General features: G+C 44.4%; 2 protein-coding genes and 1 long non-coding RNA gene across 5 annotated transcripts; 1 reads left to right on the top strand and 2 right to left on the bottom strand.

Moving 5' to 3' along the window:
* Window positions 1-8,296: 8,296 nt before the first annotated feature.
* Vstm4 (V-set and transmembrane domain containing 4) lies at window positions 8,297-93,420 on the bottom strand. Its single transcript, XM_034498606.2, has 8 exons — window positions 93,258-93,420; window positions 86,237-86,635; window positions 61,829-61,897; window positions 56,345-56,452; window positions 46,643-46,676; window positions 33,812-33,918; window positions 32,490-32,551; window positions 8,297-9,833 (listed from the first exon to the last, which is right to left on the bottom strand). The coding sequence occupies exons 1-8, from the start codon at window positions 93,310-93,312 to the stop codon at window positions 9,708-9,710; spliced, it is 960 nt and encodes a 319-aa protein (XP_034354497.1). The 5' UTR covers window positions 93,313-93,420; the 3' UTR covers window positions 8,297-9,707.
* On the top strand, window positions 35,355-49,689 carry LOC143441768 (uncharacterized). 2 transcript variants are annotated; one of them, XR_013109442.1, is made up of 6 exons: window positions 35,355-35,561; window positions 38,816-39,131; window positions 43,598-43,769; window positions 48,723-48,801; window positions 49,013-49,140; window positions 49,245-49,689. It is a non-coding gene; the product is annotated as an uncharacterized LOC143441768 (long non-coding RNA). The 2 variants fall into 2 exon arrangements; XR_013109441.1 differs by having other exon boundaries at window positions 49,013-49,689.
* Window positions 93,421-106,489: 13,069 nt separating the features above from the next.
* Window positions 106,490-110,728, bottom strand: Fam170b (family with sequence similarity 170 member B). 2 transcript variants are annotated; one of them, XM_076931443.1, is made up of 2 exons: window positions 109,619-110,728; window positions 106,490-107,971 (listed from the first exon to the last, which is right to left on the bottom strand). In XM_076931443.1, the coding sequence occupies exon 2, from the start codon at window positions 107,964-107,966 to the stop codon at window positions 106,959-106,961; it is 1,008 nt and encodes a 335-aa protein (XP_076787558.1). In that variant the 5' UTR covers window positions 107,967-107,971; window positions 109,619-110,728; the 3' UTR covers window positions 106,490-106,958. The 2 variants fall into 2 exon arrangements, with proteins under 2 accessions (XP_076787558.1, XP_034355122.1); XM_034499231.2 differs by lacking the exon at window positions 109,619-110,728 and adding an exon at window positions 109,103-109,470.
* Window positions 110,729-120,939: the final 10,211 nt, after the last annotated feature.

Here is a 120,939-nt window from a genome sequence, read left to right as displayed (position 1 = left end):
TGGGCTCCACAAGAAGGGCAAGGTCATGGTGCATGTATCCACACCCATGTCCACTAGGTCAGGAGTCCCCAGTTTACACAGTAATAAGCTCCCTGACATCTGTCCAGTCAGCCACATCCTGGCCATGGACAGAAGGAGTTTATGTATTAAAAGTGGCCCCTATTTTTATGTGGTTATTTGGAATAACATGTGGATAGTAATAAACTGAATTATGTCCTAATTTTCCAAAATAAAACAGTAAAAGTTAAAACTAACCACCTACCAAGCTCTCATTACTGGGAAAGATTATGAGAAGAAATCCAGAATGTAGAGACTTTAAAGACCCTACTTATGGAGGTGATGCATCCCTTTATCCCATGCCTGTCTTTCCCATACAGATTTATTTCACCCTTTGAAAGGCCTCTTCCTCCATCAAAGAACAAGGCAGCATCATGAGCCAAACTAAGGAAAACCATGAAGTATTCAGTGGCAGTCTTTTCTTACTCACTCTTGGGGGTCTCAGTTAAAACATCATGGTGCAGATCATTTTTGAGCTGCCTCTAGTCTTGGATATCACTTCATACTCCAGTCCCCAAGAGGGGCTACCAGGGTCTGGCACTTTGGCTCTCTAGAAGCCATTTTTCCCCAGTGGGTATGTGAGTCCCTGCTCCCTTCCTCCAGGCTGTTTCTTACCCCTTCATGAAATCTTCCTCAGATAGACACTCTTCCAAAGTGTGAGTTCTGAACCTTTTCTTTAGATTTCTTGGGCACTGTGGAACTAGTCTGTAACTGGAAGTGTAAAGTATTGATGATGGGAAACTCTGAATCTAATAGTGGCTTTTGAGAAAGTCAAGTATGAGGGCTCTGACCCCATTTCTCATACTCACAAAGCAATGGAAAGGCTTCATCTCCTTCTCACAGCTGCTGTGAAACCCCAGGACCACAGATGATACATGGCAAACTTTCTGATCAGGAGCTGGCCAACAGGATAACATCTTGACTGCCAGCTGTACTGCCTTATGGCTAACTAAAGATGGGTGAACATGGGAGGAGCTTGGGAAAGACTCATGGAGATGGACCTTGACCACTGAAAGCTCCTTGGAGTGAGATTACATACAGTACATGTTGATCCCAATCCACTGCAAAGTTGACCCCAACTCAAGTCAGTGGGAGAACGCCCAGTGGCTATCATCCACTGGATACTCTCACTCTGTCCTCTTGATGAGACTGTGTACTACCACGCCCTTGGGCTGGAGGGGAGGCTTGCACAGGAGGGGACTTGAAGAAGCACAGGAAGATGCAGAGGTGACCTGGGTTCTGATCTCGTGACCAAAGGCTTTGTGATCTCATCCCTTTAAGTAAAAATGTCTTATGTGTCAACTGGCAGGACGTTTGTACAACGTTTGTACCGGATGTTAAATGAGGACTCAGCTAAAACATTCGATACTGAGGTCATTCATGTTCCTAGGAACCCATCCCAACCCACTGCAAAGCTTTGGGTGTGATAGTGCCCAGTCTCATCAAGAAGAAAAAGTGAGAGTGTCCAGTGGATGGTGGCCACTGGGTAGCCTCCCGTCGACTTGAATTGGGGTCAGCTCTGCAGAGGGATGACTCCTTCAAAAGCTGATGCAGGTTGATTCCCAGGTACTGCTACTTGTGATGTAGCACAACTGCGGTTAGATAGTGGGGCTCAGCAAGGCATGATTAGTCCCCAGGGGACAAATGGCCTTAAATGTCTTCTACCTCCTGAATAAAATGTAAATAGCTTCCTCTGCCATAAGCTCCAGCTATGATGTGCTGTCCTCACGAGAACACGAAGCCACAGTACAGCTTAACTTTGCACTGAGATCTCCAGACCTAAGACAAAACACACCTTTCCCTCTCTATAAAACAATTAGTTCAAGTGTTTTGTCGTTGTGATGGAAAGGTGCCTAAATATACAAAGCCTTTGCCTGCTGCAGTTGGGACAGGCCAGTATCTGAGAGGAGAAATGAAATCTACCATGCTCAGTGAGGCCTCTTGGAGTCTCAGCTTCAGCACAAGAGCAGGTTTTGACTCTTCATTGGGTGTTCCTTGTTGACATGTCAAAAGTGCCCAGAGGCCCTATCTGTAGTACCATGGTCACTCCTCATCGGTGACCATCCTGACCATCCTGGATCACTGAGGGCTTGAGTTTTCTTTGTTCCACTGCTTCCAGTGAAATTATTCCAGAACTTACTAATACTGGGAAAACATTGATGCTGTACCAAAACCTGTAGTTGTAACTGTGACATTGGGTGGCATAAAGCCTTGTCCAACTTTTAGATCCTCAACTCTTACTCTGTATGGTGCCAAAGCCAGAGCTTGTGATTGGCTGCCCACAAGGCACCTGGCACTCCAGAGTCCCGGACTCAGCTCACCATCCACTTTCAAGTATTGCTGCTGTGCTGCTGCGCTGGCAGTCTATAGACTACAGAGCACTCCTTCTTGTATTGGAGGGCCTCGACTGCCTTTCTAGGAGGTTACTCTGTGTCCTAAGGACCAGGAAGCAGGATTTTAGGTAGGGTGGAAGGTGACTTGGGCATGCTGCACTTTAGGGCCAGCCACCAGCATTGCTAGTGGCATGAATTAGATGGTAAAGGGAGGGTCAGGGGTAAGTATGGTGGTGTATGAGAGAGCTGATTCTAACTGATGGGAAGCAGGAACCACGTAAACGGAGAGGATGAAACAGCGGTGTCAATACAAGAAATACAGGAGCCATCATGGCTCTAAGCATTTTCATTTGGGTATTCCAACTCCGGGTACATTGTAATCCAACAGACAGGGTAGAATTGTACTAGCAGGGTGAGACAAGAAGGCTGATGCCTTCAACTCAGAGCTTTGCAGTAAAAGTTGGCGGTGAGTTCTGCATCTCTAGGGATGCTGACTTCGCCCTACTCAGTGGCAGAGCTCTTAACCAAGCTTGCAGGGAAGTACTCACTGGATTCCAAGGAAGCAAAGGAGTTGCTAATAGTGGAAGGCCAGTGGGCAGTTTCAGAGCTCAGGAGGATGGTCCAGCCAGACCAGAGTCCTTGGAGTCCCCAAGCCGCAGCTGGAGTATGATCAGAAGCAAGAATGAGTGAGACAGAAAAAGCAAATGGTAAAGGGTAACTAGGAATCCCTCAGTGAAGGGCCGAGTAAAAGAATGAGCATCAAGAAAGAAGACAAGTGGTGTCCCAAGCCAAGAGAGGAGTTGTGTCACAAGATAATGGAAGAGTTGTCTTCAAAGGAGAAAAGTTCCCCTATGCATGAGCCTGCAGAGTCTATCTCCTGCCTTAGACCACAGGCTCAGCAATGATTCTGGAAGTTGGTGATCAGAGCTGAGTTTGAAGGTGTACAAGAGCAGGGTCTGGAGGGAGACTGGGCCAGCAGAGCGCAGAGCTGGGTGGACCAGAGATAAGCTGAAGATGGAAAAATAGCAACAGAGATGTTCTCTGAGAAGAAGACAGCCAGGAGAACAGGAAGTGGAATCCAAATGAAGAAGGAGAAGAGGGAAGAATGGGGCAGGAATACCAAACTAACCACACAGCAGCACAAGGTGAAGCCCAGGGCTCTGGGGGGGGGCGGGGGAAGGGGGGCTAGGATAATCCGAGGGAACTTGGAACTTGCCTAGGCTGAGGGAAGAATGGAACTGAGGAGATCTTGCAAAGAGGATGATGGGCCTCCATCCTTAGCTGAACCTAGTTCAGAAAAAAAAAAAAAAGTGTATCATCCAGGCAGCGCATAAGTAGCAGATGGACTTCCTGGAGCCAGAGTGTGGGTGTCATGGTTAATGTGCATGAAACCTATAGTGTGCGCATGTCTGAAAATGTCCTGGTGAAACACGCTGCTTTACACACAAAGTAGAGTAAATGGATAGTAAAGTGAACATGTGTGGGAAGGCCACAAGACTGAGAATCAAAAACCCAGGTCCAGTTGGCTGACCCTTCTCTTCTTGGCGATGATGGCCATGGAGGACCCAGGCATGAGGATCCTGTCTTTACAAAGTCTCACATTGTACGGATGACAGATCCCTTTAGAAAACTGAAAAGAAAGAACCTCAAACTCTTAGACACAGCCCAGACACCTTCCTAAGAAGACTAGTTTGTCGGTGGATCCTCTAAGACCAACCCTAGATCCAGGAGTCTGTCTTCATCTGACAGCTGGAAGAATCCTACCCAGCTGCCTGCAGCAGCCACAAGCTGCAATAAGGAAGCCCCTGCACTCCCTTCAGCAGCAGCACAGTCCCCACACAGACCAGGTGCTAATGAGCTCTTCTGTTTGCTGACAGAAGACACTTGTAATAAAGTTTAATGTGGAAGAACAAGGTGCATAAAACCGGAACTGTAAACACCTCTAATTCTATTTTAAACTATAAGGTGCCGTGCATTAACATTTAACAACCAGACACTGAACTAGCATAGCACCAGTCAAGCCGTTTTTATTGGAAAGCAAGTACCAAGTCGTCTTTACCAATGATAAAAGAAGGGGCAGAATTCATCAGCACCATCTCTCATGCCCCACTCTGTGAGTTCATTAAGAGTCAGATCCAAATTATGGTGCAAAATGATGTGGATTGCTTTGGGAAAGAAACACTAGGTAAACCAGACACAGCTCCAAGTCCAAGCCTTGTGAATCTGGGGAAATTTCCCCAGATTTTTAAAATTTCCCAGATTTTAAAAATGAGAATTGTTCAACGTGTACCAAGATACAATATTAAGTCCACTTTGTCTCTGTAGAATTCTGACCACTGAGCCTGAGAAGAATTCACAGTATCTTCTCCCTCTCCCCAGCCCCTCTGCTTGTCCACTCACCTCCAATCTCCTCTGGCATCTTATCTCTGGACTTGTCATACTGGACACTTGAACACCATTCAGATCTGGCCACTTTTGTTCTCCATTGAGGACTATGCCTACTGCCAAGGCTACAGCTTTGGCCAAACACTCTGAAGACACTCTGAAGACACCTCAACTCTCCAAGGAGCTCAGGATCTATATTTCTGTTTCCAACACTTAACATGCTTGCTACTCAACAAGACCCTCAGCTTAGAAGCAGGGACATTCTCTCTGGAAGATACTGAGAAATTCAGGACCTCAGGTTCCATTCCAGGCCTCCCAAAGCAGGATCTACAGCTTACGAAGGCTGCAAGTGATCTGTACGCTATAGAGAGAACATTTATCTAAGACCTAAACACCTACACATCCCACTGCAGAAGAAGCTCAGTGAGACCACACTGGATGCAACCTTTCCCCCATGCTGTAAATCTCTGCTTTGTTTTCTTTTACAAGGAAAAGTTTCTGCTCCACACGTGGGGATTTGGGGTTCTGGGTGAGGTCATCATTCCTACCACGTGGTTACCTGGCCTCACAAAAGGGCTGGCTCCAAATGACAGAGCTGGTTACTCTCTCAAACCTAAGTTCCCTAAGTCAGGACTGGAAAGGCATCTTGTAGGGAACCATCTTAAAACTCAAAGCCAACACAAAACCCACCCTCCAAATATGGGTGACATGGTGCACTGGAGTCAGCCTGGTGGCACTGCTCCAGATGTGCTGTCCCTCCTCTAAACCTGAGGGTCTCTTCCTCAGGGAAGTGCATCTGTGGTGTGATTTACCTCATGTGCCTTTAAGGGATCCCCAGTTGCTGGTCAACTGGCCCTTTAAGAATTCTTAGCTGTTACACCTGTTTGACCTTATGACCTTTAGTGTTGCCTCTTGAATTTCTGATAACAGGAAAGAATATAAAAAAGGGCAACCGAGGCAGAGGCAGGTTGGGCAGGGCTAGCAGAGTAAGAAGAGGAGGCAGTTGGTGGAGAAGATACTGTTAGGAGCCAGCGGAGCCAGCAGAGGCTGAGATGAGCAGATAGGCTAGAACAGTTGTTAGAGTTTGGAGCTGCTAGTATTGGGGAAACTGGGACAAAGGATTGTTTAAGCAGACTGCTGGGGAACTGAGGGGGGAATGGTTGGGAAGAATGTATGAAGGGCCTGGGCTGGAAATTGAGAGGAGGGCTGGCCGGGAGTTAGGAGAACTGGTTGCTGCTGTAAAATGGCTAGCCATTTTATATGCTAGCTGAGATTCTCCATTGAGAATGATGTCACTCAACAGTTTGGGACACAGAGCAGTGAAGGTTCACAGTTAAAAGGACAGTCCACCTTCCACACCGATACATGATTCAACGGGCCATGGATCGAAACTGTGTGGTGCTGAATATGTACACTCTCGTTTTCTGGTCCTTATTTCCTAACTGGCATTTTTATTGCATTTATATTGTATTAGGAGCTATAGGTAATCTAGAAATGATTTAAGTATTCAGAGGATGTGAGAAGGCTGCACATAAGAGTTATATTTTATATAAAGGATTGGAAGCTTGGATAGGTCAGGGTCCTAGAAACAACCCCAAGGAACAATGGATGAGCACACAGCCACTGGGTGACATAGATGGAAGCAGGCTCCTTGAGTCAGGGTGCTCTGTCTTCCCATGCTGCAAGGAAGTGAGACTTACATAGCCTTTCAGAATTACGTCCGTTTCTATCTATCTAGACCAGGCAGAATCTGGATTCAAGTAGTAGGATACCGAGGCAGCTTGTGGTTAAAAGAAGAAAGAGCTGAGTCGGGGAAGGATTTAGGAGACCCAAACTGGCTTATGTGCCGGCAAGACATTTTTACCTGTTTCTTTCTCAGCCTCCATGGGTGTCAGCCTGTTATCCTCAAAAGGAGAAGAGAGCTTCTTTCTCACATGGACTGGCTGGCTGAGATGGAGCATGTCCAACCTTCGTACTATGTTTGTGGACTGGGGCAGGAGCCCTGTTCTTGTGCATTGAGGGTATGGCCATCAGATCACAATGACCCTGACTGATCTCTAGATGTCAGTCTTTGGCCAACCCACACAGTGATACATTAAATTCTAGGAAGTATCCATGTCCTTTTCATGCCTCTCAAGGGGTGATAGGCCCTGTGTGGTGTTTCCTGGGAGCTGAGGAAACTTTAGTCCTGTGGTGAAGAGGGGATCCTAGTGAATCCCAGCCTTCCCACGCCACGACTGTTTCAGCTCAGGGCTGTGGCTCTGAATGCAGCTCAACATCGAGTGAGCTTCCTTCCAGTCCCCGTCCACGCTGCCTATAAAGACGCCTTGCCATCTGTGAGCTAGGCCAAAGTTCATCCCAAATCCGCGCCTGTCTGCACTCCATCTCTGAGAAGTTTGAGGTCATGCTTGCTTTAATTGCATTGAGCACGAAAGCAGCTGTCCATTTGGGAAACTACTCAGTGATTACATCATCACTCCTATTGATGCCTGATGGCAAGAAGAACCCTTTGCACTTTCTAGATGATGGATGCTTCCCCTCACTTCGCTTCAGAAATGTTGATTCATGGTTAGTGGTCTATTTGGTAAAGAAAAAGCGACTAGGCACATTTTCTGAGCAAGAATGGCCAAAATATGTCAGTCACTTCAAATAAGCACCAGGTACAAATTGCTCATTGCCCCTGCTCTGAGGGTGCTGGTGTGGTTTCCTTTTGGAGAAGGCAGAGAGACAAGCTCTGCATGGGTGCTGTGAGGCTTCTGTTCCCCATTAAAAGGAAATGTTCAGTGGGTTCCCCCATTCCCACAGCTTGTGTAGCTGTGACCAGGACTTGACAGAAAAGGGCTAAAGTGAATCTGTAACAGTTACAGCTTCTGGATGGTCCTGAAATGCACGCCCCATTCTTAGTGGAATAGGTTCATGTCCCTGTATGATGACTCTTAAGCTTTCGCTGTGTTCAAAAGAGGGTGGGCTTGGGGGTTGCAGGTCCTCATCACATCTTCATTGCCCCACTCTCTACTCTCAGTGTCCCCGCCCGCCTGTGTGGCTATGTGTGCAAATTAAGAAATCATTTTGTATCCTCAAGACACTGCACATACAGCTGCAAGTGCCCTATTGTGATAAAACACAATATTCTCTATGAAAATCATGGTATCAATGGTATGCTAATAGTGGTTTTCCCCTTCCAAAGAAGATGCTTTGGAAAGCTCTAGTACACTATTCTAAATGGTCTTTCTTCTTCAAAATCTGTTTCCGGCATGTAGAGAGGGAACAAGATGCTGGTGTCATCAGAGAGCGTGGACTTCCAACCCTGTTTCTGCAGAAAACAACAGCTGCCACATTTGGACCCTTTCCAGCGAACACAAGAAATATTCACAAGGAACCCTGGGTCTGTGGGAATATTACCGCTATAGAACAAAGTTTGCAGGTAAAAATTTGCCTTTAAAATCTAGGGATCCCACTTCAAGGTAGGGACTCATTAGATCATGTGCAAAGCTTTGGGTTCAAACCCACATACTGCAAACAAAAAGTTTGGTTGTTTTTATTTGTCTCAAAATGCAAAGTGGCTTTAGCATGGAGCCCAAGAGAGATTGTTTGTGTGTTGGCTTATATTTTCCAGAACCTTAGGATACTCATTGTCCCATGTAAGTTTCAAGAATTCTAGGAGGGGTTACAGCATGTTTTTTTTACACATACAGAATATATGAGGTGATCTGAGGTAATAAGAAACTCAAGGAAGTCCCATATTGATATAGAGGGAACAACTCACACCCTAGCTGTGTTTAAAATAGATCATTTATAATATATACATTGTAAAATTACATAGCCAAACAATGTTTATAGAGTGTAGTAAGTGGCCACCAGAGTACACATACATCAAGAAACATCCTTAATAACACTGCGGAAATCAAGGTGACTCTTACTTCCATTAAGTCTGACATTTTTGTACATTGTTTAGGTCCACAGAGCAACTTCCCCACAGACTTATGCCCCATGGTCCCCTGACATCCACCCAAGGCCTTCATGGTTCTCATCCAAGGCTGAGATGGCTAAAGCACTTGCCAAGAATTAAGTCCTTCTAGACACTTTCCCGGCTTGGCTTGTACTTTCATTTCTATGCTGAGGGAATGGTGAAAAGCCCTGCTCTCTCTTGAATGGGAGTTGACTAGTTTGGCACGCTTTGCTCACTTACGTGATATACCCACTGGAACCACACTCGAGTCTTTGGAAAGAGAGAACAATATGTCTTCCTAGCACTGTAGGTCCATTCTGCCAAAGGGGGACAAACACATTACAATGCTGTTCTTGTAGATCTCGATGAAGTACGGATCTAAAGACATGAGTACCAGAATTTCCTGAGCCATACCTCAGACTTTCAACCACCAGTACCTCTGCCCTCGCATGGCCAGCTTCAGAGTGTCTATTAAAAACAATGGGTGTCATCGTAAGTGGCTGCTGCCATCACTACCAGGGGATTGCTCTGCCCTGGGTGTCCTAGAGCCTCAGAGAACTATTGAGTCCATATATTCCCCCCCCCCCCTCTGTGACCTTTACAGGCATTTCCTGTGGCTACAAACTGGGTGCTTGATGTCTTACACAGAACAAGGGCAGCTAATTAAAATTAAGATTTGATTTTCCTCTAAAACTTTGAGACTCAAGAAGAGGAGAAGTTGATACAGTTGGCTCAGGCAGATGTTCTCAGAAGCAGAGTCCTTGTACTCAGGACCAGGCCATGGATCTCTTGTCTTGGGAGACATGGCCAAGGGCTGGCCCTTCACTTCTGGGAAGTGCGTACCTCTTAGAAGACATCAGAATGCCGTGGGAAGGGGCTCCCCATCACACTGAAGGTACAGGTGAAAATACAAAACTATGACATTTGTTTCTGAGTGTCATAAATAACTGGGAGCACAGATGACAGCCAGAGAGGAGGTGTCACTACAGCTGGTTCTCCTCGAAGAGGATCTGTGCATACACAGTGCTGGTGGGGACGCCTTTGGCAGCCCGGTGTGGTTTGATCAGCTCCAGCTCCGCATAGGTCAAGTTTTCCTCAGTGATCTTGGGCTATACAGAAAAATAAAAACAAAAAGCAAAACATAATTCAAGCTGACTACTGTCAGTCATCCACCATGTACTGATTTATCAAGTGTATGTTTTCATAGTACTTATAGGAAGATAAGAGAAATGTATAGGGAAAAATAAGTAAGAACATATTCACAGACAAGTCACAAGGTGTAGCTCATTGCACGATGTAGAATACCATGCTCTGCCAAGAGACACGGTGATTAATGTTTAAGTTTGTATCAGTTACTCACAGAAGCCACTGGAGTCTATCCCGCAAAGCAGAGTAATAGCTCTGGTCAAAAGGAAATGTACAAGACACAGAAACAAAGCCTACTAGAAAGTAATAACAAACTTAGAAAATCTGTGAATGGTGTCATTACATAACTAAAACTTCAGATTATCTGGAAAACTATAATGAAGAAAATATTTCTCAATACATGCTAACGAGTATAGAGAGAAGAGTGGTCATGAAACATTCTAGTTTAAGTGTTTTATCATTTAATAACACAAAAGGGTTAAGCATTGACTTGGTTTGAGTTTCCATTGCTGTAAGGAGACACCATGACCACAGCAACTCTTATAAAGGAAAACATTTGATTGGGATTGGTTTACAGTTTCAGAGGTTTGGTCCATTATTATCATGTCAGGAAGCATGGCAGTGTGCAGACAGACATGTGCTGGAAAAGGAGCTGAGAGTTCTACATCTTGATCCTAGGGCAGCAGAAGGAGACTGTATGCTACACTGGGAATAGCTTGAGCATAGAAGACCTCGAAGCCTGACTCCACAGTGACACACTTCCTCGAGCAAGGCCACACATACTGCAGCAAAGCTACCTCTCTCAATAAATCCACTCAAGCACTCAAAGACATGAATAGGAGCCATTCCTATTCAAACCACCACAAGCATCAAACAAGAAGTTGGGAAGTGAACAAAATAAGCAAAACCAACAACAACAAAAAAATAAAAAAACCAAACAACAACAATAACAACAACATCCAAACAAAATAATAAGGATGAACGCAGCAAAACCAGAAACTACACAAAAAATATCTAGAATCAGGTACTTGAAAGTACTCATAATGAGCATATACTAAAAAGCTGATCACTATTAAGAGGAAAAAACATAAGAAATCAAGAACTACTAAAAAATAAAAATAGAATATAAAGGAAGGAAATTTTACGTACTATTAGAAGATTGTGCGACTCAATATACTAAAAAAAAAAAAAAGAATTTGAAACACAAGGTAAAATGACAATGTCCCAGAAAAATATAAATGACAAATGTTAACTGTAGTAAAAACTGAATTTGCTAAATACTCTTTGAGGGGCGGGGCAGTAAGGCAGACCTGCCTCTTCGCAGCACCAGCAGAGAGGGTGCGGTTGCAGGGCATCTCTGAAGGAAGCGCCTGGGAGCATCTCACACCATTAAGCTGATCAGAGAGTAAGAAGGAAGAGAAACGTGTTGTGTTTTAGAACAAACCCTGTGCTCATACACGTTTTCATTCAGATTTATTCAGGAGGATGAAGAGGCATATAGTCGTATTGAATATGATAGGTAATCATAGATTCAAGTGCATTTTATACAGGAAAGCAAGCATGGATCAGTATTTTAAAATAATTACTAGTAAAAGATCAAAGGAGAGAAACATCGTGATTGTCTCTATAGACGCTGGAAAGCCATTTGGTAAGACTGAAATACCACTCTTTAACAAAATCAGTCTTTGAATGACATAGTCACAGCTATGTGTCTTCTTAATATGATGAAGAGATGTTACGATAATGACAAAAAAACTGAGCATGGTGGTGCACAACTTTAGTCCTGGCACTCAGGAGTCAGAGGCAGGTGGATCTCTGAATTCTAGACCAGCCTGGTCTACAGAGTCTGGTGATATTAAAAGTATACAACTGAAATAATTTAAATATGGTAATACTGGGAGGCAATAAACATATATATCAGTGGGACTGGCTAGAGACTCCAGAAGTTAACTGAGATATCATCTTTTAGTAAATGCTATTGGAATATTTAGGAGAAAGAATAAAATGAAATCGCATCCTATATCAATCCACATAGGTTTAAAATATGTATACTTCTAAAACTAATGAAACAACACATGGAGAACTTTCAAAAATCCCATCTTAGGAGTAGGATGGTTTTTATAAACGGTGCATTGTCCTGCTCTGGATGGCAAAATTCTAAATAGAGTCAAAGAACGATCAAAAAGAACAAAAAAAGATGTTTACAGCTCATGTCTAAGGGGCTTACAGTTCAGCAAAGATCTGGACTGACAACCCACTTGGAAACAAAGGAAAGAAAGGGGTGCCAGAGACCACTGGGGGTTCCCAGGAAAGCGGGGGATGACAGAGACTGCCTGTGACTCCCAGGAGAGGGTGTACAACAGCTCTTGCACAGATGAAGTGAGACAGCCTCACTCATCCCCAGTGACCCATAGTTTTGCTCTTAGTTCTTTGAGAACTACATAGGTACATTTTTACCATGTTCACCCCTCCTCAACTCGTCCCAGATCCCCCTCTTCACGATCCACCCAACCTCATGTTCATTTTTTCCATCCATCTATTCCAATGTGTTCTGCCTAATATGTTCATGGATGTGTAGCCTTTCACCGGAGCAGGGTCAAACTCTAAGTGGCAACATCCATAAAGAAAACTGACTGTCCCAGTTGTTAGTTGCCAATTGCTCCTTCTCTGGGGCTGAAACTTCATGTTCACTTCCTGTCTCCATTTTTCAGTTTGGTCTGGCTTGCACGGGGCTTGTGCATGCTGACACAATCACTGTTTACATGTGACTTTTTGTCTTTACGTTTCCAAACATGTTTTAAGTTGCCCAAACTATCATGTCCTCTTATCTATTCTTTGGGTCAAGCAAAGAAAATGAGAGATCCTCACGTTCTTCAGTGGAAACCCGAGAATTTGCAGAATGGAACATATGATGCTTTAATCTTAAACATCCATAGAGTTGGGGCCTGGCGTGTAGTTCAGGAGTGTGCTGCTTACCAAATACATTCAAGACCTGGGGTTTGACCCTTGGTTTCAAAAATCATTTAAAACTGATGGAGTTGTACATGGTCGGTATAGTGTCATTTGTGAAAATATGTGTGATTGATTATAATATATGGATGCTACCCTTGGAAATCAGCAACTGGAGAACCTAACAGCCATGATTTCAAGGGGTGTAAACTGGGTTGCTGAGGGGACTCACTCTTTATTATATATATTTGCTTAATATTTTTAAATGTTATAGTAGGCTTCTATTTGCCCATTGAACTGATTAATTTAATTTGTAACTGGATAAGTGAAAGTGGTCGCTAATTTAGGGCCATATCAGTATTTTCATTTCAGCAACTCTGCATTTCTAGCCTTTGATGTTAAATTTGAGCTTTCAGTTTTCAGCTTTTGTTTTATTGTCATTTTGTATCACACTCTTTTAAAACAACAAACACACAAAACCTATATGCCTTCACCCTTTTTAAAATAGAGACCATGACAAACAAACTGTTGACAAGGAGAAGTTTCTCAAACAGAATATCAAAGCAGAGAGCCTTTGTTCTTTTGAGACAAACACCAAGAAGACTAGAGCAAGAGGCAAAAGGCAGACAAAGAACTTCATGCCAACATATGCGGCCAAGTGATTTCTGAGCAGGCTATTGGCACACCTGTCTAGCCATTTTTCAAGTTCAAAGTTAAGCACATTTGTACGGATGGAGACTCTGCTTTCCTTCTGACACTGACGGCTTTACACTGCTTCTCAGCCGTCCACATCTTACCAGCCAACAAACCGACCCCATGTACGCTCTGGCCTTTTGTTTAATTACATTTCACACTGTAATGATTCCATTTAAAAAACACCACGTGTCTTCCAATAAGTACTCAAAACCCAACTCATGTAAATTTTAGAACCCAGGTTTATGAAATCATATTGTCCAGTTGTTTTATTGCATTACTTTGAAGCTGTATTGTTTTCTAGCGTAGATTATCTGTTTATTCTTAAGTTATTTCATTACGTTTGGATATGAAAAATAACACCCGCTTTCTCAATACAGGTCACCAGGCTGGCTTGGCTGATGTGTTGTTTTCATACATTTTTATGATGTTCCTATAGTAAACATAATTTAATAAAGCCAAAGCACACTAAATAAATAATTGCATCTAGAAAAGCAATAAAAACAAATAAAATTAGTACTTTCATAAGTGGGAAAGGTACTTCAATTACTGCTACAAGCAACAACCCACCATAAAATGTGTACAATCATTTCCCTTATGCATATTTCTGGAGTGTAATAATTTGATTGAAGATATGAGGTAGCACGCAGGAGGCTCAGGACTGTGAAGTGTATACAGTTTACCACAGAAGACGCATAATATCAGTGCTTGGCACCTTTAAAGGACCTATTGCTTTCCTGGCAGGCACAGTTGGTTGGCACTATCAAACATGTGCTTAACTACACTCCCCAGCTTGGTGAACTGGAAATAAAGTCCTCACAGCCGGGAAGGCAGGTAAATGTATTCTCACTAGTTTTTATCAACCCGTCTTTGTTAACACTGATGCCTCAGTAAATCTTATGCTACTTAAAGAAGAAGGTTAGAGGTGCTTTCTGGTTTCTCAGGAAGACGAGGTAAGATTAGAGACACTAAAGCCAGAAGCCAGGAAGTGAGTGTGGTAGAAACATCACAGGTGGCAAGGGCTTGCCATAGCACAGAGCCAGGTAAGGTATCTGTAGCAAGCAAAGCCTTGATTGCTATAGCCCAGGCTCTCTCACTATGACCTTGGCTAGACAAAACCAACTTAGCTAAGATACCATCCCCAGTGTCTACAACAATCCCAGCTCACAACAGAAGTGCTGAGTCTATGGAAATGGACAGGAAGCACCCTGTTAGTTCTCTAGAGGCCACCAGCTCTTAAGATGGTACTCTTCGGGCCTGTGTGGCAGTTTCTGAATGCTGGAGGGATAGAGTGACAATCGGTCCTCTGTATCTCTCAGTTTTGCAACCAGCTGTGGATTAAAAATGTTTCTGGGGAAAGTTGCATCTGTATTAAACCAGTGGACTTCCCTGGCGTTCCCTACACAGCACACTATGTTTCTATGCATTTGCATTTTGCATTATCTTTAGTAGGTGAATTATTAAGGGACAACCTCAGGTGTATAGAGGACATAAGGAGGCTACATTTTGATGCAGATATGCACCATTTTATGAGAAGGATTTGTCTTTTGGTTTACAAAAGGAATTCCTCCAAAGAATTACAAGGGTGGGTATGTGCAGGCATTATGCCTCAGAGCACAGGCTGCAGCCAATCTAACCCACTGTTTCCAAGCCCCCTTGAAAACCTAGGTTGCACCAAAAGCATGACAGGAACTTCAAAAGTGGAATCAATGGGGCTCTGATGGAGCCACTGCTATACACAGATGCTGCTGAATTTACTGGAGGCAGGAGGCAGGCAGTGAGACTTTCTGAATGGGTCTGAAGCACCTCTCTAGTCTGGTTACTTCCTCCTCCTCCTCCTCCTCTTCCTCCTCCTCCTCCTCCTCCTCTTCCTCCTCCTCCTCTTCCTCCTCCTCCTCTTCTTCCTTTTCCTCTTCTTCTTCCTCCTTCTCTTCCTCTTTCTTCTCCTTTTCTTCTTCTCATTCTTCTTATTATATTTTCCTTCTTCTTTCTCTCCTCCTCCTCTTCTTGTTTGTTTGTTTTTTTCCAGAGTTTTTCTGTGTAGTCTTGGCTTTCCTAAAGCTCACTCTGTAGACCAGTCTAGCCTTGAACTCACAGATATCTGCCTGCCTCTGCCTCCTGAGTACTGAGATTAAAGATGTACCACCACCACCCTGTGTGGTTTTATCTTCTTTTGCCTTTTACACAGGCCACAGAACAACCTGGTTCTTCTTCTGTCCCCCAAAGCTACTGAATGTTCATGCCTTGAAATCCATAAGGTTTGTACATTTATCAAGGTCCTTAGATGTCCAAGGCCTTTGTGTAAAAGTCTCATGTTCATGTTTGTCCACACAGACTCTTGTACACTTTAAATGAATTCATCCCTACATGAATTACAACATGGGATACAACATAAATTCTCTGCAAATAGTTGCTACACTGTATCATTTGGGGAATAATGGGAAGCCAACAGTGAAAAAAGTCTGTCCAAGTTCATTATAGATGCAATTTCCCCCTGTGACAAGTTGAGCCTACAAGATGCAGAATCTGCTGTCTGTGTGCAGCTGCCTGGACCTCACATACCCAGACTCTTTGCCGTTTGTCGCTTTGATCTCTTTTTTTTTTATACATTTTACTGGTAAGGGAGGATCCTTTCTACAGCTGGAGGGAGGGTCTCTCAGCAGAGGATGACAGAGAAGATACAGTGAAGCATCCTGCATCGGAGGTAGCAAACTCTTCTAGCTGGTATCACAGTGATCATGTTCAAAGGGAGGGGAGGAGAGCTTTGGCATGGCCCTCACCTGCCCACAGAGCTGAGGGGCAGGAGGAATTTGGACCCAGTACAAATGCCAGCTACTTGATTTTGTTCAGTTTTACCATTGGTGTTCAGGAACAACAGTAACTAGCTAATGAGTCAGTTCTGGGTGTGTAAATGGAATGCATGTGAGTGTTTTGGCACAGCCCCTGCCCCATAGCAGGTACTAAATACATGTGTACTGAGTAAGGCACCATTCAGACACCATCATTTTCCATCTGTCATCTACCTATACACACGCTGAATCCTTCACGCACCAATAAGAACTGTGTGGGCCATGCAGGCCAGGATATTTTTTGACAGGAAGAGATTCTGGGAAATTGGTTATGGGAAGAGTTAGCCCCCCACCCCCAGTCAAGCCCCTATGTTGTTTATCCTGCAGTACCTCAGAATGTGAATGGGGTTAGAGTTTTTTTTTTTTTTTTAAATAATAAACAGGTTAAGATGAGGTTGGTAGAGGCAATGCTAATCCAATGTGACTATTCTTTACAGCATGAGACAGGACACAGGCCACTTAGAAGGATGACACTGCCATGTTGATCTTGAACTTGAAGCCTCTTGGGGAACACAATCTCTGGTGTGTGAGTTTATTGGTTTATGTAATTTAATTATGGCGCCCTAGCACACTAATCTATTGGTCACAGTAGAGACAAGGAGGAGATGCTTTCTTCGGGGGAAAGAACAGATGAACTATCTTCCCATAAATGGGCACATAGTAGGACATACCATGTCACCTTCAGGGGGGAAGGGAAGGAGGAGCCTGAGGTCTACTGCTATTCAGTGACAAAACAAATGGAACTGGAACTGGGAGGTGCTGGAACCGCTTCACACAACCCTCCCAGACACCTTCTACCCTGCTGTCCTGCCCTCTACAGCTTGACTTTTGAGTTGCAGTAAATCCACCTATGAGGTAGGCAGCCCACTGAGAGCCAAATAGGGACTTAAGCATCTGTGTGCTGACTAGGAAGAGGGATGGTGGGCTCCATCGTGAGGGAGCAGTGAATGACACCAGCTGTTAGTGGCCAAGTGAACTCCCTCACCCCCAAGTTAGGAGCCTTGCTTCCAGACAACCTGAACCCCAGCCTGGGGCAGGAATTGGGCTGGAATTCACTCTCACCATCGGACTGTGCACAGGTCTGAGGGAGGAGGCCCATTCAGTCAGATGTTTTCTACCCAGTCCCTTACTCCCTCACCTGCCACCCACAGTTCAACAAGGCCACTTTGTTGCTGCTGTTGTTGTTGCCTCTCTTCCCTTCCTGTTGAGAACACTGGAAGCAGCAGAATGACTGCAGAGATGTGGCACTCCAGGAAGCTCTCATGCTGAGGTTTGGGACATGCAAATCTCCTGTGAAAGTCAGAGAAATCTTACAGAAAAGGGCTTCTTGCCCAGGGGAGGGCCCCTATTACATCTATGGGCTCTCTCTCTCTCTCTCTCTCTCTCTCTCTCTCTCTCTCTCTCTCTCTCTCACACACACACACACACACACACACACACACACACACACTCACACACACACTCACACACTGAAAAACAGATGAAGTAGATCTGGAGCTGCTGAGACAGCAAGAATGAAAATTGAGGCCCATGTGTTCAGGGTGGCAGGGGGAAATGACAGCAGTGTCTGGTCTCTGACCTCAGGAAAACCCCAAGGCAGCCAGGGAGCCAGTGGCCGAGTCACAGCAGGTGCTACTATAAACACTCATTGAGGGGCAACTTTTGTGGTTTTTTTCTGTTTCTCTAGAGTAAGTATCTCAGAGTAGGACAGCTGGGTCACAAGACAAATGTCTGTTTAGGTGATGAGAGAGAGAAAAAAGGGGGAGACAGGGAGGCAGATGTTCACGTATCTCCACCAGTCAAAGATAGTTGATATATCTAGGTTGGGTAGTGGGTTATACCTCTGATTGAGCATTACCAAACTTATAAAGCCTTTGATTAACATTTTTTAAAAAGTGTATAAATGCAAAAAGGAAAAGGGGACATGGGATAGAGGTTTTCTAAGGGGAGGGAATGGGGAAAGGGGATGGCATCTGAAGTGTAAATAAAATATTCAATAAAAAATGGAAAAAAAATACAAAAAAAAGAAGAAAAAAAAAAAAAGAAACTGCCAGTCATCCAGAGGGTACCGTTTGCTCTCCTACCGGAGAAGGGCGACTTTACTAGCCCCATTCCCTTAATGTCTCTTTCACTCTTTTTAGTTGGTGACAGGGGCATCCACTAATCCTAGACTTAAACCCAAGTTGCTATTGATGGCTATGGAGTCAGGTTAAATTCTCACACACTGTACGATGTCCTGTGATCACAATGGCTATACATCTAATCTTTGCATCCTGGGTGTAAGTGTGAATGTAAGTTTCGGAGCTTGCTATGGCTTGCCTAGCCTCATTCATCTGCTCCACCAGTGGTGAGGAGCTGAGACCACAGAATCAGTGTAGGCTGCCTCTCTCAGCTCTAATTTAAGCGGTCCTCTGCCCCAGTTTAGGGTGGTGGTTATGGAAAGTACACCCGTGGGGAAGAAATGGCTCGACTGCTGACACCAGGAAAACTGACCTCAGGAGATCCGTAAGTTACGCATCTCTTCACAGCGCACATACTTCAGGCTCCTAATGTGCACATTCTGGGGATTTCACCTTGTACATGGGTTTCCATGGAGTCAACTGAAAGTTTCTCTTCTGGGCAAGCAGGGATTTAATGATCTCTTATGCGGACTCCTGCAAAACAATACTTTCTAGTAGAGATTGCAGCTGGGTGTGCATGTTGAATTAACTTTGCAGGAATAAGGAGAAATGCAATTGCAGCAGCTGCCCATTGCCAATGCGAAGAGTTCAGTCAGGTAATACTATTATCACAGCAGCCGATCGATACCCAGGACATGGGAGCGTTGTGCTCACGTCACCTTAGCACTCCAACATGAGATGAAGCTCTACAGAGTTGCAGAATCAGGAATCCACTTCCCCCAAGAGACCACAAGGATTGTCAGGGCCAGACTTCCTCTTCTCCTCAAGTGCTCATTTTTTATTCAACAGAGAAGGAACTGGTAAAACCCAGTCTCCCTGAAGCCCCTGCACACAATCATGGCTGGCAAGAATGATGCGGCTGAGTGTTTAACACACTCTGCTCTCCCGACCCAGAGCCTCTGGACTCTGAACATCCGCACTCAGGAGGGGAGACGACCGTATGACAGCCAACATGCCTTGTACATACATGAACTTGGCCTTGTTGAGTGGCTTGGGTTGCTTCCAGGCATACCCACTGATATTTATGAAAAGAGGACCTGGAGTTTTCTGTTGTGTTGTTAAATAAAAATAGAAGAGGAAAAGTAATAAAAAGAAATTTTTTCTGAGACAGAAGTGTTAAATGGTCCAGAGTGGCTCTGGGAGGCAGCTCAGTGTGCTGGATGAGACTTAATCCTTTTGGGGAACAGAATTCAGTAGCACACTGATAAGTAACTTTCATCATCCCATTCTGTTCTCACCTTTGCCATGTGAGGTGGGCCAACAGTCACACTCATGTCACAGAGGAGAAGACAGCTGTTAAAAGTAGGAAGCTGCCAGGAGTGCTAACATACCCGTAATCACAGCACTTGGGATGTGGAAACAGGAGAGTGAATTTGAGGCCAGTGTGGCCTCTATCAAAAACCAAACAAAAGATGGCAGAAAACAGTTTTATGGTACCAGGTACTTATGAATTCAGAAGTCTCCATCCTGCTTGGGACCTGGCCCCTGGGAAAAGCACATGGGCAATACAGCAGCTCAGCGCAAGGTGATGCACACAGTTGGAAGTACATGCTTCATATCTAGGTGAGTCAGACAGGTGGACAGCAGTCCATTTCCCTAGAAGCAGGCATCAGACACCAATGGGGAAAGGAGTGGAGGACCATTCGGTCAACTGCATGAGGCTTGAATATAGACTCACAGCACTGGGAGGGCAGTGAGAGCTCTGACGGAAGAATCTGAGGATGAAGGGCATGGCCTGCCTCATGCTCATCAGACAGGCTTGGTGTGAAGAGATGGAAGAGCCAAGGCCACACAGCACAAGGCTCTGCGAGGACAGCCACAGAGAACTGCCACCAATGAAAGAAGGTGATAAAGGGACAGGGAAAAATCCTGCCAGAAAGCCTCCAGGTTCTTACCTTCCATTTTGGCTCAAGACATGAGGCTTCCAGAATAGGAGCAGGTCCATCTCTGACCAGTAAGGGGTGCAGATGACAAGGAAGTAGGCTCGGCTTTAGCCAGTGTACATGGGAAACACATGCTAGATAGCTGCAAGACAAAGCTGGGGGTTGAATAGGAAGAACTGGAGAAGTTCAGGTGACCCTAAGTCAATCGCCAGGTCAGTTCATCAACTCTTTAAGTAGAGAACCTCTGTTCCAGGGAAAGAGTATGCTAGTAACCTCTGAGATGATTTATGGTGCTGGGACCAGAGGTCCAGGTAGACCAGTATCCTCAAGGCCTTGAAGCCTTTCTATTACCAAAGCCATCATGGAACTATGACTGCTCATCAGAAACCACCCTGACTGTCTGAGCCAGATCCAGAGACACAAGAGACTAAAGATCTCCACAGCACATAATACCCACTTGGTCTGTTGCCTCAGCCTGGGGTCGAATCTGTGGTTCTCACCTCGGTTTCTAACCTCCTGTGCTTACATAGGCTCTGAGGGCCAATAGTCCAGCGTGCTGTAGGACTCTAGAAAGCAGAAAAGTCTGAACTCGGGAAAGAAGTGGAGACAAGGATTTCTTCTACTGACGTTGGTTAACATCTTGGACTACATAAACTTGCCAGGAAGTCCCCAGCCAAGCAAACTCACACAATGCTTTTGAGTCCAAAGAGTTCAAAGGGCGTTTATTAAAGGGCATCCTCGGGGTATGTTCAATATGATGGGCAGCCACATGGCCAGGTTGACATGTCTTGGGACAGTCACAAGTCACCATCTGTCTAGGTAACATGTAGCCAGCACAGAAAGACCAAGGAGAAACCTTATAGGCTGAAGATTTTACAAATTGACAGATGGATACCTCTAGACTTTACAAGCCATATTTTGCTAATGGAAATATGATTATAAATAATGGTCTCAATGAGGCTCCCATACTTGAAGCTTCTCCTGGCTGCACAGTGACTGTTCCATAAGCTGATGTCATCATTCCTCATGACCAGGAATGCACGTATCCGAGGTGCCATACCAAAGTGCTTTTACACGCAGCCACAACAGATGGTGCCTTTGCTTAGAAAAAGAGTGCTCACTTATCAGCTTCAATCAAGACAGTAACCCAGGAATGAGATTTTTAACCCTATCATCACATGGGCTGTCACACTGGCTCACACAAGGGTCTCTATGGTGGTTGGTGCTCAGGAGCCTTGCTCTCAAAACCAAGAAGGCTGCCATTCATAAGCTGTATGCTCATGAACAATGCACCTAACCTCTCTATGCCTGTATTTCCTCAGCTACAATGTAGGACTTGCATAATGCCTCTCATTGGATGACATTCAAGGACTAGATGCATTGACTCATGTGATATCCACAGAGGAATTCCTTCCAGAACTGCAGGAAAGGCTGTGTGGGGTGTGTGTGTGTGTGTGTGTGTGTGTGTGTGTGTGTGTGTGTGTGTGTGTGTGGTGTGTGTGTGTGTGTGTGTGTGTGTGTGTGTGGTGTGTGTGTGTGTGTGTGTGTGTGTGTGTGTGTGTGTGTGTGTGTGTTGCAATATGCCTAGAATAGGCTCTCTATCTGTGACCTAATAATGCTCACAAGAAGACTCAGTGTCCTCATCAGGCTCTCAGGATCTTGTCCTGTGCCTCTCCTAAGCTCACTCCATGTGTCCTCCTTGCAGACCAGAGCTCCAGCCATACTAGTCTCTGTGCACATCTTGGACAGAGCTGGGCAGTGCTCTTTGCTCAGGGATGGCTTTGGGCCCCATGCTCATACCATTTTCTCTGTCTAGAAGACTCTCTCATGCACCAGGGTGAATGAACATTGCTTCCTTATGTTATCAGGCCTTTTCTCTGATGTGTCATCTTCCTCATCAAACACAGTAGTCCCTCCTTGCTCCCTGCCTGACTCTGCTGTTGTCACAGCATGTAATGTTTCTTGGCACTATAAAGTCCCATCCTTTCCATTCTTTTTCCATTAGACTATGACAATAGAGCCTAATAGTTCCTGGTGTGATGACAACTCTATGCAGAAGGGACTCCTGCAGTCATCTTTATTCTGCATATGCAGAAATGAAGACAATACCTGTTTGTGACTACTGCTACTACATAGCAGACTTGGTCTTTGATCTCAGCCTCTAGTGACTTCTTCAAATACATTCATGACTCCATCCAATAAGTGTTCAGCAACAGGGCAAAATGAAATAAGCCCTGAAGAGTAGTGTCTCTGGTTGACTTGTGCAAATGTGCAAAACCCCAGAATTCACTGACTTAGCTAGGCTAGCTGGCCAGTGAGCTTCAGGGATCTGTTTGTCTCTGCCTCACACCCCAATCAAGCTAGTTAAAAATGTGCTGCACCACTTCTGACTGTGTGTGCATGTCTATGTGGTGAACTTGTGTGCATGTGTAGTGTATGTGTATGTACATCTGTATGCAGGTACACATGAAGGCCTAGGGTTGACAGCAGGAGTCTTCACTATTGTTCTATTAAGTTTTCTTTTGAGACAAGTTCTTTCACTAAACCCAGAGTTTACCAATTGATTAAACTGGCTGGCCAGCTCTGGCGCATCTGCCAATCTCTGTCCTGCCTGGCCCTCAGAGCTTGGGTTTCATGTGTGTACAAATATTTGCCTTCTATGTCAGTTTCTGGGATTTGAACTCAAGTCTTCAAGGGTTTCAAGATGAGTAATTTATTGGCAAATCTATCTTCTTAGCCCAGATTGTTCATTTAATTGTATAAATTGAATAAGACAATAAAAGAAAACCAGCCAGTCATCATTTTTTTAAAAAAAAAAAAAAAAAAAAAAAAAAGGCTTCCAGAGATGTCTCCCACCATAGGAAGAAGGCCTAGAACTCTCCCTAATGAACTTCTTTCTCTTTCAGCACTTTTGGGGACTCTACTATAACACACAACTGAGTTCTAAGCTTCTAGAAAAAGATAGGCACATGGCTTTCAGGTTTAAAATACAATCAAGATAGATGATAGATAGATAGATAGATAGATAGATAGATAGATAGATAGATAGATAGATAGACAGACGGACAGACAGACAATAATTAACATTGAGGAAAATGTGAGGAAACCAGCATGCTCATCCTTTGTTGGCTGCAGAATAAAATGGGGGAAAGATTTTTGGAAGAGACTGGACAGATTCTATCAAAGCAAGAGGTATACGTTACACAATAACTCCAAGTTTAAAAATGTCTCTCATGGAAATGCACTAAATAAAGGGATATGTGCATGGATATTTCTCACCAGAATAGCCTTCCTAAAAGTGGAAAATCAGCACAACATATATGGCCAAGAATTGGGAGACTGAACGACCCTGGGCAGTCAATTAAGAGGAGTATGGAATTCAATGAATGGTGGGAAAGATGTGCTGGTATACAGTCCACAAAGAACATTTCAGTTCAGGGAAAATGTGCAATAAACACTCCCATCTGCAGGAAACAACACTTGGAAGCAGAGCCATCCTATCCTACAGCCATGACCTGCAACAACAGTAGGTGTTCATAATGTACTTTGGGATATAAGCAAAGACATGGATGAGCTCTTGTGTATACATAGACAATACTTAAAAGTATATAACAGAGACCATGGCAGAGAAATAGGAGCCTAGGGAAGAAACTGCATTTTATATTTTAACATGTGAAAATTCTGAATTGCCAGAGTAGTCCTTCCTGTCCAATGAGGTCAGGTCAGAAAATGATGCCCTCGAAACCAACAGAGTTAGCTGAGCATTTTTGACAAGAGGAATGGACTCATGATGTGGGAAATAGGAACTTGTCACCAAGCACCTGGTTGGATCAGGTCTGACATATGCCAGCAAGGGAACATGTCACTACCTCAACACATCTGAGACAATAAGGGAGTTGTCCAGGAATTAAATGTCTACCCTTATTGAAAGTAACAGAACAGGGTCTGAACATGAAAAGGGACACTGAAATATCATTTTAATCATCACCATCGACACCACCAGTACCACATCACCACCAGTACCACCATCATCATCACAAGTACAACCATCACCACCAGTATAACCATCACCACCAGTATAACCAACCATCACCACCAGTATGACTATCACCACCAGTATAACCATCACCACCAGTATAATCATCACCACCAGTATAGCCATTATTACCAGTATAACCAGCAGCAGCAGCACAAACATCATCACCAGTACAACCATCAGCAGCAGCACAACCATCATCACCAGTACCACCACCAGTATCCTCACCACCAACACCATCACCTTCATCACCATTGTTGTTACCACCAACACCATCACCTTCATCACCATTTTAATCACCACTATCACCATTGCTGCCATCATGATAATCATCACCATCACAGTGGTATTGCCGTGGTATACAGGGCATGAACTAAGAATTAAGGTTAAATCTAAAATGATGATGGGGACACCTGATCACTTGTGAAATTCACATTACAATATGCAATGTGGACAATGAATGCACATAGACTACATTAATAATTTGCATCTTCCATCTTTATGCACACTCAGAGCAGAAAGTCCCAAGGCTATATCCAACTGGGTTTTGGTCATCATATATATATCATCTATATCTATATCTATATCTATATCTATCTGTATCATCTATATCTATATCATCTATATCTATCTATCTACATATATATCCTATATATCCTATATCTATCTATCTATATAGATAGATATATCTATATCATATATATAAATCTATATACATGATATATATCTATATCTATAAATCTATATACATGATCTATATCTATATATCTAGATCTAGATCAATTTAGGGGTTGAGAATTTAACCCATCCATAGAGCCCAGCACTGGGGGGAAAGACAAAATAAGCTTGTCTCTAGACACATATAATTATAAATTATAATTTAATTTACACAGGGAACGCAGCCCTCAGAGGCACTATTGTTTGGTCCTGAGCTCAGACTCACACAGAGTTTCTTCCCCATATTCTGGATGCATGTCTTAGCGGTGCTGATGGTTTGTGTTCTTTCTTTCCAAAAATGGCACTTCATTTCTAGTATTCTCCTTTTGAGATTGAAAAAGTCTTTTAATAACAACTCTAAAGTACTCTGTGTTCAAAACTGAGCTTTTAAATGAAATAGGCTTAAAAAACATCAAATGTGAGCAGAAATGATATTGTTTCATGAGATTACAAAACAAAAATAGAGCAAAAAAAAGTTTCTGAAAAAAATTTCCCAGCAGTGCAATGATCTTAGAAATGAAGTGCCCAATAAAGGCAGCAAATCAGCTAAGCCTCTGAGATGGAAAGCAAGCAGCGGACGGGGAGGGGCAGCTCCGCAGACACAGGGGGCAGGCTGCCCAAAACGAGGTTCCACTTGACTCCTGGGCAAAGGGGGAGCTAGACACCAGGAGAGGTCACCTATGGGCAGAACCTGCTGCTCTTCCAGGCCTGCCTCCCACCTGGGCTGCTCTGTAGTCTAGCTATCACCTTTGCCAGTGTGGCTCCACAGCTCGGTTCTGCTCCTGCCTAGCACCTTACACTGTCAGTCAGCTTTCCGTGAGCACTGGGGAGAAGTAGAGTGGAGGTTGAAGGGGGTGCTGAATGAATCAGTCATGCAGCTGATAAAGATGCTCCTTTCCTTCAGAACTCGGAACCGCATCAGCCTTCACAATGGAAAGGAAGCTTCCATCTGTGGCACTTCTGTGGTGGGACTCTCACAGTCTCCCCCAGTGATGTTCCCAATGAACACTTAGTATATTACTTTGTCTTAAAATCTTCCCTTACCACCCCCACCCCCACTCCCTGTCTCTATCTCTCCCCCCACACACACACACACACCCTACACACGAATCATCAGAACCTCAATCTACTGCTCCTGGCTTCTCAAACAGCAGAAAGGCCCCCCGACCTGGCTGGTGTGTATGGATATTGCCGTGTGACTAAACGCTCTTGCATGGAAATGACAGCCCGGCCCTTGTCCCAGTGAACAGACTCCCTAAGCAGAGGATGCTCTCATTTCCACTCTCGCTTGATCACTTCCGGTTTCTGGAAGCCCCGGCACCCAGGTTCCCCGGAGGAGAGGCCCATGAAACCAAATGACTTCTGTTTCCCCAACTCTCCTCTGTTTCAAAGCTTCAGCATCGATTCTCCCTCCAGTCAACATACATAACTCCCCGTGACAATAACGGGATGTGCATGTGCACCAAGGGGGGCATAGAATTTTTATCTCTGTAAAAATGGTACTAGCACGGTACAAGCAAAGTTTTTGTTTTTTTCCCAAGGCTTTTACTTGGGGCAATATATTGTACATGTGGTTGTGGGGTTTTTTTTCTTCTTTTTAATTTTAAATTGAGATTATGAACATATTTTATGCAGGTTAATATATCCTTTTCATGTAAAATTTAGCTGAAACCAGTTCTAGCACATTAACGACAACAAGAGAAATTCTCTGGCTTATTATAAACATCCTTCAAGAAACCTGAAAAGCATGTCCTCTGGAAATAATTTTGTTGGGATCTGGAATATTATTAAAATCCTCTCAGAACTCTATCACTGGTGCCTAGTGGGCCTCAGAGCTCTTTTCTACGACTGATCAAAGGAAACATCCCTTTTGGCCCTGGCAATAAGTTCAGGATGGTGAAAACGGGGCTGGAGGAAGGGGCTAGGTAAACATAGAACGGCCACAGGGCTGGGTTGATCGCTTCATGGTTTTCGACCACGCAGAGGGAAGCAGACTTCTTTTGGAGTGGATAGCTTCTTTTCTCACTACTGAGAGATCTGATCTTTGGGTTTCCATAAGAGGAGATAGTTTACTGAAGACTTTGGACTGTGTAAAATTGCTGCCAAAATACTTATATAATATGAATTTAGTGTCCAGAACATATAAAGTACCCCACAACGTGCACATGCACTCGAAGCGTGGATATGTGGCTGTGTGTGCCTGTGGTAGGAACAGGAGCCTTCAAGGACAAGCCTTGTGGGGGCAAACAGTAGTGGCTCTGGGAGCCGAGGATGGCTGCAGATGTAGGGTAGAAAGCCCTGGAGAGAGAGCCTAGACCACACGGGGTCTCCGTGTCCCCAGAGGTGGAGGCGGAGTGGGGCGGGATCTAGGAAACACTGACAGATGACGATGCCCCCTGCCCTCCCACTCACAGGAAGCCATGTTTCATACCAGAGGCAAGAGGGAGCCATTGGAATATTCTAGTCAGGGAAATGACAGGGTTGGAGCAGTTTTAGGAAAACCCCTAGGCAACCATGTAGTGGATGGATCGGAGGGAATAAGACAGACTCCAGGAGACACACGGGGAAACTCGTGGTAATTAAGCCCACAGTGTTCTCAGTGTTTCTGTCTTCAAACTCTTGCTCGAAAGAACTCATTTTCTCTTTGGACAGCAGGGGTGGCCTGACCCCTCAGCAGCCGTGGCCCGGGGGACTTAATTACAGAGAGGAAGGTCTCAGGGGCTAATGTAGAGGCGCATAGGATGCTGAGTGGGGCGCAGTGGTCATCAAATTCATTTAGCCCTAAAAACGATTTTCACTCTGGCTCTCATTAATTTGGGGTGCTACTAACCTCACCGCCTCCCTGATACTTTGCTCCCTTTAAACTTGATTTGCTTCCAAATCAGACACTGTATTTTCTTCCCTTGCCTCAACCTCTAAATCAATAAACTGGATTACTAATTTAAAAAAAAAAAAGTCAGATACATTTCAAGAGCTCTCTGATTATCCTGAAACAAGGAAGTAGCTACAATTTTTCCTGGAAGTATGGGAATTATTTTCACAGACTTCCAAGGCAATGCCATGAGGGTGCTTGACCAGGATGAGGGAACTGGGGGTTCCCAGAGGTTTCAGCGAGTTATTTTTTTTGAGCTTGAGTTACAAAACAAACAAATAGGTGCATCCCTTCCCAGAGTGTTCTGCAAGCCTAGAAGTTTTTGTTTGTTTTGTTTTGATGCGTTATTCTGGTGATGAGACTGGGACCCTAGGCCTGCTAGGTACGTGCTCTGCCTCTGAATCCTGTCTCCAGGCCATACGCCTACTTTTCTGAGTGTGTTCTCACACTCTCCAGAAGATGGAAGACTCTCTGTATTAGAATGAAGACTCACTGAGAACACACAGATTAAGAGACAGACTGCATTGTCAGATGGCCAGGAAGAACCAGTGGGCAGGGACCTCACTACCTGGTTGGCCGAATTGGTTAACAGATCACTGCATTTGTTGGTGTTTAAATAGGGGATAGAGAGTGCAGTGTTGATTCCTTGATGTCTCTCTCTAGATTTTATTTTTGTTTATCATTTCCCAAAATAAGCAACAAAAACTTTCCCACCACTATTAATCACTAAAATATGTATTTCTCATAAATTATTGTGTTGTCTTAGAAACATTTAAAAAGCATTCCAACCTCCTGATCTCTGAGTGTTGCAAACACTAGGATTCATGAGTGTCATCTGGTTGACACTACAGTCTAGACAAGTGACAGGAATCATAAGACATCTAGAAGAGAAACTGTTACACACTAAGTGATAATACGTGAGAGAAGGTTCTTAGGTCAGCCTTAACCCTTTTTTTCAAAGGAGAGTTTAGATGAGTTTTTAGGAGGAGGTTTGTAAGGTATTGTAGCCTAGGATGCACCCCTTTACAAAGTATGGTAAACTGATCAACAATAAAGGTAAACACCTAACTGGTAGGAGCATATACATACATACTGTGATAGTTTGTATATTCTTGGCCCAGAGAGTGGCACTGTTAGCAGGTGTGGCCTTATAGGAGTAGGTGTGTCACTGTGGGTATGGGCTTTAACACCCTAGCCCTAGCTGCCTGGAAGGGAGTAGTCTGCTAGCAGCTTTCAGATGAAGATGTAGAACTCTCAGCTCCTCCTGCACCATGCCGGCCAGGATGATGCCATGCTCCCATCTTGATGATAATAGACTGAACTTCTGAACCTGTAAGCCAGCCCCAATTAAATGTTGTCCTTTATAAGACTTGCCTTGGTTATGGTGTCTGTTCACAACAGTAAAACCCTGACTAAGACACATACATACATACATACATACATACATACATACATACACACACACACACACACACATACATACTTAAACACACACAGATATATATACATATATGTGTGTATATGTGTATATATATATATATATATATATATATATATATATATATATCCGTGTATTCATGAGTGCATGTGTGTGTGTGTGCATGTGTGCATGTGTGTGGCTCCAAATTATTGTCTAAATTACCCATTAAGATCTGTGTGAATCAACAAGTGGCTATTGACTTAAGTTTCAGCTACCATCAAGACTTATTGATCTGAGAAATAAATATCGATCAAATTGAGGCTGAGGGAAATGCTAACATCCTGGGGCAATAAATCTTAATATTCATCCAGCTCTGCAGATACTAGGCTTGGCAATTTCGACTCTAAAATATTGGTTACACAGAGTCCTGGTTGAGATCAGCTTTTTTTTTCTGTGAGTTATTGGTGGAAACTGGTATCAAAATTAACTTGACTCCATGAGACTTTGGTATAAAGCTTTTAAATTCTTTACATTCTAGATGTTGTACTTAAAGAACTATTGTTAAGAACTCTCTCACTGGGGCTGGAGAGACAGCTCAGAGGTTAAGAGTACCCATCACCCTTGTAGAGAACTGGAGTTCACTTCACAGCATCACACGGGATTCACAATCACCTGTCACTCTAGTTCCTGGGGATTTGGTGGTCTCTTCTGACCACTTATCTCCAAGCACCCTACACACATACACACATGCACAGGCAAGACACTCATACTTAAAATAAGGTAAATACAATACAAAAGAGAGAATGGTCTCACCAAACCAACAATCATGTTGAGATATGTATAACTACTTTGATCTACTTTTTTGTGAAGAACTTCCTATGCTGACCAGGTATGAACATTTTATATCAGTTTACTTTATATCTCCTCATATTCATATAGAATATTTTTCTTTAATTATTTTACATCAATGAAGAAGCCTTGGGGCTGGAGAGATGGCTGAACAGTTAAGAGCACCATCTGCTCTTCCAGAGGGCCTGGGTACAATTCCCAGAACCCACATGGCAGCCCACGTCTATAACTCCAGTTCTAGGGCATCTGACTCCCTCTTCTGGCCTTCTTGGGCACTGCATGCATGTGGTGGACAGACAGATATGCAGGCAAAACACTCATACACTAAAATAAGATAAAAAACATATATAAAGAAGTCTTTAGTTGGAATACTTGTTGAAATACGTTTTATTTTTAATTTCCTGTGCTGAGTCCCCATCTAGGGAAGCTTATTCATTTAAAGGGTCAGCAATGAGACCTTGTGACTGGGATTACAGTCATTATCTTAAGTGCTGTTCTATCCAGTCTTCTGATAAGTCACAAAACCAAAAACCACTTAAGACAGCATTTCATACCCGTGCATTCCACAACCAGCTTATGTTAGTGGATAAAAGAGAAAGGCCCAGCAGGCTTTAGACTAAAGAAAGTTATTTGATCCAAGACTGGTGACTGTCTCCCAACTGACTGGGAACCCCATCACTCCCTGTAAATAGACTGACCATGTGTCCTTACAGATAAAACTGGCCAATGAGGGACAAGTCTTACTGTAAGAATTAAATATGATGATATGTAGAACACATATGCATGCATGTATTATATGCATATTATTGAGATACGTCCAGAGAACTCCAATAAACTTCTGTCTGCCATGACGGACATTGAAACAGCCCTGACAAGCTTTTTTCTTTCACACACACAACACACATACATCTGCTGAAAAATGTTAGCAACAAAACAAATCACAGATGATTAACCACTAAAAACTACATAAATGTCTATGCACATACTGCTATCAAAGGGATTAGTGAATATCAAGGAGAGGAAAGAGGCGGCTCCTTCTTACAGAACTCTAAGCAACAAAGATGGAAAGGCTGAGGGAAATGCAAGGCCATTGACACACCACAGCACAGGCTTCCTTTCACAAAGGCAATGATGGCGAGTTAAGTGAGCAGCCTTGACCCAGCTCTTTTCAATCAGTATTAATCATTGTGGTGGCAAATGGGTCCACAAATTCTTGATGCCTTCCCTTTAGAAAGGTTGTGCCTAACTTCTTTTGCCTGTTTTGAGTGTGAGCTAGACATTGAGGCTGATGTCTGACATATACGAGACAGACAGAAAAAACAGTGATAAACCAGGAAAGCATGACCTTCAGCCTGGGTTGAAATGGACATCATATCTAAAAGGACACATCACTCCCCCTCCCCCTCCACCAATAGCTTCAGTTATAGGCAGTCAACCTGCATCCAAAGGAAAATTCCAGAGTTAAATAACTCCTAACATTTTGAATAACTGTTTCAAATAAATCTTATTACAGAATTTTATAATTGCTCTGTGTCAGAATTGGCTATACCATTACCAGGGTTATGTGTGAAAAAAAATGGAGTACACGTTTGTAGGGTTTGATACAACCTATGGTTTCAGGATCTACTGTGGGGTGATGGAATGTACCCAAAATGGACTACCACCGGAAGTGCTGTGTGGATAGTATGCTGCCATTAACACCTTGAGCAAGCACCCCAGCTACCAGCTACAGAAAATGTTAACAGTAGGGGGGGACTGACATATCGAAACTCTGATTCTTCAAAATGACTTCTGTAAATCTAAAGTTATTTCAAAATAAAAAGATTTGACATATTTTTCTGGAAAGCTCCTCAGCATCCTCTTCAGAGGGTATTATCAGATAAATTAATGCAAGAAGGTCCACTTTCTATCTTATTCCCTTCTGATGATGACGTGTCTGCTCTCATTTTTGAAAGGTAACATAATGAGAGATGCTTTCATTTGGGTTCTCTTGACATGTCACTCTGAGAGGTGAAGGTGAGGAAAACCTGACTCAAAATCTGATCTGAGAAGAGGGGATGCCTATGGGAACAGACACCTTTTTAACATACTTAGGTAGGTAGAGGTACTGTTTGACCCTTGTGCTGTTTCCTGTGTTAGAGACACTGCAACAACTGAGAATAGTTACTCACCAGAGTGACTTTCCTCTGTGGTTTCAGCAGCTTTGGTTTGTGGAAGGTGGTGGCTATCGGTGCTGTGGAAGGACACCAAGTTTTAGCGTGAAATTCTTCCAAGACTTCTTAATGCCCACCTTCTGTAGGCATTACAGACATCCCATGAAGACTGTCAGAGCCTTCCTAGTCACAAGGACGAGCTCAAGCTTCTGGAGTAGGTATCCTTGGGTACCACTAACTGAAGGATAGTCATCCCCTCATCTTTAGACATGAAACTGCCTCCCAGGTCACAACAGAGCTGTATTAGTTGCTGCCACCTGTACAGAAGTCAAGTGTATGGGAGATAACCAGGAACCCTTGGTCAAGGCTGAGGCAGAACTTTTCCCTGAAGACTCCGATCTCCCTTTGACTCCAAGGTCAGTAGCTAACCCTCACCTAGCTCATCAAGGAGAGGCTACTGTCCCAGCTCAACAGAAGCAAACTGAGCTCTCCCTCCAGTGTCATGACCTAAACTTGGAATTGAAAGCCAAGTTTCATAGTCCCCAAGTGCAACTTGTATTTTTTGTAACTGAGACTCTACCCTGCAATGACCCACACAACGTAGAGGCATGAGTGCTGGCTGGCTCGCTGCTCCTTCCCTCCCAAGGTCTCACACTTCCCAGTCTTCCTTCCTGCCTTCCAGCTACACCTCTTCTGACTTCTTCCACAGGGTTCAGTGGGATACCAGCAGAATCCAGTTAAGGAATAAAAATGCATCTTGTCATGTTAACATTTTCTCTTATATCTCTATATTTCAAATTTGTTGAGGGTTGAACATCTGAATAGGCCAGTCTATCTAAGTAGTGTCTATCTATAGACGATCTTGGTCCTGCTAAAATTCATGCCTATTTTTTCTTTAAGAAATACCTTTCTTGCTCACTTCCATTGCTCTAAATAAAAACACCAATCACGGAATAACCAGTCATAGAATGTGTATTTATCAGCAAAATAAGTCTGAAATGTACTGCATACATCTTTAAAATGTCAAAGGTGTTCTTTCCCTTTAAGAACCAGGAAGATGTTGCCAGCCCCTGCCTCACTTCACCATTTAAAGTCCACTAAATTCAATATAGACTTTTTTGTGCATGTTGACTTACCTCAATGCTAATGCCCAAACCTAGCTATGTTCCACACCATCCCAGTTTGTTATGTCTATCACCTAGTGTTACTGTTTGCACCACAGTAGCACTGAGTGACAAGCCATCCATCTATTCCTCTGCCCTGATCCTGCATTTGATCCAGGTCTAGCCCTGCACCGATCAAGGTGGCTTCACTTAGGAAACTGAAGGCCAAGTCCTTACCTTTGGCAGGGACTGCAGGTGGAACATCTACCTTCTTCTTCTGCCTCTTACCCTTTTGTGGCTGCAGGGGGGCCAAGCTGGTCACACTGGTGACAGTCTCCCCTGAGCTGTAAAAGAAAAAAAGGCCCAGATGAAGCCAAAGTCTATTCACTGATGAAAACTAGAACAGGAAAGGAACCAGTGGCTCTCAAGAGGTTTGAAAGACTCCCGATGCAGGTGTCCATTCAGTCTTGTTTCAACGCTTTCCTATTGGTTCCAACACCTCACATGGAAGCTCCCTGTAGAATCTTTTGTTCCCAGGCACAGGGTGAAGCATGTGAAATGAGATTCCCAAAAGATTCTATCTCCCCAGACCATGAAAAATCTCTGAGGTGTGGAATTCCATGATCAATTTCCCAACTATCAAAATAAACAGTCAGTAGAGAAGTAATTAGCATCACAAAGGAGAGCGACACATACGTAAACACGTTGAAACTCATCATGAAAAGGTAAAAGAGAGGGCACTTCCCTTTCCCTCATTCCAGAATGACAGCAGTCAGAGTTGAGTAAGCACTCCTGACAAGCATGCAGATCTTCTCTGAGTACAACCTTCCCTGAGGAAAAACAACTTGGCAACATCTATCCCAACATGACAGAGCTTTGGACTCTTTCACACACAGTCTGGTTCCTGAAACTTCCTTGCATGAACATCCCTATGTATGCATGAAATGATTCATGCATAAGACTCAGGCATTATAGCACTGTGCAAAATCTAAACAGATGTTGAAGCAGGCCAACTGTCACCAGTGACTGGTTAAGTAAAGTACAGTTATTCTTACACCAGGTCTGCTGTGGCTAGAAATAGAAATAAAGCAGTATCCCATGTACTGAGGAAGTAAGATTCATTGTGATTACAGGTCTCAAATACATTGCTAAGACAAAAAACCTACTGTGAAATACCCCACACTTCTTATCAAAATAGGGGAGACAAGCTAAAGCTAGAATGAGCTTTCCTGTGTGAGAGAAACTTTAGAATAGTCAGGGGTATGGAGGATAGAGAGGCTGGGGCACTGGCACAGATGGGAGACAAGATAGAATTACTGCTGGATACATTTACAACTATGCACAAGTAGATGTATACACACAGTCACAGGCGATTGCAACAACAGTCCTAAATATTTAAAAAACAAGTAAATGAAGACTCAGTGTGGGAAAAAGTCCAAGCATTCCCACTGGGATTCCCCACGAACAGCTTATTTTCTTTGGGAACGAAACGGATAAGTGGTCATAGCTGTAGAGTGCAGGACCCACTGTGTAAATGCACAAACAGCTAAAAAGGAATGTGGGTTTACAAAACTCTGACCACCAAGAGCAAACAAGGCTTTGCTTAAATAGACAAACACACAAGCAGCTTGGATCTGTAGCCTTTTAAACTCTTGACATGTTTGTTTCTTTTTCTTTTCAAATAAAAGCAGTCAAGTCTGTGGGTTAGAAATGGCAGTTATAGACATGGAGATGGAAGGAAGTAAGCCTGTTGTGGCCAAAACATGAGTTTTGTAAATATTTCCACAACTTTTTTTTCTTCTAAAAGAAATAAATAAACCAACAAAAAACCCCGACTATTTTTAGAATAGCTTTAGGTTCACAGAAGAACTGAGAAGGAATGGAGGTTTTTCCCAGCACTCTCATGCCCAGCTTTCTCCTCCCAACAAAACAGCTTACCAGTTAACACCTGGAGAGCAGACTCACCAGGAACATCCACAGGCTAAAGGTAATGTTAAATAAGGTTCTATGGGTTGGACAATTATGTGTTTGCAGCATATCATATTATATCAAGTGGCTTCACAGCCCTAAGGGTCCTCTGGGTTTTGCCTGTTCACATCCTGCAGGTCCCAGAAACCTTGCTTTGACTGATTCCATAGTGTGCTGGTTCCAGGGCGTTGTAGGGATGGAAGCATATCATATGAAGCTTATTCATACTGGCTTTTTTCACTTAATAACAGTCACTTAAAGCTTCTTTCTCCATGTCTTTTTCTGGTTTGGTGGCTCTTATATGTATATTTCCAAATAATATTCCATTGTCTGGCTGTCTCATTGTTTACCCATCTATTTATCAAAATAATTACTGTGTCTGAGTTTATGAATGTCTTGGTTAGGGTTTTATTGCTGTGAAGAAACACCATGACCAAGGCAACTTTTATAAAGGCAAACATTTAATTGGGGCTGGCTTACAGTTTCAGCATTACAATCATGGCAGGAAGCATGGCAGCATGCAGGAAGACATGGTGCTGGAAAAGCCAAGAGTTCTACATCTTGACCAGAAAGAAGCCTGGAGGAGACTGGATTCCGTACTGGGTGGAACTTGAGCATATATATGAAAGCCCTCCTCTAGTGACACACTTCCTCCATCAAGGCCATGCCTACTCCAACAAGGCCACACCTCCTAGTAGTGCCACTCCCTATGGACCAAGCAGTTAAAACACATGAGTCTATGGGGGCAGTCCCCATTCAGACCATTAGGCATAAAGCTGCTATGAACTGGGTTTTATAAGAATAGAAGATTTAACACTATATTTTATACATCTTTAAGAAATTGCATTAAATCTCAATCTGACACCTTTATTTTTATTTAGCCTGTATTTGTATATCTTCCAACAAGGAGATAAGCTATAGTTTACACAGCTGTTCTCTAGCACATGAACAACTGATTCATTTTCTAACACATTTGTTCTGAATAGTTTCCCATTCTTAAGCTGTCAGTTTTAAGTTTGAATCTGAAACCTGGAATTTCCATGTTAGAGGCCATCTTCATACCTGTTGTCAAAGCAATTGCCAACAAGCTAGTGCTGGTTTATGGCTGTCTTGTCAGTGAAGAACTGACCCATGTCATTGTCTTACCACTAAGTTTATCAGTTAGAGAAGAAACATAGGACCCTCTCTGGTTGTGTGTCTTTGATTGGCACAGAGGATGGCCATGGCCTGTGTCTGTCTCCCTGATTTCTCATACTAATTATTTACTTAAAGCCATAGACTTTTTACATAGGTTTGCATAGTTCTCTTCCACCAAACTGACACATTTATTGCAATATTTTTTCCAATCTTTGTGGTGGTTTGAATATGCTTAGCCCAGAAAGTGGCACCATTAAGAGGTGTGGCCTTGCTGGAGGACACGTGCCACTGTGGGCATAGGCTTTAAGATCCTCTTCCTAGCTGCCTGGAAGCCAGTCTTTCTAGTGACCTTCAGATGAAGATGTAGAACTCTCAGCTCCTTCTGCACCATGCTGGCCTGGATGCTGCCATCCTCCCACCTTGATGATACTGGACTAAACCTCTGAACCTGTAAGCTAGTCCCAGTTAAATGTCCTTATAGGAGTTGCCTTGGCCACAGTGTTCACAGCAGTAAAACCCTAAGGCACCCTTTAATCCTGGACTTACATAGTTCACAGTTTTCTTCTCTTTCTGCTGATATCCTTTGACAGTGTTTCCATTTTGTCTCTGAACTCAGATAGTATCCCTAAGACACCTCTCACATAGGAGAATTAAATGTTTCCACTTTCTCTTCCTTTTACTTGGACTTAATTCTTTTGCTCTTTCATGCATGATTAAAGTTTCTGTAACATCATTTCTATGAACACATGCTACTATGCCCAGGGGTTTTAGAAAACTGCAAAGGATCTGTCTTGTCACCAGCATTTTCCTCCAAAACAGCAAGGCTGCATCCCACTAAATTTAGTTCTAATTCATAGTTCAACAAGATTCCAAGCACACAGTGCAGACCATACTTTTATCTCTGAATTCTGTTTCTTCCATGGAGCCAAGCCTGGGAAGACTTTTCAACTATGAAAACCCACCTTATGATTAACTTACAAGAAAAGTTATGCTACATCTTGAATGGGAACAGGGTTCCAGTTTTTCTGTGACACAAAATGTTGGTGGCAGTCAAACCAAAAAAGATGGAAAGCCAGGCCTGGAAACTCCCTCTAAATTAGAGGGCAGTGCAATCTGAGAGACGTGCTGTTTGTGGGGAGCTTGTTGTTAAATGGGGATGTTTTCCTGGCTCCAGCATGGGAGAGGCAGGAGGCAACACATGTGGTATGAGAGTCTTGTCAGAGGTACCATGGTCCCTGCCTGGTCACCTCCTGAAGTCTCTGTCCCACAAGGGCAAAGAACTACTGCTTTGGAACTGGCAGAATCTTGGTTTAGTGAACAGATGTTAGAAACGAGGCAGAAGATGACACTGTAGCTGCAGAAGTGATTCGAGATAAGTCAATCATTTCCATGGGCCTCTACCCTTCAGTCTATAAAATGGATGACCAGTCCACGCCAGCTGTCTCACAGCTATTATAATGTCAGATGGAGTAGTGTGGGCCATTGTATCAATTGCTTTTCTGGTTGTGACAGGAACAGTTTGAGAGAGGTAGGATATGTTATAGCTCAAGGTGCAAAACAGTCCATACCACAGTGGGCCAGGAAGCAGGGTGGGGATGGTGTGAAGAAGTGAGGTGGCTTGTGCTCCAATCTCCTTTGTTCCCTTTTATTCAGTCCAGACCCCCAGTCCATGGGATGGTCCTGTGTGCACTCACCGCCAGTCTTTCTCTTCAGATACTCCCCCAGCTTGGTCAAGCTGACAACATTAGCCATCATAGGCATACAAAGGCTACATACCTCAAACAGGAATCCAGTACATGCATCTCACAGCACCTCATTGAAAATATGATGTTGCCACTAGAGTGGCATGTCATGGTGCTCACATTTCAGCCCCGAGGGAAGGACTGCAACTTTCAACTTGAACACCAATCAGAAACTTTTCTGCCCAGCCTAGTATGCCATGCCCTGCTCTGACACATGCTCTCCCACAATCATAATGGTATCCAATGCAATGTAGGACAGACCAAGCTGGTAAGGAGAAAAAGACTGATCCACCGACTAATGCACTGCCTCCCCAAGAGGCCAATAAACTTGTGACCTTGATTTTGCAGGGCTTTGGACAAATCCTTGGTAAACTTTCTTTTATTTGCCTTTCAGAAAACAAAGTTAGTAGTAATTGCTGTGTCTGTGTTTGTTTGGTGCAAGCCACTGGATAAAGGACATGGTACCTGGAATCTTCATCCCTCTAAGATAAGTAATCTAAATTTTACAAAGGCCTAGGCCCTTCCCAAGGAAGGGATGTAGAATTCAGTCCAGATTGTCCTAACTCACTAGCCCTGAAACAAGGACCTTGGGACCAGCCTGGACAAGAAAGAACTAGAAGAAAATGAAGACAAAAAGCTGCTCCTTGAGCCAGCTCTGAGATAAAGCCAGCTCCTTAAAAAGCTGGTACCAGAAGGTGGCATCCATTCTGGTATGTTTTATGTTTGTACTAGATTGAGTATGGCTGCTCAAACTTCTTCCCTGATAGAAGGATCAGCATGAGTGCTGGAGTCTTAGGAACTGGAACTGTGCCTGGTGCCCAAGACCAAAAACTGTTCCCGCCCAAGAATGGGTAGAGGAGGACAACTTGTTCCTGAAAATTGCCTGGAATGAGTGATGTCACATACCAAAATAGTGTACATGGTGGAAATTCTGTGTCACTGCTTGAGAGCTAGGAGGATTTTGGAGAACAGAGAGGAAGGAGGAAAAAAAACCTACCATACACCAAGCTGATTTCACCAGAGACCATAATTACAGCTAAACCTTCTACACCCAACCACAGCCTCCATTGCTAACTAAATGTGACATCAAATCACAGTTGTGATCCACAACATGGGTCACTTTTAGTTGCCCTGGCCACCAAATGTTAATCCTGATACCGGCCACTATGAGACCTGCTAGCACTGGGAACTGAGGAGCTCCCATGAAACCCCCACTACAGATGCCTAGCGATAAGATACTTTTGGTTCAAGACCATCTTCCTGTAGGACCTGACCATTGTGAAACCTATGTTCCTTGGGATCCATCATTCCTAGTCTTTATTGAATGAGCAGGTATTTCTCATCCCTGGGTAGAGATGTCTATCACGTGTTACATGGAGATTTTGTTATCATCTGAAATAAGACAGCTAGAGACCAAAGATCTGGACACAGAGAGCCCTTAGCAAGTGGGACTCAAGGAGCAATGTTGCCTGGGCCCTGCTAGCATCCTTCTGGGTCTCCTGAGTGCTTCTTACTTCACAGCATGGTAGAAGGTTTTACTTTAACTGATATGTCCAAAAGTGTCCACCTCTTTCATTTCTCGTCCTGATGAGCTGACGCACAACTTGTATCACAGGAAAGACCTATCTGTTCCTTTACAACTGGATCTCTGCTCATCTCTTCAAGGCTGTAAGCATCCCACAGATACTACATGTACCATGAAATCTTCATTGTAGAATCTTGATGAACTGTTAGTTTCTGTAGCTACAGTGTCAACTTGCTTGTTACCTTTAGAACAATAATACATATTAGTGACTACAGGAGCATTCCTTTCTCAATGTCAGCTACCACAGATAAAGTCCAAGAGGTCATGTAAATGGGACAACTTTTCAGATATCTCACCCTAGGCTCCAGAGCCCTCAACTGGTACTAAAATACACAAGGTCAATTGACATTGTGCTACTTAGTGGAGCCAGGAGCTTCTTAGAGGTTGTGTAACTTCACTTTTAAGATAGGTAAATAGCGTCACCCTGCCATGGTCTTTTACCACGACACTCCTAGCATCTCCCATTATGTCTAGCTCATGACAATCATTTAACAATCACCATCAATAACTATCTTCAGGGGCTGGAGAGATGGCTCAGTGATTAAGAGCACTGACTGCTCTTCCAAAGGTCCTGAGTTCAATTCCCAGCAACCACATGGTGGCTCACAACCATCTGTAATGGATCTGATGCCCTCTTCTGGTGTGTCTGAATATACCTACAGTGTTACTCATATAAAATAAATAAATCTTAAAAAAAAATAACTATCTTCAGTGTCAATGTCCTAACTATATACTTAGTGTGGAATCTGTTCTCAATGCATGAGTTAGGAGTAAGGCAAGTTGTGTTCTGTATGTGCTAAGCTGCAGCCAGTGTCTAGAAAGGGCTGTCAGGGTCCGGCAGCCACAGTTCACTAGCTTTTTTGTTTCTGCTCTCCTGGTGACCTATTTGTGAGCATATAGGTGCTCAGAAGCACTAAGATAACATCTGCTCCCTTGTGAGCTGGTTTCCAAAGCCTTTCCCCATGGACAGCTTCCCCAAGACCATTCACTAGTGGATTACACCATCCAAGTTCACTGTTAGCCCAACGTACAAAGTGATCCTAGGGCCACTGAGCCCATCTTGCTCTCTGTCAGCTCCCTCGCCACCTACCTGTTTATGAAAACTGCAACATAGGCTTTGTCAGACCAATACTTTTTGTTTGACCATAAAACGTCAGAGTGCTAACTTATAAGATCTTAGAGACTCTGAAATTGCACCTCTGCCTCATTGAGACCCTGGCATGTTACTTATTGAGTAAATTCCTTGCTTTCATTGTCAGGGGATGTTTTAAAAAAATTTTCTGATGGTTCAAAGAAATATGGACAATACATTAAATGAAACTCAAGATAACCATGGACTGTGACTCCAACACATCCCAATTACAGTTTATGAACACTACACACTTGAAGAAAGGCTGGCTCAGGAGACATGATGCCACCATCCTGTGTCTTCATTGGGAGCGTACACTGTCTTATACACAGGACATGACCAACCTAGGAACTGCCTTTATACCCAACTCTCTCTCTCTAGACAGCTTTTTAAATTTGGCCAGCACCCAAGAAGCATCACAACTCTGAGAAATTGCAGAACTGTGTTTTAAAGCTGTTTGGGGTGGGGGGACTTTTAGAGCCATTTCACAGGAGCTGCTACTCTCACTGTTGACCTTTCAGGGGAAGGCATGGTAAAAACTCCACAGAATTTTAAAATGCTTGCTTTGTTTTGGGACATCTGCTTCCTAAGGACATTCAGTCAGGGGAAAGGAAGAATCCATGAGTCCTAAAGGCCAACACCACACCTCCCAGACCACAGCAGCTTCTTGCCTCAGGGCAGGACACAGTCATGATAATAAACTTTACTTTTCTTCTTTGAACTTCTCTTAGCAAGTCATGGAACAGCTTAGAGTTTCCATCTTGCCCCGGTCACTTGGCAAGGCCCCTTTCCCTATGAACCCATTGTCCTCAGAACCAGCATGTGCCCTCTTTCTGAGGGTCCCTCCCTGCCTAAGGGTTTCCTCTCCTGGCTCATGGCCCTGGTCTGGTGATTTCTGCCATTTTCCCATTAGAAGGGAGTGATCAGAGGACAAAAAAGGACATTGAACATGTCCCAACTTGAGACCCAGGGCCCAGTTACCACAGCAGCAACCAAAGAGGGCACCAGGACTCTGCTCTTTGTCATGAAAAGGATGGGCTTAAGTACCTGGGCCCAGGACACAGTCAGCTCAAAGCCAAAGTGAAGGAAGGAACTGAGTTGTTCTCCAGCCAGGCACTGCAGAAGTGGATCAGGACCACATGAGGTCACCTTAGGCTCTGATCAGGAGGATGAGTGCTCCCTGGCAGATGGGTGGTAAGGCTTTGGCCCCATCATGGTTTCAGGTTGAAGGAGGAAAATGTTTTTTACAAACACATACATATAGTTGGTTCAGCAGAAAGCATTCCATGGTGAACACTTTGGGCTTGGCATCTACTACATCACTGGAAGCTCCCAGTGTGGCTGTCACAGAGGCAGAAATGACATTTGGGTAGAACTCTATGACTGTGGTAGTTTGAATGAAAATGGCGCCATGGGCTTATAGAGATTGGCACTATTGAAAGGTGTGGCTTTGTTGGAGAAAATGTGTCACTAGGGGTAAGCTTTAAGGTTTCAGATGCTCAAGCTAGGCGCAGTGTGTCTCAGATATAGAACTCTCAAGATATAGAACTCAAGATATAGATCAAGATATAGAACTCTCAGCCATCGCCCCAATATCATGGCTGCTTGCAAGCTGCCACGCTTGCCACCATGCTTCTTGCCATGTTGAGAATGGACTAAACCTCTGAACTGTAAGCCAGCCCCAATTAAATGTTTTCTTTATAAGAGTTGCTATGGTCATGGTGTCTATTCACAGCAATAGAAACCCTAAAACAATGACCCTGACCTTAGGGTTATAGTTTAGATCTTAAAAGTCATCTGGAGGTCATGAATTAAGTCTTGGTCACCAGTCTATGGTACCATCAAGATGTGGTAAAAACTTTGAGAGGCAGAGTCTAGTTGGGAAGAAATTAGGTCATTGGGGACACACCCATAAAGAAGACATTGGGATCCTATCATGGCTTAAAGGTGAAATGTCCTTTACAGCTATAAGTTTGAACATTTTGTCTCCAGTTTGTTGGCTCTGCTAAAGAAGGCTATGGAGGTGAGGGCTTCCTGGAAAATGTACATCACTGGGGGCAGGCTTTGAGGTTTAACTTTCTCTTCTCTCTCTCTGCCTTTGGATTGCTGGTCCAATGTGACAGGCTGGACACATGCCTCGGCTACCATACTTTCCCCAGGAGGACTGTGTCCTCTCTAGACTGTACACCAAAGTAACACTTTCTCCTCTAAGTTGCTTTTGTTGGTTATTTTACCAAACCAAACCCAACAGATAAACTAAGAGTCCCCCTACTCCACCCTGCTCTCTTCGCATCCTTGCCACCATGGGATGAGAAGGTATGCTCTTCCATAGTCTCCTGCCATGATGTGCTGCCTTGTCACAGACCCCAAGGCAAAAATGAACCTTTCCCCATCTTAAGTTGACTTTCTCAAGTATTGTGCCACAGCAATGGAAACATAACTAACACACTTGTATATTCTAGGGCTAAGGAAGACCAAACTCCAGTCCACCAAGCAAGAATGACATCCTTGCTGTACTTCTTGACCCAGTAGCCACCAGCTTTGAATGTGACTGCTGTGTGGGGAGGATGAGGAGGAGTAGAGAGAAGGACCCAAGACAGAAGGAGGCACAAGCTCTCCATGAAGCAGAACCAGGTATACCAGGATGAGGAGAGACTGATAGGCTGGCCTTTTGCAGTCATGACCGCTCCCACAATAACATACCTCCTTCCAAATGACACATCTGCTTCACCCTAGTCCTGGAGCATGAGGAGGCATGGTTTTAAGAAAGAAACAAGCAGCTTTGTTGAAGCATAGTTAATGTCCAGTACAATCTGTAGCTCATAATAAACAATCCCATGCAGTTTTATAAACCTATGAAGTTGCACAATCATCAGCACAATACATATTTAGGACATTGCACTCACAGGCCCCAAAGTTCTACACTTAGTCCATACTACATTAATCACAGCCACAATTAATCCCCATGCTCAACCTCAGCTATAAGCAACCATTACTCTATTTTCTGTCTCCATAAATCTCCCATTTCTAAGCATTTTATTAAAATAGCACACAATTGTAAATTTTGCACCTGGTTTCTTTCACTTTGTGGTGTTTTGAGAAAGGCCTGTTTCTGGTCTGATTTGTGGCCAACTGGAAGTTTATCAGATGGATCTGCTCTGTTTTGTTTACTCTCTCACCAGCTGATGAATACATTTGGATCACCTCCAGTTTCTGGTTATTATGAATAGAGCAGTTGTGAGTAATTCCATGCAGATCTTTGTGTAGGTATACACTTGGGTAGATCCCTACGAGTACAGTCTGCGGGTCATATTAAGAATCACACCTTCAGAAACTACCAAACTATGTTGCCCAGTGGCTGCTCCAGTGAGCACTGTACATGATGCAGTTTCTGCGTATCCATGCCAACCCTTGGCATCCTCTGTCTCTTGGATTGTGGGCATTATGGTAGGGGTATGCTGGAATTACATTGGTATTTAATTTGCATCTCTCTAATTAATGACTAAAGATATTGGGCATGTTTCCACATCCTTATGAGCTGCTGGTACATCTTTAGGGAAATACCTGTTCAGATCACTCTTGCCTGTTTTAACTGTGCTATTTGTCATCTTATCATCTAGTTGGAAGAACCCTGTATCTGGAAACATGTTGCTCATCACTTATTGGATGTGCAAACATGTCCTCTTATTTGGTGGCTTATCTTTTCATCTTTATAATTGCTTCTAAATTTTTATCATTTATGAATTTTGCACAGTGTCACTTACCCAATTCAAGGACACAACCATTTTCTCTTATTTTCTTTGAGAAATTTCATAGTTTTAATTATTATATCTAGACCAAGACTCCTTAATTATTTTGACGATGTAATTAAATTTAATTATGTTGGTACCAATGCTGTGAGAAAAAGTGCCTCAGTTTATGTTTCTGCCTGCGGTTGTCTATAAAACACACACCACTTGATGAAAAGTATATGCCTTCTATTTAGAATTGATCTGGACCCTGTCAGAGCTCAACATGTCAGATTACACATAGAGGATCCTTCTGCATCCCATGTATCCTCTGACCTGTGTACTGCATATGCTCACCTGATTGCTGTATCTATTTGCACTGGTCCCTTGTTGTTGAGACTCTGCTTATAGCTTTAAACAAAATGAATGGTGTCTCATTTTGTCCATGGTTAGAGATTGTACTGTTGTTATTTCTCTGTAGCTTTCAATTTTGACTCACTGTAGTCAAGCATTATACTGTATGACTCCATTTTTAAAATAAATTTGTTGAAGTTTGTCTCATAACCTAGCATATATCTTGGTGAATGTTTTATGGAGCCATGAAAAAAGAAAGTATTCTCCCATAGGCTGGCTGTTTGAGATGGACCAACTGGGTCAAGTTGGTTGACTGTATTATTTATGTCTTCAGTAACTTTGTAGGTTAGGGACCTAAGCCAAGCCTATGGGTTGCTAAAAATCACCATGGATTTTTTTTCAACTTCCCTAAGCTCTTCAGATTTGGCTTTCTGAGTTCTGTGTCTCTGTTGTTTGATGCATATACAATTTAGGACTGTTGTTTTCCCAGCAGTGACTCATTTTCTCATCTAATGTTCCATCCAGTCCCTAGTAAGCATTTTTCTTTGTGTTCTACTTTAAGAGACATATGGTATATACACAGACTGTCTACTGTATGGCATCTCTTCTTCCATCCATTTGGTTCACCCTACCTATGTCATTTTTATGAAGTGAGTTTCTATTAAATACAGTTGGGACACATATTGTCTACTATGCCAGGCTCTGTGATTCAACTGTTATATTTAGACCAATTTAAGATAGGTGGTATGAAAGTAGTTTGTTATTTATTCTCTTCTCATTTCCTATGATTCCTGTTCTATTTTTTATGTGACTTGAATGTATTTAAAAGATTATATTGATTTTTATATAGCTATTTTTTAGTGTTGTAGATAATGTTATTTTAATAGTTGCTTTGGAATTATAATATACATGTGTGATGGTAGTTTGTTGGCATGCTTTCTACTTTTGGAAAGAACTTCCTTTTGTTGGGTGGTGTTTTTATTTACCATTTGCTTTCAATGAATTTCAATGAATTTGAGTATCTTAAAACCACTATATTCCCAATGAAGTCTGTCAGCAGGTAAAGTAGAGCATGGTTCAAGTCATCACTCATGGAAAAAAAATTAGAAGTGTTAGTGGTTCAAATGAATAGAGGTGGCTCATATCAGTCATAAGTTCCCACATGGCCCCACAGGACACTTTTCAAGCTCCTAAAAAGATACAGGTTGGACCAATATGAACACCATGCTATCTGGACCTTGTGGGGATCATAAATGGTATGAGTACCATTCACACACGGAAACGTACACAGAACATACATTGTTTGGCTTCCTTGTGACCAACACCTCTTAGTAAGAATATTTATTTAGTCAATGTATTGGTAGTAGGCAAAGAACATAAACTATCAAAACATTTTATTTGAAACAACAAAGAAAATATTCTTACCTGTTCTGAGGGCATTTCACCAAATAATGTCTCACTGTGAAAGGAAAAAGAATAATTGTTGGTAAATATAGGTTAGTTTGACATTACCTGAAGGCAGGGATGCAGATCTTGATCAGGTATTGAGGCTGCACTAACCAACTCTCAGGACTTCTGGACTACAAGTTTTGGGGGAGGGATCCTGGCAAACATTTCAGAGGGTACCCCACTGATATATTATTCCAGTTATGGACTGTACCAGGTATGAAGCCACATGCCCAGCCAACATAACATTTATCTTTGGCCAAGACAACTTGAGTTGCATTCTACCCTGAAGAGTCCTGGAGTGGTGAGGTCCCCCAATGTGTGAGCACCACCTGAGTCATGAGGCCAGCCTTTGGAACCATATGGGACAGGCTATCTCTCTATAGAGTCTGCTTATTGTAAAATAGGCTCGCATTCTCTGATTAATACTCTTTATGGTCTCAAAAGAGCTTCTTAATCAGATATGGTGGTACAAAACTTGGAGGCCTGAGGGCAGGGGATCCCAAGATCAAGACTAGCTTTGGGCTCTATATCATGACTCTGTTTCAAACAAACATAAAACAATAAGAATAGATCCTTAAGAAAACGGTCTTGGAACAAGATATCTTTCCACAATGGTTCTCCTTGAGGAAAAGTTCTATCTATAGTGGAAAAATTAGAATGCATGAACACTTAATCCAGAATGCATCTAATCTAAGACTTGAAGTTAAGGTCACCTCAGCAGAGGAGAGCTAAAACAGCCAGGGAAACCTTGAGTTTTGTGCTAAATGTTTATATAGCCAACTCCAACGAATCCCACCTTCTTGAATCTGTTCACACCTACGTAGGACACCTCCTACCTCATGCTAACTAGATCTTGGCCACAGGACTTCCTTGTAGGAGGAGCTAAAGTGGGAGGAATAAGAAGAGGAAGAGGAGGAGTGAGGAGAGGAAAAGGAAGAGGAGGAGCTAGGGAGAGAGAGAGATGTAGAAGCAATGGAGAGCCATGCAGGTATGAAGAGAAGTTGCGGGTAACAACTTTTATTTAGGTTAGCTAATTGGGAAACAACTCTCTTTGTATGCGCATATTGTTATTGAGCATTACCAAATGTATAAAGCTTTTGGATAATCTAAGCATTAGAATCTCATTTTTCTACTGGCCCACGTGGATGGCGGGATGGTCTGGGCAATGCCCAGCCTTGCAGAGACAACGTGGAAGATTGGCAAAGCCATCTCCCATGCTGGCATCTTGTGGGTCTGGCTGGCCATTTCTAGCTGTGGCATGCACGTGGTTTCTGGCCACGAAACATGGTGGCTGAGCTAGGTAGAGACACTGCAGCTTAGATAGTCAGCTTGATCAGAGACCGTTTTTAAATAATTACTACAACACTTCCTTGGATCCAAGAAACACTAGCCAATGTGCCACAAGCAGAGGCATAAAAAGAGCTGTGTTTTAGGCTTGTGACAGGCGACTCCTCTGCTGTCAATTATTCTGTGGGCCCACTGGAAGACAAGTCCCCACAGAGAAGGCAGTAAGCATTGTGGCTGAGGTCCCAGAGCAACCAGCCTCAACTGATCCACCATCTGACTACAGCTGTATGACTGACTGACTCTATCTGAGAGCAGCAGCAGAATTGCTCTGCTAAGCTCAGCCCCAACTGCTGACCTGTGGACAGTGAGCAGATAAAAACAGTTGCTTTGTGTGCTTGTGGTTTGGGTTATCTGTCACACAGTCAGCCAGTGCAAAGTCAGGATTGTCAGCATTGGAGAGCTAAAAGGACATATAAACAAGCTCTATGCTAATATCTAAACCCTTTGTTCATTCTATTTGTTGAATACCTACTGTGGGCTAGCTAGTCTATGGATACAGCAGTAGCAACCATAGTATATATGGAACAGTTCATATTTATGACAGTATTGTAAACTTCATATGGATCAACAGACTTTAATATTTGGTTTGTATATCCTAGGATGTTCTCAGAACAGTTTACAGGAATCACTTTCTGGGTTTTCTTGCAATATGCCTGAGATCTGACTATTGTGGATAGCCCTGGTGTTAATGCTAATTCTGCTTTCCCAGGAGGAGCTGCAGACAAGGAGTGAATCACAGGTGACTTCTTGTGAACCATCCACTAATGACTAAAGGAATCAATCACTGGGTGAGTAGGAGGAGGAAAAAGAGGAGGCAGGAAAGGGATCGGAGCTTTTGGACTGGGATAGTGAGAGGACAAGATGTAGCTACTAGTGTCTTCCAGTTTAGATGGTGAATCCGACAGGAGAGATAAGAGTTGTTTAAGTGGACAGAAAGGGGGAAATGCTGTGGATAGCCCTGGTATTGCTTGGATTTTGATGCTAATTCCACTTTCCCAGGAGGGGCTGCAGTTGAGGAGTGAATCATGTACTCAAGTGACTTCTTGTGAACCTCGAGATGAGAACAGGCTTGCCATTGCCTGTCAGTGCATGGCCAGCCAGCCTGCCGGTGCTGTGTCAACAATAGTGTGGGTTCAATTTTAATATTTCCCACAACATCTGACTATATTTATATGCATTTCCTTCTCTGTTAGCATGATTTTCTTCTAAAACCACTTTTTGTACTTCACAGAGCCAAGGCATGCTATCTACCCGTCAAGTCTACCATAGAGACTTGTTTTAGGGAGCAGCACACATGAGCTGACATGAAGCATTAGTGTCCGCTGAGACTTCCAATGGCTCACGGCTTAAGAGGTAAAAGTCATGAGGATACGATTCCAACATTTTGCTTCCAATAAGGATTGGATAATGACCTAATCCAGGTGTCAAATGGCAACATATTAAACCACATCTTTGATGATAGATCATTATTTAACTCTTAACATATATAATTCGAAAGCTGTGCATGATATTGGATAATATATGAAAACTCTATCTATTCTTGCCTTCTTTTGTATTGAAGATGAAATTACTAAGCTCACATTTATTAACAAAACAGAAATTGGATTGACGGGAACTATACCCCTAAGCAAAGTCTGAGTTCTCATCCTCTCATCTACATGTAGGGATATATAATGTAAAAGCAAAAGTCTATATCAATAGACCTACACTTCCAATAAAATTTTACTTTATGCTTATTAATATTTAATCTAAATAAATCATCTCTCCGTGTTATTGTTCATTCTATAGTAATCTTTCAAAATATTGTTAATTGCAACGTCTTGAAAATTTGATGTTATAACAATATTTTAACACCTATATACAGAGACAGGGGAATGGAGAAGTAATGGACTTGAACTTGTGTGCATGTACACATGCATGCAGGTAAGCACAATTGTTGCTCGATGCAATAGCTGTGGGAAGTTAGGATAAAATTCCGGGGGGAAAGTGGATGAAGAGAAAGGAGAAGGAGAGGACAGAATGACATTCCTAATGGGGGAGGCTGCCCCTCCCCCCACCTCATGGTATGCTTATAATAACCGGGGATGGTGATCAAACCTGAGAACACAAAAGGGCGTGGTGAAGTCATATCATTTTAAGGTATCTACTTCTGCAGTGCTCTGGAAAGTGCCTCCTTTGAAACAATTTACATATGTAATGAAAACATTGAAGTGTCAACAACATATAAAATAAAAGACCAAAGTTACAGGGAAAAAGTATTTTAAGAATTATACATGCAAAAAAAAAATGTTCAAAGCCCACAACTCTGTCCTCCAATTAAAACTTTCCAATAACCTTTTAAAAACATTGTTGCTATGTGGTAATGAAAGACACTAAAGCACAGAGAGGGTAGTGTACTCATCCATAACCACACAGCAGGTGTTAGGGACTAAGCTGTGTCCTCCAAAATTTCTATATTAAAAATCCAATCCCCAGCACTTTGCAATGAGACTGTAATTGGATATAGGGTCTTAGAAAAGGTTTAGTTAAAATGAGGACATTAGGGTGTGTTCTAATACAACAGATTTGATTTCTGTATAACAAGGGGACCAGGTCACAAATGCAAACAGAAACCATATGAACCAGAGGGAGAGTTGCCGTACACAAGAGAAACCAGCCATGATATTACAGCACCTCCATCTCAACCTCCAGATCTTGTGACAGTGAAGCCAAGCAAGTCTGTCCTGTACTATAGCAACCCAAGCACAAGTGCTTCAGGGTCACACTGGCAGAGTGACCTGATTCAGAGCCCTCCATGTCTACTCTATACCATTCTCAGAGAAACTGAGAGCTGCTGTTACCTACACATAGACGTTGAGTCTCCCAGAACTTATGGCCTGTACATTGTGCTGCAGGGGAAGCTGGCAGAGCAGGCTGAGACCTAACAGAATACCAGGAGTTTCCCTATGTTTGTCGAAGTGCAGTCCAGGTTCATGGAAAGGAACAGGGTAGATGAAGCCCAGAAATAAAGAGACAGGAGAGAAGCTGGAGACCATCCTTCAGGGTTGGGGACTGGCTATGAAGAGCCACCAGCCTGGTGGGACATGCCAGTAATACGTTTTGGCAGATGACTGTGAGGTTTGTGCTGAGTGAATCCAGGGCCAACATTCCCACTGAGGAAGAGGGACCACCCAGGCCTACAAGTAACTCTGGACACTATAAGCTTCTGAGAAATGGATGTTCTTTGATCATTAGGTATTGGAGCATGCCAATCACATCTGAGTGGCCCCAGCTTAACCTGGACTCTGTAGAGGCAGAGCCCACACAGCAATGGTTCAAGAATGTTTGAGAGGCTGCCCAGTGAGTCAGGGCCATTCTAATTATGGTACTAGCTCTTGGCGTTAGGAGTCCACACAGAGAAGACGCCCAACAGGGGTGACTGATAGAATAGTCACTGCCTCCCAGCACCCAGTGTGTAGCATTGGTCCTCAGAGATAAAAACACAAGACACATGGTCTTGTTCTGGGTGATCTCTGAAGGTTCTGGAAGGAAGGTCAGTCTTTCTCACCCATCTTGATGACAGACTCCAGCCCTAGACTCTTGCTGCCACCCACCCTAATCCTCATTTTTAACTAGATCCTCAGCACTCAAAGCCATCACCCAGGCCTCCAAAAGTATGTCAGGCCTGAAGGCTGCAACTTCCCCAGATGGGACCATCACTGTTACTGCTTCTACTGGGAGTGGGAAGACAGGCTGAAAAAGCACACTCCCACCTCAGCAGCTCCAGTGCAGTGCCAGAGTCCAGGGTATGACTGATCTCTCTGTCTCTCTGTCTCTTTGTTTCTCTCTGTCTCTCTCTGTCTCTCTGTTTCTGTTTCTGTCTCTAACACACAGACACAGACACACACACACACACCTCCCTTGCACTCATTGTAGTCTCCCAGGACTTTCCAAGCCACTCGTTAGGCCTGTGAAAGTTTTAACTCAGGTCAAAGGAGCTCCCCTCTCACTGCAGCAGTCCCAAAGTGGGGTCTCCATAGTAATCAGGACTCTGTTTGCCTTGGAAGAGCCAATGCTATTGCAGGGTCCTCAGGAGTGGGTCAGCTACTCTGAGGTCCTCTATCTAAATGTTGCTGCAGGAATCAAGAAGCACTGTCAGGTAGGAGCAGCCTACAAACCTCAGTGCTCTGTGACCTCTACAGGAGGGGCTGCCTTCCTTAAACATGTATGCAAAAAGTCCAAGCAACACACTTGGAGGGGAAAACCTAAACACCAACAGGCTCTCAGTAGGACCTCTAGTAAGAATTGGACCCTCTTCAAACAAAGCACTATACTCAGTGTAGTATAGTGTAGTCACGAGGATGTAAATTTATTATAATTCAATGCATAGGATGTGAGACCGTTATTTTTTTTTAAAGTGCCTTAGAATTACAGAATCACTTGGACACATGTGGTATGGCCCACAGATGCTCAATAGTTCTCAATGAGAACTCCAGCCATTGACAGCAGCTAGCCCACAAGAGAGGCCACTTCCTGTGGTATGCCCTGGCCAAGTGGTTGTTATGGAAACAGCCCAGCACTCCAGACCCCCCAGAGTGTCAGTTATTCCTTAGCCCCCTGTGGTAACTGGACTGTACCCTTTCCTCCTCCCCAAGCTTCTGGTCCTGCAGTGGAGAGACAAGTATCCTGGGACCAATCACCATTGCTCTGCTTTCCCTTCCTCTCCATCAGGAAATGAACTCATGGGATTAGTATCCCAGAGAGCACTGGGACAGAAGCAAAGCCACACAAGGATTTGGACCCTGCTGGACTTGTCCACCAGTTTCTAAAAACTCGATATCCTTGAGCTCGGGGCACAGAGTATCAACACTGGAAATACTCTGCTCGGTGGCTTTAGTATTCAGGGGGACTCGAACAACCAGGGATGATGATGATTTCTCAGGGGATAACTCTGTGGTGCTGATGAGGGCTCTACCTGGCAAGCAGAGGACAGGAATGCTAGACAAGCGGTAATAACACGATCCACAAATGATTTGTTCCCGTTCAATGACCCTCTGGAATTTACACTGAGGAAGAAAGAATCCATTCATAAGAACCTAGGACTCAAGCTCACTTAATTTAAACACAGGGACTCCAAGTGTGGTTCCATTTTGACCTACAATGGATGTTACAAGGGCATGCAAAACAAGTGTGTGTACTTTGTTTTGTAATTTCCTGAAAACTCCTAAGTTGGGGCTTATGAGCAGCTCTACTCCCAGATTTTAAAGTCTCTCTGAATCCATCCATGCTTGCTTCTGTCACGTATATGTCAATTGTTGACCCTTACATAGCTGTGCAAAACGGCTAGAAGAACACTTGAAAGGGGGGATGGAGTTCCTGACTCCCAGCCTGCAGAGGGTTCAGCTCATTGACACTCAGCCTCATGTGCTCAGGTGGAACACCATGGAAGGAGCAGCAACTTCCTGAGACTACTCTTTAGTTCTTGGTGGACACAAAGCAGAGAACAAACAAGGACAGAGCCACTGACAAGGAAACCCAAAGAACCTGACCCTGGTGACCAACTTCCTTCAGCTATGTGCCACCTCCTGAAGTTCCTAGGACCTCCCAAAGTAGTCCTATCAGCTTGGGACACAGATTCAAACACATTAGCCTGTGGTGAGGACATCCTATGTTCAGACTATAGCACCATGTCTTCATACACACCCTATGTAGCCCTTGAGAGTCACCTACAAAGGATCACTGCCCTCTCTGAAACTCAGACATATAAAAAGATGTACTCCAGAACCACAGGAGCCAGGTAAGCCTTCTTGGGAAGAACCTCATCAATAACCTCCATGGAGAGTTGGAGGAAAGTCACTTCACAAAGGTCACCCTCGGATGTCTGTGGATTTTCTAGAATACAGCTATAGCCCTCTCCTCTGTCACTGCCTAGTTTAGGGCTATTCCCATGCACACTGTCTCATGGGAACTGTACAGGCTGCATAAGATGTGGAGGAGTAGAACCATATGCCTAGTCTACGGCAGGTGCTCAGACAATGCTCTTGACAGCTGGGTAGGGCTTCAGATGTGAAGCACAAGTGGTCATCCTGCAGCTCATCCTGGCAGGGGAGGGTGATGAGCCAGTTCTATAAGCCCCATTCCTTGAGGTCTCTCTGTGAGGTCTGGAGGGAGATGCCAGGTGCCCCTGTGTGTCCAGTCTGTCCTTCTTGGCATTTCTTTGATTCCAGAGTCCTGCCTCAAATCCCACAGAGTCTACAGCTCAAGTCTTCCCAAGCCCTGGTAGAGCTGCCCTTAGCACACACCCAGCCTAGAGATTACTAGCGCTGGTGCCTTCTAAGCTTCAACAGCTGGGAGCAGAGCAGCTGGAAAGCAAATCTATTTGTTCATCATCTGTGGAGCATCCATCATGAGCCAAATTCCAAGGAGGATCTGTCACATGGCCTCTGCCTCACACGGAGTTCTCTGGAAAAGAGGCAAAGGGCCAACACCCATGGGCAACATTTGCCACAAGCTCAGAGAAGCAGCTGAGGACTGTGAACTAGGGAAATGCTGGGATATCTTAATGGGGTGGCAGATGCCATGGGGGAAGGTACTCAAGGGCAGCATAGTGAAATGCAAGGCCGGAGGGAAGCATTTGGGCTCTAGTGGAGAGAAATCTGGCCTGTAGCCCTGGCTCCATTTCCAGGGCTGCATGTGCTATTCTCTGCTCCCTATCAACTGCACCCAACCCCTGGAAGCTGCTGATGGCACCTTTGTCTTCCATACTTGGTGGCTTGGGTTTGACATCAAAGAGAAGAAGCATCTAGGGACTGCAGTGCTGGAGGATGGAGGCAGTGCATGCAGGGTCCTTGAGCCAGCCCTCTTGTTGTACCAGCTGAACATTGAGTGAATTACTTCTGGACCACCTATCCTACAACAGTTCTGTAGTTTATTTTATTTATTTTATTTGTGATTGTTTTAGCTTCATGTATGTTCATATGTCCATGTTCATACCCAGTGCTGGAAGAGGCCCTGAGAGAGAGTCAGATTCCCCAGGACCAGAGTTAACGATAGTTGTGAACCATCATGTTGGTGGCAAAAAACTGAACCCAGATCCTCTGGAAGAGCAGCCAGTGTTCTTAACCTCTGAATCCCATGGCAACAGCAGCACTTACAGGTCCCAGAACCTTTCTTCATCGCCCCTTGAGCAACAGTTTCCCATAGGTACCAGTTCCTGGATGCACATCCTCCCTTCCTGGTTTCCTCAGTCTTGCCCACATCTCTGGGGAGGGTCTGTCCCCTTTGTAACTGTCATTCAGTTTCCCAGTTTAAAGGTCCCTGTGAGCATGAACAGAAGCTAACTCTTCCCTCATCCACACCCTCAAGCCTATAGTGACAATGATAATGACAGTGATTCACAGGTCACCATAAATGTGCTCAGGAGTTTGAGTGTCTCCTCTTTCCCAGCTCTCAGATGGGTACACTCTTGTCCCCCAAGTTTCGATGAAGAAGAAGAAAAGGGTCAGAGGTGAGATCCCTGGATGTTCTGTGAGGTGTCCTTGAAACTGGACTCAGTTTGTCTTGGTTATTTCTGAGAGTAACTATGTCTTCTCTCCACTACTTCTGGGGGATGGTGTGCAGGAGGAATACTCAGAGGGGGATTTAAAGAAAGAGAAGCTCAAGCAAACCTCGAAGAGTCAGCCAACACCCTAGAAGAAGGTTTGCTGAGCCATCTTTGGACAACAGAGCAGAGACGGACAGCTGGGCAGATTCTTAGAACTGCTAGACTTGGGAAACTGGGCTCTATAAGAGATATGGGCAGCTGTTAGAGTCAGATCGTTCATGGGGAGATGGGAGTCATAGACTGCAATGTCTGAGAAAGAAAGCACAAGGAGAGGGAACTGAGGACAGCCTCCAGGGATTCAGGGACTCTGGCAAGAAAGGGGTAGGCACTGGACAGAAAAAGAACAGAGAGGGACATCCCAAGTCTCACCTACCTGCCAAGAAGGTATTTGCAAGCCCCTTGGTTCAGAACTTTATCCCCCAAAGTCACTCTTTGAACCCAAATGCAAAGCAAAGATGCTCCAGCTACACCCTGCTCAGAACGACCACCACGATCATGGTTAAGAAACCCAAAGCCCCAAGATGGAAGAAGTGTGAGAAAAGGGAATTTAGCTGGTGTGGCAGTGGTCAGGTTATTTCAGCAACGCCTATAAGAAGCAAGTCTCCTCATTCCCTTTGCTTTCTGGCTCCAGGTAAACAACTGCTGACCCAGGATGCCTTCCCACCAAGGTGATACTTTGCCCAGCATCTTCCGTCTGTGTGTGGGTGGGTGGCTTCCCATTCCAGACATGACCTTATCTGTTTGCTTACCTCTTGATTTCCTCTTGTGAAACACAGACTGACAGACAATGACCAGGGTGAAGAGCAGAACGCTGAGGATCCCCACGCAGCACACAAGAACAGCATACACATAGAGATCTGAAAGGCACATTGGTATAAATGTTAGCTCAGAATGAACCACTAAAAGAACTTCAAACGCAAAAAGTGCACCAGAGGAAAACCTTCAGATCTAGTCTAAGATGCAGAGTGCCTGGACTTGTCATCAGAGGCATGCTCCCTACGAGTAAACCTTGAGGGCTAGGGGTACAGCTCAGAGGCTGGTCACCCACCCAGCATACATGTTCAGTCATTAGAGAAGGTAAGTTTGATTCGCTGTAAGTGAAAACTCATACTCTGTGAACAGTTGCACGAAGAAGGTAAAGAGTCAAGCTGCAGGTTGGGAAGGAGCATTTAAAGCCAGATACCCAAATGGAGTCATATCCAGAATATGTCAAAAACTCTCAAAAATAAGCTGTAAATGGTAAAAAGCCAAGAATCCTACCTGAAAAGTGGGGAAAACATGCAGAGACATTTCACCAGACAGTATGCATAGTGGTAAGTGCATACATATAGTGCATTCAACCTGCTTACTCATGAAAGATTTGTAAAGGGAAGCCAGAGTAAGACCATCCACATACCATTCAGAAGGCTGATGGGGATGTAGCTAAATGAGGTCACTCCAACTGGGCTAGTAGTGATGGGAAATGTATGAGCTATTTTGGAAATGAAAATACTCAATTCTTTTTTCAAGGTGTGTACGAGTGTGTGTGTGTGTGTGTGTGTGTGTGTGTGTGTGTGTGTGTACAAGTGCTTGTAGAGGTTAGATAAGGACATCTGATCCCCCAAGGCTGCAGGTGATTGTGAGCCATCTAATGTGAATGCTAGGAACTAAACTCTGGTTCTTTGCAATGGAACCAAGAGCCCTTAACCATTGAGCCATCTCTCCACCCATGAAATAATTGTTCAAGTCATCTACCACTGGCTAATTATTGTTCCTACATGTTTTCCTCATAACAAAAAATTCTATGATGAACATTCATAAATGTAAATCTTAGTTCATCTCACACATTACATTCTCAACATCTGAGCTTCTGGCAGAACCTCTGAGTTAACAGGAATACTAGCTGGCCAGCGTCCTCAGGCAGCCTGGTGTAGACTCCATGCCTGGAGTCAGGAAGATCTTTCATGTGCTTAGAATTGCCCAACATTTTTGTCTAAGCTAGACTGAGTAGATTTCTGATTCTGGCTACTTAGAATTTTGAACTAAAAATGAAGTGTAGCTGTTTCTCTGTGTCTTCAGTTTCCACATCCACAAATTGACTCAATCATGGATCAAAACTATTATTTAAAAAAAAAATGGGGGCTAGAGAAATGGTTCCGTGACTAAAAGGACTCATTGCTCCAAGCACAGAGGCTCTGGGGGCAGTGGACATGGCGCCACCCACCCATCGCAAGTGGGTCTTTATGCATGAATGGGAGTGGATGCACTCTCCTCTGCTCTTGGAGCCTTAGGATCCTTAAAATGTGTCACTTCCCAGGAAGAGAAAAACTGCACATCCATTTTTTCTCCACCATGCAGCAATCGAAACTGAGAAGTCCTCACTGTGTCCCCCATGCCAACCATTTCTTTTGCTACATAAAGAACGGCAAAACAGTGACCTTGCCGCTGACCCCAGTTTTCTCTATAGACAAAGGCTAACCAATGCCAGTCTCACAAAATCAGAAGCCTCCAGGGTCACTTTTTCACAGTGACAGTGCAGGCAAGTTGCACTGTGTTCTAGACACTGCTCTCAGGCTGGCCTGATGTCACCTTATCTTCATATCTGATCTATTTATAAAAAATGGCCCAAAAAGTTTCAAAACTCAAACCTAACCAAATAACACTGTCTGAAGAGTGGAATTAAACCTTTAGACCCAAACTCAACAAAACTTCTGCACTTAGCCAAATCTAAACACAGCTTTTAAATACCACATGGGAAGGAGGCTGGGGCTTAATGATAGTGTTCATAGCATGCATGAGGCCCTAGGTTAATTCTACAACACCCTGAATGAATGAATGAATGAATGAATGAAATCACATAGGACTGAGGATTTAGCTTCATGGTAAAGTACAAGCACAGCCTGTGTAAGGCACTGGACTTCATTCTGTCCAAATAAATAATAAAATGAATGAATAAATGCAAAGTAAATGACTATATAAATAACAAACATTATCTATACCCACACACTCAACAGCAATAGAAAACATCACGTTCTAGTCCCTAAATCTGTTTGTGATTTTGTCTTTTGCCACTGAATTACAAAAGACACCGCTGCCATTTTTAGACAGGCTGCAAAAAAAAAAAAAAAAAAAAAAAAAAAAAAAAAAAAAAAAAAAAATTCCAGGTCTCCCCAAAGCAGATGGTGAGGCCAGCAGGCTGCAGTGGCTGTGCACACCACAGGGAGGCCAACATGGGGTGACAATGTTACAGTGCCAGCTTCTGCCCATCCTCCCAGACTGCCAGCTGAGCCAGGCAGGACAAAAGTACCTGTTGCCTGGCAACTCAACAAAGTATTCAGAGCTGCTTTGAAATTGGGTGACCCCAACATTCCTTTGCACAACCAACCTCCCCTACCCACCACACACACCACAACAGCAGTCAAGAAAGCCAGGGTCAGTGTTCTATGTTTCCAGTTCAAAGGCAAGAGCCTAGGGAATAGCTGTTCCGGCAATAAAACTCTGTGTACTTCCACTATTTTCTAATGCAGTCTGTAATATCATCTTGCTCAGGGCAAAATACCTGAGTGATAGCCCTGTGGGATTTTAACTCACTCCAATATCTCATCAAGAGCCCTGACTATCAATGCTTGTTCTGTTGGGCAGGCACACAGCCAGGCCTAGCTAAGCCCCAGGAGGATGGATATCTGTCTATAACCCACACTAAAGCTCTTCTAATCAGGAACAAAAGGGCTGAAGGCCTGAGATCCTGTGCCAAAGAGTTTCATCTACACCCTTGACCTTGCCAGAGCTGTGGTGGGCTAAAAACACAGAACGCAAGGACATTGCTATTGCTGCTGCTGCTGCTGCTGCTGCTGCTGCCGCCAATAGCGTGACCACCACCACTGATTCCTTCAGCACAGGGAAAGAAGGCATGGAGACAGCTACCCTGGGGCCTTCAGGATGCATAGTGAGACTGCCAACTTCCAGTCTTTGACAGGACTTGATTGTCTCTGTTGAGAAGAAAGTCCATGCTGGGCCAGATCACACTTACCCTTAAGTTGGGATATAGCTTAGACTCAACATCTGTGGAATTATAAAATGTTGCCAATTATACAGTGTCTTAGAGATTCAACTCACTGCAAAGTATGTCAAGACTGACTGCTACAGTCCTTCCAAATGTATGAGGTCTTTTTTATTGTACTGTTGCAGTTTTAAAATATTGAATATGGTCTTTAGATCACTCCCATCAAAACCACCTCACGTTCCTGCGAGCATAATGCTTAATGTGATAGTAAATATCACAGAGGTAGAGCCAGGGCTCCCTCTGGCATGTTCTTCAGTGAACTTCCTTAGACAATCCTGCAGACATTTTCACCATTCCACGCCAGCACAGCGCCAGCGCTCCAGACTACATCGGAGACATAAGGTAAAGCTCAGCCAGGTTGCCTCAGTTTTACTCAATTGCAAGGAGAAGAGAAAACCTTGTTCCTTTTTCCCACAACTTCTCCCTATGGGGAAGAGAGCCACTTTTATCTCTGCCCAAGAGGAAGCCAAATGAGAGACAGAGGGAGAGGGAACCAGGGACTGCTTTGCTTGGAGAAAGTCATGAGATAAAGAAAAAGGCGACTATGAAGTGTAGAAGAAAAGTCCAAAATACAAAGATGCATTATTGGATAAAATGTGATCTGAAAAGAAAAAACTACTTACAACTATTAAATTAAACAGTAAGTCCTGGCCAACTGAGTGGTTACATTAAAGTGTATAGTTAGCCAATTCACATGCACAATTAGAATGGAACATCAGTTCATGTTCACAATTACAATGGAATGTGTCAAAGAGACATGGTGTCTTTAACATGCTACTGGAAAAGTAGCTTTGAATCCCTAGGCTTTCCCTGTAAGGCCAATTCCTCCTCCTGGTCCTCCTGGTCCTCCTGGTCCTCCTGGTCCTCCTGGTCCTCCTGGTCCTCCTGGTCCTCCTGCTCCTCTTCCTCCTCCTCCTCCTCCTCTTCCTCCTCCTGCTCCTCCTCCTGCTCCTCCTCCTCCTCCTCCTCTTCCTCCTCCTCCTCCTCCTCCTCCTCCTCCTCCTCCTCCTCCTCCTCCTCCTCCTTCTTCTTCTTCTTCTTCTTCTTCTTCTTCTTCTCTCTCTCTTTCTCTCCTCCCCTCCCCTCCCATCACACAACAGGTAGTGAGACAAAGCACTCACCTCTTCTTAGATTCTTTGACCAGCCCATTCCTCATCAATCAACCCAAAGACTTCACAAGATGGAATCACTCCAAAGGTCCTGCCTCGTCCCCTTGACATCAATGACTCTGCCTGAGAACTTAGAGTGCATGATGTCATTGGTCACTCTCCTCAGTTATTTTATTTTTCAATGACCATTTTCTACTGTCCTTTCTTTGAGACAAAGACCCATAACCTCTCTTGGCATCCGGGGGCTGAGTCCTCTGATGTGGGGACTATCTTGTGCATTGTCTCTATTCTTATGCTGCTAGTGTCATGTCCACATTTGAGGCAACCAAAACTGTCCCCTGAAACCAGCAAATGTCCTCTATGGTGGCAAAAGTAGCCCCACTGTTGAGAACTCCACTCCAAAACTTATACTTGAAGGAATGCCAGAGGTTTTTGTTATACAAAGTGTCTTAGAAATTTAAATCATACTACAGAGTGTGTCAAAATTGGATGTACAGTCCTTCCAAATGCATGAGGTGCCACGGCAGAGTTTAAGCCTGAATTTAAGACAAGCTCTAGAGAGTGACTGCTGCTGGGAACTGTCTCTCTAGCCATGGATTCTAAGGTTAGAATCCATGCTGCAAGCTGGAGTCAAATGGGGAGGTATTCATGTTTACACCTAAGTCAGAGTCTCCCTAGAGGGTCAAGCATCCCTGTTTTTAAAGCTCCCTGAGTGGTTCTAACATGAGATGAAGATAACTTGCTTATAGCTTTAGGACCTCAGACTTTGAAAGCAACCAAAAATTAAAGTCATCTTTAGTGGGTATATTCTGTAATTTCACATCCCTGGGAAGTACCTCCTCAGGATCACCCAGGAGAAGTATGGGGCAGCAAAAATGAGGAACAAATAGAATTAGGCAGAATAAGACTTCACCCCCATCTGGTTCACTGTGGAGGATACCACTAGTCATTTACATTTCACTCCTGCAAAGATCAGCCCAGGAGATAACTTGATGCTATGAAAATACTAAGAGACTCAAATCCTTTCTTTCTCTTTTTTCCATTCCTCTCGTTCTGTCTAGAAATCAAGATGCCAGACTTACCTTCAAAAAATGCCCAAGTCACCTTCTTTTTCTCAAATGATGCATCTTCAGCAGCCTTGAGGGAGATCACTGTAAGCACAAAGATACAAGATAACATGACACACCACAGCCCACAGCCCTGACCCACATTGTATCCCAAATGTATGGTACTGATGTCACTTAAATGTATAATGTCCACATTGACAAAACTGCCTTGAGTCTCCACAAGATACCAAGTAGAAATGCAATGGCTTGCACCACAAGGGAAGAAGCCTGGGCCCCAGGACAGGCAAAGAAAGCTGTCTGTGTTTAAAAGCCAGTAAATGACAAAGCTAAAATACTGCCTAATGAAAGTCCCGTCTGCCCCACACACTTTCAAACATAAAGAGTTTATTGATGAGGACCAAAACCAAACAACCACTTCCTTTGTGATTTTACTATCTTTCTTGGTCCAGTGCTGGGTATTTATTCCGAGACAGAAGCACTTGGAGTCCTGAATTGGCAAGAACTGGCCCTGAAACCACTCTGTATGCAAGACACTCTTAAAGTCAGCAGGCTCCTACTCTTGAGATTATTTCATCTTCTTTTACTTGGTGGTTGGTCAAAGGATTTACTCTGCTTTCAGTAGAACAAATGGAGTTATAGTGTATAAAACCTCGAGTATCACTCTAGGGAATTAAACAGGCAACAACAAAACACATACATCAGGGGTTGAGCTGATTGTTCAACAGAACTTTCTGTGTTAACAGAGATGTTCCAGGTGAGTGGTGTCTGTGTCATCAACTATCGGCTACATGTGACTATTGAGCACTTAAAATGTGGATAGTCTGACCAAGACAGCACGCCTTTAACTCCAGAACTCAGGAGGCAGAGGCAGGCAGATCTCTGTGAGTTTGAGGCCAGCCTGGTCCACACAGCTAGGACAGTCAGGGTTACACAGGGAACCCCTGACTTGAAAAACAAACAAATAAATAAACAAACAAAATATACAGTTAAATTAAACTTCAGTAATTTAAATTTAAATTGCCAAATTGTGATCTGTGGCTACCAACTGAAGAAATCTAGTCAAGAGACTCAAAGACCTGACTTTTAGAAAGGCAGGTGTAATGCAGAAGAAATGAGACAGAGATGGGATGCACGTTCATTTTACTCCTTTGTGCCTTCTATACATATCTGAATCATTGTTGCTATAGATATCAACTCTTAATCTTTTATCCTTTTGTCTCTGGGATTTTATTGGCTATTAGCTTTTGAAGTGTCTTCCAGGCAGCCGATCTTCTCTTTCTGTATGTATGTCTAACTTGTCAAAAAGCCTCCATTTTTCTTTTCTTTTATGGTATCTTTCAGCTCAGGATTATCTGCCTAACTCTTCTTCATACACCCCGGTTCTCTGATGAATCCTCCAGTTTCTCACCTAATTTCCTAACCAATGATGAATGTTAACAGCCGTGTCTGACAACTTCCATAGCAAATATGATCCACAGACTTGTTCTTCCCATCTGGTTTTGATTTTGACATTGTCTCAGTGTGCCTGTGAATTTTTCCAGAGTGAATGTCAGACATTGTTAGGAAGATCACAAAGTCTCTAGAGAAGTCTTCCATTTCCTGAGAACGAGGTGGAGATTCATGTTCACCTTATCCATTTAGGGTCCCAACTGCTTAGGAACTATATATTTTTAGTCTGGCTGTTTCTTGCTTTGGGTTTAGTTAGTCCCTTGGGGATCTGTAGCAGGAAGCCTGGACTGTTTGTCACAGTCCACCCAGGTTTCATACCACATTCAGGAACACCCCAAACTCATTTGCTGTCAAAACATCCTGGCTGTCACTTTCTCTGTCGCTCCTGTCGAGCAGTTGCAGACGAACTTCCAGAGGCTTACATGTCTGATGACTGGACTCCTTTATTGTTCATCTCTGCAATCTTCTACACTACCTAAGAACAAGTGAGAGCTGATGTATATAAGTTCATAAGTAGCTTTGTTTGTGACTGAAGAAATGACTCAGTAGTTAAGAGCACTGGCTGCTCTTCCAGAGGAACAAGACTTAATTTCCAGCACCCATGTGTAGGTACACAGCATTCTAGAACTCCAGTTTCAAGGGATCAAATACCCTCTTCCTTCTGGCTTTTGAGGGAATCGGCCACACACGGCACACAGACATAACTTACAGGCAAAATACTCACATACATAAAATTAAAATTAAGAAAGCAAATGTACAATTGGGGAACTCACAAAGATGCTGTTTACAAGGCAGAAATTCGGAGATTTCTCTTCCCTCTCCTAAAGGAAACTCTTTTCCTGAAAGTTGACAAGTAGTGCACATGTGTGAGCTTGAGTGTTGTGTGTTTGCGGGCATGCCTGTGTGTGTGTGTGTGTGTGTGTGTGTGTGTGCATGTGTGTGTGTTTGTATGTGTGTGTGTGTGTGTGTGTGTGTGACAGAAAGCAGCCTGGCACTCAAGAAATGAGCTCTCATTGCATACATGCATGCTCTTTAGTGTGTGTGTTTATGCGTGAGTGTGAAATATATTATCAAAACTCAATTTCCCCTTCTTGCTCAATTTTTCTTAATCCAGAACTCCTGTATTCTACTGACAGAGCAACCAAGTACCCAGAACTTAAAATAATAAGCACGGGGTTCTTGCGGGCTATGGTGGGGTATGAAGGGGCTGGTGCACTTTAGGTGAGGCAGTCATGTTGGAAAGGTGGGGAGCAGACTGGAGTGGAGGTAAGGAGCTGTAGGGAGGAATATTTAGAGGAGACTTGAGCTTAAGGTTCAAGGTCCAAAGAAGTCCAATGTGCTATCTACTCTGCAAGTTATCCATGTACTTTTCCCCCTTAAACCATCCATCCATTTCCTGGACTACCCTGTATAGTTTCACAACCTCAATCTTCACCTACCAAGTCTAGGAAAGGATGTTCCATGAAATCCTGAAGAAGGCAGCACAGAGTGGATGTTAAACACCCTCTGAGTAGCTTAGCTTTAGGAGGTGAAAGGTGGCCATCATGGTCCAGAGACTAACACTCCAGTGAGGTCCAGGAGTTAGCAGCATCAGTATTACCTAGTAATTTGTCACAAGTGCAGATCCTCAGTCCCTATCCCAGGCCTATAGCCCCAGAGTCAACTGAGAGCCTAGTGAGTCATGTGTAAAATGTGAAGCAGGAGCTGAGGAAGGCAGTAAAATCAATAAAATACCTGCTGTGCAAGGATGAGACCCGAATTTCGATCTCCAGTACCTCTGTGAGTGCTGGGAGGACTTAGTGCTATTACCCTGCTATCTGGAAATAGTAATAAACTATCCCTGACCAAATTCTCATTGTATACCCAGAGACTGATGCACCTCTCAGCCCTCTTCAGAAAAGCTTCTGTGTACATGATGATCAATACAATGAACCACATCTGGTCACACACAGAGAATAAGAGACTGTGCTGTGCTCAGTTCTCTATGGGACATCTATAGCATATCCCTCCCCCAACGGCTCAGGAATTACTATAGAGGAGGAAATAAGATACCTGTGGCACAGCAGTATTTTTCAGAGAGAACCAGACTATTGTGCGTGTGCGCACAAGACCTATACAGGATCAAGCCAGCCAAAATCCTAGGATGAGTTGGGTCTTACAAAGTCCCAGCTCTGTCTGAAAGGCTACTGGCAATTGGTGGCTGCTGTAGAATGGAAAGGCAGTTTTCTTCAGGGATGTGGCCTTGAGAGGCTACCTATGCTTCAGCAGATGGTCCCACATCCATAGACCTCTAGACAACACTAAAAACTCAGTTCAAGAAGAAGGCTACATGGAGTTGGCATAAGAAGGTGGCAGTGGTGGGGACATACAGTAGAAATGGAGGGAAGGGTATGGGGAAGTTGGTTCGATCAAAATATTATAACCATTTACTCAATTCTCCAAAAAAAAATTAAAAGTGGGTGGGGAAAACGTCTGGACCTAGCAAAGTTTGTGTGTAAACCTAGAGATGGGGTTGGGGGGACATGGAATCTTAGGGGACTCTGAATCTCATTGGCCAGCCAGTCTAGCTGAATCAAAAATGTTCAGGTGCAGTGACAGATTGTGTCAAAAACTGAAGGTGGAAAGCAACCAAGAAGAGACGTCATCGTGGACCTGTCCTCTCATGCATATGCCTATGTGCACACTCACGAACAAGTACAAATTCATAAACACATACACATGCACAATGTTTTAAAAAGGAAGCAAAGGGTGTGGTGAGCCCATGTACATTAGCTTGAAGTGCTCAGCTGCCACCTGCTGGGTGTGGCAGCCCAGGCAAGCCAGTGGTATGCCTGATGTCTTAGTTGTTAAGTACCAGTGGCAGGGCAGGGGAGGGCTACATGGGTTAGAAGGTACAGAGTGCTTCCAACCATGACCCTTGTGTCCAAATGTGTCTGAGATGTCGTCAACACCTCTACCCACAGGCAGTCTGCCCCTTAAGAGCGTAATCATTGCTTTTATTGACTGCTATGATTCCCATCCATGGCTAAAAGGGAATCTTTGCTTCAGAGTCCTCTACATGGAGTGATGGCCAGTCGTCCAAGTGGCCAAAATGAAAGGAAGGGTTCTCCACTCCTGTGACTAGCCCTCGAACTGGAATAGGTTGTCATGACCATTAGCTAAAGCAGGTGCCCAACAACCACTTCCATACCTCTTCCAAGGAAAGAACTTGTGGTTCTGATTTAATCCAAGTTCAGGTCCTTCTGCCTCACGCATACTGACCGTTAACCAATTCCAATTCCACTTAGAACAACATGGTGACCCATCCCAAGAAATCTCATAAATGGGGATTTCCTAACTGTGGGGACTCTCACCTGCCTTTATAGTCCAGACAATTTATGAGAAAAAGGAGCCACTGTTGTTTGGTGCTGGAAGATTAGCAACACTGATCTGCTCCCACAAGAAAGAAAAACTGCACAGGGTCCCTGCCAGGGCTTCAGGAATTTCTCAAAGTTCTGCTGTAACTATCTTATTTCAGCTGCTAATCCTGTGCTATCTCAAGTGAATTTGACACAATGTCAAGCTATGTGTCTGAGAACACAGACTGTAAGGAAACCCGGATGTCTGATACGGCCTGTCCACAGCAAGGGCTTTGTAGTGGAGCAGCCATGGCTCTGTTCCCTGCATTGATGCACCTCCTCCTGTGGCACATGTACAAGGCCGATATAAACTGACCTTGGCCAATCTGTCTTGTAGGCACAGAGTGAAAGAGGCCTCTCTGGGGTGGACAAGATGAAAGAGAATACAAATACTTCTAGAAAGCATTTAGCTGGAGGCTGGCTATAGCTCAGTCAGGGGTCAAGTACGTCTCAGGATGTGTGAAACCCTGGGTTTTATTTCTACCACCACAAAACACAGGAACCAAAAGAAAATGTGACACATTTTCCAACCACAGACTATTCACATTGACACAAGATATTCTGAAAGAAGGTGCATGATTTTTGCAAAATTTACTCCCAGTGAACTTAGCTAACCATCAGGAGACTTTAGGCTCTTTAGCAAAAGCCAACAAGTCTGTGTACTTTGGCTATGGGTCTCCTCCCCTTATAAGCCAGCTGTACAGTCAGACAGTGCGGGGAGGGATAGCAAACAGCCCTAGTGTCCAAATTGCTGTAATTACTGGAACCTGACAGCTCTGGCGGGTTGTTCTGTAGATAGAGGCTGGTGCTACATGATGGGGCAGAGGTTATACAGGCCTTGAGAAGGACTCCTCACTCAATCTCCTGCAAGGGAGCAGCTATTGCCCTCCCTGCCCCCTGACCACTATAATTATTTATGTACTGTCTTCCTGCCTGCATCCAGGAAAGTCAGGTATAAGACCCAACCTCTAGTTGCTACAGAATTTAGGACCTATGTGGAGAGTAATAGACAGGACTATTACTGAACAGAGAGGCGGAAGGAGGCTTTCTCAGTACAGCTGCATTAGTAGAAGAGGTTTTGATTTACTTGGCCACTGTGCCTATTGGTCAGTGGTTCCAAGATCAAAGCAGAGGTGAGAAATAAAGATTGTTTCTACCGCAGTCAACTCCTGACTGCTAGCTGATGCACTGTTGTCTTGGAACCCGGCACCAGTAGACAAACCCTGTGTATTTTCTCAAGGAGGCAGTGGCCCAGACAACAAAGCTTCCAGCTATTCTAGATCCTCCCCTGGGAGAGCAGAATAGGAAAATATTTAATAAGTTGCAAGATGTACCATACTGCCATCTCTCTGGGAACTGATAGCTGAAAGTGACTACAGTATTTAAAAAAAAAAAAAAAAAAAAAAAAAAAAAAAAAAAAAAAAAAAAAAAAAAAAGGTTGCAGCCCAGAGGACTCAAATAAACCAATTTTGTCTAGAAGGAGCAGGAAGTAGGTTGCAAATAAAGAAGTTTAGTCACATTCTTTGATGGGTCTTAGAGAGCCTACCCTTACACAGAAGAATCAATGACCTTGAATTGTAACTTGAAAAGAAAGCCCCAGAAATATCCGTGGGGAGTGGGTGTCTCAGCTGTGACTAAGTTCATGTGAAGACTCTGTGCTAATGCCCTCAGTGCAGGGAGAGACTTGCAGTGCTTTCCTGGTCCTTCAAGGACACCAGCAACAGCTATCTGGATTGGTTGATCCCAGCTGTCTGTACTAGAGATGGTTACAAATTTCAATTTGTCCAGTAATCTCTCCCAGCTCTGCCCACCTGTGCCCTCTTTTTTTTTAACAAAGAATTCAACTATTAGAGAAGCTTATAAGACAGATGTAGGTTACATCCAAGGACCAAGAGCATGACAAAGGTTGACTCTGAGTTGGGGAGACCCACCTCAGCCTTTCTGTCTCTGTTGCTTGGCCAAGTTGGCTAAAGCATTCTGTGTAATGGCATGTTGATCTCAGCAGAAGCTGCCTAGTGCCTGCTTGGTTACACTGGGAGACATTTAACAAGCAGGACAATCAACTAGTCCTTGTCAAAATGAAGGTTCTCTGGTAGTGCCCCTGAGCTCCTGGGGGTGGGGGTGGGGGAATGAAGGGAGAAAGAATTTGCTTGAGTAGGGGACACCTCTCAGAAGGGACAGAGGCTCCAGCTTCCAGGACCCCACATGGAGAAGCCCTTTAGATCTTGAGAGTCTTAGGCCTTGGCCTCCTGTCCAGCCCAGGGCAGGATTTACAACTCAAAAACAATCTAGACAGCACCTCCTTGGTACACACCAGGGAAAGCAGAGTAACAGTGCCCAGGAATGAGCCTGTCGCAACGGTATGTCCCCAAGGATTAAAAATTCATGGAACACTTGTCATCACAGGAAATCTGCACAGAAGAATGTTAACTCCATTTATAAAGGCAAACAGAGTCCAAATTTTAAAAAGATCCATTTGTCTAGAAATCTCTCCCGACTCTGGGTACCCCAGTCAACTCCTGACTGCTGGCTGATTCGTCATTGTCTTGGGACCTGGCATCAGTAGACAGACCCTGTGTGTCTTCTCAAGGAGGCAGTGGCCCAGACAACAAAGCCCATGCCCTCAATTTCTTAACAAAGAATTCAATTATTAGAGAAGCTTAAAAGACAGATGTAGGTCACATCCAAGGACCAAGAACATGACAAAGGTTGACTCTTGAGCTGGGGAAACTCACCTCAGTCTGTCTGTCTCCCATTCCTAAAAAGGACTCCTTGTCCCTTTATAAATGGAGTTAACTCTCCACTTCTTAAATACTTTCTCCCACCAAGAAAACATGCAGTTGGCATAGAGTTACAGACAGCTAAGAGGAAAGTGTAGGAAGAGGTGGTCAGAGCCTCAGATAAGCCTCTAATGACCTTCTCCAACCTTTCTGCTGAGAAAACACAACAGGCTGGATATTAAGGGTCTCCTGTGGCAATAGCAGCTGCTCTGGTTAAGACAGCAATGGACGGCCACATGCACACAGTGGATCTTTGTTGGACAGCACTCTCCTTCCCTCTCGTCCCACTCCTACCTATTGCTTACTCTGTCCCTTTCTCATAGTTGCTTCACATTAGGTCCCAAAGGCACTTTCAGAGCATAGTAAATGCTTTATGTAAGAAGGCAGGGATGGGGACTTTTTACAGAAAAAAAAAGACTTACTTATAAGAGAAAGAACCTGGAGTATTTTTTGAAAAAAATATTTTTATGTTAAAATGACTTTAAAATCCTAAAATGGCCATCAGACATAGAGAGTTTTGTGAAATTCATATTTAAAAGACTAAGAAGACACTGGCAGAGTCTGAGGTGTCTAACTACCCCTTTCCCTTCAGCTTCACGAAAGGCAGTTAGGAAAGCCATGGATTGGGAAGCGTCCTATGGAAGAACAGGGGGATTGTTTTGGCAGCTGGTGGGGAAGAAAGAACCCACTGGTTAGGCATCAAGCAGAATGCTGAACTGTTTGGTACACATTTACTTCAGCAGCCAGTAGGAACATAGTAAAGAAGCCACCCTGACCAAGTGTGGCTCATGGGACCTGCCAGCTACATCTTTCTCACAACAGTGTAGCTACAGATGGGCACTTTTATTAAGAGCATGCTTGGTGAATCTTACAAAACCGACCCAAAGGCCTCAGTGTCACTCAGTCTTGTGAAGACAGTGAGTCTCAAGGGAGACTTTAAATCCTAAAACAGAATTATGACCCAGGTAGAATGTCACTGATCAGTTCTGCCCACTTTCCAATTTGTCTTACAGAAGATTAGGACAAAACTTTCTAAAAAAAAAAATGAGAAAAATAGGAAGGAAACTTTTTGGCTATTTTTTAAAAACAAAATAAGGCATAGTGTGCCTGGTAAAGTTTGCCATCATTGAATCTGATGGCCTTTGTTCGTTTCTTGTCATAACTTGATACTGACTTGTTTCTTTAATTAGTGATGGGGGACAGACCAGAAGGGAGCTGCAAGAGGCAGTATGCAGGGTTCAGTCTGCAGCTGTGGCAAGTGTTACTTAGAGCAAAGTATACATATATGAAGCCAAAAATCAACCAGCAAGGAAGGTCAGGTGCTCCCTACACAACAGATAAATGTTAGCACCAAAACATGTATCGGCCTCCACTTTGACATATAAATTATGTGAGCCCTGTAATCTTAAAGTGTTGTGGTATTGAGTTGAGTGGTGAGTTTGGATTTTACCACCTAAATGCTTAGCAAAGAAAGCCCAAGTTCTGTGGAAATTTTGATCATAGCAGATATCTCTGTGTCAGTGGATATGAAGTTTCCTGCCCTGAGACTGCTTTAGCTTTAGGATATAATTTTGGAAGTCCAGATACATCCTATCATTGTTCCTCAAATACATTTCTGTTCATCTTTACAGAAGATCAGCTGTTAGGTGTCAGTCTGTTGTAAAGGTATGACTTTCATTTGACAAGTTCCACATTACTATATGGTGGTAATGGGTAGATGGAACATAAGGGGTTGGTTCATCAGACAATCTCTGGGTGTCCAGGCTACACCCCCCTAGATGAATCTAAGCCACATAAGAATTATTATTTTGGAGTCAATGGCTGTGAGACTAGGACAAAAGGGTTCAATCTACACAAGAAGAAACCTAAAGACCATTCACTTCCCTGGCATTACAGCTAAACATGGACAGGAACTTAGTGCTGGCCACATGAGGACCAAGCAGAAGAATGCAGCCCACACCCCTGAAGTTCATCCCCATAAGGCAGCTCAGTCTGCAGCTGTTTCTGGAGCAGCCAGCATTTGGACGCCATCATTTGTCTGCTGTCATAGGGCAGGCACATCATTTTTGTGGTCAAGGGGTGCCCCATGTATTATGCTGTTACTTAACCTTGTTTATAACTCCTAAAACATTGTGAGGAATGGTTAGTCTTGTGACCAAATTCAACCTTGAAAGCAGTGTAGTCACATAGCAGCCTTTCCAGGTATTTTTTCCATGAGTTTGAAGTAACCATATACCATTCCCAGTGCATCCAGGATGCTGCCTGTAGAGGACCGAAGGGCCAGATGGACATTACAAAGTTCAACTCTGACCCCACTCAACACCGTAGGACTTGACTTTTTGTTCTGTCTGACTAAGAAATAGACCATGGAGCCAAGTGAAGTGCACTTTGTCACATGTAAGGATCTGCTTTGTTCCTTGTTGCTTTTCCCTTTTTAAGCCTTTGTTATACCTTTCCATTCTGTTTCTTGTCAAATGCATAAATGTCTGTTCTGCAACTCACTGAAGTTTGAATTCTGGCTTGTGCAGTTTTTATTGTCTGTGTCAGACGTACAGCCAGACATGGTCCTCTTTCAATATTTTCCACATTCTGTTAAGCACCATCAAAGCTCTCCTCCCCTCTGTCCTCTACCCCCACTCCCATTCACCCCACACGCTCTTCGAGAAGAAAAAAAAAGAATCACCTTGTGTGTTGTAGCTCATTTGTTTCAAGAGAGAATCAACGGATCATATTCAGTGTCTTGAATAAATTGCTCTATTTTGATAAAAAAAAAAAAAAAGACAGCAATGGATGCTATGAGGACAATGTTCCATAGTCTGAGAGACTTGGGCTCTGGAAGCAATTTGTATTAAAGAAGCCTTCCTCCAGGATTATCCAACATCCCAGCCTCCCATTCCCTGCCAAAACTGCTGCCTTAGAATGCATCACTACCTACAGAATATGTGCATGCCTGTCCTTTGCATTATCTGCATCTATGTCTTTCTCCTTCTCTTGCTAGAATTCTCCTTGGTCCATAGGTCAAGGCACATTTACTTCACAGGAGTGAAGTGGTTCTGGAAGTGTATTCTTGCAGTCCTTGGCTGGAGCAGGAGGATCTCTGGAGTACAGGAGTTAGAATCAAAGCTAGGCAATGTAACAAGACAGTGTCTCAGCAGGAAATAAGGGCAATGAATGGATCAGTTAGTCAATCTGTGGTATGGTGTGGTATGGTGTGGTATGGTATGTATGGTATGGTATGTATGGTATGGTATGTATGGTATGTATGGTGTGGTGTGGTGTGGTGTGGTGTGGTGTGGCATACTAGGAAAGCAGGTTACTCAAAAAGAATTGAAAGCAGGACCATGAAATTGTTACATGTTGGAAACTTTGGAAAAGACCAGGGACAGGAGCCCCCATCCCACCCAAGCCCCAGTTCCTCTCTGAAGCCTCAGAAGCCATGGAGATGCAGCAGCACACCAGCCACAGGGCTCACTGCTCCTGTGTGTGCTGGCACTGGACTTACACTGCATGGGGTTTATTTTACAGCCTTTCTACAGGAAAAGCACAAGACTCCTTAAGCAGAGGATGATTCTTAGCTTCTGTCAAGATCAGACGTCTGAACCCTGATCCCTAACATGTGAGCCTTGCTAATTTGCACCCAGGAAGAACATATGCCACCCTGCCTCCATTTCCTTGGGCTCCATCCTGTACAGATCCATGTAAGAAAAATAGATGATCAGGAAATAAACAAATAAGGCATCAACCGCCCCTTTGCTCCTAACTCAAAGTTAATAGGCTCACTATCCCTCTTTACTGAAGAATCAGATAACTCCCAAGGGGAAAAGTTAAAATGTAGCTGTGTTCCCACTGTATATATCTGGATCTGTGAGTTGGAGGAGAAAGGATGAACCCTAGACACAGAGACCTCTGTTCCTGCTCTGAGACTGGCCTGTCACTTCCTTTCCCCCTTGCCTCTCCAAGACTCAGGTCAAAGGCAGTCTCCCTTGAGACTGGGACAGAGCCACGTAAGTCAGCAATGGCCCTCGATGACCTGCCCAGGGTCTCTGCTGATAGACACTGAGGCTCGGTTTTGTTCAATTTAAGCCACTCTTGTCCTTTGCCGGTAGGCTAAGCCGAATTCTAGAAAACAAAGCAAACAAAGCAAAGGACTAAAAAGAAATAAACTTCCCAGGGTGCCTGGTGGTTGCAAAGGAAGTCCACATTCCTCAAGGGAGCCAGCTACAGAACACAAGGTTCAGCATTCTGAAGTAGGGAACACTGAAGTTCAAGACAGTTAATCCCTTAGCCTCATTCAGCATCTGCCTTTCTGTCCCCTTTTGCCATTTCAATCAGGAAGTTTACCCAAGAGTTTAAACCACCCACTAACCTTATGCATGTGAAATATGTCCTGGAATCTCTTTCTGGGTCCATGCACTGAATCACAGGTAAGACATCAAAGCAGAATCTGGTGAGTGCTGAAATCCCTGGCCAGATCACCTCCTTGGCCAGTCCCCTCTCCACTTTCTCATTATGCCTGTCCCCCTCAACATGGACAACATGGCCAACCTGCATGCCCTTGATTCTTTAAGTTTCTCTTCCTCTTACTTAGGGCTGAGCTGCCTTCCATTCTGACATGGCCCGGTTCACTGTGTCTGCTGAAGCTCTCCTATGGTTCAAGAAGGCTCCATAAAGTGGCCTCTCTCAGCCACCTCCCACAACTTTCTACTTGTCCCTGCTTTTCTCCCACATGAAGGACACCTGCTCTGCAGTACCACCCTTTTATGCTGTCTCTGAATGCCCCTCCCCTAGATAAGGAGGCTGTAGTTCAAGGTCAACAGGAATGCTAGCTGCCTTCCTCATGCCTCTTTGGGTACAGTGTCCCATGGATAGCTTTATAAAGGAAAGCTTCCTACCTGTTGGGGGAGTTTACGTTTTTTAATCTCCTGACATTTTTTGAGACTAGTGGTTGGCTTGTGGTTTGGTCCAGTGAGGAATGCGTCTGAGTGCTGTTTAAATTACACTGGTTGTGAGTGTGCTGCTTCTGAATGTTTGGACCTGTTGACACTGTAAACACCACGATGTGCGCTTGCTTAATTAAGCAGTAGCACTAAGTGTTTAGTAAATCTCATTCCTAATTATCTGTTCCAGGCCTCCAGAGAGAAGGGATTTAGTTAACTTCTTCCATTGAAACCTGAAGTATCCAGTCCCTGTGGTATTAAGCTCAAATCTAATTATTAAGTCCCCTCTCACATTTTGGGGTCAAATGCTCAGATGACAAATTATATTCTGATTTCATCCTTGCCCCCAAACATTTTTCTCATAAATCATGCTCATTCTCTCTCTCTCTCTCTCTCTCTCTCTCTCTCTCTCTCTCCTCTCTCTCTCTCTCTCCATTCTTCTCTCCCTCCCTCTTTCCCTTCCTCCCTCTTCTCTCTGTCTCCCTCTTTTGCCTGCCCTCTCTATGTGTGTTATGTCTGGGCATGATACACTCATGTGTTCACATGTGGGCACACACATGCACAGAGCTCATGAGAAGGTCAGAGGGAAGACCTAGGTTGCTGTCCTCCACTTTCCATCTTGTTTAAGGTAGGGTCCTTCGTTTGCCAATTTGTAAACCCAAGTAGTTGTCAGAAAGCTTCCAGGATTCTCCTGACTTCACCTCTCCTCTCCCCAGCAATGCTCTGGGATTAGAGGCATCCCAGTGGACACACTTTCCAGGTGAATTCTGGGAATGGAACTCAGGTTTTCACAATTGCCTGGTAAGCGCTTTGCACACTGAGCCATCTTGCCAGGTCTGCCACCAAACTCTTACAGTAATGGCATCTTTCCATTTGCTCTATTGCTTATCACATTGAAAGCTGACTTATATAACCCTAAATCAAACAACAGTCTGGCTTATTCAACTATGCTGTTTGTGGTTAGAGTAAAACCCTGGTTAAACTGCCGGAGTCTGCGGGTTGATGCTGTTTTGAGCATTTCACTATTGATGAAGGAAGTTCCCTTTAAACATGGCGGGTGGGTATTGCGTCTTAAGATGTCTGACTGCTTCTGATCTTACAGGCTGTAGAACAGGCTAGAAAACAACCAAAGGCCTTTGTCCCATTCCCCCACAAACTCCTGAGAACCAAAGTCATTGCAGCCCTAATAGCTGAAGCCTAAAGTAGAAGGCAATGTCTCACCCACACAGGCTGTCAGGATGAACTCTGAACCTAGCCTGTCTAGCATCAGCTGGTGACCACAGGGTGGTGGTACCAGGACAGAGGGGAGGCCTCCTCTTGGTCAGAACCCCATGAACTCTCACCACTGCACACAGTTGAAGAAACAAGGCTTAGGGATCCCACTGTGGCCTGGAGCCATGTTAACCAATCAAGCTATGGAATCCGCAATTCCTGGGATGGACCTGGCCAGATCAATACCCTTAGATGGACAACAACCCTAGGAAATTCCCATGGAACACAACAAAGATTGGAGGAGCCACAGAGTAGGGGGACTCCCAAAGCTTGGAAAGATCAAACTGGTCAAACAAGGAAAGGGATTTTTCTTCAGGGAGCAGTGAACTAGCACAGTGGACCTGGGCCAGAGGGAGAGGGGAAGAGTTTACTGAGAGGCAGCTGTGACTCTGACAGCCCAACACAGCAGACAGCAGCTTGAGTTGCACATTGCTATGCCCTATGCACAGAAGTGACCAGTCAACACTGCATGGGGAGTGAAGATGGGTTCAGTAAAGACTTTTATATCTATAGGGGCAACAGAAAACATCATTATTTGACAAAGCAACCAGCCATAGACAGGTTGAGTCTCCCTAATCTGAAACGTTATCAGATTTTAAAGTTTTTCACATTTTCAAATTAGAGACTCTCCAATAGTAAAGCAAATATTCTCAAATCTGAACAAATCTACAATCCACACTTCTGGTCTAAGAATTCTGGATGAATGACATTCAGTTAACCATGTTTCTCACATGCATGAGATATTTTGAACCCCTTAGAACAGTGTTTCTCAACTTCCCTAATGCTATAACCCTTTAATACAGGTCCTCATGTTGTGGTGACCTCCAAGCATAGAATTATTTGCATTGCTATTTCATAACTGTAATGTTGGTATTTTTATGAGTCATGATGTAAATATCTGGGTTTTTCAAGGGTCTTAGGAGACTCCTGTGAAAAAGTTGTTCAACCAACAAAGAGACTGAAATCAACAGATGGAAAACCACTGTCTTCAAATATGGAATGTCCCTCTGCATGCGTACACACACACACACACACACACACACACACACACACACACACACACAGTTTGCTTAGCACAGTGTTCTTGTGGGACTCTTAACAGTGGGACTGGGAGCTGCCTCTGACTCTTGTCCACCATTGGGATCCTTTTCCTCCTGCTGGGTTGCCTCATGCAGCCTTGATGTGAGAGTATGTGCATGGTCTTATTATAGTTTGTTATGCCATATTTGCTTGATGTCCCTAGAAGGTCTGTTCCTTTCTAAGGGGAACAGTAAAGGGGATTAGATCTCATGGAAACAGAAAACGTATGGGACAGACTTGGAGGGGATTGTAGTTGAGATGTAATATATAAGATAAGAATAAATAAAAAGGAAAAAGGAATATGGAATCTTTACTTCATTTCAAAGGTGGACTTGGAATTATACTGGGAAGAGAACAAGCATGTGTTGTCTCCATCTTAAAAGACATGCAGTGTTTTCAGTTTTTAGAACAAAGATACTTGTGTTGATTATCCAATAATTAACAACTATCTAAGTGAAACCCATAGCAACTTTCTGTTGGTTTGTCTGTTTCTTACCTTGTTTTATTTTATCCCTGTGGGTACCAAAACCCAATGGCATTTGGGAATCTACTGGGTTATCATGCTTTCCAGATACAGAATTTAGTCCAATTCAGAACATCATGAGTGCCCCTGAACTGTTAGCCTTTTGTCAACTTAACACAACCTAAAAGGCACCTGGGAAAAGGGAGCCTCAGTGGAGAAATTGCCCAGATCAATTTACCCATGGCCATCTATGCCTGTGAGAATATCTTCACTGATGATTGATGTGGGAGGGGCTGGCCCATTGTGGGCAGCACCATCCTTAGGCAGGCAGGCCTGATCTCCTTAAGAAAGTTAGCTGAGCACAAGCCAGTAAAAAAGCATTCCTCCAAGGCTTCTGATACTTCACCTACTGATAGATTGTGATCTGGAAATGTCACTCCTCCAGCCCAGAGGAGTTCATGCAGTGAACACCAAACCTGCAAGCCTTCACCTGTTCACCTCAGAGATCAACTCACACTAGTCAGACCACATATGTTTATACCCCTGGGAAGAACTTCTTGTCCAGCTCCACTCCACACTGAGTTTATCCCATAGATCTCTCTCATAACCACACTCAGTCCATTAGCCAAAGCTTCTCACTTGACACTTTGATGTCCCTCTTGTTCTTTTTCCACATTTAAGGCCCCAATAGTTCAACCCTTTGAACTACAAAAGACAGTTTCCTCCCATTTCATCTGGTTCTCAAACTTGTGTTTCAGTGAGCAAACAGGCAGCTCTACCGGAAGCTATGGGATGTCTTACAGTTTTCCATAGCTAAAAGCACTGACTGAGTGGTCAAATCAATCTCTGACCCACACAACAGACCCCATGCACATGCTTGGGAATCCACACCCTAACAATGGCTCCAGTAATGCTTCTTATCAGGCGAAGTTGTAGCACTGGCCTGGAACACCCATTGGAAACTCTTTAATGTTTGGCACAGACTCCTTCATGACCCAGTCTGTGAGCCCCTAGGTATTCGCACCTCTTCGTGAACCACCCAGTGTCAGCTCCAGCACTGTCTTCCCCTCCCTTTGTGCATCTCCACGGTGTCCTGGGTATATCTTTACCACTGCATTCACACTGGGTCATCCCTCCTGCAGATGTATCCACTCATGTGTTCCCAGGCTCCCATCATTTCAATGGCTTAGTAAGCAACTTTATTGATGATGTTGTGATCTTATCATGTCCCACAAAAGTTCTTGCACTAGCAACTTAGTCATCAATACCGAAATGTTGAGAGGTGATTGGACGGGGTCCTCCCAAATCCATTCATGCATTAAGGATATGAACAGTAAGTTGGTTTACACAGGAATGACTCTGTTATAAACGTGAGCCCTCTGCCCCTTGCTTTGCCTTGAACCACACTGATGAACAGGAAGTCCTCAATGTCAACAGTGCTATCAACAGGTTCTTAACTCCTTGGCCTCTGGAATTGTGAGTTAAATAAATCTATTATTTATGAGTTACCCATTCTCAGGCATTTTGTTACAGCATCAACAACAAAAAAGAAGAAATAAGATACATACACAGAATCCACTTAAAACAGAAGGTATTTTTTCCAGTGCAACTTCTTCACTGAGTCAATCTTAGCTTCTTGGACTGAAAGAACAGAGTCTCTCCCTGGGGCTGTAGTTTATTTTCTTACATTTGTCTTCCTTTGGCAGACTGTATCTGTGTTTCTGGAAAAGTATTCTTAGAGTTGAATGTGTGGTCACCTATATGGCACACTCATCTGCCTTCCTAGGGATGTCAGGCTGACCTGTCCATGCATAAAAATGACAACAGCTGATACATTATGGTGTCACATTGCACAAGATCATCTAATCACTTCCCATTATCCCTTTACAGAGACAAGCCTTCTGGCCTCCTGGTGACAATCCTACAATGTTTAAGATTCATGTGCCCCCAATGTATCACTCTGCCTGCCTTCAAATTGAGTCTCATTTTGTTATATCCTGCCTGCTTCTTTACCTCTCTAGAAACATTTTTATTATGCTGCACTCCTTGCTGATGTTAAAAACATTCCTCAGCCTCATATTTTCTGAAAGTTTGTTAGGGTGGTATGGGTGCCCTTTTCAATGTCGTTGATTAAACTCAGTGCTGTCAAACCTAGCCTTGATCCTGGCGATTACACAGCAAGCCTTAGCAGCACTGGAGCACCACACATCACAGAGGACTCCTTAGTCCCTATTCTTACTACACAAGAATTCTTGCCCAGCAAGTGGCACAGAGCACAGGGTCCTTACATTTCACCTTTTTTATAACTTTCACATGAGAAAGTCTATACTGACAAGTTCATCTGCAATGACAGATTTTCCAGTGAGCTGAGCCTGGCCTCATTGTTCTCAGAGGCTCAAGCATTCACTCCTAATATCTGCCTATGAGTTTGTGTCACATCATTCCAGTAACCTTTAGTGCACCCAGGAGCACTTGTCAAAACTCAACACACCATTTGCTGATAGGCCCCAATATCTATTTCCTCCCGCGTTAAAATCCCTAATCTCTGTCACAGCTTAATAATTCTCCACTGAAAATGTAAAACAGCAGCTCGAAGAGTTAGTTTATTAGCATAGGCTTTAGTTTCTGAAACCACTATTTATTTCAAGCACATAAGCACCAAGGTATGGCCAGCCTTAAGTAAAAGGTCACTGGTACGTACACAGAGCAAAATTAGGCAGGAGGCGCTACAGATATTGGGATGTGGTGACTGTTTGCTTGGATCATGGGCTTTTCACTGTTGTTGCTCCTGTTTTTATTGTGCATGACATTCATAATGCACTTGGCAAGTGCATGGAACCACCACCCACAGGATGTAGCTTGGGTGTGACAGACTGAAGGTTATGCGTGGTCTATCCCTGTGTAGCAACTCTTTCCCAAGCTCTCCCACTCAAGGAAGCAAATCAAAGCACAGTGGTATGAATGGCGCCATGAACACTTGGGACCCTACCTGAGTACACTGCACCACAGACATGAACTTTGGTTGTGCTATCCCATAATATCCATGGCTTTCATTACTCAACAGCTTGGTGTGTGAGCTTCCCAGCAATGACCCATATGACTCCCATTCTCCTCCCCTTCTAAGGGGAAAAGCTCTGGCTTTTCTGTGAGAGGACCTCTCACAGGCTCAAGAGTAATTACAGCCAGGGAAGATGGAAAATTCTAGAAAAGATGAAGAATGCCAGATGGTTAGAGACATAGGAATGTCACTATAAGCTGACAGGCGTTCTCTCTCTCTCTCTCTCTCTCTCTCTCTCTCTCTCTCTCTCTCTGACTAACTTATAGCAAGCATTAAACCAAATGGCCTTTCTGGTGAATTGATTAGTAGGCACCATGGATGTCTCAAATCTGGCTTTTTACTAAGTCTCTAACAGGAGCAAATTTAGTCTCTAACAGAGACTAAATTGAAAATGTGATCAGGACGAAAACTCAGTGAAGCTAAATTCTTGGTAAAATCATGCAAAATGATTTAAAAGTATGGCCACTGGGACATGGTCAAGAAAATCGCAATATATAAAGTCACAGGCACATTGATAAGCAACTGAGGAGACCACATCTTAAGTACACAGAACCCACACATTTCAAAAACAACTCAACAAAAGTCAAACTCCATACTTGTCATCAATAACGAATCCCAAACTGTATGTGTGCACAAATGCATGGGAGTGAGAGCTAGGTTTTAGTTACAACAATAAAATATTGAGAAATAACAAAAATTAAAACGTTATATATGGATATATATACACACATATATATGTATGTATACATATATATGTACACACACACACACACACACACACATATATATATATATATATATATATATATATATATATGTATGTATTCATAAGATGTTTTCAAAAGCTGGACTAGATGCTAGATGAAGGAACACAGGGCTCCTGGATAGGAACAACTAAAGAATAAAGATGGGCAAATTGTTACTGTGATTATGAGTTTTCCCTCCAAGAATTCATGTGCTTTCAGAGGTGTTGGAACCTTGAGGAAGGGGAGCCAGTCTGGTAGGTATTTGAGGTACTGCCCTCAGAAGGGGTTAATGGGTTTTTTTTCAGGCCCCAGTTAGTTTCCTTAAAACCTGACTATTACAGAACGAGCTTTAAATTCCCTCCGGCTTCCTGTCTCACCGTGTAATCACTCCTTTGCTCATGCTCCTACTATGATGTTTACTGTCATGTTGTGCTTCAGCCAAACTGATATAATCACCAAATCTTCAACTCTCAGACTCTAAAGTTGAGGGTTATATAAACTCATTCTCCTCACTGAAACTCCAACCCCAGGCATGTTGCCATTAACAACATAAAACACAAAAATATAGATGCATATATCAACACAATGATAATTTTAAAAGTCAATATACCAATCAAAATCTAACACAATTTTCACAAAACTATGTAAGCTGTTTCTCAAGATTATCTTAAAGAAAAATAACTCATATAAGAATAATAAAATACATGAGAAAATCCGAAACGCTAATAATGGGGGGACTTGTCTTGTTCTCTAAGAAGAAAAGTTGGAAACAAAAGTAAATTATCTTTATATAAGAACAGACTTTAAAGAGATAAAATATAATGTTTTCAACATTAAAACTGTGACAGAAAATTGTAAATACTTTTTAACTTTTTAATTGACTCTTTGTGAATTTCACACCATGCACTCTAATCCCACACACCTCCCTGTTCCTTTGTATCTGCTCAAAAATACTTCTATAAGCATGTGATCGGAAATACTTTCTAAGAGAAGATACCAAAAAGTACTCTGTGTAATTCATCATGTGTAAACTGTACCTGAGTAAAGACAACTTCTGAAAAAGGAATACCACACTGGAAAGGAATGACAACTAGGTCTACAAATCACCACACAATTGGAGTAACTGTGTGGATTAGCCTGATGCTTGAAGTCTTAGCTAGAGCAATAAGACAAGAATAGAAATAAAGGGTATACAGATGGGAAAAGAGGAAGTCAAAGTATTGCTATCTGCAGACGACATGATTCTAAACATAAGAGACCTTAAAGATTCCAACAAAAAATAGGCTGATAAATACTTTCAGCAAAGTGACAGGATACAGAATTAACACAAGAAAATCAGTAGCCTTCATGTATACACAAACACACATACGCACACGCATATGTATGATACATATATGTATACACTATGTGTGTGTGTGTGTGTGTGTGTGTGTGTGTGTGTATAGTGGTGGTTTGTATGAGAATGGCCCCCATAGGCTCGTATATTTGAATGCTTAGTTACCAGTTAGTTGAGCACTTTGGGGAAGACTAGGAACTGTGGTCTTGTTGTAGTAGGTGTGGCCCTTTGGAGGAGGCACATCACTGGGAGCAGGCTTTTTTGAAACCTCAAGGTTTCAAAAGCCCATGTATGCCAGGCCCAGTGTCTGTAGATCAGGATGATAACAAAAGGGGTGTCACCATGTCTGACTTCAAGTCACATGGCAGAGCATTAGCAATAAAAACAGCACGGTGCTGGCACAAAACAGACACACAGATCAATAAAGTGGAATAGAGGAGTGAAAAATATTCCATGGGACTACAGATACTTGATCTTGACAAGACACTGAAAAACACACTGGGAAAAAGACTGAAACTTCAACAAATAGTACTGAGAAACCAGGACTACAACAGACAGAAGAAGTGGTTATATCCTTACCATTCACCCTGTACAAAACTCACCTCCAAATGGATAAAGGGATTCATTATAAAATCAGATACCCCACACCTGTTAGAGAAAAACTCAAGGAATATGCATAGGTAAGGACCTTGTGAACAGGATTCTGCACAGGAACTAAGACCAATAATTGACAAATGAAACCCCCAGGAAACTAAGGGCCCCTGCCAGCACAAGAAAGAGGCAACTACTTGAAGGGACAGCCTGCACAATGCAAGAAACTCTGCAGCTATACAGAAGATTAGTGTCTGGACTACACAAAGAACTCAAAGAACTAAACACTAAGGAAACAACACAACTGGAAAAAGAATGGACTGTGGAACTGAACAGAAAGTTCTCAGAAGAATACAAATGACTAGTAAACGCTCTTGAGCACACAAGATCCTTAGGCATCAAAAAGTGCAGAGTAAAACCACATTAAAGCCTCCATCACACCCCAATCAGAATGGCCACCAGGACCTCAAATGACAACAAATGCCATCGTGGATATGGGGAGAGGGGGATGCTTATACAGTGTTGGTGGAAGTGTAAAGGGGTGCAGCCACTTTAAAAATCAGTACAGAGGTTTCTCAAGAAACTAGAAAGAGGCCGGGCAGTGGTGGTGCACGCCTTTAATCCCAGTACTTGGGAGGCAGAGGCAGGTGGATTTCTGAGTTCGAGGCCAACCTGGTCTACAGAGTGAGTTCCAGGACAGCCAGGACTACACCGAGAAACCCTGTCTTGAAAAAAAACAAAAACAAACAAACAAACAAATAAAAAATAAACTAGGAAGAGATCCACCATAGGACCTATCTCCACCACTCCTTGCATGTACCTAGAGGTCTTCATATCCACCCTTGCTCAGCCATGTTCATGGCTGCCCTACTTATTCACAGTAGGTATGAAATAAAATTAACCTGGATGTCCATCAGCTGACAAATGAATAATGGAAATGTGGTACCCACACACAATGGAATATTACTCAGCTGTTAAAAAGAAAAAAGAAAAGAAATATAAAAGATGATGAGCAAAGGGAAGGGTGCTGAAGAGAAGGGGAAGGAGCAAAGATGGAAGGAGAAGGAAGGGAGTGTGGAGATGAAGAAAGAAGACCCTTATTTCTGGTGAAGCCTTGCAAGCTACTCTGGTTGTTTGAAGCAAGTTCTCAAATAAATGTTCTGGAAGGAACGGCTTCACTCAAAGTATATTCACATGAAATAATAAACTAATGATTGCTTACTTAAAGGCAGTAGACTTTTTTTCACATACACTAATTGATAGCATTTGCCACTGGCAAGAGATTTAGTGCATGACTGCAGCATATACTGTACACATAGACATATTTGCAAATACACACACACACATGGGTGCATGCATACTCTCTTTAAAAAAGGACCGTATGTTGTAGGGCCAAGCGATCATCTGTGCTGTTTGTTTCCTCAGCCACTACATTTTTTGTTTGGTTTTCTATGCCAAAATACATATTTATATTAGCAGTCGTTTGTTTTCTTGAATTAATGTGCCTGGCGGGGGGTGGGGGGGGAATGCACAGCATTTTTGCAAATATATCACACTACAAACCAGAACACTAACTCCAAAGACAAGTGGCTGCTTCAAAGACCCCCCACATAGATTACCTCCCTTCAACACAGAATACGCAGAACTATAAAGATGGTTTTACAATGGAAAATAAGTCACCTTTTAAAAAGCGTACCAAAACAATATAGCTTTAAGGCTTTAGTGTTAAATATTGTGTGTGATAAAATTAGCATCTCTTTCACATTTTAAACAAACAGCTTTACTCTGAGAATTGCATAACCATGTGTGGAATCAAACCCAAGTTTGACACTCTTAAAGACATAACTTGAGTTAACATTGCCAGAGGTGTCTTAGTGATAAAAATGACAACCATCCCACATGGTGTTTGGTAGCCAAGGTATTTGGGAAATGCAAACTCACTTCTATCTGCCTGCAGGAAGGGAGGGCTACCCGGGAGCCTTCACCTTCCTCACAAAATTCACAGTTAGCTGAGACCCAAGCTGGGCAGCAGATCAGGAACACAAAGCAGCCTCATTTATAGGCTGGAAGTTTATATCTGGCTCTCACACCACACACTTGGTTTCGGATACCAGGCACCCCTAGTTAAGGTGATCACAGAGACACAGCTCTGAACAACGGACTGGGAATTGTCAAAGTCCTGCCTCCTAGCAGTCTAGTCTAGTTCCTTGGGGCCTTTCTTGACGAGGCTCAACCTTGGCCTGGCAACAGTTGAACAGACACAGTAACTAACAGTTCATGGTCATGCGCCTGCAATGACACACTTGCCATACAGAGTCCACCTGAAAAAACCCAAGGTGTCCAAAGATCACTCTCTTCCTGATCATTTCTGAAGATTCATCATCTTCTAGCCTCTGTGAGAAGGAAGGATCCTGCTTCTGGAAACTTCTTATATACTTATACACTTCCACATGGGCTAAAGACCCCACTTGCTTTTCAACATCATTGCCCTTTGAGTCTGAAATGTTCCCCAAGTGCTGAAAGCTTGGTCTCCAGTTACTGGTGTTAACTGAGGAGCTAGTAGACACTGTGAGCAGTAGAACCTATCTGGAGAAAGTGGATTCCTGGAAATGGGTCCCTAGAGGTATATTATGCCTGGCCTCTTCCTATCATGTCCTTGGCTTTGTGTTGGCTGTGATGTGAGCAGCTGCCCTCCACCATCACATCCCTCCCTCTTCCATGACAATCTGACCTGCTGCATGGGGCCAAGTGGCTGCATCCTGAACACCAAAACAATAAACCGTAATAAATCTTTCCTCCCTTAGATAATTTCTCTCTGGTAATTTGTCACAGCACCAAAAAAAGTAGCAAAGACCACTGCTCTCTGTAACTTGTATACTTACTTCCCTGACGCAGTGACCTATGTCCCACACAGTCCCCTCCTCCCATCTCTCTCATTCTCTCTTTAACCACAAAGTCCCAGTCCACGTCCACAGTAACCACAGCCCAGGTCCTGCTCTCACAGGCCTTTGGCCACAGTAAGTAGGGGCCAGCTTTCTTTATCTGACAGCATACAAAGTTCAATATTTCAGGCAGGACGTGACGAATCTGGAGGTAGTCACTCACTCTGCTTTCCTTGCATCTGTATCTACTTTCTACATCAGCCACAGTGTCCAAGATCTGTCCTCATCCTCGTAACAACTCACAGACCTGTGGCCCACAGATGTGCACTATACACCACCAATGAGGGGACCAGCATTTACATACTGACAAGAACTGGGACCCCGATCTGCCACACACTGCGCCTCCTCAGAGAGGCCAGCGGCGTTCTCACCTCTCATTTCCGTGGCCGAGGAGCCATTGGACCAGGCTGTCCACTTGTTCCGGTGTTTGCTGATTTCTTGCACTTTGCAGACATACTGCCCTTGATCCGCTGGCCTGAGAGTCAGGACGGACAGCCTGTACAGCACCCCTCGGCGTTCCTCGAGCAGGCGTAGCCTCTTTTGGTTGGCAATCCGGCTGAAGTTCCCATAGTACTGAATCACCCTGAGCTTCGTCATCTTCACCATCAAGGCCTCCTGAGAGCCATTGGGGGCAAAGAACCAGCGCACGGCCAGCAAGCTGTCCTTCCGTCTCTTCTGAGAGATGTGGCAGAGGAGAGTGGCATTTTCCCCTTCAAAGTAGTCCACCACAGGCCCTGGGGACACCGTGACATTGAGAGCACCACACACCTCTGCAATGGAAGGGGGAAAGGTGAATGAAGGCCACAGCCTGGGTTCATGGAGCCAGGCCACTGCCAGAAGCCAGGGACAAGCCCAACGCTGTTGGCATCTGGGTGCTCCGAAGGGCCGGAGAAGCAGTGATCTCAACACCCTCTACACTCACTCCTCAGCCTCACAAGAACCAGGAGAGGCCTGGAATTCTGAAGCATCTTTTGGGTTATTTGGGAGAGCCCCATGTCCCTCCTGGTTTCAGAGGCTCCTTCCTTCCTTCATCTTTTTTACTTTAGCTTGTTTGTGTGCTTCAGTTCAGACCATAGATCCTGAGTCCAAAGAAGCCCTTCTACGGGCTTCATGGCTCCCACATTCCTATATATGATGGTCTCTTTCATACAGTGTTCCAAACACTGGCCATCTGAACAGACATGTTCTCAAAAACGTTTTAATGTGCCATGGAAATTCAAATTATACATATGAATCAAGACTTGGAGAATATCCCCAGGTTGTGTTTTTATCCCTTTTGTCAGGGCTGTGGGTCAGAGGCAAACCTGAGATACAGCTTCAATGGCTTGTCAACCAGGAGACGGAGTCTGCCTGTCTCCCCCTCCCTGCTCACTTTCTTGGTGTTGGTGAGTCCAGTTCTGGGCAGTAATGGCCAAGCAGAGGATTACCCTAATGCTAGTGTGCTGGAGTGACACAAGACTTTCAGTGGCTTCTTTGCACTTATGATCTATGGTCTGAACTGAAGCATACAAGCAAGCTAAAGTAAAAATGAAGAAGAAGGAGAGGAGGAGGATGGGAGGAGGAGGAGAAGGAGAAGAGGAGGAGGAAAAGGAGAAGGAGGAGGAGGGGGAGGAGGAGGGGGAGGAGGAAGAAGAGGAGGAGGGGGAGGAGGAGGAGGAAAGGAGCCTCCAGAACCAGGAAGGATATAGGGTTCTCCCAATACCCCAAAAGATGCTTCAGAATTCCAGGCTTTCCACTACAACCTGCCCTTTGATGTTTTATTGTAAACTATTCTAGGGAAACCCACACCTACCTACAGTTCTACTCCTGAGCTTCATTGGAGACACCTGACTAGCTGAACTTAGAGAAGCTGAACACTGGTTCATTTCCCATGAACCTCTTTCCATGGTAAACCATGGGTGACACAGCACAGCCAGGCCACCCTGAAGCTCATGGGAGGGGCCATGTCACATGCAGTTGTCCTCAGAACCATTCTAACCCAGAGCTTTCTGCAGACATCCCAGGCTAGCACAGGACATCACATGTGAAGATAGAGGTGCTTTAGAGACCTAGCCAAATGCTTTAGCAAAATATCCATCGTCATAATAACAGTCATTGATTGAATGAATGGATTCATCCATTCATGAGGACAGAGTCCTAACCACTTCTTAAAAGCCTCAACTCTCAGTATCTCACAACAGAGATCAAATTCCAACCTCAGTTTCTGAGGGGATAAGCCTCATTCAGACCAGAACAGTCATGTTCTTGGTTATTTTAAATAACTTGGCATTTGAAATATTGTGTTTTAAGAATCGATTTTCTTTCCTGTGACCTCCTTAGAAACCAGATGCTAAACTCAGGACCCTCCAGAATAATGTAAGAACTTTAACTCAGTTGTACCCATCAGTCCCATTTGTCATGTGAGGTAATATTCTCAAGGTGGTTAGGACAATACGTATTGGAAAGCATTCCTTGGCACCCAGCACCATGCCAGGCTTTGGTTGATGTAATAATAACAGATGGAGTAAACTCAAGGAGAAAGGCTACTAGATGCAGTAGTATTCCCCAATCCTCTTTCCAGTCATGAGGGACAGAGCCAGGCCAGGAGATACATGAGAAATACAGGTCAACAGGCCTCTGAGAAGTCCTGCCTGCAGACCTTGAGTGCCATTTTACATGACAAACGGCACTCTGCACTGATTTGTTTAAGTCAAACCTCTCCGGGCTATCTGGGACTTCCTCTGGGATGCTCTCCACTTTCCCCAGGAGCAATGCCTTCGCTGTCAGAAGTCAACCTCAATGAAGCAAAAGTGGCCCACATTTTCTGCATCTCGCCCACCTGGCTGGCACCGGGCCCATGTGGACAGCACTTCCTCCTGATGGCTGAGGCTCATCTGAGGCGCAGCCAGCCTCGTGTGGGAGTTCTCTGGTGAATGAGGAGGCAGCTGGGACCCCTGGCTGACCTCCATTCCATTAGCCACTGAGAACTGGACAGAGGAGAGAGCACCAAAACACAGCAGCTGGTTTACAGAATCCAGGGCCAGCGGGACCCACCCCCCCCCAAAGTCTCCCCACTGGAGCCGGAGGGGCTGGGAAGAGAGGAAATGGAAACAACATGGGTGGGATGATACCAAACCAAAGCCCCGAGCTCCAGGCTCCTCCTGGTAACTCCACATGAAGAGGGGATTATTTATAGTGACTGAAACCTAGAGAATGTGCCAAGTGTTCCAGTCCCCATGGGAGGCCAGATTCCATCCTAGAAGCAAACTAGTACCCCTCCCCCTCCTGTCCTCCTGTGGCTCAGGCTCAAAGCCCTATCTCCAAGGGACTTGGGGGGGGGGTGTCATCCAGGGTGTTCTCTCTCCAGCAGTGTACCCTTCTACCTTCCATCCATTTTCCTACAGATGCTCCAAACATCAGTGTCTCCCAGAGGAGTGCAAGGGCATTCATTGATGGCTGAATTGTGCACCTTAGGCTATTCATTCTTCAAAGCTCTAACCCCTAGTACCTCCAAATGTGGGTGTATTTGGAGGTAAAGACTAAGTTAAGTGAAATCCTTAAGGTGGACCCAGTGACAATATGAAGCAATGTGACTGATGGCCATTTAAGAAGAGATTAGAACACAGACTCCTGCAGATGGAGACTGTACATACAGGGAGAAGATACCACACCAGCTAAGCTGAGAGAGACCTAAGGACAACCAGACCCCCCAGTCACCTTGATCTCAGATTTCACCCTTTGTTAATCAATAGAAGTTTGTTGTTAAAGCCACTTGGTATGGCAGCAGGCAAATGTATACAGCCCTCTTGATGAAAGGTCACTCCAACCTTTCACCTGACACACACACACACACACACACACACACAAAGGTGTGGAGACATTGAGGCTAGAATAGCTAAGCACCCCAGACTCTTGTCAGAAAAGCTTTGCTGAAAGTCATAGGCTCTCAGAAGTGAGATCCCCTGTCAAAGTCAGGTGCCACGGGCAGTGGCATCTGGAGCGGGAGGCTCCTTATGCCAAGTGTATACATATAGAGGCTTGGTTTATGTGCAGACAGCTGTAGCTCGGGTACAGCCAGAAAGGGAGAAAGTGCAGGTAGGGGGCCTGACAAGCATAGGCCCAAGTTAAAGGTGCTTATTTCAATACTTGCGGAGAGAAACTCTATTCTTTCCCATTTGTATCTTTGTGTCCCCCCGTGGCTCAGCAGAAAGGGGGCAGGGTAAGCAATAGGAGACAGGACAATAGAAAGTGGGTACACAGGCCAGACAAGCATGCATGACCTGTGGACAAAAGGTACACTGCGTACATGCTGGCTCAGCAAGGCAGATGTCACTCATCCCTCTTCCTCTAGCTGACATAATGTAGCAGCAAGGCAGGGCTGACCCCTCACTCTCTGACATAAGAAACAGTCATAATAGCCTGAGGCAGAAGACAAACATTTGCTTTCTGAGCATAGACTGCAAAGAGCTAAGGTGAGGGGTGGGTTCCACCACACCTCCTCACTCGGGGCTTCTGCTTCCCTTTTGTGTCCACTGCCTCCCTTGACCTTACAGAGCTAAGAGGCCAGTGGATGAGGCAGCTGCTGATCTGGACAGGCAGGGAGAATAGAACCACAAAGCCACCAGCTATGGAGGAAACATGAAGGGTTTAAGAAAACCCTGGAACAAAAATAAACAAAAAGCAAGCAAGCAAGAAAGACAGTCCTGACACAATCTTGATCCTTGTCTTGGGATTACAGAGACCTAAGAATATGGTCATGAGCTGAAAGCTATCTTGGAATTAGTAAAGTCAAATTTCAGCAGCCAAGAATGATGTCCAAGAGAGAGAGGGTCTCACTATGCGGAGTCCCCAAGGCAGGAAGAACCAGGTGCAGGCTAGAATTGGAAAGATGGGTATCCCTTTGTGAACTACATCCCACTGTGGCCCAGACTGAAACCCCTTCCCTTCCTGTACACAGTCCTCTGGAGAGAACTCCTCACCCCAGTCAAAGGCCAGTTCTTAAACAAGAAAGGTGACAATACAGAAATGGATGGCACTGATCTAAACAGAAAGACAAGCCTCCTGCAGCCATGGTTCCATTCCTTCTACAAGCATGTGCTCTGATGCTCGAAAGTCCCAGGCATCTCTTGAGGGCTGAATACTGGGAGTCACATGGTCCCAGGCCTGTCTAATTGCCAGAGAAGAAGCAGCGAGCACAGAAATGAAGGGTCAAGGGTCTGAGTAGAGAGCCTGAGTTAGTGTCCTGCAATGCCCTCTCTAGAAACCTGCTTCTGTTTGGAATGGGGTGCTCAGAGCCTGGGCTTCTTCACCTGAATGATGAATGGAAAGTGATGTGTTTCATGGCTACAGCAAGTGCAGGGCTGTGGTGAGCTGTAAGTCTGTATGTGTAAACTGTGGGAAAGAGCAACAGGAAGAGACCCTACACTGCCCTGGATCAGTGTAGGGTCCATGCATGGAAGAGTTGCAAGCACACAGATACCCCCTGGGATGTCCACTGGCGTTAGCCTTTACTGATCATTGCTTGTAAGTATAATATATTTTGAAGAATATCCCCTAAATTTTCATTTCACACGGGTCCCACAAGTTACACTGTTATCTGTGCTTCTGCATGAAGCTCAGGCTCCTGTGGAGGAGATTCACAGTCTAACCCCTGCTTTGGGATTTGGTAATGCCATGAAAAGGATGAACATAGACAGCTCTCTGAGAGGATACCCATGGAGCCTCAGAGTGCATGGTCTTCTCCTGAAGCAGCAGCAGCAGCCCCAGCTGCGGGGAGTAAAGGCTTCTCCCAGGATGCAGAAATGGCCACGGCTCCAGCTCTGAACAGGCCATGAAGGTGAGCATGGCACTATGGCCTGCCTTCCCCTCTATCTAAAGACATCCTCCATTCATCTCCAGGATTCAGGGTCTTTTAAGTGACAGCAAAGTGGTGTCTGGCTCAAGACAGCAAATCTCTGAAGTACACTGCTTTGTAGCACCAGGGGCTACTGAGGAGGAGCAATAAGCAGTGATGCCTCCAGACCTAGCCCACACATTGTTCACTGTGAGCCATCATCTAAAACTACCTCCAGTCCAGGGCAAACACTGCCTTGTCCAGTGACAGAGGTAGACACCTGGTCAAATGAACTTCCGGCCAAGTGCAATTCTAAAGCAATTAGATGTATTCCCCCAACTTATCCTCATTGGCTGCTAATTCTCATTTTACAGCCGAGACTGAGGGCCCAGACGAGCTCAACAACTTGTTTAAGTTCACACAGCACATAACAGAGATGAAATTCAAACCTAGGAGATCTGACTTCAAAGATGACTGGTAACCACCATCAGTACCACAGCTTGGCTTTTAGTAAGTACTTGGACCGATAGTTTTCTTTTCTGTGAGATGAATGGTGGGATTGGGGGACCAATAAGCTCCCATCCTATTCCTAAATGAAGGTGGAAGACTGTGCAGGCCTTGAGTGTGGGCTTATATGCTAAGTTAGTATGTTGGGCTTTCCCTTGCAGATGGAGGTCAGAGTCATGGAGGCGGAGTTTCAGAGAGTAAATGACAGCCCCAGGTGAGGGATGACAAACAGGAGCTAGACGGTGACTCTGGGTACATCCAGGATGGAATCTAAAGGGTGTCCCCTTTTCATACCTATACCTCTGTTCCTTTGTTTTTAAAATGGGGATATAATTGCACTGCCCTTAGAGGTTGGTGGACTGATAAACTGAGATAACGTTTTACGCAATATTCAGATCGATAACTACTTAATTTTCTTACTTTGAAACACCATTGTGATTAAATGAGATAGTGCACACCTGTCGCTGGTAGTCACCTGGGAAGGAAGAGTCACTAATATATATCTATTGCTGGGAAACAAGAGGAGAAAATTCTTCAGTGCCTCTAAGTGGGAGCCATAAAACTCCACACAAGCCAACAGAGGTGGTCTCCAAAGAAGTGTGTTTGTGGGAAAGGACCCTCGTGGATGAAGCCGAGGACATCCTGTCTAACCAGATTTGACCATCTCAGAAGATTGACTAATCAGTCCTCAGTGCCCAGCGGGCTGGGAAGATCCGGTGGCTCCTGACCTCATTTTCGAAGCGGCTCCAAAGATAGTTAAAGGGTAGTTGGTGCTGGCAGCAGCTGCGGGTCCCGACTACTACGGAAGACAGAAAGAAGCCGCCGAATTGGAGCTCCAATCAGGCTGGCTTCGCCCTGAGCTCCGCGGCCTGCGGCTTGGAAGAGACCAGGAGCTGTCCCGAGAGGGGGTCCCCACCGCGGGATGCCGGCAGGACTAGGGAACCGAGAAGACCTGAGTCGGCGCCGCCAGGATCGCGGGGTAGGAGTGAGTCTCCAGGACCCCACGCAGCCCTGGCCTCCCCTCCCACTCGAGCCCCGGCCTCCCGCGCAGCCGCCCGCCGCGCCGCGCTTACCCGGGGCCGAACCCAGCAGCACGGCCGCCGCCAGCGCTAGGAGCCGCAGCCGCATCTTCCCGCCGCCGCCCGGCGCTGTGACCCGGGAGAGCGCCGCCGCCCGCCGGGCCCGCCCGCCCCTCGGCCTCCAGCCACAGTTCGGGCCAGCGCTGCTGGGTCCCTGAGTCTGTGCCGAGCTGGGGGAGCGGCCTCTCCATCCTCGGCCAGCCCATGGTGTCCCCTTTCACCACGCCCACGTCTCAGATGAGAAAACTGAGGTGACCCAGGAGATTCACGACGTGCAGAGCTAAAGCGTCCAGGAAGACGTTGTGAACTCCCAGAGGCCTTGGAGGCCTTTAGATCTCCTTGTTCCCAACTCGGTTATTCCTAAGCGAGATCCAGGCACTTAGGGACTGGGTTCATCTACAAACACACTCCCATGGAGCCTCAGCAGCTGAGAGAGAAACAACTTTCCACTGCCGCCTTGAACTTGAAGAAGGTGGGGGCTGGGTGAGGATCCCTGGAAAGTTAGAGGGTTCACACAGAAGAGTTCTACTTTCTAGGTGAGAGCCTGGAACGTGCCTCTGAGTCTTCCAACTGTTGCTCGGTTGCAAGGCAGTGGTCCCATCCTTCCTGGCTTGTTTACCAAATCAGGCTGAAGTTTGATACCAGTGTCTGATGGTGACCATCAGCTGTGTTTTACTTGGGGGTTCCTTTGTGTGTGGCCGGATGGGGGTTGGGAGTTCAGAAAAAAAACAAAAACAAAAACAAAACAGCAGTCAAGTAGGCCTTTATTAAAAGTGGTTCTTGGAACTGAGAAGAGGAGAGGAGGAGGAGTGAGAGTGGGAAGAGGAGGAGGAAGAGGAGGCAGAGAGGAGAAAGCAGAAGCCCCACATCCTTTCTTCCACTTTAAAGGCTTGCGGAAGACTGGGGGAGGTGTGGAGCAGAGCAAGAGAGGTACTGCCCCAGCCAATGGATACTAAAACCGGGGCAGCTTCAGGATGGACTTATTCACTCTTCCTGGTCATGCCAACGGGCTTTGCCCTTTGGGACCTGCCACCAAGGAGATCCTTCCAGGGAGCAGATCTCATCTTTTTAAAAAGGATGTTTGGGCTAGGGAGATAGCTTAGAGGATCTGGGGCCTGCCCTGTAAGTCTGAAAAGTGAAATACTGATCTCTAGGACCCTATAAAAGCCAGCAGGGTGGAAGCCCCCTGTAGTCTGTAAACCTACTGCAAGGTGGGCAGAGACAGGAAATAGCTGGAACAAGCTAATTAGCCAAAACTGGCAGAGAAGGCAGAGAAGAAAAACTTCAGGTTCAACACTAGGCCGGCTTCAATATACAATGGAAAGAATAATTGAGGAAGACAATGATATCACCATTGAGCCACCATATACATATGGTATGTGGTATATATATATATACATATATATGTATATATATACACATATACATACATGTGCACCCTCATATGTGCATCACATGAATACAAAACACACACATATGCGCTATACACATACATACACACAAAAATACTTACAGACTATTTAGGATATTCTCTCCTTTATTTTATTGGTAGTTGGTTACAAGCGTCCTGTACTTTTCTAAGATACCATGCAGATTTCCATAGGTCAGCTATCACATGCTGTCATTGAGTACGCAATCCTTCCTCCAGTTTCAGAGGTGTAATCACACAATAGATCACTTAGGTTTTATACATCTAAAATGAGCACTTGATTATCAGAAAGTTCCCATGTCAGCCTCCTAATAATTAGAAAACAGAAAACTGAGACATCTTACCATGTCTGACACAGTGGTACACACTTGCTGAGGCAAAGTTCTGAGTATTCATATGCAGAAATGAAGACTGCCAGCTTGGAGCAGTTCCAGACCAGATGGCTAAGGAAGCTATAGAGGTCAAAGAAGGAAGGCAGGATGGCCAATGGAGTTGTGTACATGGAAGCCATCAGCTCCCTGCTGGAAGTGACAGCCTCACTATCCAGAACACCCTCGCCTATGTTCAACCCAAAACTCACCTAAGAGGCAAGCCAGTTCCACACACCATCATATAAAATTAATGTTGTTAGTTTGGGCTTCTTGTTATTATAATTGTGTGTGTTTAATGTATGAATCTGTTGGTTTGCAGTTGTAGCTACAAAGTTGGATGTTGATGCTAGTGTTGCTTTAACCGTGTCAGCAGCAGTAACTCTAGTCAGCACAGTTTTAGGAAGTGTGTTCTTAACCCTAAGAAAGGACAAAACTCGAGGACACTCAACACTGCTCTGGGAATTCTAATAGACCATTCATGTTCTTCTTACGGGACTGACAATAACCAGAAGCATGCATGTCCTTTCCTTTCCTTTCCTTTTATTTCTTTTTTTCACTCTTCTGGTGCCAAAACCCAACGAGCTGTCTTCCAAGGAACTTGGCCACTCCAAACCAAGTGGTTGGTCTGACTCTCCTAAGGTATGGATGGATGGTTTGCTTCTGCTGGCTTTTGCCACCGACCATATTCTCCAGTCTGCCTCTTCAGACACTTCTTACCTCTACCCTAACTAACCATCCATCTCTCTGAGACCACTTAGTAAGTGTCCTGTCTCCCTGCTAGGCCCTTCAGGGTCCCCACCACCTTCATAACGGCAATTCTGCTTGCTAAGACACTACTTTACACCTCTCCAGCTGTTTTATCCTCCACCTGCTCTAACCACTTGTCTCTCTCGCCTTCTACTGGGTGTCACTGTGGAGCTCCCTGCTTTGTCTACTTTTACTACAAAAGCCACACCAGTGTGCCAGGAAGCTTCTTCTTACCTTTCTAGGCCCCCATCACTTGGAAATCACCTCTCTTCTGTGATTTGGGACATTTCTCTATGACAAGTTTATCAGTCCTATTTGGGTCACCCTAATGGAAATTCTTGTTACCACAACACTTATTTATGTCTTCTGCTCTCTCATGGCTCCTCTCAGCTTCTTCTGGGAACTTCCTCACCTCCCCCTAGAAGCTGCCTACGGCTCCTGGGTCTGTGACCTTTCCTTGTCTGCTTCCCCTCCAAACTACCTACTTTATCTCTCCTGTGCCCTCCTGGGTTCATTCTTTGCAAGTTTCCTTGACTTTCCCTAGGAGCTGCCAGCTAAGTCCGACATTTCCTCTATGCCCTTGTGGCATCTGCAATATTGGAGCCCTCCCTAGTGTGGAGAGTTCCATCTCCCTAGGGTGAAGATTGTTCCTTCTTGTCCCTTCTGACTACACTGTTCTTTCTTTTAGCTGACTAACCCTCCCTATGGCTGAGTTCCTTTTGTGACCCTTCTTCCCTTTCTTCTTGGACTCAATTCTTTCTTGGATCCAGAGCTTTTCTTAAAGCCTTGCTGTCTTGCTGAAAACAGACTTGGGCTCAGTGTAGCTTGCTGGCTAAAGACAGCACACTCAGAGTTACAAAGTGTCCCAAATTCTAACAACTTCTGCCACAGTGTGAACAAAGGATCCCAATTCTTTTATCCCTAAGTGTTTACAGCTTCCCACTCTAAAATCTTTTATCTCTATGATTTGTCTGTGTTCTGCTCTCAAGAAATCCTTTAGGACTATTATGCAAACTCTATCTCAGGATCGATTTGTAAATTCATTGAGTGTGGCTAAAGAATCTGTAAAATCTGTAAGTAACAAAGTTTGACTTTAAACTTATATCAAAAGGCTTATAGTTAAAGCCTATATATAGGAATTTTAATTTGCTACAACATCCTATCTATGTGATTCAACTCTCATCTAGAATATACTGTATGTGTAACTTAGATTTGACTCTTGTTTAGGAAAACAGCAACCATGTGGCTCTCCTCCATCTTGGCTGGTGGCCTTCAAGAAGTAGGCAGCCACATGATTAGCAGCCATCTTTTCTAAGGTTGAAGAGAATATACCATGTAACCTCACCATCACCTCATTTCCCTAAGCCTCCAGATGAGAAAGACAATTTTTCTTGCTACCTGACTCTAAAAAAGACATAAACTCACAAGACAGGTTTCAAAGTAACTTTTTGCTTTCACTTATCGAAATGAATTTGCTTTATAATAACTGCTGTCATCAATCACCCTCTTGTGTCTCATGGTAAATAATTGAATTTTTAAAAGTGACTTAAGGTCTATAAACACATGAAAAATGTTTCAAATTTCTTTCCCTTCCTATGCTATTGTTATACTGAGACTTCCAAAGTCCTGAGTCTGAACATTAATCAGTGGAGTCCTGAGAAGCTATTAGACTAGCTCTAGTAAGGAGTAGCTACAATGATTACAGTCACAAGCCCCAGATTTTAAATTCCCTTCAATTGTCTTCTATGTGTAGACTTAAAAGTGCCTCTCATTGTGCTAAAAACATTTGTCTATATACACCTAGTCTTCTGGATAGAGAAAGAAGTATTAATGCTTTCAACCAAAACTATTTGGGGGTTCCAAAGCTTTTACTATAACTCAAATATGTGAATCTACTGACTTTTCTACAACGTGGATTTCAGTACAGATTACTACCAGTGGTAATGCTAACATCCAAAACTTACCTGTCTTATAAGCTTCAGGGCATCCATCAACTGGAATCCCCCTCTCATAGGTCAAATGAACTATGAGACTCCCCTACCCCAACTACTAGGACCATGAGGCTAAAAGTTTCGAATGGTACACCTGAAATTTTTTTTCCCTAAACTCCCTTTTTTCTGCCCCTAATATATATCTATTCCAGCAATTCCAGCACATTTCCAATCAATTAAAGACTACAAACTGCCCCAACCGCTGCCTGCATGTCCCTCGCCCCAGAGGGTCCTGCAGAGTCTGGGTAGTGAGTAACAGCCCACACTTCCTGTACTTGGCCAACATTCCAGCTTTTTGGGTCCCCAACAACAATGTGCCAGTGTCAGCAGGAAGTAGTCATAGAAGATTTCATCAATCCCTATCATTCATATGAACAAGAAATCTAGGATGTTAAGGGTTTGAGGTGTTTATTTAACATATCAAAGTGGCCTCCAGCTTCTCCCAGCATCCCTCAGTCCCTAGCTGTTACAGGCTATGGCTGGCATACTGTGGCCTCTATCCTAAACTCACCAGCCCAAGCTAGGCTGACCTTTCCCCAGAGGCTCTTTCCTATGTAACCCAGACATTTTGGCTACCTGACCCCTTTGTACCTTTGGCCTCTTGGCTGCTGCACCTGATTCACTCTCTCCTGCTTCCCTTCCCTTCCCCCTCTCCCCACATGGCCCAACTCAGCCTAGTCATGTCCACTCTGGACTCTCCCAGATGTCCCTGTCCATGCTTTATGTTCTCCCTTTATCTACAATAAACTTTCTCTTCCACCATACCTGGAAACAGTCATGTTCTTTCCTTTTCTCTCTTTTTTTTTTTTTTTTTTTTTTTTTCATTCAGTTGGTTTCTTCTGAGGCCTACCTTCCTCCTGGGTTATAGATGCCCACTGTGGTATTTTAAATGGAATGGTGTCAGAGGCTCATAGAAACTGGCACTATTGGGAGGTGTGGACTTGTTGGTGTAGGTAAGAAGTGTCACTGGGGGTGGACTTCGAGGACTTGAAGTTCAAGCCAGGCCTGGTTAGTGTGTATCATTCTCTTCTTGCTGCCTGCAGATCCAGATGTAGAACTCAGGTACCACTCTGGCACCATGTCTGTCTGCATGCCACTATGCATCTGGCCTTGACAATAAGGGACTAAACCTCTGAACCATAAGCTAGTCCCAATTAAATACCTTATAGGAGTTTCAGTGGTCACAGTGTCTCTTCACAGCAATAGAAACTCCCCAACTAAGACAGTAACCTCTTCAATAGTGTACTTTACATGATTCTGCAAGGCCAATGTATTAAAGGACTGATCCTAAGGTCAGCACTGTAATGTAGTGGGACCTGTAAGAAGTGGTGACAACAAGGTCAGGGAATGGCTCAGAAAGTAAAGTGCTTGCAATACAATCATAGCATCTGAGTTTGATTATCAGCACCCATGTGAAAAGCTGGGGATGGTAGTGTAAACTTAAGATTGCAGATCTAAGAAGGTAGAAGTAGGAGAATCTGTAAGCCCCAGGCCCCAGTAAGAAATTCTGTCTCAGAAAATAAAGCAACAAACAAGAAGTGAGGGGTCCTGAGGAAAGATATCTAAGGTTGACCTCTGACCTCCACAGCCACATCCACCCACACATGTACATACTTATAAACATGCACACCCACCCACATATACTATATGCAACACACACAGACACACATGAGATATGGGTTTCTTGTTCTGGAGGGTGTCCCACGATGATCTCCCGACGTCGCTGTCGCTGACCGGTCTCTCCCAGGTGCTGCACCTGTCTCTCCACGCTGAGCTGGTCCAGGCCCCGGCTGGGCCGATAAGAAGCCGGTTAGCTGGCAAGGAGGCAGCTTGGTGTCCCAGGCAGGTTCCGGGAGAGCAGAGCTCTCCCCAAGTGTTACAGCTCTTGTGACAAAAACTCTCGGACACCAGGATGATTCTTGAGCACGCTTTACGTCCCCTAAATAGAGCCCTTATATACAGTTTTGGGGTGGGTTAGAGTCTGACAGCAAATAATGTCTATTGGCTTGACCTGAGAGCTTGGAGATACCTCATCTGCATGTGGGAGAGCCTGAGGGACCGTTCCTCATGACTGATGGTCATAAACCTCTCTGTGGGAGGGGTTGTTGGAGGACTGAAGCTAAGTGAAAAGAACCAGGGCCTGGGAGCAGAGCCGAACTCCTGCCGTCCGATAAAGGTTCCGGGGTTCGAAACTCATGCTCAACCAAACACCCAGCTGCTTCTCACAGCCCACTGCCCCACAATGAGACAGAGAGAGAGAGAGAGAGAGAGAGAGAGAGAGAGAGAGAGAGAGAGAGAGAGAGAGAGAGAGGTTTTAGATCCCTGGGTGTGTGTCCTTACTGGAGTTCTGGGATTTGGTTTTCTTCTTTTCTCTCTTTCCTACACAGATACCAGACAGACAAGTTTCTTCTCCCATATGTCCACACCAGCATAGTGATCTGCCCCACCCACCTAAAAGCAACCAAGCAATGTAATGGACTAAAATGTCCAAAACTGTGAGGAAGGGTGTGGCATGGTTTCTGCCCCTGGAGCAGAGCCACCAGGGTGTGGATCTTCTTGAGTGTGATGGTTGCTGTATGTATAAGGCTTGTTTGTACATATTTTACTTTATGTTTCTCCTTCAGAGAATGTTTTCTCTGCTAATGACTCCATGATAATCTGAAACAGCACAATTCCAGGAAACAAGAATGTATCTGGTGTTCCTCAATAAAATGGTAACACTGTGACCTTCAAGAAAGGGCTTAAGGCTGTGGGAAAGAACTCTGAAAACATGATTTCAGAAATACATAAATCTATATAAGAGCTGTTCTTTACAGGATTTCTCAACTGTGAAAAATGTAAGAATGAAGATCTCTGAGTTCAAGGTTTTTCTACAGAGCAAGTTCCAGGACAGTCAAGCTTAGGAAGTGAAAGAGTTAGAAAAACAGAAAGCTGATGATAATGTAATAGAACAAGGGGGCCATGTTCCAGTCCCAGAAAACAACAGAACTTGGCCATTTTGGCCATGTGGCCATGTGGCCATGTCTTTAGGGCCAAGGGGTTAAAGTTATAAACTGATGATTCACGAAATAGTCAAAAGGAAACCTGGGGTAAATGATTAAATTGATAAGCAAATCCTAACAAAGTACCTTATGAAAAATAAAGGCATCAGCTTTAGTCTGCAAGAGAGAATTATCTCAGGCAGAGAACTATCTTGAGCAGAGAGCTATCTCAAGCAGACTTCAGAGCTATAAGCTTGTATCCCACCATTGACTCTGAATCATTTCTTCCACCACTTCCAAACACCCATTCTTCAGGACCCTCTCTCAAGATGAGGTAGGTCCTCAGCAGTTTCCAAAAATGGATTACCCCAGATATTTGTTATGGTAAGAGAAAGCTAACAATACTTGCCATTCTGAGCAGAAGCATAGCCGACTAATACATGAGTCTTTTCTCTATACAGCTTTATGCCTTCACCTCCCCCTTGTAAGGGCACCAGTTACACTGAATTAAGACCCCTTGCTGACCCACAATAGTGGTTGTGTTTATTATCATCTTAAGATGTAATCCATATGCCACAAAATTCAATTTTTAATTGTACAATTGGATGCCTTGTTACAGTTACAAAGCTTTGCACCCATTTCTAATTTTGGAATGTGTTTATCACTCCAAGAAGAAACACCACAGAAGTTAGTGTCGCTCTGCTCCCATGCATCCCCTTGGCTGAATGCTTGGCAATTACTAACATGCTTACTGTCTCTGTAAATGCACATATTTTGAATATTTAATATGTGCAGAGTTGCACAGAAGGTAGCCTTTGTGGCTAGCTTTTTTCATATTGCATAGGGTTTTCAAGTTTCATTCATGTATATGGTAGATCAGTGCACATTTTATAGCTGGATAATATCCAATTGTGTAAATATATACTACATGTTTTATCTGTTCACCATTTGGAAGACATGGTTATTTTCACATTTTTATACTGAGTAATGTTGCTTCTGAATATTCACATAAGTTTCCATGTAGAAAAGTTTACAAGTCTCAAATTTTATACCTATGGTTTTTATAACTATAGGTGTAACTAAGTTTTATAGTTTTAGCATATATGTTAAGGTCTTTTTCATTCTCTTTTTCTCTTTTCTTCTCTCTTTTCTCTCTTTTCTCTCTGTGCACATATATTTGTATAGCATGATAGGAATTCAACTCCATTCTGTTTTTTAAAGATTTATTTTTATGTGCATGTGTGTACCTGAGTGCATGTATATGTACTATGTTTGTTCAGATGCCCATGGAGGCCAGAATGAAGCATCAGGTCCCCTGGAGCTAAAGGCAGTTTTAAGTTGCCATGAGAGTTCTGAGAACCTGGATCCTCTACATGAACAATAAGTGCTCTTAAATGCAAAGCCATCTCTCCAGCTCCTCAGTTCTACTCTTTGCCTAGCTGTCTGGCTTCAATTGCTGGAGAGATTAATTTTACCCCATTGAATCATCTTGCTTGGTGCCTGTATCTAAAAAGCAATTGATCACAAATACAGGGGCTTACCACTGGTTATTGCTTATCATGTCTTTATCTTATATTTTTGCAGCAAGACTGGAGTCTAGTAGGAAAGGGTTTTAATACAGATTTAAGCACAAACATGATAAGAAATGGAAAGACATGAATGGCAGAGTAGTGTGTGTCCTAGAGCGAGTACGGGCTCAAGAGAGTCACCTCTCATGTCCTCTTCATATTTATTGAATCGTGATTGTTCTTTCAATACGATTGCCAGATGTAATATTTTTAACTATCCTTATCAAGAGATAACCCAAACTCAGTCAAGGTGAATTACACATTTTAAACTTGGTTAAATTTGATGACCATGTGTGTGTATGAGATCAATACATCATCTGCTTTTTAATGCCATTCTTGCTAGGCTTTATTATTATTGGCTTCATGCAAAAAAAAAAAAAAATGAGATCTATTTCCCCACTAAGGCTTGGGAAAGGAGAGTTTAAGGTGGTTTATTATCTCAAATGTTTGTGGTCCCTTGAAAACTAGAGAAGGGTTTTTCATCTGGTACTAGTCTTATGTGGAGGTCCCAGATCTCGGCAAAGCAATGTTTAAACCACAACTGAATATCTAATGCTGTTGAGATAAAGATGCTTTAGGAGCCAGTCACTGTGCGAAGCATAATTTTATCCTCTCTCCCATCCACATCATCCAAAGTGCTCCTTCCAAATTTGCTTACCTGAGATTCCCATCATCCTTTATTTGCCTGGCGTCCTCTTCACCTCTTCTCTGTTCTTCATCTGCCATTTAATCTAAAATCAGCACAGACCGTGGGACTGAACATTTGTGCCTTCTCAGGTACCTTCATCTGTCTCTCAATTCAAGCTGGATTCTTGGTGTTGTGGTTAGAATACAGTTTGTAGCCAAGCTACTCCACCACACACAGAAGCCATGAGACCTTGATGAAGTCTTGGGTCACTCAGTAACAAAAGAGAACTAAGGTTAGGTACCACATCTTGCAGGGTTGTAGAGAATTACATGATTTAATATGGATAGAGCTATGACTTCAACACAAAGTCTTTACACGAAGTCTTTAGAGTATCAGAGCTAAGCACATGTAAACATGCCTTTGAAGGATGGAACTCTAGACTCGGGCTATTGTATCTGATCTTAGTATCACCAGCTACTGAATTTTACATAAAAATATTCCCTTCTCATTAGTGTTTCTAGCTCAACAGTCTCCTCTTTCCTTAGACTGTGCTTGGAGTCTACCTACTGAGTCCCCTCCTATGCCAAATAGCTTTTCTATGACTCAGACAACAGATCCTGTAGCATCTTTCAAAGCACATTCAGACAGCCTTTTTAAATGGAAGATATCCTCATGTCTGATTAGAGGGGCTACAACCTACATGAGGCCCATGGGGCACACCATGGTCTCAGGTAACCATACACCGCAGGTAATGACAACTCACCTCCATTCTTAAGTATCACCCTTTGGCATCCCACACCTTTCAAACCAGCACCCTTCTAGATACTTCTCAAGCTTACCACTCAGCATCCCAATGAATCTCCTCCTCTTTCCTCAACGCCAACTCCATTCTTTTAGCTCTAACATTCACCACCACACACCCAGAGAAAATACCAGGTCACCTCCCCCAGTGGATACTAGCCAGGCACCATAGTCACAACCTTCTGAATCTCCCTTGAATTCCCCCAGTTGTCAAATTCCATTGACCCCTTGTCCCCAGCCAAACTGCTCATCTCTTTCCTTCACCATGTTCACTGGTATCTTTCACAAATGCAGTCTGACTTTTTGAACATTCAAGGACTCCTTGATAATTCCAAGGGGTGGGAACTCAGGTTCTGTGACTTGTACTCGAAATCCCTGCTTGACTACCATTTGCATGCAACAAAACACAGGCTTATTTCCAGGTCAGTTTTTTTTCTTTCTTTTCACCCCTCTCTGCCTCAGTTCTTGATTTCTCTGGCTTCATCTTCAGTTTCTCCTTCTCCCCCCTCCACTGGCTGTTTTCATTAGAATATACACACTTGCTTCCGTTCTCAGTTTCCTTTTGGTCCATCACTGCTTTGTCACCAAGGTAGTTTCAAACTTACCCCTAGAGATTTCTCTCAGGGCTAAACCTGACCAGTGTTAATCTGACCTCTGCTCTTCTCAGCCACAGTCTTTTTGTTCTATGCTGAGCTATCTTCCCGGCCTACCCAGTTCTATTTCCCAGCCCATCCTATCTCCGCTCCAGCTCCCTAGAGTTTCATCCACTTCTGTTGGAATTCTGTTAGCATCCTCATTTATGGTTCTGAGTTAGATATGTCTCCTGGTCTAACTCAGAAACCACTTCACAGTCAACATCGCTACTTTGTCTTGCCTTTAGCATTTAAGATTCTCATGTCCCAGGTGAGCAGTATCTCAGAACTATGTCCACATGCAAACCATGTGCACACAGAGACATGATCATGTAAGGCACGCTCATGTGGATTCTCACAAACACAGTCACACACACCCACATGTGCACGTATGTCCACATCAAACACACTGCAATCTTCCACCAGGTAGCAAATACTATTTCCTATCAACTGACGACTCCATCTTGGCACACACTTTCCTTTGTCCTCAAGGACTTTATATTTGATTCCTCAAATACATCTTCAATGAAGTCGATTCCTCGTCCCATCTAGATCACCACCATCCTTGGCCTAGACTCCTGCCTAGCTTACAAATCTCCCCACCTCTTTTTCCTTTTGCTACAACCCCAATTTTTACATTCATTCAACAGTGTGCTTTTAAAGACATGGACCAATCCTGTCACTCGCTTCCTTAAACCAGCACATGGAGTGAGGTATAAGCTAAGGTTGCAATGTGGAGAAAACTCCAGAGAAGAGTAACATATTGGCCAAAATACAGGGAAGGACTACATCCCACGAGTATCTGTGCCAAAGCTCTAAGGTTTGGAATCTTAACACTAAAAGACACCAGTGTGGCCAGAGCATAGCCAGAGAAGCAGATAGTGCTGAGGCAGTGCCCTGCAGGTCAGGGAAAAAAACTTTTGCAATTATTTTTATCAGTTCACCCACTGGTGGTATGGTCTCCTAAACCACACCCACCTGTTTTTATTTCTTTGATCCTCTTCTTTCTCTTGTGCATAGTCGGTGTCTGCCACATGGTAGATGCTATGTCTTCACTGAAAGTATGAAGAACATTACCTCCAGCGCTGCTGCAGGCTCAAGTGGCTGGCAGTTCTCTGAACACACTGAGTCATTCTATCTCCCAAGGCCCTCGTTTTGCCTAGCTCATGTGTTCTTAACCAGGAGCAATCTTACCACTATGGCACAGCTATTTGTTGTCACATGAGGGAATACCCATAGCCTCCTCAAAAAAAAAAAAAAAAAAAAAAAAAAAAAAACATTTAACTCAGTGTCAGCAATGCTGTCTTTGCAAAAGCCTCATAGTATTCTGTCTGGCTTATTTGATGTATGAGCACCTTCTGATCAAATGGCTTATCTTAGGGCCCCTCTTCTTGGGTCCTTGAACCTTCTGAATGAGATTAACGCTTTGCTTTATGACTGACTTTGTTGTGTGCACCATGGAGCTTGTGTACAGGTTGAGCATCTCCAATCCCAGGAGCACAAACACAAGCTGTGACCAGCTCCCCGGTCTGAAGCCTTCTGAGCACCGGCATGATGTCAGAAGCAGAAGATCTTACGATTGACCCCACATGATTGAACACAGTGAAAAACAGGTACTGAGCAGATAGATGTTAAGCAGAATCCCTTCTGGGTAAACATTAGAGTGTGTGTGAGACCGATGGATTTTGTTTACACTTAGATCCTATTCCCAATACGTCTCATTGTGCATATACAAGTAGTCCAGCTTCTGGAAGAGTGTGAAATGACTGGACTCCAGGCATTTCTATTAAGGGTTACTCAACTCACAAGGGCTCCCTTGGTCACATTCCTAACCCAGTGGCCCTGGCTGATGTCTTTGTTTGCTCCCCTCAGCCCCCTGTACTGGTTAGGAAGAAGGTGTGGAGCAGATTGATGATAACATTTGAAATGTGTTTGAATGGACAGGAAAGAAGGACTTCCCAAGCACCGGCTTCTGTAAAGCTGCATGGCTCCCCACATCTGTCGGTTAGTCACCTACACGGCCAGCCACCCACTTACATACCCAACCTGGGAGCATGGCTCACTCAAGACATTGGGTATCATTTTGTCTTATCCAAGTTTAATCCCAACAACATAAGACATAGAATTAGGGCATATGACAGATTCCTAACAATGAAAAAAATAGGGCCGAAGCTTCATTTGCAGTTGGCTCCCCCGTGAGTCACTCGTACTTGAACAGCAAGTGTGGACTGCTGCTGATCCTTCAGCAAAAATAGAAATCCCTGTGGCCACACACTTGCCTGTTTCCCATCTTGCATCCACCATCAGGAACTCTTGAAGCCCTCTTCTTTGGATTCGGGTTTTGAAATGGACTCTAGTGGAAATGCTCCTCCTTGGGGAAAGGCTCCCACTCCTCCCACCTTTGCTGCTCCACATGCCACATGGATGGCTTTTCCCCCCACCACCCTGGTCCTCTCCCCCCTGCTCTGGTGGCTCTGGTCCGGCTGGCTGGAAAAGGAGCAGCAATCCAAAATGCTGGAGGGAGGGTGGGCAGCTCACCTCCGATCTCTACTTTCCCTGTTGCTGCAGTGGCTGTTGTTTCTGCTGCTGTCGCGGCGGCTGCTGCTGCCTCTGCTGCTGCCTCTGCTGCTGCTTCTGTGGTTGTGACTGTGGCTGTGGCTGTGGCTGTTGTTGTGATGGCTGCTGCCGCTGCTGCTGGTGTTTCTGCTGCTGCTGCTGCTGTTGTTGTTGTTGTTGTTGCTGTTGCTGCTGCTGCTGCTGCTGCTGCTGCTGCTCCTGCTGCTGCTGCTGCTGCTGCTGCTGCTGCTGCTGCTGCTGCTGCTCCTGCTCCTGCTCCTGCTGCCGGGGAAGCACCTTGGTTAGGAGCCTGGTACATTCACTACTGTCCGAAGGGCTCTGTTCCTCCTCTACAGGCTGCTGGTCCTGCCTTTGATCCCGGGCCCGCCTCCTTTCCAGCATCTCTTCGAAGAATATTTGGCAGCTGAAGCCATCTCGGATGCCATGCTGAGCGTGGTCCAGCAGCGCCTCCAACGTAGGGAAGACTCTGCAGCAGGCCACACAGCGCAAGCCATGGTTGGTGGTGACCAGCCAGTCTGGTGGTGCTCGTAGCTCCTGCATGCAGCAGTCCACAGTGTCCTCAGTCTGAGGGCAGTAGTGCTTGCAGGCTTCCAGCTCCCAGCGCAGGTCTGTGTTGGAGGCCATCTCGAAGGAGGAGCCTTTCCGCCGCTGACGCTTGATGAACTCGGCCTCCCGGATAAGGGGCTTCCTGGTGACTGGCTCAAAGCCATCGTCAGTTTCCCAAGCCACTGCCACGCCGCGCACGGTCTGCACGTGGGTATACAGGGCGCACACGCTCTCAGGTGGGGTCTCCTGCTGCACCTCGGACTTGCTAGAGTCCCAGGACTGGTACTGAGAATAAGACTGATACTCGGAGGACGACTGGGTTGATGGAGAGCTGCTCCAGCCCAGCACCCCCTGTGCCCGGGATGCCAAGTAGATGTCGTCCTCTGGGAGGCAGGCAGGCCCTGGCCGCGGAGATGGCTCATTCCTCTTCATGGTCCCTGAGAAGTGGAAGGACAGTTTCGTCAGTGTGCTCAGAAAGGCTCCAAGCGTAACTTTCCTGAGAAACCACAAACAAAATCATGCAGGCTCTGGCGGCTTTGGAGAGGTGCTTGTTATTAATCAGAGATGACCATAAAACTATCTCACAGGGAGAGAAGGATAAAAGAATGTGTAAATGTTATTAACTGAAGTGTAAAAAGCCAACACCTGATAAACTGGTAAGTAGATTGTGTATTCATGGATTAAAAGAAACAAACAAGGAATGTGTGCAGAACAGACACAAAAAGTAATGCACCTGCTAAATGAAAAAAGCCATCACCTGGTCTCACTTAGAAGACACTCTAGAAAAAGCAAATCTGTAGGGACAGAACAGTTACCGAGAGCTGGAGGGGTAAGCATGACATAAAGGAGCCTTAGGGGAACTCTTGGGGGTCAAGATAATAGTCTGTGCTCTGGCTGTGACTGTCACTTACATGAACAGTGTCACAGTTCCTTGTATTGTACACATCACAGGCTGTGCAGACATCAGTTCAATAAAACCCACTTGAAAACCAAGAATGCAACAGGGCTGTGGAGGAGTGACGCCCCAGCTTCTCCGCCTGTTTGTGACTTATCTCTATCTCGGGTTGCCTCTCATCCACTCCTTGGAAACACGTTGTGTCCCTGTCACCATGTAAGAGTGTACTATGCCTTCATTCCTTTAAGATTCACAACAAGCCTAAGAAATTTCACTATCGTGATTTTCATCCCACCAAGGAAACCGAGGCAGAGAATCTGCATACCAGAAGGAGCCACTTGGCTCCAAGAGCAGATCTTCTCTAAAGGGCTGCCTGCAGACACAGCTTGGTATCCACTGAGTTGGCATTCTAGATTAGCGTGTATCCATGAACTATCAAGGAGTGTTTATGTTACTACAGGTCTTACAGGATTGACATTATTTTTTCTTCAAACACACATCCAAATCAACACATAAAGGCCTCGTTCTTGTCTACATATCTCCTGAAATAGCCCTATAGATGCACAACAGCATAAGAAGTACCAGCTTCCCCCAAAGACCACTTTTCTCATCTGCTTTGTGTGATCAACACACCCCTTTGATAACAATATCCCTTTCCCCATCTATCGACCACCTGGCCAGCACACTCCTGTGCTCTCTTCTGTGGTGTCTGGGCTGGCCACGCCCACGGCGGTCCCATTGATTGGTGTCTGTTCTCCCCTGTGCTCCATGAGATGGCGTTTCATGACTTCAAACCAGCACCCAGAATCTCCGTGAGAGCTGGTGTGGGCTGTGCTGAAGTCCTCCAGCCAGCCCCAGCCTGAGTGGCCACATGGTCACTAGGATCCTGGCTTTATTCTGTGATGTCATCAGTGACACGGGTCTGTTCTGTGACCCTTGGCCAGGCTAAAAGTCCCTGCCAGGTTATCAGGAAAGGGTCCCAGTGTGAGTTTATTTTCCTCTGTGACCATTTCTCCTCAGTTTCTTCTCAGGAACACAAACACAAAACCCGGGCACATGCTCTCAAGTATGTGTACAAACATAAAGACTTAAATGCAGGGATTGGGGGGGGGGGTGGCTCAGAGGTTAATAGCCCTGACTATTCTCCCAGAGTTCACAGATTTGATTCCCAACACCCATATGACACTACCTGTAATTCCAGTCCCAAGGAATCCGATGCCTTCTTCTGGCCCCTTCAGGTACTGCTATCATAAAGAACAGAGATAAATGCAGGAAAAACAGCTACACACATAAAATGAAAATTTTTCAGGTGAACATATAGGCACTTATACACAGAAATGTGAATGCTCACATACATAATCACTTAAATACACATGTTACAATATAAATAAATACATAGACATAGTATATGAGTATATGTTTCCAGCATTCACACTGACACACAAATAAGCATAAAAGCACTCGAACACACACACATCCACACACATGATCTCATTTCATATGAACTGAATTCATAGATAGGCTCACTGGACATCCAGCACCAAACATCAACATAGCCTAACTTCACACTATAAAAGAGTTTGTCAGAATGCTTGTCTCTGAGGTCCCCACCTGGCCTTCTTAGGCTTCCCAGAATTCTGTGCCACTCTGCACAGAAAGGAACTCTGTCCCTTTCTTCATGCTTTGCCCAGCTTCTGTAGTGTCACCTCCTCTTGGCTGTCCACATAGTGGAAGCCTCCTCTCCTGGGCTCAAGGGTCTTGACCTTGTTCTTCCTGTTTGTTCTGGGTCCCAGGTTCTTTGTTTTTTGTTTTGTTTGGGGTTTTTTTGTTGTTGTTTTTGTTTTTGTTTTTGTTTTTGTTTTTGTAATAGCATCAGCTATACATACTCACACACAATTATCTTCCCTGTTTGTTTTTGGAGACAGTATCTCCTCATGTAGCTGAGGTCAACCTTGCACCAGCCCACGCTGGTCTCAAAGTACCCATTATCCCACCTTTGTGTCCTGAGTGGTGGGATGGATACCAGGCCAGACAGATCTAGTCTCTCTTCAAATGCAATCTCTAAAAGAATAGAGATGCCCTTCATCTTTCTCACTATATGGCTTATACTTAAGCAATATCCAACATGCCAACCACTGCTACAGAAGTACTTGCCAAGTCCGTGAATAAACAGTGACTACATTTGGCTGACAAGGCCATAACCTACCTCCTCTGGCTGCCTACTCCCTAAACCCCAAAGTCCTGTAACTCCCAGACATTGCTAGACCCTCTCACATAAGGATTTTGAGAATCACCTCCTCCTCAACTTATACAATCAGCCTAGCAATAGTCTGGCTAGCCACTTCTCTCTCCTACAGCACTTCCTATCATTTACATACATTTGCATAGTTTTCATACACTTCCTGCATCAAGCTGACTGCTTCTCTGTGTCACCAGCTTTAGTCCCTTAATTTCTAAATTCTCAACAGTTCTAAAAAGTGATGGATTTATGAGAACCCCAATGTTCCCAAAGCAACCCTAACACCACTCAAGCAAACATCTTCCACCCAGAAGGTAAAGACCTATACTAGGGAGCTCTACTGAGCCTTGAGAAGTCCTACCTGCAGCAACAGAGAACCATTGTTCATAGTTGGAAGAGGAAACTGTGTGCCCTTTCTTTCCATATAAACACAAAGTCATGCCTTGTTAATAATAATAATAATAATAATAATAATAATAATAATAATAATAATAAAATAGAAACAAAAACCAAGGGAACCAGTACAAAATTTGGATTGATGTTAGAGGAAGGTTAGACCATTTAAGGGATAATGCAAATAACGAACATCTTGGAGAAAAGAATACTCAGCTAGCAAATTACCCTGAACATTTCAAATTCAGTACTATAAAAAGATGAACTCTGATCTCACCTCACATGAGACAACTGGAATATTTTCCTATAGCTTGAGGTTACACTTTAGCAGTAAATGTGTAGAGAGTAAAATAACTTCTATGCAATTTTAGGGTGGCTTTACTAAGTGGTATCTGTCTATGTAAGCACGAAGGGTCTTTTTATTTTAAATTTTTATTTTATTTTGCTTGTTTATTGCAAGTGGGAGCATGGAAAGGGGTACACATGTGCCATAATATGTGTGTGGAAGTCAGAGTATAACTTAGAGAAATCAGTTCTCTCCTTCTACCCGGTGGATCCTGGGTATTAGATTCAGGTTGTCAGGCTTGGTAGCAGTTGCCTTTATCCACTGAGCCATCTAGATGGGCCCTTTCTGGGTCTTTGTTGTGTCAGTGTGTTATCAAATTTTGCTTAACATTCACAGTGCTAGGTGGTGCTACCTAGAGTCCCCACCCTGGAGAGAGGTTGGTCAGATCTTAAATTGAAGACTATTCTAGCATGCACTGTGAGGCCCAGTCTCAAAAACAGAACAACAAAACATGAAAACAAAAACCAAAGTTTCGGTTTGTACTTGCATTTCTCTGTCTTAGTCAAATGAAACAAAGAAATAAAGGAAATTAATAGGCATTTCCCTCTAGAATTAATCAGATAGCTAAGAGATGTCTTAGCTATCTAAGACATTTCTTGTAGCCATCATAAGGAAACTGCAACTTAAAAGCTCACTTGTCTACTGCTTCACAGTCTCTACTTATAAATGAGGCAAAAGTGAGAAAGACTGATGATAGCAAGTGCTGGTGAAGACCAGTGAACAATTTCCCCACAGCTCTCTTAACAGAGAAAATTAAGTTTCTCAAAGAAGTTCAACTGTACCCACCCAGCACTCAGTGGATGCCAATAGGTATGCTCCACACTGCACACATCACTACATCTCTGTCCTGGGAAGGAGCCACGTGTGCATAGTGTAAAATGGCGCACAGAGAAACACTGATTCTAGTTGTATCTAGTGATAAAAATAACAGGAAACATTCAGATAGCCACCAAAAGAAAGAAATGGTTAAAGAAAACACAATGCAAACAAACTATGTAACACCATTCCAAAATGAGGGATTCATGTACTAACTAACATTCAAATGTGGTGATGATCTCACCAGTATAGAAACTATATGTGTGCCCTTCTCCATAAAAGCCCCAAATAGATCCTGTATTGAACATGTATAAAAGCCCAAGGAGAATTTGAAAACAAGACCGAAGCATAAGCAGCCCTCCTCAGAAACAAATAATTAGTTGGATCCTGGGAGATTGACTTTCCCACAGATGGTGTACTAGTTGACTTTTCTGTTGCTATAATAAAATACCATGACCAAAAACAACTCAGGGAAGAAAGGATTTGTTCTGGTGAATAGTTCCAGAGGGTCAGAGTCCAAAGGAGTTGGAGATGTGACAACAGCTCCAGCTGGCTGATCACATTTTCATACATACCAGGGAAACAAAGCAAAAGAACAGGAAATAGACCAATGCTGTAAGAGTCTCAGGCCCACCCTCTTCCTCTAACAAGGCTCCACCTCTTTGTTGGCAAGTTTTCTATCAACTTGGCGAGAAAAAAAAAAGAAAAAAAAAAAAACAAGTGAGAAAATTCCTCCATAAGACTGGCCAAGTAGACAACTTGTAGGCAAGTCTATGGGGTGTTGTCTTGATTGATGACAGACTGATAGATGTGGTAGGGACCATCCCACAGAGGGCAGTGTTATCCCAGGACATGGTCCTGAGTTGTATAACAAAGCAGGATGATCAAGCCATGAGGAGTGTCTTAGGATTCTACTGCTGTGATCAGACACCATGACCAATGCAAGTCTTACAAAGGACAGCATTTAATTGGGGCTGGCTTACAGGTTCAGAGGTTCAGTCTATTATAATCAAGGTGGGAGTATGGCAGCTTCTAGACAGGCATGGTGCAGGCAGAGCTGAGAGTTCTACATCTTCATCTGAAGGCTGCTAGTGGAAGACTGACTTCCAGGAAGCTAAAGTGAGGGTCTTAAGCCCACACCCACAGTGACAGACCTACTCCAAAAAGGCCACACCTCCAAATAGTGCCACTCCCTGGACCAAGCATATTCAAACCATGACAAGGAGCAAGCTAATAGGCAGTGTTTCTCCGTGGTCCCTACTTCAGTTCCTACCTCTAGGTCTCGGCCTTGAGTTCCTGCCCTAATGTGCCTTTATGATGGACTGTGATGTGGTAGTGTAAGCAAAATGAACTTTCCTCCCCCAAGCTACTTGTGTCCATGGTATTTAGCAGAGCAACAGAAACCCTAAAACAACCTCCAAAAGTTTCATCATCTCCCCAGAAGAGCCCTACCAACTGGGGCCAAGTATTGGACAAGAAACTACAGGATGTCACATCAGTTACACACACACACACACACACACACACACACACACACGATCTTCTTGCATAGTGTGACAGGGTCCTGCATCCTGGGCCAGGGCAGATTCTGTAATTATCTCAGACAGTTCAGGGTGGAGAACAGGTGCTTCCCAACTGCCAGTGCTAGGCTAGTAAAGGTGGCCAGATTCTTTCTACCCTCATCAGTCTCCTTTCCAGTTATTCACCATGATTTGAGAGCACTCAGACCACATGGGAAGGCCAGACAGACATACCCCAGACACCAACCTCTGTGGGTCTCTGTCAACCACTAGCCTCAAGAATCAGAGTGTCTTCAGATGATCCTGGTGCCCAGCTGTGGAGTGGTCCAGGTAGTGCCCTGCCTGAATTCTCCACCCTCAGAAAGAGGGCATGTTTGTTGTGCCTTATATTAGAGTACAATCTGTTACCCAGCTACAAAGATTCAGTGGGCATTTATTTTTCCCTATAGTGTTTGATTATGTCTGGATGAGATGGTTCACGGTGGGCATTCCTTTTCAGAATTTCAGAATCAAGTGATCATATGGTTTTCCAGGACAGGCTGAGAGGACACTTCTGGCACCCCAGCTGTGTTACTTTTTGTTCTGATCCAGTGTCCTGTCAGCAACATCAGCGCCATTAACCTCAGATATCAAACTGCTAATTCCATAACGTGATTTATAGATATCTGGTTTTGCCTTCAGTTGCCCAATTTCTAGTCAAAAGAATGGTTTCCAGACTTCATGGCCAGATCCTCCCTCTTTCCAGAATCTCCGTATGACCTTTGACCTTTGAGATGCTCCCCCTGGTCCCAACAGGTGGGCACTGTTCACATTCCTTATTCACAGTGGGAAGGGCTACAGAAGGGTTGCTATCCCTTGCATGTTCAAGGCAAGGCTGTTCTGCTAGGTTGTCGTAAAGTGGTGCAGGAGGTTGCCTCCTGTGTTATGTAAACCCTACAAATAGCATGCCATTGTGCTTCACCCTCAAAGGGCCTCTGGACTGTTTCTGTCCTTGGGAAGGGCCTTCTACTTACTCCACACAGACACTGAACAGAGAATACCCAAAAGGGCTTCGCTCAGCCCTCTCCAACCCACCCCTCCACCCCCCACCCCCACCCCCCACCCCCACCCCCCCACCCCCCACCCCCACCCCCCACCCCTTGCCCCACTCAGCTCCACAGTTTTCCAGCTGGTTCTTTGGTCTTGCCAGGAACCTCCTTGCTTCTCTGAGGCAGCCAGCAGGGGTGGTGTGCAAAACCCCAAAAGGCCCAGCACAGCATTTTCTTGGAGCTCTGGCTGTCTCCTGGCCAACGCTCTGCACACATTGCATAGGAGCCATAAGCCTCATCCAGAAAGCCTACAGTATTTTCCAAGCCTCCCTTCTTCCAAACCTTGCTCCTCCCTGCCTCCATTCTTTTCCACAGAGAAGGAAACAGGAAACAAAGCAGCCGCAGCCATGCAGGAAGCAGAGACACCACACTTGCCTTGTTTTCGATTCTAATTCCAGTGAGGCTTGTGCTATGAAATAGGCTATGGAGCGTCAGATCACCCATCCCACACAACCAGAGCCAGAAATAGCCTGTCCTAGCCTGGCATGGCCAGCCTGTGCTCGGGCTGTGTTTGAGGGATTTCTGTGGCCAAACCACAGTGTAAAGATGTTTTGGTGGTGAGGGGCCCTTTCTTCCAACTCGAAGGAAAAACACCTCCCCAACATCTGGGTCCTCTCCTCAAAGCAAGCAGAGCTAAAACCCAAGGGAGGGAGGGAACGCAGCAGCAGCCTCAGTAGATGGGTCAGAGGCAAAGCTGAGGAAGCATTGTTTTACAGCGAAGAGATTACGGATGGCCACATCCTTGTGTTATGTGGACAAAGAAAGTGCCAGGGTGATCAGACAAGTTGGGGGTCCAGCAGAGAAATATTACTCTTGAAATTGTTCTTTTTTTTTTGTTGTTTTTTTTTCTTTTTTTTCTTTTTTATTTAATTTCCATATTTCCCCCACCACCCAGGAACCCCTTATCCCATCCCCCCTCCTCCTGCCTCTATGAAGGTGTTTACTCACCTACTCCCAGCCCTTGAAATTGTTATCTATTGCTTCTTGTCATTTTTTTTTTAATCAATGAGTTAGTAGACCCACATGGAAAAACTCAGGCACTCAGCGATGAAGCAGCAAGAATCCAGCCTAAGCAAGAGCAAGCAGAAGACACAGAGGTTAGTTTTCGTCCATTAGGTTTTGTAACAGGCTGCTCTTTGAACACAGTCTTCAGCTTTTGACCTTCACCTTTGAGCCCCTGAACAAACAGCCTAGGCTTTCTCTGTCTAGGAGAAGGGAGGAGCTGAGCCCTCAGGCACAAGAAGTCCAGCCAAAAGCCAGCATCCCTTATGGTCACTTAATGAGGCTTCTGTGTGCAGAAGAGTCTCCCTCTAACAGCTGGACTGCAGGAGTTGGCACAGGGAGACGAACCACACCCTCTGTGTGTTCTTAGAGAGTCACACAGGAAGCTCTAGGATAGAACTGTGTCTTTCCTCTCAGCCAGGCCCCTGACTCCTGGGCTGCAACTGCTCTATTAACTGGAATGGTCTTCAGACTTAACAGCCCTGAAGGCTGGCTTGGTTAACTTCCATTTCCAGGGCCTCAAGTGCATTGCACGGAGCCCTTTGCTCACACCCACGGCATATGGGTGGCTTTGCAGGAAAATGACCTGAAGTTACGATTGCCCCAGCACTTCCAGGCATCAGAATCATGCACCAAATCCTCCACTTGAATAGTGCTTTCAAAGACCTATGTTAAGACCAGCCTATTCTCACACCATTCTTCAGAGAGATGATACAGATGCTTAATAGATGAGAGAGGGGTCCCACAATTCTATTCCATCTCCAGCATAAAACCCCAAACTCCCCAAATGAAGCAGGGTAGAGTGGGGGCAGAAAGGCTCAGACCACACAAAGTAACCAGATGAGAGCAAATTGGCAGCAAACAGGTTTATTGGTGCAGCTCTCAGTTGAGGTCCACTGGTTCCAGGGCATGGGGCCAGAGCAATTGCCCGTAGGACCCAAGATGGACGGTTCTTATAGTCCCAGACAAGGAGATGACGTGTCAGGTAAGAGCTGGCTTTTTTCTGTATAAGGTCCTGGTTTGAGTGCCTAGTGGTTGTTCAGGAGGTGGGTTGGTGCCACCTGGAACCATCCAGGTAAGGAGGTTTTACAATGCAGGCAGGGCTTTAGCAAGTAGGAGTGTGGGTCCTGGCCTAACAGCAGCTTCTGGGAAGGCTGAATCTGGTCATGTGAAATATCCACCAGAAAGTTCCCAAGAAAGGGAGCCAAAGCCAAGGTTTAGAGTAGAGCATGAAGCAGGGCTTTCTGACTTGCCCACCCCCTGAAGCGTGATGGGATTGGCTGGACATGGGACATAGTCACAGTCATGGCACACTAGCCCAGAGACCTGGGAATTCTGCTCCTTGGGGAGTTTGATTTTAAGGGCTATTTTTAGCTACAGATGCTCAGCATATTCATAGGGCAACCTTACAATCAGGCAAACAGCTTCAGATTGGCAGAACTGAGATCTCACATAACAACAGCAACAGGGATGGGCAGCAGAGACCACATCAGCTCCTCCCACCAACCTCCCTGAGTCACCGCACCAACTAGCACCATTAAACCCTTGCTGAGGTTGTGGAAGTTCAGCTTAGTTCACATGGGAAAAGACAGCGCTCAGTCCTTTTGTGTTGCTGCAACAAAATACCTGAAGCTGGATGTTGTATAAGCAAAAGAGGCTTATTTGACTCATGAGTCTGATACCTGGAATCTGAGCCTCACAGTGCTACCATTTGGTAAGGATGTTATGTGTGCATCTTAACATGGTAGAGAGACTAGAGGAGAAACTGCTGCCCATGGGCTGGCAGCCTCGCTTTTTAAGAACTTACTCCTTTTTGTTATGCTTTGAGAACCTCATACATGCATACAATGTTTTGATATGTTGTGTTTTTGGTGAAACCCATGCTCATTCCCTCCACTGCAATTCTCCTACTATGCTTCCTACCAATACCCCCCCCAACACACACACACACACACACACACACACACACACACACACACACACACACTTCATGTGCTTGCTTGCTTGCTTGCTTGCTTGCTTGCTTGCTTTCCCAGCCTAGTCCACTTAATGCTGCCAGCGTGTGCACAGGTGTGGGACCATTTACTGGAGCATGGGGAGTCTCTCCGGGGCTGTGTCCCTAAAGAAAACCAACTCTTCCTTTCCCAGGAGGCATGGCTTGCTGCTAGTCCCTCAGCTAGGGATGGGACTCCATGAGCACCCCCTTTCTCATCCGTGCTGGAATTTTGGCTGGCTTGGTCTTGGAAGGTCAGGGAACAATTTAACTTGAGGCTGGGGACCCTGATGGCGATTGGAACTCATCAATGGCTGCATTTCCTTTTGGTTGTTTCTGTTCTCTGCCTGATGTAGATGCCTCAGCCTAAACCTTGGCCCTGTGATATAAATGTTTGTTTACATAAGAAAATAAACAATAAATTACTTCTGCCTTATTTAAATGCTAATGAGATTGGGGGAGAGATACAGATTCTTAAATAAGACATACAAAGTGTCTTGCAAGATCCTGGTCTACCTGAGGCTCTGTACCAGCTCCTCCCACAGGTGCCTTATCAGCACCAGGCCCCTGGGATCAAGAACAGCTTCCTACTCACAGATGCAGCTGATGGAGCTGGGCTGAGGAGACCTGCCCCAGCTACAAAGGGTTAAAACAGAACAGGCAAAGTATAGGGCCCTATGGGAAAGCGATGGCATGCATTTGCCAGAAAACATAAACAAGGACAAATGAAGACAGTACATGTGGCTAGGGAAAAACCTGATGGAAGCCAGCTGGGCTGCAGGAAGAGCCACGCCCGCGGTGGGCGTGGCCAAGTAGGCTCTGGAGGTCAGAGCAGCCTCTCCAGCTGTGTAGATTGTGCAGCGCTACAACTCAACACCGCCTGGAGGTTGGGTGTGATGGGCTGAGACACTTGGGAGTTGGTTGTTCTGACTGCTGGGAGAATGGCTCACCTAGAAGTCTTCTCCGCCTCACCCCGACAAGGCAGCAAAGCTGCAGCACACGCAGTGGGTCCTTGCTTAAGGATGTGGGTGGCACTGCTCCCTGAGTTTGGGTCCTGGACTGTAAGAGTGGAGACGGCGGGCGGCGGCGGGCTGAGTAGCCGGAGGCACAACAAAGCATGTGCATTTGAATTTCTCTTCTCTGGCTGTGTGACTAGCTGCTTCAAGATCCTGCCTTGACTTCCTGCAGTGATGAATTATAACCTGGGAGTGTGAGCTAAAAGAAACCCTTTCTTCCCTAGGTTGCCTTTTGTAAAGGTGTTTTATCCTAGCAACCGAAAGAAAAATAGGGCAAGTGGTCTTGTACACATATGTCAGTCCCCGAGGACACACACTTGCCTGGTCTCCCCCTGACCCCCTGTTTCTTGTTTTCCAAGCTCCTGTAGCTGCTAAGTCATGAAGTGAGCATCAACACTAAAGGTCCCTGTGAGCACCACAGCAAACTATCTTGCTGCCAGGGGCTTTCCAGCACCTGCCTTTCCTCCTCCAGACACCTGCCCCTAAGCATGCTCTCCCACTCACTACTGACCAAAGGAGTCTCCAGAAGGGCTGGGCTGAAGCCAGACATGGCACTGCTGGCAGCCCAGCCTAGATGTTTTGATTTACAGTTTTGTGACTTTACCATGATGAAAAGCGACGCCTAGCCTGGGCCTCCTCTGAAGTTGAGCAGCCAAGGGGAGTGTAATCCTCTGAATCGCTTATGGGTTACTAAGCTGGTATGTGTCATGTTAGGGGCACTAAACGTACCTGTGACTTCACGGCATTTCCATTTATACTATGTTTTATTGGCTCATAACCTCACATAAGTGGTAAATCTCTGTTTCCATCCTAAAATGCTAGAACCGTGTCATGGTGTTTATCTAAAACTGTGCTAGACAGTGTTGTAAATTACTCTTAATTGAGGTGATATTTCCTCCTGGAAGATGAATCACTCAGAGTCCCTGGACAACTGCTAAAGTGCTTGCCTGTTTTCCCAACTGCTGCCCCCCCCCCCCCCAAGATGTGCTCTTCCATGGTCCCACTCTCTGCTGTCAGAGGCAATTCAGACACAAATCCTCACACAAGTTGAGTGGACTGAGGGAGTTTCCTTTAGCTCCAGAGACCTTCTGAAGATGTGACAGCTCTCTGTAGGTGCCAGAAGTCAGCTATCTCCTGTGTTACCCTCAGATTGTTACTGCTTTCTTTCCCTTTTCCGCTTCCCACCTCCCTTGCCTGCTTTAAGTTATTAACAAGCATTTGTTACAAAGTCACCAAATGGGATGTCTGAGGCCAATGGATGTCTGAGGCCATATGGTGCTTTCTCCGCCTGGCATCCATTTGTTTTTTGAAAGGACACTAAGAATTTAGCATTGGGTAACTTCCCATGGATCCTCTGTAGACATTTCCTCTCTAAAATGTGCTATTCCTATGGAATTTGAAAAAAGTCTTAGGGAAATAGATGCTTCTTGCTGTCATGTCTCATACCTGACCCCCTCTGGGGAAGCGGTTAGCACCCTAACTGGGACTTTATTACTTTCCATTTCACAAACTCAGTACTGTATCCACCACCACTCGGGAGCATAAAGTGTTTACAGAGATCTCCATAACTTGGATACTTTCAGGGTTGGGCTGGTGCAGATTTATGTCCACCAAGAAGATCAAAGCAGTGCCCGACACTGGGCCCAGAGATTCCTGGGTGGATATCAGCTGTCCTTATGCCTGCTGATCTCACCAATGGGAATAAAGGCATCCCCAAGTTAGCTGCTCTTGGAAAAGGGAGCAAAGGATGGACTTCTGCTATCCTTGGAGTCAAACCTGAGCTCTAAATTCAGAGGCCAGAGAGGAGGCTCCCTCTGTGGTAATGATGGGTGCCATGGAACCCAAGCTCTCCATCACCAACGAAAGGCACTGGTAAATCAATTAAAGATGGCAGATAGCTGAAAGCCAGAAAGCACCTGAAAGCCAGAAAGCATGTGGAAAGGGTACCTTGGGCATATTGTTCTGGACCGAGGGCGCAGACTCAGTCTCCAAGATGAAAGCAGTGGCTACTTCATTTAACCTTCTGTTCTCCTGTGGTAATTGTGCTGTTTGTAACTTCTTTTTGAATCAAAGGTAGTCATTTACATTTTTTCTCCT

The sequence above is a fragment of the Arvicanthis niloticus genome, chromosome 3 (genome assembly GCF_011762505.2).
Source record: "Arvicanthis niloticus isolate mArvNil1 chromosome 3, mArvNil1.pat.X, whole genome shotgun sequence".
Lineage (NCBI taxonomy): Eukaryota > Metazoa > Chordata > Mammalia > Rodentia > Muridae > Arvicanthis > Arvicanthis niloticus.
Note: the sequence above shows the minus strand (reverse complement) of the source record. Positions and strands in the feature narration are given on the sequence as shown.

Bases quoted from the DNA above. Each gene is read 5' to 3' on its own strand.
- Vstm4 (XM_034498606.2), bottom strand. From the start codon at position 93,312: ATGCGGCTGCGGCTCCTAGCGCTGGCGGCGGCCGTGCTGCTGGGTTCG. The intron at 46,677-56,344 runs GTAAGCAAACAG...TTCCTTTCACAG, and splicing joins TCACAAGAGGAAATCAAGAG to TGAGACATTATTTGGTGAAA. The intron at 32,552-33,811 runs GTAAGGACTTGG...GTCCTTCCACAG, and splicing joins ACCTGCAGTCCCTGCCAAAG to CACCGATAGCCACCACCTTC.
- Fam170b (XM_034499231.2), bottom strand. From the start codon at position 109,214: ATGAAACGCCATCTCATGGAGCACAGGGGAGAACAGACACCAATCAAT. The intron at 107,972-109,102 runs GTGGTCGATAGA...TCCACTTCTCAG, and splicing joins CACAGGAGTGTGCTGGCCAG to GGACCATGAAGAGGAATGAG.